The 141,235-nt window shown below is 41.4% G+C and overlaps 9 protein-coding genes and 1 long non-coding RNA gene across 16 annotated transcripts; 5 read left to right on the plus strand and 5 right to left on the minus strand.

Annotated features, from left to right (window-relative positions):
• The first annotated feature begins 11,010 nt into the window (after positions 1-11,010).
• LOC147337813 (uncharacterized) lies at positions 11,011-19,233 on the plus strand. Of its 3 annotated transcripts, XM_086311397.1 has the most exons (8): positions 12,176-13,998; positions 14,315-14,381; positions 15,086-15,236; positions 15,657-15,800; positions 15,984-16,112; positions 16,233-16,463; positions 16,716-16,841; positions 17,217-19,233. In XM_086311397.1, the coding sequence occupies exons 2-8, from the start codon at positions 14,344-14,346 to the stop codon at positions 17,442-17,444; spliced, it is 1,047 nt and encodes a 348-aa protein (XP_086167523.1). In that variant the 5' UTR covers positions 12,176-13,998; positions 14,315-14,343; the 3' UTR covers positions 17,445-19,233. The 3 variants fall into 3 exon arrangements, with proteins under 3 accessions (XP_086167508.1, XP_086167523.1, XP_086167514.1); XM_086311382.1 differs by lacking the exons at positions 12,176-13,998; positions 14,315-14,381 and adding an exon at positions 11,011-11,455; XM_086311388.1 differs by lacking the exon at positions 12,176-13,998 and having other exon boundaries at positions 14,066-14,381.
• A 1,031-nt stretch (positions 19,234-20,264) lies between these two features.
• LOC147337814 (uncharacterized) lies at positions 20,265-22,269 on the plus strand. Its single transcript, XM_086263315.1, has 7 exons — positions 20,265-20,304; positions 20,663-20,853; positions 21,063-21,315; positions 21,395-21,486; positions 21,595-21,734; positions 21,829-21,933; positions 22,033-22,269. The coding sequence occupies exons 2-7, from the start codon at positions 20,724-20,726 to the stop codon at positions 22,117-22,119; spliced, it is 807 nt and encodes a 268-aa protein (XP_086119441.1). The 5' UTR covers positions 20,265-20,304; positions 20,663-20,723; the 3' UTR covers positions 22,120-22,269.
• A 4,672-nt stretch (positions 22,270-26,941) lies between these two features.
• Positions 26,942-28,699, minus strand: LOC147337815 (putative glutamine amidotransferase-like class 1 domain-containing protein 3B, mitochondrial). Its single transcript, XM_086263324.1, has 5 exons — positions 28,573-28,699; positions 27,984-28,096; positions 27,679-27,850; positions 27,391-27,592; positions 26,942-27,299 (listed from the first exon to the last, which is right to left on the minus strand). Exons 2-5 carry the CDS (start codon positions 28,089-28,091, stop codon positions 27,107-27,109), a joined length of 675 nt encoding a protein of 224 aa, XP_086119450.1. The 5' UTR covers positions 28,092-28,096; positions 28,573-28,699; the 3' UTR covers positions 26,942-27,106.
• Positions 28,700-29,169: 470 nt separating this feature from the next.
• On the plus strand, positions 29,170-33,921 carry LOC147337816 (uncharacterized). Its single transcript, XM_086311412.1, has 9 exons — positions 29,170-29,319; positions 30,072-30,185; positions 30,269-31,945; positions 32,050-32,149; positions 32,242-32,390; positions 32,480-32,592; positions 32,677-32,766; positions 32,872-32,994; positions 33,084-33,921. The coding sequence occupies exons 1-9, from the start codon at positions 29,238-29,240 to the stop codon at positions 33,285-33,287; spliced, it is 2,652 nt and encodes an 883-aa protein (XP_086167538.1). The 5' UTR covers positions 29,170-29,237; the 3' UTR covers positions 33,288-33,921.
• A 19,651-nt stretch (positions 33,922-53,572) lies between these two features.
• On the minus strand, positions 53,573-58,469 carry LOC147337817 (uncharacterized). Its single transcript, XM_086311425.1, has 11 exons — positions 58,306-58,469; positions 57,430-57,604; positions 55,849-57,345; positions 55,675-55,767; positions 55,476-55,580; positions 55,240-55,349; positions 54,965-55,156; positions 54,709-54,871; positions 54,456-54,621; positions 54,185-54,279; positions 53,573-54,103 (listed from the first exon to the last, which is right to left on the minus strand). Exons 2-11 carry the CDS (start codon positions 57,584-57,586, stop codon positions 54,018-54,020), a joined length of 2,664 nt encoding a protein of 887 aa, XP_086167551.1. The 5' UTR covers positions 57,587-57,604; positions 58,306-58,469; the 3' UTR covers positions 53,573-54,017.
• irg1l (immunoresponsive gene 1, like) lies at positions 58,125-63,756 on the plus strand. Its single transcript, XM_086311437.1, has 6 exons — positions 58,125-58,753; positions 59,243-59,297; positions 59,441-59,628; positions 59,926-60,018; positions 60,568-60,773; positions 61,302-63,756. Exons 1-6 carry the CDS (start codon positions 58,736-58,738, stop codon positions 62,227-62,229), a joined length of 1,488 nt encoding a protein of 495 aa, XP_086167563.1. The 5' UTR covers positions 58,125-58,735; the 3' UTR covers positions 62,230-63,756.
• A 5,695-nt stretch (positions 63,757-69,451) lies between these two features.
• Positions 69,452-71,154, minus strand: glod5 (glyoxalase domain containing 5). The gene is made up of 4 exons (XM_086311470.1): positions 71,045-71,154; positions 70,498-70,653; positions 70,122-70,277; positions 69,452-69,993 (listed from the first exon to the last, which is right to left on the minus strand). Exons 1-4 carry the CDS (start codon positions 71,099-71,101, stop codon positions 69,850-69,852), a joined length of 513 nt encoding a protein of 170 aa, XP_086167596.1. The 5' UTR covers positions 71,102-71,154; the 3' UTR covers positions 69,452-69,849.
• Positions 71,155-72,712: 1,558 nt separating this feature from the next.
• Positions 72,713-81,820, minus strand: rlim (ring finger protein, LIM domain interacting). 2 transcript variants are annotated; one of them, XM_086311449.1, is made up of 4 exons: positions 81,583-81,820; positions 80,315-80,539; positions 76,458-76,562; positions 72,713-76,353 (listed from the first exon to the last, which is right to left on the minus strand). In XM_086311449.1, exons 2-4 carry the CDS (start codon positions 80,481-80,483, stop codon positions 74,549-74,551), a joined length of 2,079 nt encoding a protein of 692 aa, XP_086167575.1. In that variant the 5' UTR covers positions 80,484-80,539; positions 81,583-81,820; the 3' UTR covers positions 72,713-74,548. The 2 variants fall into 2 exon arrangements, with proteins under 2 accessions (XP_086167575.1, XP_086167583.1); XM_086311457.1 differs by lacking the exon at positions 81,583-81,820 and adding an exon at positions 81,132-81,471.
• Positions 81,821-85,361: 3,541 nt separating this feature from the next.
• On the minus strand, positions 85,362-137,824 carry nexmifb (neurite extension and migration factor b). 4 transcript variants are annotated; one of them, XR_015131523.1, is made up of 5 exons: positions 137,708-137,824; positions 97,652-97,794; positions 87,911-92,105; positions 86,550-87,367; positions 85,362-85,574 (listed from the first exon to the last, which is right to left on the minus strand). XR_015131523.1 is itself a non-coding variant. In XM_086311496.1 (4 exons), the coding sequence occupies exons 2-4, from the start codon at positions 97,743-97,745 to the stop codon at positions 87,127-87,129; spliced, it is 4,518 nt and encodes a 1,505-aa protein (XP_086167622.1). In that variant the 5' UTR covers positions 97,746-97,794; positions 137,708-137,824; the 3' UTR covers positions 85,362-87,126. The 4 variants fall into 4 exon arrangements, 3 of the variants coding, with proteins under 3 accessions (XP_086167622.1, XP_086167610.1, XP_086167630.1); XM_086311496.1 differs by having other exon boundaries at positions 85,362-87,367; positions 97,664-97,794; XM_086311484.1 differs by having other exon boundaries at positions 85,362-87,367.
• On the plus strand, positions 134,768-139,903 carry LOC147337822 (uncharacterized). The gene is made up of 4 exons (XR_015131525.1): positions 134,768-134,821; positions 135,286-135,482; positions 137,409-137,470; positions 139,314-139,903. It is a non-coding gene; the product is annotated as an uncharacterized LOC147337822 (long non-coding RNA).
• The last annotated feature ends 1,332 nt before the right edge of the window (positions 139,904-141,235 follow it).

The following is a 141,235-nucleotide window of genomic DNA, read 5'->3' on the forward strand; positions in this document are numbered from 1 at the left end:
TTTATAGTTCATTCTCACAAACTTTGACTCAAACAGGTGAAAATAGAGCTTTTTTTCTGTTACCGTTGGTGTTTTAAAATTTTAAATTCAACCTTCATTGTTCTGCAAAGTAGAGAGCACAAAACACACAAGAGCCAATTTCTCTCTGTCAGCTGTTAGACTGACAGAGAGCGATGTCCTGCCCACCCGATTCAAACCTGAAGCTTTATCTTTAACAACAACACTTGATTTCTTTCGTCTCTGACCCTGCAGCCGTTTGTTATTTTTTCACGTCTGTAACTCTTCAAAGGCCTGTGCGGACTGTTTAACGCAAGGTGCATCAATCTGTGTGATCGATATCAGTTCAGAATGACGGCGCCGGTTTGTGTTTGCTGATGCAACCCTCTGCAGGAGATTGTTACCCTGGCATTAGAGAAGAGTTTTTGAAAATCATAACAGAGGAAAATTTGGCTGGAGCTTTTAAACGTCGACTTCTTTCCCATTTGTGAGGTTTTCTTTTCACGTCTGCGTAATAAACGGGGAAAAGCTAGCATGCGATGCATCTGATGCCTAATTAAAAAGCCATTTGTATTATGACCCTAAACTGTTTCAAATCGGCATGCTAACATGTCTTTTTCTTTGATGAATCCAAATGATTTATGCCATATCCCTGTCTGTCGTTGCTTCTTTCGGTTTTAATGGGAAGCACATTAATCAGTGGTAATGCTTTCTGTGTTGCAAATGAAATTGATGTGACATTGTGTCGCCCATATGAAGTAACTTTGTTAGATAAAACTGTTTTTTGTGGCTCTGTAAAGAATTCACTCTCAATATTTAAGAGCTACCTTATGGTTGCATCACAAAGCCAGTAGACCAAACTCATTAATCATTGTTTTGGTTCATTTAATGAGTGTGCATCAGTGTGAGTGAATGCAGTATTCCAGGTTGAACTGGAACTGGCTCATAGTTCAGTCAAATAATGAATACCACACTGATAATCTTAAATTGAATTCAAATTGAATTAATTAAAATAATATTACTGTGAAAAAATATAAGGAGGGGGGAAAAGTAGTGTTGTGAGTGCTTTGATAAGGTAAGTTAAGGAAAAATTTATACAGGATAATAAAGATAAAATAATACAACCCAAAGTGGAACCACATACTAAGCAGTGCTCATGCTTGGCAAGATGAGATAAGATATACTTTTTGTTTTCCAATGTTTGGACATTTCTTTAACAGCAAACAAGATATTAAACACAACCTTGACAGTTTGCTCAGTAATTAAAATGCTATATAACAAAACAAATATTTAAATAAGGTAAGAAAAATGCAGACAAGAGGGGAGCTCAATAAATTGGAAAAAATAGATAAAGAACAACACAAAGGAGCTTAGTAATTAAAAAATATGTAAATAAAATAATTTAGAAAATAGTGAGGAGGGAACTAAAGACGGAACCCTGCCATAGCAATCACAGAAGTGATGTCAGGTCTCTCTTCTCCCTGGACTCTCCGATACCGCTCCTCCCACCTCCAACACAAAACCAAGAAAAATAAATAAATAACAGGCAGCCTGGGGGACGTCGTCCCAACGTGTCATTCCCCCTTCTATTGAACTGTGACAACACCAAATTGCCACATTTAAGCAGAAGTTCTCCTGGACTTTTAGCCTTTCCACTCCCCAGAGTCATGCTGCTGAGACATACACATCAGAGCTCATTTATAGCTGGAGACTAAATGAGTGATTAAACAGGTGAAGCAATTGTTATGGTTATAAAGTGGATATTTTAGAGAGACATATTGCTAAAGAGCCCAATTCGTTCCAGTCCATTTTTAGAGCCAGACTTTTTTCTACAGGTTATAAAGAATTCAGCCCACACATACATGCATATAGAGGCCGCCGCATAGCAGGAGAACTATCCACTCCTCGGTCGTCCTCACTCTATGGGACACTCTCTGTTCCTCTCTACGATCTCTTGTTAGACTAAAAATCAATCCCATCGTGGAGTAGCAGCCCATTTGTCCTTGGCTTTGATAGTGGCGTGGGTCAATAAATGGCACCGCACCGCTTCTCCCTCGTTTGGCCTCCCAGCGAAACCTCTGCTTGGCACAGCAATACTCTGACTGGAGTTCATGATAGATGGCACAGACATGTGAATGGAATCACTGGAGCAAATCAGAGCTACTGGGCACCACTGACATATTTTCTTGCTCTCCCCCTTTTATATCAGGGTAACACATCAAATGCTAAAAGGGCTGCTTATACTGTAAACCACCCAAAAGCTGTTTGCAGGGGCTTTTGTTACCCTCTAGGAATACACGGGTTGCTACACAAGAGAATAACCAGCTCCCAGTTTGGATTCTGGAGACTGACACTCTGTACTCTCAGGATTAGGCTTAAAACTTTCCTTTTTAATAAGAAGTTCCTGTTAAAGGGGAGTTTTTCCTTTCTGCTGTCTCCAAGGGCTTGCTTAGCAAGTAGTATGATTTTTGCCGTTTCCTTCAATAATTATAGGGTCTTTACCTCCAAATGTGTGTATATATGTATTGTTACACCCCGGCCTAGGCAACCGGGGTGCAACGCAGAAAAAATAAAAAAAAAGGAAAATAAAAATAATCCCAAAACGAGATTTAAAGCAAAACACCACATTTATTTACATCACCAAACACCAGACGTCAAACTATTTACAACGGGGGGGAAGATCGCGACCATGACATACAGAAACACAAGGCTTAAATACATAGAAGGAGCAATCAGGGAATGGACCACAGGAGGGAAACACAGCTGGGGCAAATTAGAACTGACGAGACAGGGAAAAATGTAAACTAAACACACTAAGATGACACAGACTTTCAAAGTAAAACAAGAAACACATGACAGTCACGCAAAAACAAAACACTGACAACACCGAAACGTAACATTTCCCCCCACCCAAAAATCAAACATGTAACCCCAAGTGAAATGTTTGATCAAACAAACGAAGGCTGAAACGAAGGCAGACGAAGCTGATGGAGGCTGGAGCGGTCCCACTGACCCTCCAGCAGACGACGAAGGCTGGAGCGGTCCCTCGGACCCTCCAGCGAAGGCGGATGAAGGCTGGAGCGGTCCCACGGACCCTCCAGCGACGACAAAGGCTGGGGCGGTCCCACGGACCCTCCCCCCAGCGAAGGCGGATGAAGGCTGGAGCGGTCCCCGGGCCCTCCAGCGAAGACAGACGGAGGCTGAAGCGGCCCCCGGGCCCTCCAGCGAAGACAGACGGAGGCTGAAGCGGTCCCCGGGCCCTCCAGCGAAAACAGAAGGCCGAGGCTGTCCCTCCAGCGATCCCGGACGAGCCCCCATATGTTACACCCCGGCCTAGGCAACCGGGGTGCAACGCAGAAAAAATTAAAAAAAAGGAAAATAAAAATAATCCCAAAACGAGATTTAAAGCAAAACACCACATTTATTTACATCACCAAACACCAGACGTCAAACTATTTACAACGGGGGGGAAGATCGCGACCATGACATACAGAAACACAAGGCTTAAATACATAGAAGGAGCAATCAGGGAATGGACCACAGGAGGGAAACACAGCTGGGGCAAATTAGAACTGACGAGACAGGGAAAAATGTAAACTAAACACACTAAGATGACACAGACTTTCAAAGTAAAACAAGAAACACATGACAGTCACGCAAAAACAAAACACTGACAACACCGAAACGTAACAGTATACATATGTGTTAGGGGTGCAACGATACTCGTATCGAAATTGAACCGTTCGATACAGTGCTTTCGGTTCGGTACGCATATGTATCGAACAATACAAAATGTGTAATTTATTTGATCAACTTTCCTTCTGACGATGCTGTCTGTGTTGAGCGCTCAGTGAATCTGCGTTCGACTACTCCGCCTAGGCTGCACTGTCGAGCGCAGATCCACTGAGTGCTCAACACAGACAGCATCGTCAGAAGGAAGAGCGCAGGGCAAGCTAGCGAGACAGAAGTTAAGCTCTCCTGGCAACATGGCAAATTGAACCTCCCCCACCCTCATTCAGATCTGGCGTTTGGAACTATTTTGGTTTTCATGTGAGGTATGACCCTGAAGGTAAGCGCGTCATGGACTAAAGTAAAACAGTATGTTGGATGTGCCACACAATGCTCAATTACATGGGTGGGAACTAGTGTGTTAGCGCAGTTAGCTCGTTGACGTGTTGGCCGTCTAGCCCCACGCAGGGGTAGCTCGTTAACGGAGATTTGCCGTGTTGTGGCGTTAACGTCATTTCAACGAGATTAACCTGAAAGCACTAGTGGGAACACAACGAATATGACTGCACATTTACGCCGACATCATCCTAGTGCAAAGACAAGTGGAAGCAGACAAAAACAACAAGCATGCTTGCTACAAACTTTACCCGAGTCATTTAGACAGCCGTTAGCACATGATTCTCCTTATGGGGACCTGATATGTTTAATATTGTGGCGAGCTCAGACAAGGAGGAGACGGAGGTGTCGTTTGGTCTCGCTTCCCGTGAGCTAGCCAGGGAGCACAGCCGTTTATTGACATCTGCAGAAGAACACTGCCGCTAGCTAACTGCTCAGCGCGGCAACCGCACAGCAACAACAACACCACCACACAGGGCACCCTCTGACCCCGGAAGGACACACCGTCGCAGCGAGAAGGCGTCACCCGTCACTATGGCAACATAAACAAAACATAACTGTACAAACAGAACCCCGAACAGCCCTGACCCGCTACAATATGCTGCTGAGAATATAGCCCAGAAGAAGCGTATAGTATAGCTTTTATTTTGGAAAGAGCCATTTCTCTGTAATAAACTCTCCTTTCCAAAGATGAGTGATTCCTCAATCAGATACAGGTGTTACCGCGCCAGATCCGCGGCCCCGAACCGTAGTAAGGAAACCTCTGGCAGTTACTTGAAGGTTCCGTAACTGACTCGTAGGCCAAAAAGTGATTGTCTGCCAAAAACTGATTTCCAATGTTTCCGTGTATTTTTTTATGTGTAATATCTTTACGTATGTTCGTAAATAGACTTCGGTGAACAGGGTTTACAAAGGGGTTATATATAGAAAGACATTTTTAATGTTAATGAGATTGTTTTTAACTGCAAAAATAAAGGTTATATAAAAGTCACTGCCAAAAACTGATTGTGGCTTCTACCTTGTTACACGGATGTTGTTTGTGGCTCAAGATGACTATATGTAATCCATGAGGGGTGCATTTGACATCTGTTTCATATATTATAGCCCAACAAGTTACTTATAGCAGTTTAAATACAAGCAATCAATTTTTGGCAAATACCGGAAATCACTTTTTGGCAGACAATCACTTTTTGGCACAACACCGGCAACAGCTTACTATACAGGTCAACTCCGCTAGCAAAAAGATCGAAGGAGGCGTAGGAAACTGCTTCACCGAACTTTATTTCTTCTCTAAGGCACGAACACCGCGTACAGTGGGCTGAAACAGTTTACTCACAGCGAGCATCGCCGACACAACTCTGGCTGTCGAGGGAGTTATTATATTCCTTTTATTTATTTTCTTGTCGTCTCTTCTGTAGCTAACCGTTACTTTTTCCCCATCTCCGCTCTCTCTCTTCACACACACACCAGGCAGTCCCGCTACACACATCCCGAATACATTTCCCATCAGGCTTCATCCTTAAAGGGCCATGCCTGTAACACAGGGCTTGCAAATTTTTCCAGTCGGGCTACCAAAATCTATCTCTGCCCTGCCCGTCGGGCTATTGTAGGAAGGAAAAATATATGTCAATGCTTTTGCATTCTTTCGGAAATGTAGCTGGGTAATTATGTCATTGGCATCGGTGAGCCACTGTCAATATGTGACATATTGAAATCGCGTTTGAATTTGCGCTTGTTTCTTGCTTTCACTTTGCAAATGTCCAGGTGCCTTCTTTTGGCGCACCGGCCGGTCGCGACCAGCGGGGGAAAAGTCACTCGGGTCAGAACATGGGGTGCCACCATCATCCCACTTCTGACACCAATGTGGCGAGCTCAGACAACGAGGAGACGGAGGTGTCGTTTGGTCTTGCTTCCCGTGAGCTAGCCAGGGAGCACAGCCGTTTATTGACATCTGCAGAAGAACACTGCCGCTAGCTAACTGCTCAGCGCGGCAACCGCACAGCAACAACAACAACACACAGGGCGCCCTCTGACCCCGGAAGGACACACCGTCGCAGCGAGAAGGCGTCACCCGTCACTATGGCAACATAAACAAAACATAACTGTACAAACAGAACCCCGAACAGCCCTGACCCGCTACAATATGCTGCTGAGAATATAGCCCAGAAGAAGCGTATAGTATAACTTTTATTTTGGAAAGAGCCATTTCTCTGTAATAAACTCTCTTTTCCAAAGATGAGTGATTCCTCAATCAGATACAGGGCTTGCAAAATCGCTAGCCCGACGTCCTGGGGCTAGCGATTTTTTCAGTCGGGCTACCAAAATCTATCTCTGCCCTGCCCGTCGGGCTATTGTAGGAAGGAAAAATATATGTCAATGCTTTTGCATTCTTTCGGAAATGTAGCTGGGTAATTATGTCATTGGCATCGGTGAGCCACTGTCAATATGTGACATATTGAAATCGCGTTTGAATTTGCGCTTGTTTTTTGCTTTCACTTTGCAATCGCGCGAACTGTGTATAGAGAGCGACAGTACTGATTGGTGAGTGATGATAATTTGTGCACCAATTCCTCTGACATCGTCTTATTAATCGTTAGCTTACTATGCAAACATGACAAGTGAAATCTCCCGCAGCAAGCTTAAACAAATGAGAGGTTGATCGCGCAGAGAATCGCTGACCGTTATGTGTGTGTGTGTAAAGCAGGATATATATTTTAATTCTGCTGAGCCAAATAAGACAGGTCAGGGTGAAGAAGTGACAGCCAAAGAAAAGCTTACCACAAACCGGAAAAGTTATGACAAATCAGACTATAAGGCAAAAAGAAAGTGCAGCTTTATGGTTTCATGGACAAAAGAATTTCTGTGGCTGCAATATGATGAGCAATATGACGAGCTATATAACCGCGGCTGCACATAAGTGGTCCGCAGGTGCGCATTCGCTGTCAAAAAAAACGCACAAAAAACTGCGCACAAGATATGAAGTTGCAACGCGTGTTTGCATACATAAGATTTTCTGGAGGAGGACAGACATTTGTTTAAGACTCTTAAAGATGTCGAAGAAGCTCCTTTAAGCAATTTCTTTGGTGTTCCTCTACCTCCAAAGAAATGTCAGAAGGAGTCCGAACCACAAAAGAAGCGCGTATTCTCGGAAAAGTGGTTGCAGGAGGTGAGCTGGCTTCAAACAAATGATGAACGCACAGAGATGTGGTGCGGAATGTGCCGTGAAAATCCCACTCTAGAGGACAAAAACAGTGCTTTTTAATATGGACGCAAACGCGCGTTGCAACTTCTTATCTGGTGCGCGTCTTTTATTTTGACAGCGAATGCGCACATGCGGACCACTTATGTGCACCCGTGTAAATAACATAATGTTCTGCCGGGTGTGTTGTTGGAGTCGACAAGGGCCTTTGTTACTGGGACCAGTCATTTTAAGAAATGCCCCCATTAGAACCCATGAGAAATGCAAGAAATGCATTATTGCTCAGTCTGCAATATCTTTCCCAGAACAAACACCAATTGCAAATAACATACTAAAAATAAACCTGAAAAATCTGTTTAGAACAGCGTACTATGTTGCAAAGAGTGAACTACCACTGGCAAAATTTAGCAGTCTTTGCAAACTTCAAAAAGCAAATGGCCTAGATCTTGGTTCCACTTGCCTCTTACCCGTGACTTCAGTGGAAATTTCAAATTCAGGATCTGACACAGACTGATTCATGTCCTACACAGTTCTTACAAGTTCATAGAAATTTCTGTTCAATTAGAACCAAGTATTTGAGTTGATGATTGTAATTTTTATACAATGTTGTAATTTGTTTTTCAACAATTTTTTGATTAATGTTTTGTTTCCTTTACAATATTATACTTTAATGTATAATATTGTAAAGGAAACAAAACAGGAAACAAAACATCAATCAAAAAATTGCTCTCTTTTTTATTCGGGCTACTTACATTTATTTTGGGCTACCAAAAACTGAAGAGTCCCTGCCCGAAGGGCTACCAGGGATTTTGAAATTTTGAGAGCCCTGAGATATATTTATTTTTTTAATTACTTTTGTTTCAGCAACATTAAATTTAAAAACTGTAATTTTGAGTTAAAATATATATTTATAATTTTAATAAATGACAAATTAAAAAGGCATGAACATTTTTTTTGTATCGAAAAAATATCGAACCGTGACACCAAAGTATCGAACCGAACCGAACCGTGAATTTTGTGTATCGTTGCACCCCTAATATGTGTGATTAAATATGACAGATAATCATTTTGGTCATAGCAGGATAGCTGTAGTACCATTTATGTTGGTAGACTTTTATTTTATTTATTTTACTTTGTGCAATCTACACATGTAAAGAAATTTATGGGCCCAACTAGTGGCCACATAACCCTGCACAATGATGCTTTGAGCAACATGAGGGGATCACTCCACGTAATCCCATCATCTTTAAACGAGCTGGACCAGAGTCCATCCTGTCAAAGTTTGTATTTAAATGACAGCTTTAGACGAGTCGTTTGGCTTAAAATCTTTTCCCATCTGTGCTGCTGTCCATCTCCAGGTTTATCTGAACAGTGCTGTGCAGGTTTTCATGCTTCTGTAGCTACAATTAAGTAGGGCTGTTCGATAACGACATAAAAACGTCTATTGTTTCATTTTACGCTATTGTTTGTTTCGTGGTGTTGCAAAATAAACTGTTTACTGCAATATTTTTTCATCGTTTTGATGGTCACGGTAGTGGCTATATTAATTTCTTAAAGTTCTCTCTTTCTCTTATATTTAATATAACCACACTACCAACGGACAAGCGACTGTTTTTATGCGTTGTTGTTAGCAACAACTACGGTAAAACCATCGCGTGTCCGCTTGTTTATCTTCCACATAAACCTTTCACAATAAAGCTCAAGATCCTGTTGAGACTTTTCAAAATAAACGTAATCATGTAAAAGAGTATGCAGAGTACTTACGGATGAGAAGCAAAAAAGAGCTGCCAGGTGCTAAAAAATAAACCTTAGATTCAAACGTTAGAACAGGCTTTTCCCCGCAGCACGCCGTGTAATAAATACTCACAAAGAAAACGGCGGCCGTTACAACTTATGTCTAAAAATGTATAGTTTCATGCTTTGGTTAAAACACTCGACTCCAGATACACGACGCCCAGCTGGAAACACTTTACGCAAGTCGAGCTGCCCGCGATTCTCAGAATGTACAGAAAATGTAAAATTTTTGTGATTTATATCGTTATCAGGACGATAGATGTCTTATATCGGGATATGAGATTTTGGTCATATCACACAATTAAGTATTCCGGTCCATACTTAGGTTGAGTTACACGTGTAATGACTAAAACCAAAGTAACACTAAGACAAGTAGTTTAAAAGGTTTAGGAATGAAACAATAGTTTAGGTTCATGTCAGCATAGTCACTAAACGTAAAGTCAGCTAAACAGAATTACTTACTGCGACATATACAAAGACAGATGTTTGTAACAGTAAAATGTTGAACAATAACTTGTGATGTATGAAGTGTTATTTCCTGTTTCCTGGTTTTGGTATTTTTTTTAAGTGCAACAATAAAAAATGCCACAGAAGTTATGGGGTATTCACCATGGAAACGGCTATCAGCGGTCTACAGCCACAACATTCGAGTGACAATGGCCAAAATAACTACTGGTGACGCAAAGTGGTTGGGTCCCGTGTTAAACTTTTTTCTGTTTTTTGAAATGAGTTGAAATGAGTACTAATGAGACCGGAAATTGACATTTGAAAAGGTATTAAAAACATTAAAGAGTTATCAGGCGCCCAGACCTTAACCATCAGCTATAAAGTCATGCTTTACAAGGAAATAACTTACCGTGTGGACAGGAAGGCAATCTGTGTACAAACGGGTCAGACACTATAGTCAGAATCCTCGAGCAAGCTGGCACAGATCTGGCATGTGTTGTATGTGTATATATATATCTCTATATCTAGCTCTAAACAAACACTGAGTGAGAATCCCACGAGCTGTGCAGTTATTCAAGCACAGACTCATCTAAATGTATCCAAATTATCTTAAAGAGTAGTTTACAGTTTTCATACTGAACCACGGTGTGTGTGTATGAAATGTTTGGGGGACCCATTCTAGCCAAAAAGTTGCTGCTGAGATTTATTGCCTTTGACCAAAATGTCACACAAACAGTCTGAAACTGCCTCTCTTTGAGCCACTACTGTTCTTGTGGTTACAAAATATTTATTGGTCACAAGGAAAAAGGAAGTTGGGAAGTAGTCATCAGTTAATGAGTTAACGGTAAAAGATCAGGAGATTTATTTCCATTGACCTTTGAATGCTTAAAATGCTAAAATACTATATTTGCAGTTTGGTATGTACGTAAAATGTTTCTCAGGAATTCATTTTTTTACCACGACTGGCCTCGAATCTCTCGGACACGATGGGAAACAGTGTGTAGCAAACTAGGTTGTCAAATTAATTTCCTTAGTGTTAATAAAAGACAGCTTAGCCTGACTAAGAGGAACATAATTAACAAAAATCCTTTAATTTACTTGATTGTCCCTTGGATGAACTTGTGATTTACTAATTAACCTGTTGCAGCCAATTTCCCTCAGTCCCAGTAATGAGCAGACTGGTGAATGCAATCAGCCTGACTCTGTCATTATGCGTTATGAATAAATGTATGCATTACCATTATTATCAATTACATGTCCTACAATACATAATCATGCATAAATTATGCATATCTATTCAGCTCCTCACCTATTAGCTCTTTTCTGAATTGCTTATTCAGAAACAGCTCAGCTAACGGGCACGCAGTCCCCAACACTGACCCACATGCACAGACTCACACAATCGACACTAACTGGAGTTTCCCAAATTCTCCAAATGATCTAAACCAAAAAGGCCAACTGAGAAAACATTTGAATAATGTGTGGTCACATGTGGGGGGTTACAATACTTTCAACAGCTAAAGTACGGTGGGACAGACCCTCCTCAGCAAAGAGCTGGAACAGCTTGTCACTTCCTATTCGTTGCATCATGTGGCTCATGGTCTCGGCTACTTCCTCTTTTCACTACGTATCAATACTAGACGACAGTATTTACTTTCCACCACACGCGCCGGGGAGGCTGTATGAAGAACAACTAGTTTGAGGACTTCATGACGATTTACATATTCGATTTATAATGGATGGAGATCTGCTGTCTTTGTCATCTTCCTCCTCGTTATCATCTTCAGCAGCAGAAGGAGAACCAACAGGAGGACAGAAAGATGCTTCACCTAAAAGTGACAGCAGCCTTCCTCAGAGCCAACAGGAACCCAAATCAGCTGAAGAAGAGTTATGGTGAGTGTGTAAGTGTGTGTGAGTGCGTGTGTGTGTATTTCTACTTATGAAATAGAAACAAAAACAGGAAAATATGCGGTAAATCATAATCAACAAATTTCCCACATGTGGGACTAATAAAGGTTATCTTATCTTATCTTATCAATCACAGCCTCAAATCCACTCATGGTAAGATTTATGTAGGCAGGATTGCATAGATGGCTACCTATAGTGTCCAAGGGGTGCTGAGTTTCTGTCCACCTAAAAAAAGTACATAGTTTCAGACCCCGAGGTATACAATAAATTTTAGAAATGCTTTAAAAAGACTCAAAGTCCCATTGTAGATAAAAACCTTTTAAGTGACATGTTTTTAAAGATATTTGTGTAGTTTTACGAGGAAGTTCCCCTCAGCGAGAGGAGGAATAAAGAGTAACTGCGGAGTTTCCCATGAGATCACCAAAAAAACGTAGGCTTCAGTTCACTGTTTCGCAAGACTTGGTTTAAATAGAAATACCACCAAAATGTCATTTCTTGCTTAATGTCAAGAAATCAAACTTTTAAAAAGTATCATTTAAGTGTCTTTTATGTTTCTTACACTTATTTCATGGTACATATAAAACATATGCGTGTGACTAATATTCTTTCTTCTCAATGGGGGGTGGGTACACTTTATCACAGTATTTACCCATATGATGAGTCTTAAAATCAGCCTCGTCCGCCTCCTCCTGTGGGGCTTTAACTGTGGCCACCCCACGCACAAGTAGAGTGATATTTGTCAGGGTTACCAGCAAGAAGGAAAGATTTTTTTCTGTCTACCTCTTTATTATATGCCATGACAGTAAATTACCATATTGCCGCAGAAGGCAGTAGCATTTTGGTGTCCTTCCGAGATGGCATATGATTGAAAACTTAGTGAAACTGGGTCACGGAGTGTGTATCGACTGTCAAAGCTGGAAGAGAAAAAGCTCTGTATCAGGGAGACATGGAGCATAGTTGCTTCAGTGGGATGGCTGAATACACAGTGTTAGCTTGCCAAGACAGGGTTTTTGGCATGGGTGCATTTGTATTTAATGCCGCAGTGGCCACTAAAGTTAGGCTCTGTTTCATTTCATTGTGTTTCTTTACAGCTTCTGCCCTCATACTGCACCTCCCAAACTGCAGAGCAGAGGGTTCATTGTAGCTGATTTCCCTATTAGTGACCATAAACAGTCTGTGCTAAAGCCCTTTGTGCTCTCGTTGAGCCCAGAAATATGACAGATGGCACAGTGTAAAATTAGACAAGCAGTTTTAACCATGGATACACTTGCTTTTTGTATAATAACCGTTTCAAATCTCAGAACAGGCTTTGAGCATTTTAAACGTACCAAAGGAACTTTTGCAGAATTTCCTCAATGTTTTTTGAAAATATCACCTTTTCAGAGAACAAGGGAAAAGTCACTGTTCTGAGTGTTGTTAACAACATTTATTTTGTTATCCAGAGCTTTCAGCAGTTCTTAGAAAAGCATAGTTTTTAAATGAACTTTGGTTACTAAGAGAGGTTACACAGGGCACTGGTGTATTTGGAGGAACTTTTGAGGTTTGTTTTGTCGTTGCTAAGCTAAACTAAAATGTTGCTGGTGCCCAAAATTAGTAACACTGGACATAGAATGAAAATAATAAAAAAAAAAAAAACTTCCCTTAATACTGTTCCTATAATCACGAGAGGACACAGAATGTATAGTCCCATTAGAGAAGCTGATTTACCTGACAGCAAAGTTATCTATTTAAATAAAGGTTAGTAGTAGGTCCAAGTAGGGTTTGAATCTGGTAGCTGGGGCCTTTTTACATGTACTTTGACTTCCTGGTAGCCAGGTTTGGGGGGATTCCCACTGTCCTATCTCTATCAGCCCTGACTACGCCCCCTCAACCTCTGACAGCTGAGATAGGCTTCAGCTAGAGGTGGGCAGATCGAACCAGATAATCATTTTTTGGAAATTAAAAGAAATATACCACAAACATAACACATGTTATTTATGGCCTATAGCAGATTTACAGCTTTAAACAAGAGAAGCCAACCCAAAGTGCTTTAGAGAAAGGTACATTTGCATTCCAGATCACCAAAATCTCCAGAAATCCCAGTTTCTGTCACCCAAATGCAGAACTAGGAAGACAAAAGTAAAGTAAAAATCACAGCTTTACTCAACACTTAAAAAACAACGACTAACTAAACTACTGTAGGGATGTACGCATGGATGTAAACTCATACATCATGAGGGAGAACACGGCAAAGAACAAAGGGAGACAGTACACAGGCAGGAGGCTACCAAAGTAAAACAGGAAACAGCACACTCGATCAAGACCGAGACACATGAATTTCACATAGTACTGGACCACAGATGAATAAACATGAAAGCAGAGGGAAATCAGACAAACACGGGGACATGACCAGGGAGATAAAGGATAACAAAACTCGGAGACAGACGAAAACAAGAGGCACTGATGACAAGGCAGAGACGAAACCAAGGAACAGACTAGACACGAGAAGAGAACTACACTGCTCTCTCCTGCATACGCCGTCTTCACAGGTATCAGTACTGTATCAGCAACACTGGCCCTGTATTTACTTGGTATCAGATTGATACCATGTGTGCAGTATTGCACAGCACTAGCTTCAGCAACCCTGAAATGGATAATGGAAGAAAATGGATGTATGGTTTATTTATTTTAACAGATTACATCACATTTATATATAAAAAGAGTCTTTGTAGCAATAGTAATAATAGTAATAGCTTCAAAAGTTAACCCATTGTGCCATTTTGCTCATGTTTAGACTTCCATGTTCCTATTTGTGGCTATTGCCTTGCTGCTTTCTGAAATTGTGTAACACAGATTTTCACATAGCAGGACACTGAACATAAGTGGATGAAAGCATGTGTTTGCGGAGGAGTTTAGCCTTGAGGGGAATGAGGTATGATCGCAAATTGTTATTCTTTGTAGTACTTAGCTCTGTGAGGTTGCGGCAGTATTTTTGTGTTAAGAAGCCATGCGGCCTGCGTTCACTGTTTTGTGTGTTCCTCTGTGAGCAGATACCCCACCACCCCACCCTCGGGCTTCTTCTCCCCCTTTTGACTGCTTAGCTGTTTCTTTTTAAGTAGAGCTCCTATCAGAGCTGGTAGAAAGGAAGCTAGTTTGACTAATTAGACCTTGCAAATATTTTTCGTTCCTGCGTGCAGTTCAATAGAAAAGTGCATTTTCCAGGGATCATCACCCACGTTGTTTCCATGGGCTATCAATGCGCAGATACATCGGATAGTAAACAAACTTTGATATGCCAGGAGAGACACTGAGAAGAACATCGCTCTGTGTGTGTGTGTGTGCCTGAGTATTTTGAGTACATAATGTGACTATGCATTTGTGTGTGTGTGTGTGTGTGTGTGTGTGTGTGTGTGTGTGCGTGGGTGTGCATAATGGCTCCTATTCGATTCCCTGTAAGTGCACTCTACGGGAGTGGGCGTTCAAAAGTACCTTGACTTTTTTTTAAGTGTACATGTGCTGGCTTATTAATGGAAATCCTTTTCTGATGTTCTTGATCGTGATTTTATTTAAGGCAAACTCCATATCCTCCTCTGGTATGTATGCATGTGTAAACAGCATCTGTGTGTCGGTGTGCAGGGTGCAGGAGGAGAGTCCCGTGGCTGACAGGCTGCTGTCCACAGAGGAGCAGGTGACTCTGATCACAGAGAGTCTGACAGTCACCTCGACTGACCAGGAAAAGCTGCTGCTGCTCAACAAGAACACTGAGCTCCGCAGAGTCAACAAGGAGGTACAGCATCGCATTAAAACCGGCACATATTCTCCACTGGCCCGCATTTTATTGCTGATGTTGGCAATTACATTTAGTTCTCTCTGAAAACCAGAGGAGAACTGTGGGTGTTGTGTGAAAATTGCTGCAAAGCTGTGAAGAACCATCATTTGAGTTCAATTTTTCACTATTATACAACCAGGGCTTCCTGATTTTAATTAGTTGCTTCTTAATAAAAAAAAGGAAACCGAGGGGGGGGGACTAATGCATTTAGAGTAAGAATGAAGTGCCCGGCTTCAGTTTGTGATGCCAGCATTGTTGTGACGACAGACAGAGTGACGGCAGTAAAGATTAAATGAACGAAGCTATTGATTACTGCAGTGGAGGCCTTGGCAGTAATGACTGTTGTGTGATGATGATGGTCATGATGATGTGTCACAGCTGATGAAGCTGAACGAGGACTGGGACCAGGTGTACCGCAGTGCCACGCTGCGTCTACAGCACAGGCTGGAGGCTTTGGAGCTGGAGAACAGCGCAATCAAACAGCTAAACAACAGACTGCTCCTCAAAGTTGAACATCAGCAGGTAAATGCAAGCGCTAACACACCACCACCGCACAACTTATTCCGGGCATTTGCTTATATACTGAGAAGTGGGTGTCGTAGACGAGGGGATTCCTAAACAGTTATCTTGCAGCTGTTTTAAATAGCCATCGATAATAGATGTGGTTTGCATGTGTGATATTTATTGCTATATTTGGGATTGCAGAGTGCAAAGGAGTACTATGAGCAAGCATTGATGCAGGAGCTAAAGAAGAACCAAGAGCTGCAAGAATATATCAGGCTGCTGGAGAGCAGGTTGCACCACCCAGGGAGAGACTTCACACCTGCCAAACCGGTATTGCTCCTGTCAGAGGGTCTCACCTGTACCTGATCGCATTGTGCATTTTCTTTTCTTTTTTTCAGTTGTATGATCACAGTGTTGCTCATCTCTTTGTCTTTTTTTTTTCCATCAAAGGGAAGCTTTACTACTGTGATGCGAGGTCCAGCTCTGGGCCCCGGAAGTCATCCTGACCTGTCTTGCGGCTCTGCGCAAAACCCTTCACCCTCCTTTTTCCCAGCTTCTACCAGCCCAGAGGCTGAGTATCAGCGAAAAGTCCAGGCCAGCAGTTCCCCACTGGGAGTGCTGGAAAACTCCAAGCAAGAAGTGCATGATTTAAAAGAGCAGCTGGAGGCACTGAGATGTCAGGTGGGCTGCTCTCTTCTGCACAGCTTCCAGAAATGTGTCTGTTTCTAATGAGAGGAGAGCAGAATTGATGTCGACTCACTGTTGCCAGGGAAAGATTTGCTTAATGCTGAAAGAGACTTCAATGAAGCGGTGAACGGCACCACCAAGTGGTGGCTCTGTGCCGCGCAGACATTCATAATAATAAGCGTCCGCAGATTGCAAAATACGGCTTTAACGATGGCTCGCTGCCGTGTTTTTGTCTTGTGTCAGCAGACTGAGATATATGAGGCAGAATATCAGACAGAGCACAACGACCACAAGCACACGCTGCAGGAGAACCGAAGGCTGAGGAAGAAGAGAGAGGAGATGCGCCAACAGGTGGCACTACTGCAAGAACAGGTAGTGTTTTTGTCTATGCACAAGAGTACACACTCACACAGGCGAACACACCCACATTCATACTTAAATCCCTTAAGCAAAGATTATGAAACCTGCCTGCTGTCTGATCTTGATGCAAACCTTGCAAAATAAATGTGAACAAACAGAAAATTCATGCAGTGACTGGTTATTTCTTTTGGCTTATAGTGTCAAACTAGAGACTTTAATGCCATATTTTTATTTATGTAATATGTTTAAACATATTGTAGTAGGCATATATGATTAATCCACAGCTGCTCCAAATAAAACAATATACGGATTAAACCCCTTTCAGCTTCGACCTGAATGTCTTAAAGATGTGTTTGTCACTGGAATCTCGTGTGTTTTTCTCATCAGCTTAAGATATATGAGGATGACTTCAGACGGGAGCGGTCGGACAAACAGATGCTGCAGAGGCTGCTGTTACAGAAGACGTCTGAAAACAAAAACCCTGTGCTCATCCACCGCTGTAATAATGAGCAGCAGCTGCTAGGGGGCGACAAGAGACCACAAAATGGAGAGAAAAGGAAACAGCACCACCCACTCTGCCCAAAGCACCCAAACAGGGACAAAGAGTCAGTGTGACACTTAGAGGGAAAGTGAGCCATGTTTACAGAAAATGAGTGCCTGGTAACATCAGACTCACTAAATGTGTCAGCAGCTCGCAAAGGATCTTGAGTACTAAGTCTCGTCTGGAAAAGCATCATTAGACAAAGTAAAACTCTTCATGTAATTTTTTAAGCACTTCAGCACAAACATTTGCCAGTGTGTACATAACTCTCACTGCTGCAAGTTTGAAGTTTCCTTATAGTGTAAAAAGAACAACCTTATGAAATATTCCCTTCACAGCCGAAGAGAAACTGAAACAAAAAGAACAGAAAGAGAAGTAGGAGACCAGAACTGAGCGAGAAGATGAGTGAACCAAAAGCTGTAGTTTGAGCTAAACAAACACCTCACAGATCCTCAGCTGACAGCTTCACTGTTTGTGCACGAATGTGCTGGTTTGTGAAAGGAAGTAGCTACACACTGCTGTACATATGACATCATCACTTAGAACAAACATAACCAGACAAGTTTCAGAAGAAGGTTCTTTCTTTTATTTTTAAGGAATATTTTGAAACTATAATGACGTTGTTACTTAACATGACAGTTTTCAGCTGTGCTAACTCGATCACTTACCCACATAACTTAACTTATAACTTAATAATTTAGCAATGCGGGACTGATATTGATTGAAGATGTGCCTGTATAGATAGTTTAGTCAAAATCAGGCATGATTTATGAGTGTAGTTCATCACACTTGCATCGTTTCATGTTTCCGATAAAGTGTAAATATGCTTTTATTAGGATTAACATATTTAAGTTGCCTTTTGAATCTTTCACTTCATTGCAACACTTTTGTGTAACCCTTTTTTGTAAAAGGTCATTTAATATCTATAATGTTTAATTAAAGATACAGATAATTAATATCACTAACAATTATATTTTTATTAGTTTGTGTAATTAAAGATTGTTTAAATGGCATATATTGCATATACCATGGTGTTGGTGGTTTTGTAGTACATTCATGCTTTTACTGATCAATGATCATTCCTGACATCTCACAAACACAGACAAGGTGTTATGTTATGTTATTAACATAAGGTTTAGCGTCATACTAGTCATCATAATAATGCTTATATATGCATTACAAATTATTTATTCTCATATGGATTCATAAATGACAGTTGTAGCTTTATTAAGCTATCTGTGTAATGTTCATAGATACTAATTGGCTAATATACAAAGCAGTTATTAGCCAATTAGTAAACATTATAAAATAAAGCATGATTTGATGATCAATTTTAATACATGTATTCGCATTGATTCAGAATACCAACACAGCTGTGCCGTTTATGTGGTTCTTCAGTGGACGCATTGCACTGAACCATCAAACCTATTTGCAATTTCAGAAAGTTGTACAAGGAAGGTTGAGTGGGGTTTTTTCCTCAGAGATTAATATCTTTGCAGTCTGAAGGAAGCAGTTAGGGCTGCTGCACGTTTTTACTGCTAAGTGGTCTGGAGGGGTTTTCCTAAACAAGATTTTCCACTGCATACTTCTAGGTTTTTGTAACAGACTGTGAAAGGTTGCCTGTCTTTGTATTAAAGGGTCGTTACGTTTATTTGGTCACTGATTAATTGATTTTCACAGATATATTTAAAAGGACAATTGCTTGTCAGCACCAAAGTGATAGAAGGAAGTCACTGTGGAAGCTGCTCTTTGTCACACTGAAACCGATCTGCATCCTCAAACTGATGGGTTGCTTCTACGCTGCTCATTTATCCCTGTTTTCCAGTTTATGAATAAAATATATTGTTATTAATTTTCCCACAAGACCTTGACTCTAGTTTGGTCTTTTTATCAGCTTTTATCATTGAAATATAATGACACAAGTTATGGTTATGGTTACAAGGTTATGCTTTTATTGCATTGGCACTGTGTTTGGGATTTTTTGCCATGGTGAATAATTAAGCCGTTCGCAACCAGGTGCTTTCCAGATGGTGTTTTACGGTGGATCAAAAGAGGTACTGACATCAGTGACATCAATCTGGACAAGAGCCCAAACACCAGTGGCTGAAATGCAGCCCCAAACCATGACGGAGCCTTCACCGTGTGTTACAGATTGCTGTAGAAACTCACTGTTTTACGTCTATCTTGACCTGCTGCCCACAGATGTGCTCAGAAGTTTACATATGGGCATAGCTGTCAGTCCAGTTCTTATATAATTCGGGATATCTTACCCTTTTCTCCCTCTTTCCCTTCATTATGAATAGCTTCTTGACAGCCACCCTTCACAGAGACCATTTCTGATGAGGCTTCAGTGAAGAGCAGATGGTTTAACTGAAGCACCAGATGTATTCTTGAAATCTTGTCTCAAGTCTTTCATGGATTTTTACCTATTGTTTAAGGACGGAAGAGGCTTGGTTCAAAACTTTTACACAGCACCACTGATATAATAGGAAAGGACAGAGAAAAATAAAACATCTTCACACCATCATTATGCACAATATGAAGTATGTCTTTTTCTCATCGGTTCCTCATTCTGTAAATTCCTGACAAGGAAAAGAACGTGTTGAACAAAAGGTTGTGATGAGCGAGGGCATTTAGTCAATGAATTCATGTTGCTTGAAAGGTTTTTGTTTCACAACATGTCACACCTTTAAGATACAATTTATTTTTCCTGATGGTAAAATCGTTCACTGCTCTGGTATTCATTGACCTCAAAAGGATGGAATGTGACAATCATTGTGTGGCACAATTTCAAATCAAAGACGTTTTACGATGACACAGAGAGGTCCTTGGAAGGTGGGTTGTACACTATATAAATCTGTGCAGCAGAAGCATTGGAGAGCATCCAGGATCCAGACTTGGAGAGACACCAACTGAAGACTGAACAGTGCACAGGTATGATGCTATTAACACATTTACTCCAGCAGTTATGGTTAATAATAACAGCTGTATTCCCTGTGGTATATTCTCCACATTTCACCAAGTTATACATTTCTTATTTTACTTGTTTTTTACTGTGGTTTTGCCACTCCAGAAAAATAAGTCAGTTTTGCATCTCTGTAGGGTGTTTTCTTAATTTGCTTTAGTCCACAGAACAAACATTGTTTATATGGTTTATTTTCACCCATCATGGCAAGTGGGCAGGACTTTTTTATTTTTATGTCGCTGAAAACACGAAGGAAAACAGGAACTGTTTTGCCTTACCAACTTTTCTATATCTTCTCTACCCCTTAAATACCACCTCAACAAACAGCTTCTACATTATAAATTCTGAAAAAGCCTTAGCCATCGTCTGTGAGACAAGTCCTGCAGAGATGACTGCATCCACAGAGAAACTGCGAGAGAGCTACAACCAGCAGGGCTTCCTCTCGGCACTGCCTGTGCTGAATGAGACAGAGCTGAGGGAAGCAAGAGATGCCTTTTCTAAGTTGGAGATGGAATTTGGTAAGTAGCACACAGCGATGAAGAGAGATGGGTAACAAGACAATGCTAGTGCAGAAAAGACAGTTGAGGAAAAAGTAGCAACAGATCATTAATGAGTTGAATTTATCTTCTAAAAGTACGAATATGCATAAAAGTAATTAAAACTAGTAGACTAAATTTTGCCCTGTTTTTTCTAAGGAAAGCTGTGTTATGTTTATACATATATCCAGGTACTGAGTACACGCAGTACAGCCTTCACAATGCTCACCTCCAGTATCCATGGGTGATGAACCTGACCAAGCACCCTCACATCCTGCAAGTGATCACAGCCGTCTTGGGCCCAGATGTGATCCTGCTGGATTCCCGCTTCATCTGCAAATACCCAGCATCGGTCAAACCAGCCAAGGAGGAAACAATTGCCCAAAGCAATGGGCACGCTGAAAAAGATGAACTTCCATACGTGGCCTGGCATCAGGACATGAGGTAAATTTTACTCAACAGACAAAGAAGCAAACACGTGTTTGTTTTGCTTTCCTATGCCTAACTCTAATTGTTTGTTCAGGTACTGGGGTATCACTGGCGGCCCTGTTCTTTCTGTGTGGCTTGCTTTGGATGACTCACTAAAAGAAAACGGTGCCCTGCGGGTTATCCCAGGTATTTCATCTGCTTTAGTGTTTTGTTTTTCTTTTATACAACTTGCTATAAAATGTGCTTTCTAAAATCAGCAGTCTTACTCACAGTGTTGAGCTTTGCCTCCTGTAGGCAGCCACTGCTCAGGCATGTTGCCCCATCGCCAAGCCCTCCGCCCTGGGAACATGCTGTCAGTGAACCAGGAGATCCCAGAGGAGCTGGTGCAGGTGGAGGAAGCTGTGTTATGCCCTCTGTTAGCTGGACAGATGTCTGTGAGTTCGGTTTTATTCTTAACTTAAAAGGCTGTAAATGAGGATAAAGACATTGTATGTTGAATGAATGACCTTTTGTTTCTTTAACATATAGATTCATGATGGACTCCTTGTGCATGCAAGTGATGCCAACACATCACAAAAGAGACGCTGTGGGTTTGTGATCCGTTACGTTCCCACCTGTGCTTACCCCACAGAGGTAAGGCCAACGTTTTTCCCTGTTTTGAAAGAATCAGAGTTTCCTCTTGTATTTTTCTGTTTTACTGTTTTACTTACTTATTTTACTTCTGTTTCTTAGGATCCTGATCGTCCAAGGAAGTTTCATGCAACAAAGTTGGTCAGCGGGACAGACGCATTCAATCATTTCTCCAACAAAAGCACATGAATATAAGTATTCATGTGACTACAGTCCAATTTGCAAGACCAGGAGTTAATATATGTTACAGAAATATAATGTGTTGTTAAAGCAAATGTTTAAGTTTTATAATCAAATCAAATTTCAGATTATTGATATATTTATCACATTTCTGTCATTTTTTGACATAACTTGCTGTGTTTAAATTCCTTTAACTCTATATCATGAATTAATTAAATAATTGAATGTGTAGAAACTGTTTTGTGCCATAAACTGGTTTGTAAAATTTGAAATAAATGACAAATTGCATACAAACAAAAGAGACTCACGGCGATTTTGCTTTCCAACTAAAATCTTTATATCATATTAATGACGAAAAATCTACAATATGCCAAAAGCCAATTCAGGATGTTTGCTTGGTGTAACAGATTTGTTATAAATTTAGACCGAGTTCAACAGTAAAAACTTTTCTTTCTTTTTTTTTTACACAAAGCGCTGTTACATTCTTATTTAATGCACAAAGCAGAGTGAAGTCTACTTTGTGAAATTAAACTTATTGACTCTTAAATTTTTGCATTTTCCTGTTCAATTCTCATCATAAACAGAGATGCTCATACAGCTGTTATTATAAACAGTACTGTGCAAAATGCTTGAGCCAACCCTCGGTTCTGTATATTTTCCTAGCAAAATGGCTAATAGGTAATACAAATGGAATTATATTTTATATTCTAACAAGCTTGAAACTAAATATTTGGTGTGATCACCTTTATTCTTCAAAACAGCCTGAACTCTTGTAGGCAGATTTCTTGTAAATTCTTTAAGTAGTTTTCAGGAATAGCTATCTAGATTTCTTGAAGGACACTCAAAGCTCTTCTCTGAATGTCGGCTGCCTTTTTGTTCCATTCTCTGTCATTATAATCCCACACTGCTTGTTGAGGTCTGGACTCTGGGGAGGCCAATCCATGGCTGATGATAGTGTTGCATAGGGCTTTTCCGGGTACCCTTTTACAGCTGTGTATTTGGGATCATTTTCATACTGAAAAATGAATCAGTGTTTTGCAAGATCTCCAGCACTACTGGCTGAAATGCAACCCAAACCATGACAGAGCCTCCACCGTGTTTTACAGATGGCTGTAGACTCTCACTGTTGTACCTCTTTCATAACCTCCTCTGTACACATTACTGACAGCTTTATCCAAAACTTCAAATTTGGACTCATCATTGCACCTGTAGTGGTTGATGCTCAGTCCAGTTCTTGTGTAATCTGCAGAAGTGCAGTGTTGTTTGTGAGCAGGTACGGTATGTTTGAGTTTTAATTTGTTTCAAACATTATTTCACTACAGTAGTTCACATTATTAACTACAACTGTGCATAAAGTGGTCTATCTGACCATCTTCGTACAATACACCTCACTCCTCCCTGCATGAATCTTTCTTTTTTATTCGTTCCTGTGGGGTGGAACTCAGCTCTCTCTAAGTCTGACACTGTCTCTCTCTTCTTGGTGAATTCTGTTTTGTAGCGCTTTTCACAGAGTTAATGTCAGAGTTAGAGAAATATCTGACGCAGGTCCAGCGCAGGATTCATCCAGAATAGTTTTGTTACAAACCACCGTGAAATCTGTGTAACAGTGTAACCGTTGACCTGACCAGTATTTACCGTCAGCTCCTGACCCTTCCTCGTATCGAAGTTAGACTGTAATTGTGTTGACTTCCCTGTTGAAGCTGTTTTACGAAGCTTGGGGCAGAGCTGGAAGTACCCGCGCAAGGATACCGATGGTTACACTACACCCTCTTGCAGTAAAGGGAGGGTATGTTGTGACACAATACAACACAATGACACAATAAACCAGCAGATCGAGTTATTTCTCTGACTCATCTGCACAACGTGATCACTACATTTTTCAATTTTTCAATTTTCAATTTCAATTTTTTCCCTAATGTGGTCCAAATTTATATATATATATATATATATATATATATATATATAAAACACTACCTCTTAAGTTACAAAGTTTATTTGTATTGTGTTCAGAAAATGGGGACGGCAGAAGGAAGTTTTATTTTAAGCACCGGTTTGCTCGAACCACACAAAGGCAAATGTGTCCAACAGTCATAGGCATAAGAAACTGGAATTCTCTCACTGATCATCTTAAGTGTTGTATAAATGTTTCTCAATTTAAAATCTGCTATAAGAATAAAATGATAAACCAATATGAAGAAGTTGAAAAGAATAGAATTTAATTGTAGAAAAATGATCCTTTTAGTTTGATATTTAGTGGTATTGCTCATTGTTGAGTATATTGTTCTGTTTGCTTTGTTTTGTTTTGTAATGTGCAGAAAATTGTCATAGTGTAATTTTGGTTGCCTACTTGTATTATCACAGATAGGGGGCAGGTATCAATAAGAATTTATTCTTCTTCCTGCTCCTTTTCATGCATGGAAACAGTGTTACTTTAATTGAAAGGAAGGTTATGTATGGGAATGCATTACTGCTGTACCATGTGTGAAACAAACAAAAATATATATATATGTATATATATGAGGACATGTTTCCAATAAAAAGTGGGTAACGTGATGGGTGGATGGCTCGAAGCTGTGAGCGCAGTGCTAAAACCTTGACTCTGTCCTGTAACTCTTCACAGAGTGTTTAGAGTTGAGTCCCTTTCTCAGTATTGATACTGTTTTACTACTGCCGAGCACAACTGAACAAAACTAAACATTTGCAGTTTTTCGAGTTGCATGTCCGCTCGGAAATCGGTGCACAATTACAACGTGTTTGTGCGTCTTTTCTCGATTTTCGTGGTTTCATTTCTACCAGAGCCACACACTAACACCATACTAACATTTCTAAAGCACTTAAATGAATGTGACTTTGTTAGTGTGTCCGAGTTTAATAAGTACCTGCAACCTCACCGAAAAAACGAACAATGCGCGCATTTACGCAGGTGGCACAGTAATCTTTATTAACACAGGGAGGGGTTGAGATCTAACAGCAAATAATAATTTGCTGCTCTTACAAAATGCAAGTCACTGTTAAACACAGATTTCAGGTATACAAGGTGAAATAATTTGTAATGAAGGATAAATTTGGATAAATTCTGCACTAGCCCTCAGTCTCACAGTCCCAAGAAGTTTCTAACAGACGACACGTTGACTCTTCTCCATCCTCCTCTCGTTCATCTGCCTCATAGAATCACGGGCTTACACTGTATTATTTTAGTTTACATCAATCTCATCCTTTCCCTCCCTCGCTCAGTGCTCGTTTCTGAGCCGCTAATTTGTGCCGTTCTTGGTAGGTAACTCGAAATGAACCGACTGCATCCTCGTTTATTCATTGGGGCACTGTTAGAGCACCCAAAGAACTTTTAATTCCCATGAGCCCATTTTTGCCAACGCATCATCTCGCTAATTTGCCACACAGCTTTCAGTGACAGACAAGACCCCGTGTCTCTCTGGTAAACTCAGAAAGCAGCTCATGCTGGGCGCAGACCGTTGGCTACTAAATGAGATCACCCTGAGAGATCACGATGACAGTGTAGACCGCTAACTTTGCCTTTATCAACATTCTTGCATGAAATATCCTCTTCTTAAAATGACAAGAACTGATGCTAATATTGTAAATATTGTAAGGAAGTGTTTAATTGTTTTCCTAAATGTTCCACACAAGTCGTTCTGAGATATTTTTGGAGATCTGTCAGAATATTTGACACTGCAGTGACAACAACACACAGTTACCAGTTACAGGTAAAACCTCATTGCAGATGAAGAGAGTGTGTTGAGAAGATCAGAGGAGTGCTCTGAGCAGCTCACGAATGAAGTAAATGATAAAGAGAGGAGGACAAGTGGAAGACAGTGAATCAGGAAGTGCAGAGGACTGATAATGAGGAATTCTAGCAGCTATAAAGAGGATAAAGAGTGGAAAGGTGGCTGGTCCAGATGATACCTGTGGAGGTAATTGCGTTTTAACCAGACTGTTTTATGCAATCTTAGAGAATGAGAAGTCTTTATAGATCTAGAGAAAACATACGATAGGATATCAAGAGAGGAACTGTGGTTCTGCATGAGGAAGTCAGGGCAGTTTAAATAACCATGTTGACACATGAAGTTTCCCCGGCAACCTGTCCAGGGTGCAAACTGTCTTTTGTCACATATCTGCTCACATGAGCTCCAGCTCTTGGAGATGCAAAGTATAATGAGAGATTAGGAAAATGGATTGAATGAACAATAAATGATAAAAGTCCAGTTAGTTTGCCAGACCCAGAAGCAAATAGACAAGTGTGTAAAGCAGTCTAACTCACTCTAGGAAAGATGGCAGGTGGCAGTCTACACACCCGCCAGCATTCAACCCATTACACCCCATTTCAGTTCCCCAGTGTTTCCCAGCGACAACAGTTGAACCGGATATTTGACAGGCAGTGAGACAATACTGTTAAAATGTTACTGGTGACAGAGGGCTCCTTTCCATTAACTAAATCATCATTAAACAATGCAAGGATTTTGGTAGGTATACATATTTCTTACTCCATGTGTAGTCGTATGAAAAAGGTTGTATGGGGAACCTCGAGCAAACAAGCCAATTGAAACAACACAGAAAAAGTGCGTGAATAATTCCAGCAAAATAACAAAAAAGGTTTAGCTGGCCACGAAAATAGTTACTTATCTGTTATTTTGCTTAAAGGTACGGACAGACTTTTGCCTACAAATGCAAATCTCCAATGTTTTCATCCAGTAAACCCCTTGGTGTAATAAACCAGACAGTTTCTAACACAATAGGTTTGAACATTATGGATTATTGTATTATGTGTATGTCAGGACATTATTGAATGACGTATAAATAAGGAAAAACAACTGAATTGTGTTGTCTTTGTTAGATAATCTTTTATTGAAATTTTATTGCATTCAAAGTTTCACATCAGGTCAAAACAAAAGTAGGAAATAGGTAAGAGAGCTTGATAAGCTTGATAGAAAAAAGGAAAGAAGAAAGCACCTCATGGATCAATAATGTGATTAAACTCTTGTTAAGCCAGTTTCAGCGTTTCTTTAACCATGACACCTATTCCATCATAGACTTTGTGAATGGGAGCGTTGCACATGAAGGCAGAGGTGGTCACCAGCTTGTTTTTGGCATCAACATGAACTTCTTCCACATCTTTGTTCACGTGTTTGCAGCCCAAATCCTTCAGGGCGCCTGCTGTCTGAGCATATGGCCACCTGATGACAGGAAGAAAAGGGACTGTCAGAGCGGCTGACTGATGTAGTTTTGCACCCACATTAACATCTGATAATAAAATACTTCACCCACTTGTCACACTCTTTGTCCTGCCCCACGGTGAGCTCGCAGCCCGGCAGGATTTTTGCAGCCAGGATGGGCGCGATGCAGCACATACCCAGCGGCTTTCCAGCTTTGTGGAAGGCCTTGATGACCTTCTCTACATTTGGCTGGATGGCACAGTCCTTATTCTTCACTGCCCAGTCACTCAGGTTCTTAGCCACACCGAAGCCCCCTAAATGGGTACAAGAGAACATCACAAAAGTGCAACTAGCACAACAGAAAGAAACAGCTTGTGTGTTTTATTCTGTGGTGTCTCACCTGGGATGATGGCAGCATCAAGTGCTGAGACATCTAGCTCTGCCAGATCAGTCACCTCACCCCTGGCGATACGGGCGCTTTCCTGCAGGATGTTTCTCTTCTCTTCTGTGGGTTTCCCCTCGCAGTGGTTTACAACATGCATCTGATCTGCATTTGGAGCAAACATCTGCACCTGCATACACATGAAATAAGAGGTTAGCCTCTGCAAGACTGAGGGATGTTGTAGGAGTTCAAATACTTCCAAATGTGACAGGGTTCAGATAAGCACACAGATGAATGTGTAACAAGCCTTTTCTCGTCCTTACTTTTGCTCCTGCACGACTCAGGTGGACAAGGACGGCAGAGGCCTCGTGGACCTCTGTGCCGTCATACACTCCACAGCCTGACAGAATGACTGCAACACGCTTGGCCATGATTCCTATAAAAACACACACAAAACAATCTTCCTTTAACTGAACACCAGTCAGCATGGACTATGGACTATTTCTTTCCCAGTCTGATATAATAACCAGTTAGTTGGCTAATTACTGCTTCTGTGCCACCTGTTCTGCCTTAACATAAAATATTTACATGAGCAGGTGAGACATAAGTCCCAGGTGTGCTGCTGCTGCTGCCAGTAAACACTTGTGACACCAGTAAACTGGAGTTACAGAATCGGGTGTTTAATCTGATGAATAATGAAGTTGTATCAAAGGCTAGTTTCGTCTGTACACAGTTTTTCTTTTTTTGCATGTCATGAATGAATGAATGAATTAATTAATGCCTTTGTTGTCTGCAAAGAAAACTGAAAGCAAATGGCTGACAAAACGAAATCTATCACTTGGAATTATCCTTCATTCATCAATGTTTGTCTCTAAAACGTAACTTAGGCAGTACAAGCAAAGATTTTCTCACCTTGAACGGCTCTCGGTCGGCTAGTTCTTCAGCTGTGCGGAGTCGAGTTTTCCAATAGAGGTGTGATGACTGAACTCAGAAGCAGACTCTTTATAATCCCTCCCGCTGTCTCCTCCCCCAATAACTCTGTAACCCGACAGACTGACATCATCCGCGTTACCGACAACGAGGAAAACGCTGAGTCATTCCGCGTTGTTATAAAGTTGTAATAAAATGTTGAGCTATGAAAAGAAAACGTTAAGATAAGCCACGAAACTACCGCATTGACATTAAAGTTAACTTCTTTGGCCTAACTTTTGAAAAAAGTGGCATATTAAAGCCACCGGGAATGGAAGAAGTGTGTGAGTTGTGATAGGAATATCTGCCTTATCCTGATTTGGATTTTTTGCAGCGGGGGAATGGTTAATAATTATTAATTTATTAATAATACTCTTTTCGATGATTCAGGTTAACTTATGTATTTATCTGTGTATTTTACATGCGCAAACTTCCAAATAATGACATGTTTACATTTTTATGCAATGTAACCTAAGTGATTCATTTTAGACACACAACAGATGCCTGTTGGATATTCCATGGACGCTGCCCGTGTTATTTCCCGGTGAGACACGGTTCGTCCTCTCAAGTGTCTGCTGATGTTACGCCCACGTGTATAAAACAGCCTCATGTCGACAGAGGGAGACACTACAGCCATGGCTCTAAGCGGCTCTCTGCACATATCCGTCGGCATCCTGAGCATCGGCGGTGGTAAGCTTGTGATTTGCTTTCCGAAGTGTTACCAGCTTTGTGTTTGTTTTGTTTTTTTCATGTAGACTATCATGGCGAAATGCGCGCTCATATTAATCATAACTCATATTGTCACATTAACATGAGGTGAAAAGACATTTTAATAAAGTGATTTATTTAAACTGCTGTAAGTGACCTCGAACAGCCGCCTGTCGTGAACGATATCAAGACATTTTAAGCCAGAAAGAACGGCTGAAAAAGGAGTAGTGTTAGTATAGTGCAGAAGACAGAGTAGGTGGGTACAATAATTCAGTCACAAGGATACTTGCAAAGATGTTATGTCTTTATATTCTATGTAACCTCTTTGAGAATCTTGTTGGATACAGCCTATTTACCAAAGTAAGTAAAAATATTAGATGAAATAACAACTACACACACTTAGAAAAGCTGAAAATCACTTTTAGCATTATTTTTTAAACTATCCAGTCTGCTGTAAATAAATAAGAGTTCATAATGATAAAAAACGAATTCATTATTAATTATGATTTAATAATTAAAGAATAATATAAATAATAATAAAATAATATTTCATGACGATCCTTTTAAGGTTGTTAAGTTAACTTTAAAAAACAAACTAAAAATAGATGTGAAAAAAAAAAACACATTTTTGTTAACCAAAAATAAACAGATTTTTTTTTAAGCAAAAAAATAATAATAATAATAAAGCGGTAAAGATGAGAAATAAAGATAAAGCCAGTGATTTTATCCTACAGGTTCACTCCTGCTTTTGGTGAATGGTTATGGCAGCACTCCCGAAAAAGACTTGGTCCCCCACACTGCACTGGGAATTCTGCTTCTCATCACTGCAGCGCTTCTGGCTTACTCAGGTTTGTTTAGGTTTGAGTTTTATTATTGCATGTTGTCATGTAGCTGTAAGTGTTTCTCCTGACCCTGCCCTGTTTTTTCTTAGGAATCCGTCACAGTCTGTCCCACGGCCGCCTGTTTTCCACCCTGTGTCTCACTGTTTCTGCTCTGTGGTGTGGCTCTGGTCTGGTGTATATCCTGGGAGGGCAGAGGGTCATACAGCCCACACAGCTGAGATTCGCATTTGTCCCAGGCCTTGCGGCATTTATCTTGGCCTTGCTCATCATAGGCATTGCTGCTGTTGTAGCAAAGAAAGCAGTTCTCTTTCTCATAGCTGTTGGTATCTCCTTAGCTTCCGCCCATCAGATCGCAGGTCTGACAGCGGTAGGTTTTGGCCTGTATGCCACAGCTGCTAACTACTTCCTTGTCTGTCTGGTGTGTCTTTACTTTGGTTCTGGACGTCTGCTGTCTGTGATCACTCACGGTAAAGTGGAACTTCCTGGAACAGGTGCGAAGAAGAAAGCTGAGCTGAAAGCAGAGCAGAACCAGGGGTGTAATGATGCCGTGTCAGTGAGTTTGGCGATGAATTTATTATCTGCGTCTGTATTAGCCTGCCCCCTGCTAGGTGTGGTCCCTGAGCTCTCTGTCGGTCATGTCCCCTGGCTGTGGACAGCTGGCGTGTTCCAGCTCGGCATGTGTATCCTCTTTTACAGAGGTATGGACATGCTTGCTGCCACTTTTTATGGCTTCACTTCCCTCTTTGCGTTTGCAGAGGGTTACAGTGCCCTGCTGTCATTTTATTCCATTCGGCCTTACTCACCTGTTCCCTTTCCTGTTGTCTTCTCAGTTCTTTTCTTCATACTGGCTCTGTTCAGTACTCAGAAGGACCTGCTGGAGGGCTTCTACCAGCTATTCTTTGTCGCCTATTCTATTGCTCTTGCAGCCCAGCCTCAAGGCTTTTTCCAAGCAGGCACTCAAGGTGTCCAGGCAGCTATATTTGTGGCTTCTGCTTGCATGCTTTTGATTACCACCTTTAACATGGCCTCTAGTACCAAGATTCCCACAGGGCAGAGCTGTTTCAAGGCTTTAGTTGGCAGGATGCAGAGCGTTACTCTCAGGGCACATGACAAAGAATTGCACACACCTTACCTGGGCTACTCTAAATATGCAGATGCAGAGGTGTTAGGCCACGCATCCAATGTGCTGGCTACTTTCGCAATCACAGCCACAGTAGGTAGCCAAAATCCTCTCTTTGTGCTGATTCTACCCTGGGTGGTCATGGCTGGCGGAGCACTGGAGCTGCTGTGCGGCGCAGTAGCCTTTGCTCGTGGTAAAACCTTTGAGAGCACAGTCTTTATTCTCTATGGGGTGATGTGGACGGTGTGGGGGCTGACACGATATGGCGGCCTGTATGGTGAGACCAGAGGTCTTAACATTGCTGTTGGGATCATTACCTTCCTTGTGTTCAACATTTTAGTAACAGCTGCAGCGTTGTTTATGAACGTCGCATGGTTTGTCTACGCATTTACCTTCCATCTCATACTCATCAGCTTCCTGCTGGACGCCATGGGCTCGCTGCCTTATGGCTATGACATAGGAGTCACAATCATCTTTGGCCTTGTCAGTTTTTATTTTTTCTTGGCACACATTTTCAACAGCACCTTCAAGTCTCCTCAGATCCCCTTAGGAAACCCTATTATCAAGCTGACTGGAGCAGGGGGAGGGGCAGCTGTCTGTCCACATTTACCAGCCCGTAAAGCCACATCTGTCCTACAGATTGCAGGTAAGACATAGAATACACTGATGCTGAGTTCTCAAATAAGCAGATGTTAGTATGCTGGACGTGGGTTTCATTTTACTATCACCCCCTCTTCTTTCTTCATGCAGAAATCATGAAAAATGGCGGCATATGTGGAATGCCTACTGACACCGTCTATGTGCTGGTGGCTGCTTGCAACAGACCTGATGCTGTAATCAAAGCTTACAAGTGAGTTTCCTATTTCATGTATTTCACTTGTCCCTAAGTGTATTTATAGCTGTCTAATTCCTGTTAAATCTCGCTATTTTGTTTGGCTTCAGGGTGAAGAAGCAGGCAGAGGACCGTCCCATGTCCATGTGGATCTCCTCTGTCAAGCAGCTGGAGCCGGTGCGACACCTGCTGAGCCCTCTGCTTCTGGACTTCATGGAGGCTGCGTGGCCATCTTCCATTAGCATGGTTATACCAAGAGGTGAGTGTAAGACTGTGCGTGAGTGTGTCTGTGTGCTGGTGGGATTTTTCTTATTATCATCATTTTTTGTTTCTTGCTTTCTCACACAGGCCCGTGGATGGAAATCTTTGGTTTGGGAGATGCTGCCAAACACATTGGGACTCCACAAAGCATTGCTATCAGAAACCCCGACTGTTCTGTAGCCACACATCTCATTGGTTTGGTAAGGGACATCGATATTGATCATTGCATGTCCAAAAATGAACCAAAATCAGTGAATATAAACTTCTAATACTTATTCCTATAGGTGGGGCCCATTGCAGTAACATCAGCCAACCCCACAGGTGAAGCTGATACAACTCACCACAATCAAGTGTATGCCAAACTGGGAAACAAGGTAATCATGATAATTTAGTTAATGAAGACTAAACAAGCTGCTGATTCCTAATTTTTTTCAGTTTTATTTTGTTTTTACTGAACTGGACGTGGTTTTGTTTCTTAGGTGGATGGAGTGTTATGTGATGGACCCTCCCCAGAGAACATTGCATCTACTGTGGTTGACTGCACCAAGATTGAAACTGGACAAATTGGTTTCTTTAGAGTCGGTCTCATTCCAAAATCAAAGGTAATATAAAGATGACACAGTCATTCTCTCTGTTGTAGTAATTTGGTGGTTGTTTACTTTGAAACCTGCTATTTCTGTCTGCTTTCAAGGTTCTTCAAATCTTTGAGGAGGTTCAGAGGCGGCACAGACAAGGGCAGACCAATCCTGCCTTTCAGTATGATATGGAGCTACCACTTACAGAAAGAGACATTTCAGAAGTGGGAAGCACCGAAGATTCGGGAAGAGAGTCTGAAAACTCAACACCCTCCCCGCCTTCACTTGAAGAAAATCCAGTCCTCGGGAATGGATCGTAGTTTCTATGCATTTGCTTAAAATATGCTGCCATTTCTAATAAACCTGATGTGTAAAGCTGTTATTAAATGAGGGAAATCACATTGTGGAACTAACTGGGTGATTTGTAATGTACTTAATAAAGTGTTATTTATTATGTTTCCCTTTTGTCTGAAAATTACAAAATTACAATAATGCACCTTTTAACTTTTCATGTTGAAATATAAAACTGCATTTGATTGATTCTAAATGCATATGTCCCTATTCATAAAATACTATATTGAAAAAAGTTGTGTTTTCTTTTATTCTTTGAAAAGTCATAATGTTCAAAATGACATGTAGGTTTTTGCTCATAATGAAAGTAGCTGATTGTGTCATGAGATTTCATCAATATTCTATTTTTAATGTGCATCATTAAAAATAACAAAAAGCATAACAATAAGTAATGAAATGAGTAACAAATATCTAATCTTACTATAATGGTGTATATGCCATGTATGCATGTCTGTATGTCCTTAACAGGGCTAATCTGAATACTGTGGATTTTTATATAAATTCCATGCATTTCACAATTCCCCTGCAAATGCAATGTTACGTTTGTTTGCATTTATTACATCTGCAACGTACATAACTTATAACTACATAACGTTTAACAGTCACCAAATGTTTTTTCCAAGGGAGAATTTAAGATAAGATAAAGATAAGATAAGATAAAACTTTATTAATCCCTCGGGTGTGTTCCTCTGGGAAATTCGGTAAGTTGAAGCCATCAGAATTATTAGAGTTTTGAACTTCTAATCAGCTTGAATTTTTATTTCGTTTTAGCTTTTTGTTTTCAAGTTGGTTTACTATCAGTTTCCAGAGCAGTTTGCTTGTTTCAGTTTAGTTTTTATTGTTTGAAAATGTATAGTTATACTTTTGTTTTTATTCGTTTCAGTGCTAATTTTAGTCTTTAGCAGGGGACAGTTTTAAATAATTATAATAACCTTGAGAGTCACCAAACACAGAATCACATATATGGAACGCCACACAAGCCAAATTTTTTGTTTGTGATAATAAAATAAGCTTGATACATGTAAAGTTCATTTACATTGCAGTTTTGAAGACTAAAAGTCACAAAGTAAATTACAAAATAAAATAAAATACAACAAATAAAAATGGCATGAATGGATGAAACTAAACAGAAGCAAGCCTGCACAGGTAGCTCTTCTGTTTAAGCTTATCTTTAAAGGTATAAAGAGAGTCCTCAGATCTTAATTTGGTACAACTTGTAGTTAACCTGTAGTTAACTTGCACTTAATATGTCTAAAATCTACCAAACAAGCTTTGACTCAAGGCACAGCTTACTTGATTTGTATTTTAAATACAAATTGTGACTTTGCGATTGTGCCTAAAGTTATTCTGCAGCTTCTTTGTTTTAGCATCCAAATGTATACAGATAAATATATATAATCAGCAAACATCTGGCAAGTTAGAGTAGGTGGACGGATTTCAGACATTCAAAAAAAAAGAGGATCCAACCATTTGTGAAATTGTTTTCTGTCTGTAAAAGCTGATTTTATCCAGTCAATTAAATGAAGTGAAAACATCAACGTGTTAACTGTTCCAAGTATACCACTGTTTTTACTCCTTAATTAAAAGCTGGACACAATATTAGAAATATTTAAATATTTTAAAAAGGTATTAAGGGTGCATAGTCACCAGGTTATCAGTCAGGAGACAGCAGACTGTGTTCTGCATGAGAAATGTTTGTCTGTTCGCAAACTTGATCAAGTCAAGGCATCAAAATCTACCTGGTTACATTTAGGCACTAAAAACTACAAAGATTTTGTAGTTTTGGTTCAAATATTTCCCTTCCCAATACTAATGTTTCACATTAACTTCATGATTTATATATTCAATGCCAAGCAGTCTTTCATAAGCATAACGTGGTGACAGTAGCTGAAAAACATCACTGACACAAAAGAATGCATTGCATGAAAGAAACAAAACAATACTCATTGTCAACCTGGGAATGGAAAAAATGTCATGATGCATCTAATATAGTCTTATGAGAAGAAGCGTGAAGAAACGAAACCGTTTTTTGTTTAGAGGTAAACACAGCTCACTCCTGTTTCTAAGCAAATTCTAAATAAAATCTCTTTTTAAAATACTTTTAGAATAGTGCAATGCAATTCAAGTGATACTTGTGTATTAATAAGCAACTCTTTATACATACTTTGTCACCATGTAAACAGCCTATTACCTGATACTGGAACCAGGAAATATACAGGTCACTTTTTCTGAGCATCAACAGGCACTCTGGATTTATTTGATGATGGACGGCTTTTTAAACACAGTGAGTGGATGGCCCTAAAGTCTCAAAAAAAAAAACCTCAGTGCTATGATGCAGCAGTAATATTGTGACACTAAAAGACACTCATCATATAAAACTGCATTAAGAGTGCATAGATTATCAATCACGAGACAGCAGGTTGTGCCCTGCTGGTGAAATTTGTGGAAGGAGGAAGTATTGTGTTTTTGGTTAAATATGTCAGAAACATCCCCACAGCATGGTGCTGCCACCATCACTGTCGAGGTGGTATTGGCCAGGTGATGAGTGGTGCCAGGTTTCATCCAGACATGACGCTTGCCTTTTGGGCCAAAGAGTTCAGTCTTTGTTTCTCATGGTGCCCTTTGACAAAGTCTACGTGGGTTGTCATGTGCTTTTTACTGAGGAGTGGCTTCATCTGGCCACTTTACCATACAGGCCTGAGTGTTCCAGAAATGGTTGTCCTTCTGGAAGGTTCCCCTTTGTCCACAGAGCAGTGCAGGAGCTGTCAGAGTGACCACTGGGTTCTTGCTTACCTCCCTGACTTAGACCCTTCTACCCTGATTCCTCAGATTGGTATTTCTGTACCTTTCTCTAGGTCGGTGCCTCAATACAATCCTTACAATCCTGTCTCGGAGGTCTACAGACAATTCCTCGGATGTCATGGCTTTGTTTGTGCTTTGACATACACTGTTAGCTATGAGAACTTACATAGACAGGTGTGTGCCTTTTCAAATCATGTCGTATCCACTGAATTTAGCACAAATGGACTCCAGTCCCCCGTAGAAATCTAATAGACGATCAGTGGAAACAGGGTGAACCTGAGCTCAGTTTTGAAGCTATATAAACATAAAATATTGTTTTATAATAATAAAACAATATTTTATGACGATCCTTTTAAGGTTAAGTTAACTTTAAAAAACAAACTAAAAAAATAGATGTGAAAAAAAAACATTTTACTTAACCAAAAATAAACAGATTTTTTTTTAAGTAAAAAAATAAATAAATAAAGCGGTAAAGATGAGAAATAAAGATAAAGCCAGTGATTTTATCCTACAGGTTCACTCCTGCTTTTGGTGAATGGTTATGGCAGCACTCCCGAAAAAGACTTGGTCCCCCACACTGCACTGGGAATTCTGCTTCTCATCACTGCAGCGCTTCTGGCTTACTCAGGTTTGTTTAGATTTGAGTTTTATTATTGCATGTTGTCATGTAGCTGTAAGTGTTTCTCCTGACCCTGCCCTGTTTTTTCTTAGGAATCCGTCACAGTCTGTCCCACGGCCGCCTGTTGTCCACCCTGTGTCTCACTGTTTCTGCTCTGTGGTGTGGCTCTGGTCTGGTGTATATCCTGGGAGGGCAAAGGGTCATACAGCCCACACAGCTGAGATTCGCTTTTGTTCCAGGCCTTGCAGCATTTATATTGGCCTTGCTCATCATAGGCATTGCTGCTGTTGTAGCAAAGAAAGCAGTTCTCTTTCTCATAGCTGTTGGTATCTCCTTAGCTTCCGCCCATCAGATCGCAGGTCTGACAGCGGTAGGTTTTGGCCTGTATGCCACAGCTGCTAACTACTTCCTCGTCTGTCTGGTGTGTCTTTACTTTGGTTCTGGACGTCTGCTGTCTGTGATCACTCACGGTAAAGTGGAACTTCCTGGAACAGGTGCGAAGAAGAAAGCTGAGCTGAAAGCAGAGCAGAACCAGGGGTGTAATGATGCCGTGTCAGTGAGTTTGGCGATGAATTTATTATCTGTGTCTGTATTAGCCTGTCCCCTGCTAGGTGTGGTCCCTGAGCTCTCTGTCGGTCATGTCCCCTGGCTGTGGACAGCTGGCGTGTTCCAGCTCGGCATGTGTATCCTCTTTTACAGAGGTATGGACATGCTACTTTCAGAATAGTGCAATGCAATTCAAGTGTACTTGTGTATTACTAAGCAACTCTTTATACATACTTTATACATACAGGCCTGAGTGTTCCAGAAATGGTTGTCCTTCTGGAAGGTTCTCCTTTGTCCCTCCCTGACTTAGACCCTTCTACCCTGATTGCTTAGATTGGTATTTCTGTACCTTTCTCTAGATCGGTGCCTCAATACAATCCTGTCTTGGACGTCTACAGACAATTCCTTGGACGTCATGGCTTGGTTTGTGCTTTGACATACACTGTCAGCTATGAGAACTTACATAGACAGGTGTGTGCCTTTTCAAATCATGTCGTATCCACTGAATTTAGCACAAATGGACTCCAGTCCCCGTAGAAACATCTGATAGACGATCAGTGGAAACAGGGTGAACCTGAGCTCAGTTTTGAAGCTCAGGTGCTTCAAAACACGGCTGTTTCCTGAATGTTTCTAAGCAATTTAGATAGTCAGAATTGTTTTAAATACTTCCTTAATTGTGAATAATTAACTAGCACACTAACTCAAGTGATTCTCAGTGATCTAATATTTATGTGAACTTTGTGACTGAATAATCAACGAGTTACCAAAAAAGAACCAGGAAACGTACAGGTGTCAGCGGGCTTTTCCCTCACTACACTTTCCTCCTAGTTTGAGCAGCAACACTCCCCCTGGACTCATTTTATGATGGGAAATTTTGTAGCTCAGAGTGAGCACAAGCTCCCACCCAAAGTCTTAGAAAACTCGAGCTCCAACAGGTGGATGGGGAGCATAGCTTTTCACCCATTTTCAGATCTTACCAGAGATGTACGATCAGTTCAAGTCTGGCCTCCGGCTTGGACACTCAAAGTCTTTTACTTTGTTAAAAAAAAAAAAGATGAAGTGATGGCCTTATTTAGTCACTGAAAACTGCTTTGTTAGGTTTAGGAAGTTTTGTGTTTTGTGTTAAATATGTCGTTTTGCAACATAAATCTAATGATTTAAATTTAATGCAGTGACTTTATAGTGTTTCTGTATCTGGTGACTAACATCACTGACACAAAAGAAACCAAAGAAACATATTGCATGTACGAGAGGAAATAGTAGCCTTTGAGGAGTCTTCTGAGAATGGGTAAAATGTTAAGCTGATTGTCAGGGCTGATGTGGAAAGACAGGACTCGTATGCAGGGCTCCTTTGAAGAAGACAGTGGATTTATTTACAGTGAAGCAAAGGTAACAACAACAACAACAGTTCAATATATACAGACGTGGACTAAATTGTTGGTACCCTTCAGTCAGTGAAAGAAAAACTCACAATGGTCACAGAAATAACTTTAATTTGACAAAAGTAATAATAAACAAAAAATTCCAATCTTAACCAATGAAAGTTTGACATTGCTTTCCAACCATGCTTCAACTGAATTATTTAAAAAGTAAATGCATGAAACAGGCCTGGACAAAAATGATGGTACCCCTAGAAAAGAATGAAAAGAATGTGACCAAAGGGACATGTTAATCCAAGGTGTGTCCACTAATCAGCATCACAGGTGTCTGCAATCTTGTAATCAGTCAGTGGGCCTATAGGACTCCAGGTAGTCACTGTGTTGTTTGGTGACATGGTGTGTACCACACTCAACATGGACCAGAGGAAGCAAATGAAAGAGTTGTCTCAGGAGATTAGAAAGAAAATCATAGACAAGCATGTTGAAAGTAAAGGCTATAAGACCATCTCCAAGCAGCTAGATGTTCCTGTGACTACAGTTGCACATGTCATTCAGAAATTTAAGATCCATGGGACTGTAGCCAACCTCCCTGGATGTGGCTGCAGGAGGAAAATTGACAACAGATCAAAGAGACGGATATTCCGAATGGTAACAAAAGAGCCCAGAAAGAAATCCAAGCTGAACTTCATGCTCATGGAACATCAGTGTCAGATCGCACCATCCGTCGTTGTTTCAGCCACAGTGGCCTACATGGGAGACGACCAAGGACACTATTGTTGAAAACAAATCATAAAAAAGCCAGACTGGAATATGCCAAACTACATGTTGACAAGCCACAAAGCTTCTGGGAAAATGTCCTGTGGACAGATGAGACAAAAATTGAACTTTTTGCCAAGGCACATCAGCTCTATGTTCACCGACGGAAAAATGAAGCATATCAAGAAAAGAACACTGTCTTAACTGTGAAAATGGGGGAAGCTCGGTTATGTTCTAGGGCTGCTTTGCTGCATCTGGAACAGGGTGTCTTGAATCTGTGCAGGGTACAATGAAATCTCAAGACTATCAAGGGATTCTAGAGAGAAATGTGCTGGCCAGTGTCAGAAAGCTTGGTCTAAGTCGCAGGTCATGGGTCTTACAAAAGGACAATGACGCAAAACACACAGCGAAAAAAAACACCGAAGGATGGCTAAGAGGGAAACATTGGACTATTTTAAAGTGGCCTTCTATGAGCCCTGACCTCAATCCTATTGAGCATTTTTGGAAGGAGCTGAAACATGCAGTCTGGAAAAGGCGCCCCTCAAACCGGAAACAACTGGGCCAGTTTGCTTATGAGGAGTGGGCCAAAATACTTGCTGAGCGGAGCAGAAGTCTCACTGGCAGTTACAGGAATCGGGGGTTTTTTTTGTTTTTTTTTTGTTTTTTTTTTAATGCATTTGAAAGAATGTCAAGCAATCTCTTGTAGAGTTTTGATGTAAAAAAATAATAATAATAATAATAATACTAAGTCTAATCAGTTTTTCAATAAGGCTGTAACATGATAAAATGTAGAATAAGGGAAGTGTTGCCAATGATTTCTGGATGCTCTGCAATAACCTTTGATGCCCTTGGAATGAGGAAAATGTTAAGCTAAGGTTTGGCGGGAAATTCGGCAGTTTCGCTATTATGATTAGCAATGCATTTGTTATGTCATGTAGATAAAAATATAAATTATGTAACTAAGAAAGTGCACGAAGTCTTTTGTTCTAGTTTGTTTTGTTTAGAGGCAATCTGATGTTTTAATACTTCCTGACTTGTGCAATAAGTCAAGTGATACTCTTCCATGAATAAGCAACCGTGCATACTTTGTCACACTCAGTATGGCAAGCTGAGAGCAGTAGCTGTTGTAAAGCATTATTTCCATATCCTCATGAGTAACACCACTGATGTAAAATGGTGTTACAGCCTTCATCCATAATGCATTACATTCATTTTTTTACACACAATACCCCATAATGACAAAATGAAAAAAAAAACAGTTTGCTTGAAATTCCTCCAAGTTTATTATTTATTATTATAAAAAAAAACATTTATACAAAAACATGTAGTGAAAACATTTACTCAATATTTTGAGGGGAACCTTTGGCAGCAATTGCATTTTATTTTCTGAGTATGATGCTACAAGCCTGGCACACATATTTTTGGGCAGTTTCTCCTATTCTTCTTTGAAGAACCTCTCGAGCTTCAACAGGTGGATGGCGAACGTCCATTTCCTCCCCATTTTCAGATCTCTCCAGAGATGTTCAATCAGGTTCAAGACGGGGTTCTGGCTGGGACACTCAAAGATATTCACAGTGGTCCTGAAGCCACTCCTTTGTTATCTTGGCTGATTGTTTAGGGGCATCGTCCTTTAGGAAGATAAACCTTCTCACCAGTCTGAGGTCCAGCGCTTTCTGGTGCAGGTTATCAACAAGGATGTCTCTGTATGTTGCAGTATTTGTCTTTCCCTCGACCCTGACAGGTCTACCAGGTCCTTCTGCTAAACAACATCTCCACAGCATGATGGTGCCACCACCATGCTTCACTGTAGGGATGTATTGGCCAGGTGATGAGTGGTGCCTGGTTTCAGCCATGACACTTGCCTTTCGGGCCAAAGAGTTCATATTCCTTGGACTTTCTTGGGCTTTATTCTTTGACATGTACTGTCAACTATGAGACCTAACATAGACATGTGTGCCTTTTCAAATCATGTCGTATCCAATGAATTTACCACAGCTGGACTCCAATCCCCTGTAGAAACATCTGATAGATGTTCAGTAGAAACAGGCTGCACCTGAGCTTGGTTCTGAGTGTCATAAGTGTCCTTTTTTTTAATGCATTTTAAAAAATGTCAAGCAATCTTTCGTAGAATTTTGATGTAAAAAATGAATAATATTATGACTAATCGTGTTTTCGAATAAGGCTGTAACATGATAAAATGTAGAATAAGGGAAGTGTTGCCAATGATTTCTGGATGCTCTGCAATAACCTTTGATGCCCTTGGAATGAGGAAAATGTTAAGCTAAGGTTTGGCGGGAAATTCGGCAGTTTCGCTATTATGATTAGCAATGCATTTGTTATGTCATGTAAGGCAAGGCAAGGCAAGGCAAGGCAAGGCAAGGCAAGGCAAGTTTATTTGTATAGCACAATTCAACAACAAGGTGATTCAAAGTGCTTTACAGAGACATTAGAAACAAGAACAAATAAAAAGCATGATTTAAAATTGATTAAAACAAGCAAATAACCTAACTAACTAATTAACAAACAAACAAACAAACAAACAAAACAGTATATAAAATCAAAACAGATAAAATCAGAACAGTAGATAAAATCAGTAGTTAAATGTAAGTTTTGAAATTTAAGCTTAAAGTGTGGATTTGGTGCTTTATTCAAATGCAGCTGAGAACAGGTGAGTCTTCAACCTGGATTTAAATAAACTGAGTGTTTCAGCTGATCTGAGGCTTTCTGGGAGTTTGTTCCAGATATAAGGAGCATAAAAGCTGAATGCAGCTTCTCCGTGTCTGGTTCTGACTCTGGGAACTGATAAAAGACCGGATCCAGATGACCTGAGGGATCTGGATGGTTCATACTGGGTCAGGAGGTCATTGATGTATTTTGGTCCTAAACCATTCAGAGCTTTATAGGCCAGCATCATAACTTTAAAGTCTATCCTCTGACGGACAGGCAGCCAGTGTAAGGACCTCAGAGCTGGACTGATGTGGTCCACTTTTTTGGTCTTAGTGAGGACACGAGCAGCAGAGTTCTGAATGAGCTGTAGTTGTCTGACTGATTTTTTAGGTAGACCTGTAAAGATGCTGTTACAGTAATCAAGCCTACTAAAGATGAATGCATGGACTAGTTTTTCCAGGTCCTGTTGAGACATCAGATCTTTTATCCTTGATATATTCTTGAGGTGATAGTAAGCTGACTTTGTTATTGTCTTAATGTGTTTTTCTAAGTTTAGGTCTGCATCCATCACTACACCCAAATTTCTCGCCTGGTTTGTGGTTTTTAGATGTATAGATTGAAGTTCTCTGGTGACCTGTAATCGTTTTTCTTTGGCGCCAAAGACTATTACCTCAGTTTTGTTTTTGTTTAGCTGGAGAAAATTGTGGCACAACCAGTCATTGATTTCCTCAATGCATTTACCAAGAGCCTGTACAGGGCCTCGGTCTCCTGGTGACATTGTGATATATATTTGTGTGTCATTTGCATAGCTGTGATAGTTTATTTTGTTGTTGTTTATAATCTGTGCCAGTGGGAGCATGCAGATGTTAAACAGAAGGGGTCCCAAGATGGAACCTTGGGGAACTCCACATGTGATACTTGTCTGCTCAGATGTGAAGTTACCTATTGATACAAAGTATTTCCTGTTTTCTACGTATGTTTTGAACCAGTTTAGTACAGTTCCTGAAAGACCTGTCCAGTTCTCCAGTCGTTTGAGTAATATGTTGTGGTCAACTGTATCAAATGCTGCACTGAGATCCAGTAAAACTAGGACTGACATTTTTCCACTGTCTGTATTCAGACATATGTCATTAAACACTTTGGTCAGAGCGGTTTCAGTGCTGTGGTTCTGTCTAAAACCTGACTGGAAGGCATCGTAGCAATTATTCTGTTTTAAGAAGTAACTGAGCTGTTGAGAAACTGCTTTTTCAATGATCTTACTTAAAAACGGGAGATTTGAGATCGGCCTGTAGTTGTTCATTTGTGTCTTGTCAAGATTGTCCTTTTTCAGTATAGGTTTGATTACAGCAGTTTTTAGTGATTCTGGAAACACACCTGATAATAAAGAAAAGTTGACGATCTGTAACAGGTCTGACTCTAAAGTCTTTGAGACCTTTTTGAAAAAACTTGTTGGCAGGACATCTAAACAGCAGGAGGAGGAGTTCAGTTGACCTAAGATGTCCTCCAGGTCTTTGCTGTTAATAGGTTGAAACTGTTTCATGGTGTTTAAACAGTTTTTTGGTGGACACAGTACATATCCTGGATCTGCTGTTGATGTACCAATTGCTTGTCTAATTTTTTGGATTTTTTCAGTGAAGAATTTGGCAAAGTCATTGCAGGCCATGGTCGAATGAAGTTCAGCTGCCACTGACACAGGGGGGTTTGTTAGCCTGTCAACTGTAGAAAATAAGACCCGAGCATTATGGCTGTTTTTAGTGATGATGTCAGAGAAGTAGGACCTCCTTGCACTCCTCAGTTGTAAATTATAATTGTGAAGTTTCTCTTTATAAATGTCATAATGAACCTGGAGGTTTGTTTTTCTCCATCTGCGCTCAGCTTTCCTACACTCTTTTTTTTTCATTTTTCACCAGTGTGGAGTTTCTCCATGGAGACTTTTTCCTTCCAGAGATAACCTTCACCTTAATGGGAGCAATAGTGTCCATTACATTTAACATGTTAGCATTGAAGCTATTGACGAGCTCATTGACTGACCCTCTGGGCAGGTCAGGTGTTAATGGGAAGACCTGGTTAAAAATTGCACTACTGTGTTCAGTTATACACCGTTTTGTGATCACTGTTGTTGATATATTTGTGTGAGCTGAGATTTTACTTTCAAAGAAAACACAGTAATGATCAGACAGGCCCACATCAGACACAGTAACCTTTGAAATGCTCAGGCCTTTGGAGATCAGTAGGTCAAGAGTGTGTCCTCTATTATGTGTGGCCTCTGTTACATGCTGAGTCAGCCCAAAGTTGCCCAGAGTGTTACTCAGGTCTTTAGTCCCTTTGTCCTGAGGGTTGTCCACATGAATGTTAAAATCCCCAGCAATAATTACACAGTCAAAATCAACACAGATCACAGACAGCAGTTCACTGAGGTCATTAAAAAAGTCTGTGCAGTATTTGGGAGGCCTGTAAACATTAAGAAACACAACTTTGGATGGGGCCTTCAGCTGTAAAGCCACATATTCAAAAGACTGAAAACTTCCAGGAGATAGCTGCTTACATTGAAATGATTCATTAAATAAGACAGCAACCCCTCCTCCTCTCCTGTTCGCCCTGACCTCACTGATAAAACTGTAGTTAGGAGGGGTCATCTCGATGAGAACAGCTCCACTGTTACTTTGGTCCAACCAAGTTTCAGTTAAAAACATAAAATCAAGGCTGTGCTCAGTGATTAAATCATTAATTAAAAATGTTTTCCCAGCTAGAGATCTAATGTTTAATAAAGACAACTTAAGTGTTTTAGAGGTATTACTTGTCCCCTCGTGTTTGGGAGCAGTCTGTGGCACACAAGGTATGTTTACTATGTTTAAAGATCTTTTAGAGTGCAGCTCTCTGTGTTTTGACCAGGCCACATGTCTCCTGTCACCTAAAAGTACAGAAATTTTAAAACCTTCTAGTAAACAGGGTCCCAGCTTCTCCTGGGAAAAGTCATCACTGCCATAATCCTCACAGCCCGGACCCTCCACACATCACGCATCAGACTGCGGAGACAGGGCATGAAGAGGAACTAAGGGGGGCGAGGCTGGGCAATGTGACTTCGATTGCTCTGTTGAGGGTGGGGCTCGATGGCGAACCTTTGGCCGCTCTGGTGGGGGGTTTATGGGGGACAAAAAGGGATTGGGACGGGGGGTAGATCTGAGCCCAGCATTGACCCGCTCCATCATCTCCTCAGTGAATTTCAGGTGTGGGGAGGAGGGAGAAAGGGAGGGGGAGGAGGGTGATGGCCTGTCAGGGGTTTGGGGGACTGGGGAAGGTCGTGGTCCCTTGTCCTGGTCGTTGGTGTTGTTGAGAGAGTTGGAGGCAAATAGGGACCCCTCTTCTTGCCTTAGATGTCTCTCCTTTCTGAGGCTCTTCCTCAGATGCCATGGATGTCTCTCCTTTCTGAGGCTCTTCCCGGGTGGGGGCAAATGGAGCTCCTCCTCAAGGTTTCTGCTGGGCTTTGTCTGTTCTTGGAGTACTGTTTGTTCCTCTTTATGAGATAACTCCTCGTTTATCTCAGCCTTGGCACCAAGCACGGATGGATGACGTATGGAATAAAACAAGTTGGAGGTGAACAGTTTCACCCCTGACTTGTTAAAATTAAATCCATTTGCTTTGAACAGATGCCTGCGTTCCCAAAAAATATTAAAGTTGTCGATAAAATGCACTGAGTGGTCAGCACATGCTGATATAAGCCATTTATTCAGTGTAAACAACCTGCTGAATCTCTCGTCTCCTCCTCTGACCGGCGGTACAGGTCCACTGATGAATACAGCTGCATTCAGAGAGTTTACAGTATTTAATAATCCAGTAAAGTCCCGTTTCAGAACCTCCGACTGTTGTTTGGACACATCGTTTGACCCTGTATGCAGAACAATGTTTGTCACAGTTGGATATTCATCTGCAATTTGAAGAATTCTCTCCTTCAGGTTGTTGACCATATCGTTAGGAAAGCAGAGGACTTTAGTGTTCTTACCGCACATCCTTTGTACATCCTTTACGGCAGAGTCACCCACAATCAGAGTTTCAGGCCTAGCCTTTAGCTTTCCCTGTGGCCTTTCACTTTTCAACAGATTTTCAGACCTTATTTCGCTGCTTTTAGATGGATGGTTGTCCGATATAGATCCAGGGTCCTTTGATAGTGGAGCAAATCTGTTCTGCAGTTTCACATTCAGTTGTTTTGGAGGTTTGTTGTTAACCTTCCTATTCACGGTTGTCCAGTCCTGTTTCCTCCCGTATATAGGGGTAGAAGAGCTTCTCTGTCTCGTAGGAAGTGAAGGCCAGTCGGTTTCAGAGATTTCAGCTCGCTGTGCCCTGCCTGTGATACGTCCTCCCCCTTCCAGGAGACATGATTTATGTCTTGGTTTTGCACCAAGACAGTCTAAGGGGGGATTATCACTTGAGGATTTATAATAATGCACAGAGTCTACTTTCTTGGTCATGTTATCTGTGCTCCTTAGCTGTGTACTAGCTTGCTCATCGCCATTGTTTTGAATCAAAGGCAAGGTTGTTTCATTTCCACACAGTCCATTTACCTCCACGTTTACTTCTAAGCGATGAATTTTTGTCTCCAGTACTGCAATCTTCTGCAGGAGGCTGTGGTAGTCATCTGTGGAGAGGGAAGGCATCTTGTTGCTAGTTAGCCTAGCGGTTAGCACCTTTCCAGGCTATTGAGGCTGCTCGGTGCCCAGACGCTGTAATCAGGCTTCAGCTGTGTCTAGGCCACAGACACACGGAGCGCTGAGGACAAGGTAACCATAAAATGTTGCTGTTTCTGTTAAGAACACTCTAGTCCTAATGATCTACAAGTGTCCAGAAGTTATCGCAGGTAAGCTCACACGGAAAAAAGGGAAAAAATCAGCATAAAAATCAATAAAAATCAATATAAGAAGCAAAGCATTCAAGAGCAAAGAGATGATAAAAATATAAATTATGTAACTAAGAAAGTGCTCGAAGAAGCACAAAGAAAAAACATGACGAAATGAAACCAGCTGTTGTAGTTGTTTAGAGGAAAACACGGCTGTTTCCTGAATGCTTCTCAGCAATTTAGATCAAATCAGAATTGTTTTAAATACTTCCTTACTTGTAAATAATTACCTAGCACAATAACTCAAGCGATACTCGGTGATCTACTCTCTATAGGAACTTTGTGACTGTACAATCAACCAGTTACCTAATTTGGGGTAAGGAACCAGGAAACGTACAGTACTTTCCTCCTTGTTTGAGCAGCAACACTCCCTCTTGACTCGTTTTATGATGGGAAATTTGTAGTGCAGAGTGAGAGCAAGCTCCCACCCAAAGTCTCAGATACCTCTAGGTGTGGACACAGCAGTAATCGTGTCAAACTATTTATATGTGCATGTGCAAACATTCGTAATATTCTGCTCAATATGTATCTTTGTTTCACTGCCTTACCAGCTTTTCTGTTTTTTAAGCTGTATTCTAATAGGGGAGGGGGGGGGGGGGGGGGGGTCTGAAACGAAGACCATCCAAAACAGCATTTAAAAATATATATTTTGTTGTAATTTCCTGTAATGTTATCTAATGAAACTGTGGAAAAGAGAAACTGTGCATCCAAAATGTGTACTGTAACATGTTCCACAGTTTGTCATGTTTCAGCCTTATTCCAAATTGGATTAAAATCATTTTTCACCTAAAACTACAAACAATCCTGTGCAACGCAATGCAATATAATAATGTATAGGTTATTGGAAAGAATTTGACGCAAAAAGACTCATTCTCGTTCACGATTATGTAGTATTGTTTGTAGAATGAATTTGATGTCACATTTTTAACAAAAAGACAGAAAGCAGAAACAGAAAGCTTTTTAATGTAACTGCTCCTTCCTGGTAAGAAATTGACTCATTTATTACAACAGTTTCTTTTGTTCATTGTATGTCTGCATTCCTTTTCTGTATTTGAGATAATGATGGAGGAGATGACTCCTTATGAACACTCCTTACAGCAAGCTTGACAAGTGTTTCCTCGAAGATACAGAGATGAGATGAGGTTAATTCTTTGACGTGAATAAAAACAAGACTTTACATTTCTTTCTAAGGAAGGGACACTTGAGAATATTTTCTTATCATATTTTGTGGTTAGCTTTGGCTTGCTGTCAAACTCGTATCGGGACAATATTTCTTCTTGGTGTGGTGCAATGTTTTCGATTAACAGTAACTGGTTATGCTGATAATTGTTGTATATGACACGTTCTCTTAACTAACCACTATACTGACCATTACATGATTATTTGTAATTGCACTGTAAAAAAGCCAGTGATGTGTCTTTTTTCACAAGTCATCTGATTGTTACTTTGTCTTCATAAAAGTTGAAACTCATCAGATAAGGCAACATTTTCCAATCTTCTGTCATCCTTTTTTAAGTCTGTGTGAACTGTAACCTCAGTTTCCTGTGCAACGCTGCCAGAAGTGGTGACCAGATAAGCCTCTGTACAACATTTTCCACAGGCTTTGCAGATCGCAGTGTATTTTGGGAAATACCTTTTTGATTCTTTCAATAAAAGTTCTCCCTAAATGAGGAAAAATATAGTGTGAGGCGACACGGATATATGTATCATAACATGGCTAAAAAAATAGTCACATATGGCTCAAAAATAATGATCTATGAATCTCTCCCTACAATAAAAAATTATGAGACAAAACAGCAGCTGAAGTAACAGCACCATAAAAGAGAATACTGGAATGTATAAAGACTATGAGGCCATAAAGACAAACCTCAGCTTCCTGTTATGCTTCTAACATTTAGTCAGTAAGAAAATTGGAAAAGTTGCTTCCAAATCTAATTTATTTCACCTTAACCTGCTAAATGTAAATATGGTAGTCTGCACAGTTTATATATATATATATATGTATATATATATATATATATATATATATATATATATATATATATATATATATATATATATATATATATATATATATATACATATATTAAATTTTCTGTTGCCTTCCTATCAGCTCAAAGCAGTTTGGCCATTCTCCTTTAATCTCCGCTATCAACGAGGCTTTTTCATGCAGAGAACTTTCGCCTCTGGATATTTTTCCTTTTCAGACTGCTCCCTGTTAGCGTTAAAGGTGACTGTGTAGGAAAATCCCACTAAATCAGCACTTTCTGAAATACTCAGACCAGCCTATCAGGCGATCGTGGCTCAAGAGTTGGCAATTCGTCTTGTGATGGCCTACTGGTGATGGCCAGAGGGGCTGATGGCACGATATGGCAGCCTCACTTCTGTCAGTCTGCCCCAGGGCAGCTGTGGCTACAACTGTAGCTTGCCTCCACCAGTACGTGAGAGTGAATGAATTGTAAAGCACTTTGAGGGTCTCGAAATGCGCTATATAAATGCAATCCATTATTATTATTATAACTGTAGTGGTGTACCTAATGAACTGGCTGGTGAGTATATGCTGACAACAGGAAATCCAGTGATGTTCTTTACTGTCACTGATATCCCTGTGGCCCAAGGACTTTGAGAAGATGTATAACAAACACAATTGACAACAAGTGAAGTGCCGTGAATACTGTTCGGATGCACTGCAGGCCATGCCGATGTGACAGCTGCGAAAGAATTTCACTGTTCCTGGTAAGTTCCTGGTAACAAATTTACTCATTTAGTACAACAGTGTCTTTGTTCTTTGTGAGTCTGCATTCTTTTTCTAAACAAAAAGATGCTTTGCTCAATATATGTTTGAGATAATGATAGAGGAGATGACATGAGTATGTACACTCCTTCCTTGACAAGTGTTTCCTCGTAGATACAAAGATGAGACACAGTATCCGAAAGATTATTTGACGTGAATAAAAACAACACTTCAACAAAAACAAGGTTCTAAATTTCCTTTAGAGGAAGACTGTGGGACTGCACAATGCACCTTTGTGTTCTTTTAAAGAGCACAAAGCCAAATATTACATAAATAACTTTTTGATTAAATTAAGAAATTACATGACGTTTACTGATAATACGTAAAAGCTATTTTCAGTCACCTACATTTAAATTGTTATTCAGCCTTCATTAAGCAACAGGTGAGGAAAATTTAAGTAACTGAGGCTGTTCAACTACCCGCAAGGAAGTTCGCACAATACAGTGAACAAAAGAAGAATTGTGTTTTAAAACGAGGTGTGGTATGCAATCTTCAGCACGCGCATACCTTCAAGGGAATTTCTGAAAGATGAGCTTCCACAAAAGACAAGAAAAGTGTACAATGACTGCATGCATGAAGGCATTGTTTACATAAGGTGCATCCGAAAATGACTCGATGCCTTTGTCCTCAGCTTAAACTCTAGTGAACCTAGAGTAAAAGTATAACACACTTCATTAATAAAATAGTGAAGGAAAAAATTTGAAGAAAAAAATAGATTTAAAATGCTTTTCTTTGGATTGCTTGGATTTATGGTGTTAATCACATTTTCTTTGGCGTATTTCGACTTTTAAAACAATCTTTCTTTTATTTTCTTTGCATCTTTAACAAAGATATTGACCCTTTATTTGGACAGTGTCGCATTTCCAACCTGTTATTAAGGTTGGTTTAATGTATTTGTCTTTTCTGGCCTTACATTGTATACAATTATATTATTATAATATATAATATATAATTTTATACTTAATTATATTATAATATGTTTGTGTGGATAGTATACCTTTTTTTTTTTACAGACAAAAAATGCATATATCAATCACCTGGATCACCTGTTGAAAAAGAAAAAAGAGAAAACAAGCAGGAAAAAAAGAACAATATAATAAACAACATCATCGCGATGATCTATGTGAATATAACAGTAAATACTAAATATTAAACATTATTGTGCAGCACAGGATCAACAGCGCACAGTGTGCTTTGAGGTAGGAGCCAAAAAGAGTGTAGTTTGTGTCTGTGAGCACTCGTGTGTACACCTGTGAGCATGAACGCGCTTGTATTTAAAAGGTTCCTTCATGTAATGATCTGCTAGAGGGTGTGGGGGGGCCATAGCCCCATCCTCCAGGGCATGAAGCAGGTATGGAGGAGATCCAGGCTCCAGACATCCAGAGACCCTCAGAGCACAAGAGACCAAGGAAGACCAACGGAGGGGCAGCCGTGCCACTGTCCCGGAAAGAGCTGAGGAGAGTCCCAGAATGAGGGGTCACTCAGCAGCCGCGGAGCAGAAGCCAGGAGGGCCTGAGATGTCCCTAGAGAGGTGGCGTCTGATACCTGACATGACATATGGACACAGAAAAACAGGCACATACAGATACAAACATCCATTCCCACCCTCATGCTCTCATATGCAATTACTCAACACTCACCCAACGTGGAGACAGAGATAAACAGACACTGTACACAGAATCACACTCCCCAAGCGTACTCTATACCCCAGGTCTAGGTACCCTTGCCCCTGGAGGGGGAAACTGCACCCAGACCCAGGTAGTGTTACCCTCTTCCCTGGGGTGGAAAAAAGCAGACCGCCCCGACGCCACAGCAGCAGGGAGGCCCCACATTCCAGACCCCAGTCGGACGGTTTCAATTTTAAACATGTTTATGTTTGTACTACTGTGTCATGAACTAGCCTTCATTTATTTTTATTTTTTCTGAAAAATAAGCAGCAGGTGCAGCAATTTATTGAAAAATAAATGGAAATGTAGTATGTAAGCCAAAAATAGAATTTGTAAAATTCTAACAAGCTTGAAAGTCAATATTTGCTTTGAACATCTTTATTGTTCAGCAAAGCCTGAACTCACTCAGGCAGGCTCTCTTGTTTCTTGCTATCTTCATGTTGTCTTCAGGAATAGTTCTCTGGGCTTCTTGAAGGACATTCAAAGCTCTTCTCTGGATGTTGGCAGTCTTTTTGTCCCTTCTCTGTCAAGATGATCCCACACTTCTTCAATAATGTTGAGGTCTGGGCACTGGGGAGGCCAGTCTATGACTAATAGTTATGTGGTCTGTGTTCTGTTCAGGTATGTTTTTACTGCAGTGTGTTGTGGATCACTGACAAAGATCTCCAACTGACAACCATCATGATACGGCCTCCATTGTGTTTAACAGGTGACTGTAGACATTCAATGTTGTAGCTCTCTCCTCTTTCCATATTCTCCTCCTTCCCTTTTTAAAAAATGATTTCCTGAAAGACAATCTTCCAATAAGACTGCATGATGACGTATGATTCACAGGTCAGTGTTAAGTGGCTTAACGAATAAAAGAAAATATTCCTCTGTATATGGTCAAGTACAAAAGCCTCCTAACCTCTAACCTCGGAAAAACCAGACAATGTACAAAGACAAACTTTGAAAGACCTTCAAAAGAAAAATATTGCTCAAGAGCAATTTAAAAAATGACAATAAATTTTCTCTCTTTGGAAGCAAAATATAAAGAGATAAGAAAATGAGGCTTTTGCACACACTACCATAGCTGCACAATTCATGTTTTTGATCAAGAGAAAGCAAAAAGTGACAGCTTGCTTGAAGCAATGAACATAATAATGTATATTCTATAGACAAGTGCCCAAATGTTTTACACAAGCTGTCTTGACATGTTTTTGGAAAACTGTCAGCTTGTTGAACGCTTGAACGGTTTCTTTTCAGCCTCCTTTCAAATGACACCATTGTACCATTACTGATGAGGCTTCAGTCAACGTTAGATAGATCCACTGCAGGGCCAGATCTATATCTCAGGTCCTGTGTCAGGTCATTGCTGGATTTTCTTTCTTATTTTTTAAGGATGTAACTTTCAGATGTTGCTCATCTGTTGTAGTTTTCTACTAATAGCTCTTTAGAAATCACTTTATTGACACATAAGATACAATTTCCTGCCTTCTAGGCTATGTTATCATTAGTATTTTTCATAGCATTTAACTGAAAAAAAAAAGAGGGCAAATGATATGTTTTTCCAACTAATTTCCAACTGCTACTCTAGCAACAAACTGCCCAAAGTAGAATGGATTCTTTGGAAAGTTGTCTGTTATGTGTAGAGGCAACACTGGTTCATCCAGTTAGATGACTTTTTAAATGCTGGAGTGATTCATTCACAGACAAAAAGTAATTCCTTTGAACATAGTCAGGTACAAGAGCTGAACTGAAAATGAGTGAAAAGGCAGCTAATGTCCAAAGAAAAACATTGGAAGACCTTCAGACAGCCTGGAGAACTAAAAACTGGTCACTTAGGACCGCTTTAAAGACAGTGGCCGAAAAGCCTTGCTCATTGGAAGCAAAATATAAGGAAATGAGGGTGGCTCAAGACTTTTGCAAAGTGTTCATTTATATTCATGACTATTTCTGTATCGAGAAGTAAAACTTGGTGCATATCGGTTCAGTCTCTGCTTCAGTAAAGGATCTTTCTAAAAATCTGTTTGTTTTCTCTTAATGCTGAATAATAAAAACAGGTCAAAATGCTTTAAATATATATATAATAATATATGACTATGGAATATTAACAACAGCATGAAGACAACATCAGTTTATGTATTTATTTATTTCAGCATAATTAATTAAACATAAAGAACTTAAATACATATACATACCCAAGAAAAGAATATAGTTTAAATACATATATACAGGTTTAAAATTATTAGGCAAACAACAATTTTACATATATGTGTGTTACTATAACTGTAGTTAGCATATAAATAATTTTTATAGAGGCACATCCGAGACATGTTATCTTCATGAAGCTGTAGTATCACAGCAGATTCTTCATCCGCATACAATTTCAAGATAAAGTTCCTACTACAGCTAATAGATGGTACAGATGGAGTTTTTATTGTAACATATACCCATACATCCACAATTACAATAAAAAAAAGCTTGAATAAGAGCATTGAGAGTATTGAAAAGAAAGAGACAGAATGACAGATAAAGCTGCTGATCCTGAAGGCAACCATTCAAGCATGTGCTCCCTTAAAGAAAAGAATCGTAACAATCACAACATTGTGCTTTTTATTCGCTCAAAGATCTGGAAAACTTTAACTGCAGGGACACAGCCTTCTCTCACAATGGTGATGGTGCCTGCAGAAAGAGTGAGATAAGTTAGATGGTGCTTCATAAAACACCCAAATTTGAATTTTATGTGACTTCTTTTGTGTTCACCTTCATCAATCTTCAAGCAGTTAACCACAGTGGAAGCAACAACTTCATTAGAGTCTCCATCACAGAGAACTCCTTGGATCTTGTGTCCGAGTCGACTGTGCCAGAAAAGGGAGGGTAAATGAGCGGTCAGCAATCATCTATTACTAATACTCCACATCGTAAAATAAATAATTTGTCACTTTTCTACAGAAACATTTGCTGTAAGGGGGTTACACATACTGTCACAGGTTAGATCAGTCTACTACTTTGTAAGCTGTTTGCAAGCTCTTACTCAATGACCATGCTGTGGTGGGTGCTGTCTGCCTCTCCACTTGGATTGGCTGAGGTGATAGCAAGCGGTCCAGTAATATTACACAAGTGGCCGGTAACTGTGTGGTCAGGGACACGAATCATGATGCTGTCCCGAGTCCCAACACGGTCATAAGCTGGTCCCACTCCTACACAGACAGATTGAGCTGAGGTGAGTGCTGATAAATGACACAGATTCCAGTAACACCATATTTACGCTGCACTACAAAGTTTACCGAGTTGGAACAGCCAGTCTCCTTTCTTGACAATGCAGCTGATGCCTCCGGGATACACATTCCTCATAAACTCCCAGAGCAGAGGACTGAAAGGAGGCTTGGCTGCCACCAGCTGTTCCACGCTAGAAATGCAAACACATATGGGCTTCTCGGCTGGTCTGTCCTGGAACAGGTTATAGATTGCAGATTAATAAGCTTTATACATCACAGACACGTGAATATTGAATTAATTTGCCAATCTTTTAATGACTCTTACTTTAATATTGTATATTTTTTCAATGGCCTGAGGATTTTTGCAGGATGCAGCTAAGGCGTACACGGTGTCTGTCGGAATGCCGCATACTCCTCCTTCCTCCAGAATTCCAGCGATCTTCAAGAGACCGCTGGTTAGTCGTGAGCTGGCTATCGGACATGGCAGCTCTGGCGATGTTTCCTGCTTCTTTACCTCCTAAGACAGGACACAGTGGAAAGGGCATGTTTAAAAAAACTGACTTTGAGAAGGAGCACAAAGTCAGTTTCATCTCTGCTTACCTTTAGTAAGGGAGGACCCATAGGTATGAGTCTCTCTGAGAAGATGCCGCTCACCAGTGTTGCCAGAATGCCATATACACAAATTATTGCCACCAGTGCAAGCATAGCAACTGTAAAAAAGAAAAAAGAAAAGCCAGTTTTAGAAATAATCAGCTTGAGAGTCTCTATAACATTTTATATCATTTTTAATCAAAAGTGAATCCTATGTTTAAAAATGAGGCTTTATCAATACTTACTTTCCAGCCTATATGGCAGTCGCTGGAGGGTGGAGAGCAGGAAACAGACAAGAGCAACTTCCATCACAGTCGTCAGAAGCAGCAAAACCAGGTTCTTATAGGCAGCTAACACACACAGACACGTAAAAAAATCCTTCTTGAAACAAATAATCCAATCAACAAATCTTCTATTGAGACTAACAGGGAATTTTAATCTTACCAATCAACATGAGGAAACCATTAATGACCAGGAGGGCAATGGCTCCTGCTGTGAAAGCATAAGCTGCCCCTGTGGAGAGCTGAAGCAGGGTACCTAGAAAAAAAAAAACTTGGGTTAAGAATCTTTTCTAAATCAGAAAGAGAAATGTCCACACTAGTGTTTGTACTGGCATACCTGCGAATCGAAACCAGGTCCATGTCGCCCATACTCCCACATAGATGGACGAGATGACTGACCCAAACCGACCACCACCTGTGACTTGCAACCTGCTGACGTAAGCCTGGATGATCGCTCCAGAGATCAGGACCCAAGGGATGGTCAGATGAAGGAACGTGGGATTCATACTGGACAACTTAGAATGAATAGCTGACAGAGCTGCGACCCCATTTAAAAAGTAAAACAGAACATCGGAGGTCTGGTCAGTGTGGGGCACCATCTCGCTGCCTACTTGTTGGGACTTGCCCCACTTCAAAGCCTTCTTCATATTTGCAGTGGAGACAGGCTGCTTCCCTACAGGGATTAGTAACTTTTCTGCTATACTGTTGACGAGACGTGCAAAGGTGCCATAGATGGAGACTGCGGTAAACAGAGCACAAGCTACACCAAAGAAGATGTAGTAACCCTCAAGTGGAATCTGGGGTACTGTTGAAACTGTGACTAGGACAAAAAGCATGTTGTGGATCAGTTCTAGGATGTCCATATTCAGACTTCCCACACACAGAATCAAGCCTGCCACCACAAAGAACCAGTTTCCCACCATTGCTTCTCTAGCAGAGCCTACTTCGCTCTTATTTCCGATCAGAGTAGACGCCACAAACTCACTCCAAGCCTTAATCAGCCAATATGTGGCATGAAATCCAAACTTTGTAGTGTGGTAGCAGTCTTGGCGCAGATGGGCATAGTAGCTAGAGAACAATTGGGCGAATGAGATGATTGAGACCCAGGCAGCTCCTAAACCAAATGACTTCATGTACCCGAAGCTGTAGAAAGCAAAGATGAAAGGAGCTACAGAGTCACAGAAGAAACCCAACGCCATGGGTTCAGCATATTTGGTGTTTTTCTTCTTCTCTTGGCCAATGCTCTGTGCACTTGCTGAGTTTCCGATTCCTAAGAGAAGAACATTAAAGAGGGGGGTCCCAAAGCCTTTGAGGGCTAGACGTTGGGTCAAACCTTTGAGGAGCAGTACAGCTGAACCGTAGATGGCAAAGATCAAAATGAGCAACTCCAGGACCCCGGATACTATGAGAGCCCAGGAGCTTGCTACTATACCCACTGCTTCAAAGATTAAAGTGGCAGTGATGGCCCCAAAAACAAAAGGCATGATGTAGTTGACTGTGGCAGAGCAAAATGCCAGGAGAAAGGACAGTAAAATGTAGGGGATCAGACCCGCAATGGCTGACTCTTTTATGGACAGGAAGAAATAGCCACCTGGTATCTCTGCGGAGCCATTCAGAGATATGTTGGTCATGAGGTCAGTGGACAGAGATAAATTGCTTGTCTGATTTGTTGTTTGATTGTCAGAGACACCAGAGTAGATTCGGGTCGCCCCATAACTAGCCCAAAGAGCAGCATAGCCAATAAAGGCAGTGCCACTCAGGTGATCGTATTTTCTAAAGGAAAGTAGCCCGGCAATAAGTTGGCATATACCTCCAATCAGGATGAGATGAACACCTGTTAAATAAAATAAAAATGACTTAGCTAACTCTTCCTTTTTTCTTTTTTACATTATTATAGCTGATTGTCAAAAATATGTACCTGCAAGTATGTTCTCCACCCCATATGCTTCTTTGCCAGTGTGGGCTGTATTGAAATTCTGCAGAAGTACAAGGAATGCACTGATCCCATTGGCTAGCATGCCCAGTACTCCTGGTTCCCCATAGAAACTGGCAGGAAACCCTTCTAGTGTTGCCATGATATTTTTGCTGTCAATCTACAGATGTGCAACGAAGCAAATGAGGCAAACAATGCAAATCATTCTAAATACATTTCAGAATCTGTCTTAATCTTCTTTTTATCTGGCTAATGTAATGTAGTGTTAAAACAACTTAAACATTGTGGAAAAACACATAAATGAATAAAAATTCTAAATAATTATTAATAGTGAGTCATTTTCACATTTATAATTTATAAAAATAGAAAGAAAAGTAAATTATAATGATTAGAAATATTCCAAAAATACACTACAAAGCATACTGAATCACACAACTTCACTTACATCTTGTTAATTAACTATAGTTAGGCTAAAACAATATGTAACTCACTAAACATTTAAGGCTGAGGGACTGTCATTACAAGCTCTCCTAAAGGCAGCAGAGACACACAGAGAACTCGTATTTAACTTTCCTGCTCCAGTAACTGGAAAATTGTCACTGAGCACTAACGGGGAATTTTATTCATATCTAATGAAAAACATTTACTGAATATTTAACAGAAAACATGGATCTGTTAGATCAATTAGATAGTGTGATTTTGCTCATATTTAACTTTAAATGGTTACATATTCTTAACCAAGTAAAGCTATTTAGCTCATGTAAAAACATCATCTTAATCAGTACAGCTTTTTAAGTTGTAGCTGGGTTACATGCTCCTCTAAATAATAAAGTAATAAAGAAAGTGAAAATAAAGTCATACCTGGCAGAGAATCTTGGAAAGATGAACAGGCAAACTCTTCTGAAGCAGGAATGACAGTTTGACATAAATAAGGCTTTGCTACATGTAGGAGGAGTTGCTGTAATTTCCCCTGTCCCAAAGCCCTTAGATGTGACATCATCTTTGCACTGTGACAGTAAAGTAAACCTTTCCTCCTCCTCCTGCTGTGACGATGGTGACGTTGAAGACGTTGCCCACAGTGGAAATTCCTTTTTTTAATGATAAGTCTTTGTTATGGATATGCCCTTCCCTGTTCCTTTGAGTCAGGTGTAAGATTAGACTATATAAGGCAGGTATCGTCTCACACTTAGAAGCATCAGCATCCCTGACAAAGTGCTGCTGGTAAAACTGCTGCATTGAGAAGAAAGAGAAAGAAGGACAGTCAACTTGACAGAAACACCAGACTGGAACCATGATTTCAACTGTAAAGGTAAAAGTTAAAAGTTATTTTTGTATTACTATTTTTAGTAGAAAACATTATAGTCATAAGTCCAATCAACTTAATTTAATTAAGTTAAGTCTTAATTTAAAATTGTCTGGCAGACTTAATTCAGTCTAGTAAATAAGAAAAACATAAATCCTAATGTCATATTTTTGCAGTGAGTAGTTGTTTCTCTGAGTAGACAGCAGAGTGATACTTAAATGAGCTCTTGGTAAATTTTCAGCAGGTTAGTCATGCTGTCTTACACCTGTTACAGCAGCATCGTGTCAGCACAACAGCTCAAAAAAAAAGTCACACGGGCTGAGTTCTACTCATTGCAGTAATGCCGATGTCCACTGAGACTTTAACAAAGCCAGAGTAGAAAATAACTGTCTCTAGAGCGTGTAATAGATCTGAGATGTTTTAAAAAGAAAGTACAATGCGTGTTAATTTCAGGATGGGTTTTGCTAATAATATTCTGCGCTCTTTGTCCTGTAGAAAGCCATTAGACCTGTGTGGGCTGCCAGAGCAATTCATAAATCTGCAGTGGAAGGTAAAACCTTTGTTGTGTTTCATTCTGTCAGTTCACCAGGAAACATATTTCTCTGTTTCACATTTTCCTTTTGCTTAGTCCAGACCGTGTTTTTTTTTTTCCCCCATTGCATTCTTCTTTCATTCATTCATTCCTCTCTGCAGTCTTGAAGCAGCCAGCGCCCGAGGACACAGTCACAGCCAGTTTTGGGAAGTTTATCAGTGAAATTAAGCCCCAGCATCTATCCCCTGTAGTGCTGCACCGCAGTAAAAGAATGGTGCTGGACAGCATTGGAGTTGGGCTGATCGGAAGCACAACAGATGTGTTTGAACTGGCCCTCCAGCACTGCCAGGTGAGTTGGGGAAAGGGATTAAAAATAAAGGTTTCTTATTAATGTTTCCTCCCATATAAAGCAGTGAGACAGGTGAAAGCAGAAGCCTCACCTTTTATTTTATTATTTTTTATTTTCTTTCTGATGATTTTTTTAGTTTAGGTGTTTGTCATATAACTTACAAAGAAACCTGTTGAGGTCCCATCGTTATTTAAAGCTTTTAAACGTTTAGTTTGTGTGTGTTTGTGTATGTGACTGTGTACACTGAGAGTGTCAAATGTTGCATTGTGCTTACCTGTCTCCGTCGCTTCCCCTCAGAACATGTACACTCCTGGTGACAGCAGCTCTGTGTATGGACACAGGGGCATCAGACTCTCCCCGATACTGGCAGCTTTTGTCAACGGAGTGGCGGTGAGTATGAATAAGTGGAACAGATGTGTCAGCATGCACCAGACAATTTCACGTGCACAGAAACCCGTACCACTCCTAAAAAGTTGCCTGTGTGTGAGCTCAGTTTTTGGTCCAATCCTGGACGGTAAACAAAAGCAGGACTTGGTGGAAAATCCCAAAAATTTCCATCATTACATCAGGACATCTGCAAACATTGCTTTTTAAAGATGCCATCAGGGTGCCAAGCTCATTTCTATAGCCTGTGTTAGTCTCAGACAGTAAAAGATTGTAAAGTGAGAGGATTTTCTAATGAAAAACCGCCTGTGACTGAGTTTAGCCAGGAAGAGTATGCGCACTAAAAATAATAATTTGGGTGTAGAGAGCTAAATTACATCATTTAAGCACAAACACGATGCTTGGTACTGGGTCATATCTCTAACAGCAAGCACCTGTTTTTGCCATCAGCTCAGGAAATGTATCAGTAGCCATCTAATGAATTTTAACATTAAACTAATGCTGTGCTGGGCTTTGATGTCCTATCATTTGATCATTAAAATCTTTTTGGTTCAGACTCACTCCATGGACTTTGATGATACGTGGCACCCTGCCACTCACCCCTCCGGAGCTGTCCTTCCTGCTGTGTTAGCTCTCAGTGACATGATGCCAGCTAACAATAAGCCCAGTGGCCTGGACTTCTTACTGGCTTTCAATGTTGGCATTGAGATTCAAGGCCGACTACTGAGGTTCTCTAATGAGGCCCACAATATCCCCAAGAGGTGAGTGCTTTAGAGCTCTATAGCTACATTACAGTATGCTACCCTTAACTGATTGCATCATTGATATTAGGTTAGTTTCTCATTGACGATTCTGCATAAATGACTCTGGCTCTGCTGATCTCTACCCTGCAATTTCCAAGCAGGCTGCGGAGGTGTAATGCACGCTCTATGAATTGTGTCAACAAGCTCTAAAAGGCGTCTTTTCATGCTCATGCGGGGACAGCTGAGACTCTGTGTGTAGTTTTAGCACTGCTTAGCCATGTGGAGCAGAATATGACAGAGGACTCTTTTTGCCATGTGCTTACACCCTCAAATGTGTCACCACATTATGTGCTTGTTGATGACTAAAATCACTAAAAACCTCTTACCACTCATGAAATGAGCTGAGTTACACAAGTGAGAGGCTGTTTGGAAAAACAAGCTTTCACACAGGAGCTCTATTATGACCATTACGATATGTAGCACCCATTTAAAATTTAAAAACATCTAACCAACGTTTCTGTTTCTTTCTGATGAATTTCCCAACAGGTTCCACCCTCCTAGTGTGGTAGGCACCATGGGAAGTGCTGCTGCGTGTGCACGCCTCTTATCTCTGGACCCCATCCAGAGCAGTCATGCATTGGCTATAGCTGCTTCTCTAGCAGGAGCCCCAATGGCTAATGCTGCCACTCAGTCCAAACCCCTCCACATTGGCAATGCCTCCCGTTTGGGCCTAGAAGCAGCTCTGCTGGCCTCCAGAGGCTTAGAGGCAAGTCCTTTGGTCCTAGATGCTGTTGCAGGGGTAGCTGGCTTCAGTGCTTTTTATGAAGATTATGTACCACAGCCTTTACAATCGCCCGGTAATGACAGCCATATGTTCCTGCTGGAGGAACAGGACATAGGCTTCAAACGCTTCCCTGCTCATCTGGGGATGCACTGGGTGGCAGATGCTGCAGCCTCAGTCCATAAGATTCTCGTTGGAGTTGGCCCTGGCACTGTCTCCCCAGCTCAGGTGGAGGACATCCTGCTCAGAGTCCCCAAATCGAAGTACATAAACAGACCTTTTCCAGAGTCTGAGCACGAGGCACGCCACTCCTTCCAGTTCAATGCTTGCACTGCTCTCCTGGATGGAGAAGTGACTGTGCAGTCCTTCACCCCCGCTGCCATGAACCGCCCTGACCTGCACGCTCTGCTGAGCCGTGTTCACCTGGAGCATCCCAATGACAACCCCGCTAATTTCAACCGCATGTACGGTGAAGTCCAGCTAACCCTGGTTGGGGGCGACACTGTGAAGGGACGCTGCAACACCTTCTACGGTCACTGGCGCAATCCACTGTCCAACGACAGCCTGAGGAAGAAGTTCAGGAGCAACGCAGAGGTGGTGCTTCCCTCAGAGAAGGTCGAGCGGCTGATTGAAGTGGTGGAGGACCTGGACCAGCTCAGGGACTGCAGGAACCTTCTCTCACAACTGCAATAGACTTTGGTTTTGTTGGAGTTACACAGTAGCCTAACAGCAACACAAATATTCTTGCACATAAAAATATTCAAATCAAAATATGAAAAAATCTACATGTTGAGCCATCTGACAATTTTAATATTGTAATATAGACATATATTGTTATTATCTCGGTTCATGAAAAAAATCAGTATTTTGAAATAAGAAGTTGCATTACAAAGGGAACATTAGGTGGATTCTATATATTGAATGCTTTCCAGTATTGCTGCTGTATATACAATGCATTAAGAGTTGTGCTTTTCCAAACAATGGATTCCTAAACGGGGTAAAAGATTGTTGCTTTTAATCTATATGTCTGCTTCTATTGTCATTCAAAGAAGACAATTTCAGTATTTCTATTTGTGTGTTTTCATCTAAATAAATAAAATTACAAAAAACGCAAAAAGGCATTGTCTGACATGTTCTGTGTTACATATTCCAGAGGTGCTTAAAGAGTCAGCTAGCTAATGATGCAATAAAGTAGAGCCTTGCTGGTTTGTCAATAAATGAATCACACCCATTAGATAGTTCAAATACATGTCGTAGTATCTGATTTGATTATAAGAAGAAATATGCACATATACTTCAAATGAAACCATGGTATTTTAGTACCATGGTTTCATTTACTGGATATTGTTTTATAGTGACATTATACAGGAAAACTCTGTCATTCAATAAGGCCCCTTTGTTTTAGTTATTTTTCTCTTTGACCCAAGAATTGATGTGTGAGAATCACAGGCTGGTACAAGGTTGAAATACCACAGAGATCACTCCCTCAGCTACATTAGTTTCTTAATCTTTTAGACGCCTGTTGAAGGCCAAATGGTTTGTTTCAGTTTTCACTAATGAAAGAACTCTTCGTTTTGTGCCTTGAAAATATGTCGCTGAGATAATCACAATTGTAGCTGAACTGATACACTACACAAAGGATGCTTCTTCACCCAAGGGCAGGAAGACGCTGCCTTACCTTGGTCTGTACTGGTTTAAACTGATAATCTGCTGTCTCATGAATTTTACCCTCTATATAAACTGTTGTACTTGTGAATAAAGTTGAGTCACTTTGGGAAGACAATCTAAAGCAGTCTCTGTTTTCTTGTTCTCCCAAGCTGCTCCCGAGCTGCTCGTACTAACACGCTGAATGGCATGCTTGAATATTACTTGAGAATATATTTGACTGTGTTACAGACTAAGGGACATTCTCTGCTGATAGGTGAAGGTACATTCTCTGCTGATAGACGTCCACGCCTCGGAGGAAGCCGATCCACGGAGTAGGCCCTGGAAACAGTTTCCTTCAGGCTGGTTTCCTCGTTCCTGCTCCTTGAGCTTATGTGTGTGATGTGTCCACTTCAGTCTTACACAGTGAACTGGAATAGACAAATGTGTCTGTGTTTGGCTTGTTAATGAATAACATTTGGTGCAATTTCAGTGGTTTCCCCGATCTCATAAACCTTTGTCTCTTATTCAACCTCTTATTCATTTATTCATCCATTCTCTTTCACTTATCCAGTTCAGGGTTGTGTTGGGGGGGAGGGGGGGGGGGGGGTCCCACCTATCTATCATAGGGCAAGAAGGGATACCTGTACAGGTTGTCAGTTCATTAAGTGTCTTATTTCACATGGAAACATTTAACTATATAACTGTGTAAAACTGGAAAACTATGGTGTATTATCTGATCATAAAAGGTATGTCTTTAATAAGTATTTGATAAAGACACAGTTTTTGTCATTTTCCCTCTGTACCCCAGTGCAATGGATTTGAAAGGAACCAATCCAGGTATGACATAAATGTAACTTTTAACCTTAATACACAATCTTTAAGAAACATATTTGATGAACCATTTAAAAATTACAATAATTCCAAAAAAATGTCCCTCTATCATCAAGGGCTCAAAAGCAATAATTTAAGGAACTGAAGTAATAAATAGTGTTATGGGCAGATGTGGTCTGCTGTATAGCAGAAAGAAGAGCATTTTGATTTCAGTTATAATAATAACATTAAAACACAATGTCTGTTCTGTTTTTCGGTTCAATAGGGTCTTATATCGCTGATAAACAGTTTCATAACAGACAACTGTGTTTTATTTATGTAAATTTTTCTTTAACTGTGGGTACGCAACAGAATTTTTAACATTTTTGCTTTATAAGATGAAGGCTGGATAATGCTCTTCTATTTTTTTTCCTTTAGTAGCTATTTTTTCCCTTTAGTAGCTATTAATGTGAGGATTAAACATGTGTCCAAAAATGTGCTGATGCAAGCAAATAATTGCCAACAAAAAGAACTATTAGTGAGGTGGGAAAGACTTTGAGATTGGCAGATAAAGACTTACATTCCTAACTGCTGTGTTGGCCTTTCACAACTGAAAAAAAAAAAAAAGTTGAGAGTTTGCTAACACTCGTTGGAGCTGATATTGTGAACTGCTGGATATGTTTGTTTTATAGTAACACAGAAGCATAGCAACAACACAAATATTCTTGCACATAAATATATTTAAATCAAAATATGAAAGAAAAATCTACATTTTGCATATTGCAGAGCTCAAATATAGCAAAATACATTTTGACCCATGTCACTATTTTTAATATTTGTAATATAGATGTATGTTAATATTATCTTGATTCATGAAGAAATCAATATTTTGAGATAATAAGTTTCATTACAAAGGGAACATAAGTGGGTTCTATCTAACGAATGCTTTCCTGTATTGCTGCTGTATATACAATGTATTAAGAGTTAACAATGCTTTGTGGTTTTCCAAACAATGGATTCCTAAACAGCCTAAAAGGTTGTTGCTTTTAATCTTTAAATCTTTAAATCTGTTTCTATTGTCCTTCAAATTCAGTATTTCTGTTTGTGTGTTTTCATCTAAATAAAATTACAAAAAACACAAAAAGGCATTGTCTGACATGTTCTGTGTTACATATCCCAGAGGTGCTTAAAGAGTCAGCTAGCTAATGATGCAATAAAGTAGAGCCTTGCTGGTTTGTCAATAAATGAATCACACCCATTAGATAGTTCAAATACATGTTGTAGTATCTGATTATTTGATTATAAGAAGAAATATGCACATATACTTCAACTGAAACCATCAGAACATCTACAGAGTGAAAGAAAAAGTTGATAGCTGGTTTTGTCTTTCAAGTGTGTTTATTTGGAGTGCAAACATAAAGATGTGATAAAATGCAAAATGGTGCTGGGAAATGCTGTGCTGGTTTCCTCGTTCCTGCTCCTTGAGCTTATATGTGTTTAATGACGCGTCCACTTCAGTCTCACACAATGAACTGGAATAAACTTGAGTTTGGGTCGTAAATGAATAATTCACAAATTAAAACAAATCAAATTGAGATTAATGAAGAAGAAAAGAAAAGGCACTTTTAAGTTAATCTTTAAACTTAGCTAACAGTACCAACTTATTACCTTTGGTGCAATTTCAGTGGTTTCCCCTATTTCATAAACCTTTGTCTGGTATTCAACCTCTTATGCATTAATATTCATATTCATCCATGTTCTTTCACCTATTCAGTTTGGGATTGCAGGGTTACAGGGGTGAGGGGATTGCATCCTTGCATAGAGCAAGAAGGGGTACTTACACCTGAACAGGTTGTCGGTTCAATAGGGTCTTATATCACATGGAAACATTTAATTATATAACTGTGTAAAACTGAAAAACAATGGTGTATTATCTGATCATAAAAGGCAAGGACACCGTTTTCCCTCTGTACCCCAGTGCAATGGATTTGAAAGGAACCAATCCAGGTATGACATAAATGTAAACTTTGAACCTTAATACACAATATTTAAGAAACATATTTGATGAACCATTTAAAAATTATAATAATTCCAAAAAATGTCCCTCTATCATCAAGGGCTCAAAAGTAATAATTTAAGGAACTGAAGTAATAAATAGTGTTATGGGCAGATGTGGTCTGCTGTATAGCAGAAAGAAGAGCATTTTGATTTCAGTTATAATAATAACATTAAAACACAATGTCTGTTCTGTTTTTCGGTTCAATAGGGTCTTATATCGCTGATAAACAGTTTCATGACAGACAACTGTGTTTTATTTATGTAAATTTTTCTTTAACTGTGAGCACGCAACAGAATTTTTAACATTTTTGCTTTATAAGATGAAGGCTGGATAATGCTCTTCTATTTTTTTTCCTTTAGTAGCTATTAATGTGAGGATTAAACATGTGTCCAAAAATGTGCTGGTGCAAGCAAATAATTGCCAACAAAAAGAACTATTAGTGAGGTGGGAAAGACTTTGAGATTGGCAGATAAAGACTTACATTCCTAACTGCTGTGTTGGCCTTTCACAACTGAAAAAAAAAAAAAGTTGAGAGTTTGCTAACACTCGTTGGAGCTGATATTGTGAACTGCTGAATATGTTTGTTTTATAGTAACACAGAAGCATAGCAACAACACAAATATTCTTGCACATAAATATATTTAAATCAAAATGTGAAAGAAAAATCTACATTTTGCATATTGCAGAGCTCAAATATAGCAAAATACATTTTGAGCCATGTCACTATTTTTAATATTTGTAATATAGATGTATGTTAATATTATCTTGATTCATGAAGAAATCAATATTTTGAGATAATAAGTTTCATTACAAAGGGAACATAAGTGGGTTCTATCTAACGAATGCTTTCCTGTATTGCTGCTGTATATAGAATGTATTAAGAGTTAACAATGCTTTGTGCATTTCCGATCAATGGATTGCTAAACAGTGTAAAAGTTTGTTGGTTTTAATCTATATATCTGTTTCTATTGTTATTCAAAGAAGACAATTTCAGTATTTCTGTTTGTGTGTTTTCGTCTAAATAAAATTACAAAAAACGCAAAAAAGCATTGTCTGACATGTTCTGTGTTACATATCCCAGAGGTGCTTAAAGAGTCCGCCAGCTAGTAATGCAATAAAGTAGAGCCTAACTGGTTTGTCAATAAATTAATCGCACCCATTAGATAATTTAAAAGCCAAATGCATGTTTTAGTATCTGATTTGATTATAAAAACAAATATGCTTGTGTACTTTAACTAACACTATCGGTTGAAGTACAGGTCATAAAATGTGCTGATGCAAACAAATAATTGCCAAAAAAAAAAAAAGAACTATTAGTGAGATAGGAAAGACTTTTGGATTAACAGATATAGACTTTGTTACATTCTTAACTGCTGTGCTGGCCTTTCGCAACTGAAAAAAAAAAGTTTGTTGATGCATCATTCTTATATAACTACAATCCAGTCTAGCTGGTGAAGTGGATAAAAGACAGACAAAGTTAAAAAACTACACACAAATATTAATAGAGAATTTGTGTGTTTGAGGGGGTTATCATATGGAATAAATATCATAAAAAGATGTTATAAAACACGAAATAGTGCTGGGAAATATAGTTTTTTTTCCTCATACCTGGTCCTTGCGCTTATAAAGACAATATTACTGACATGAGCAATAACAATAATAAGGAAATGATAGAAGGAAGGAGCCCTGCGACAGACTGGCAACCTGTCCAGGGTGTACCCCACCTCTCGCACTATGACAGCTGGGATAGGCTCCATTGTATCACACATCATTCATTATAATTCCATATACACTACACTGTTTCATCGTGAAAAGGATTACAGCTAAAAATATCATCTACGATGAGGAAAACCCTTAATATGATGCAACATGAATTCTTTTGTATTGGGACACACTGATCAACAAGTCCGAGAACTCAAACACAATAAGCACGAATACCACAGGTTTAGCTATCATACTTTTTACACCCACATCAAAACAGACAATATAACGGTGATGCAACATCAACCCTCCCCACGCTCATCGATACTGCTTCTGTTGTCAGGTAGCAGAGGGGGTGTTTACAAGTGGGTTATCTGTGTCATCAGTGGGCCTTTTCCTTGACAACAAAACAAAAAAACTAGAACAATGAGCATTCATGCTAAAGGTTTAAAAATCAGTGGAAGACAATAAAAGCAAACGTCACTAGTCAAGAAGATTTTCAGGAACAAGGTGAATTACTATAACTAAAGGCAAACTTCCCTGTAAAACTGAAATGTAACACAGCCCTTGTATATTTACTACTCCATGAACTCTAAGCGTGAATTACTGGTGTGCAGTTTTGGGTTGCAGCAACTGTAGTGTCATCTGTAGTGTCTTGTTACAAACATGAAAAGAAATCACACGTTTAAATGCTTTGAATGGGGGAAAAAATGAGAATATAAAAGATGATAATAGCTGTGGCACCACTACCAGAACTGAATTTGTATTTATTTGTTAATAAAGTTTTTTTTTTTTTAACTTATAACGTCCTTGTGATTGTTCTTCACTAAATCATAGAAACGTGTAAAAAAAAAATAATAATAATAATCTAAACAAAAGCTAAAGAGGCAAAGTGCATGATGTACTTTGTGCCACTGCCAAAACTCTTGGCCATAACTGTAGCTCATATGCCATGTTTAAATGGGACATTGTGTATGTCTGAAGCAACAATAAAGAATATAACATATTCTTTATTGTTATATAACATATGTGAGCCAAAAAATGGTCTCACTGTGGGGTTGAAAAGCTAGAGAAAGGGCTTACCTGTTCATGAAAGGGCTTCAATATTATGTTATATACAGTTCACATATACAGCAGTAATTTTAGCAATTCAATATAAGCTGCCAGAAGAGCTCCAAAACATCAGCACAAACACGGCACTCCGGGAGCTTCATGGCGTGGATTTCCGTGGCCAAGCAGCTGCAGATGCAACGTGAAAGTGCCACAGTACTTTAGTTCATACAGCGCTTTTTTAGGTAGGGTTTTTCAAATGTTTTGGCCATTTCAGTGTTTTGGCTCTTCGATAAATCAACACTGACTACATAATGTCGACATCAGACCTTTTTGTAATTTTTCTCCAACAAAATAATCTGATTAGATGCCTTATGTTAGTGTGCCGTAACTATCGATTTACTGCGATCTCACAGCCTCTACCACAGCACACTTATAAAATGGTTTTAGTACTACTCTTGCATGTAAATAACTTAAATCCCAGGATTTTATTTTTCACTCTTAAACTAATGTGCAGCTAAACACTGCATTGCTGAGTAATGCAACTGTAGTGCTGCATTAATAAATGGCTTAAGAACTCATAGTGACAAAAACAACACAAGAAATGGTAACAGAAGGAGCAGATATTTTTCTTGTTTCCAAACATTTTATTTAAAAAAAAAAAAAAAGCAGAACTCCAACAGAGCCTTTGGTGCACTTTATAACCTTTTATTTTCCTCTGCAAAGCAATGTCACAGACAGAGTTATATAAAAACCGTCACAAGCGCCCATTTAAAACTTGTGGATAAACATCCTCTGGTAGTATTCTTCACTTTTTCTACTAAACTGTGCCTGCACTGCCTTGTCCAAACACAACTAAAACAGAAACTTAAGCAGAGCTGAACACCCACACCCTGTCCTAATGACTCATAACAGACTCTAAAATAACAGCTTAAACTAAATACAATTATAGTAAAAGCAATAATTTTGCGTTGTATACCAGACTAGAATGAGTTTGGTGGGCTGGTGAGTTGTTTGACATGTCAGTAACCAAGGCCAAAGAAGTATCAAGAAGAGTCCTTTGCTGTTGACTGGTTATAGTTTGACACTTCAATAAGATTTTGGTCAGGATCTCTAAAGTACAGTGAGATGATGGTCCCCACAGCCCCCGTCCTCTCCACGGGACCCTCTTCAATCTTGACTCCACAAGCCTGCAAGAGGAGAAAAGGACACAGACCATTTTAACAAGCCCTGATTTTTTTCCTAACTTCCTTTCCTCAAAATGGTTACATAATGTGACCTGTAAAATCAAAACCACTTAAGGAATTGTGTGAACTACCTTAAGATGAGCAGCTACTTCAGCTAGAGGGGTTTTGGTTATGAGGCACAAGTCTGCAGAGCCGGAGGTTGGATGCTTAGCTTTTGGTTCAAACTCCTGCCCCCGCTGGTGAAGGTTAAACTTCTGCTGCCCAAAGCTCAGAGCCTTGCGGTTTCCCTTGAAAATGCAGATAAGATGTGAGTGGGTGTACAGAAGACTCCAGGCTCAAGACTCACAATCAAAGCATGCCACCTAGTGGACATTTTTTTTAAAAACCATGGCAGTTCACTTTTTCTACTGCAATGCAATTATTTGTCATTATAATAAACAAGCGTATTTAATAGAAACATGCCCAACAGCATTAATAATAAAAGCAATGGGTTTTTACTGTGCATACCTTAAAAGTGACCACCTCCATGCCAAGAACTGAGCTGTAAAAACTGATGGTATCTGGCACACTTTTCACTGTAAGCACCAAATGATCCAGATGGCTCACTTCAACGGGACAGCTTCTTTTGTATTTGACAGTTCCTAGTGTTTGAAAGCTGGTAACCTACAAGAGAAAAGAGAACAAACTTTGATTTAGGAGTTGACTTTGTCGCCATGAATAGAAGTGGCTGTAGTTGAGCTGAGTGCGAACAGCGACGCTCCGTGGTGAGTATGTGCTTCAGCCCGTAGACGTGTGAGAGGTGAAAGGAAGCACTGGTTTTAAAAATATCGATTTAGCTCTCGTAGCTTGTTAGCCCATATCCTTAGCTCGTCAATATAAACTCGAGCCACTTACACCATTAACCAACTTCACAATTCGGTTCCGTCGCTTCCCTAAAAACGGAAGTCTAAACTGTTTTTACGTCTAAACATCTGCAGCCTGCCAAAGTTTACGGGACAATAGTGGTGATAGGTGTGCACTGTTAGCCCTTTAGCCAGATAATAACGCATTTTACCTTCAGACAGCTCTTCTGAAACTGCCATAAACGACCTCCAGCTGCCCGGAGCGCCATCCTGCCGTAATGTGACAGCGGTAGGCTACTTCCTCGTTTTTTCCACTCGTGTCCTGTGAAACATTTACCACAGCACAATGGCTTGTCGAAACATGCAGTTTATACAGAGTGCATGGGCATAAACAAGGACCATTGTTTTTTGTCTGTCGGCTGGGATTCTGAGGGGTAATAACAACACTAATCGTTTGACAGGTACACCTGTGCAGGTACGGCTGCCCTGCCGTAAAGTGTAATCATGCGTTTAATGTAAATAATAGTCTGAGTTTTGTTATTGAGGTCATATTGATGTACTGCTTTCCTCTATTTAAATAAGGACAGTGCTCAGGGTAAACTACTAAGTACACTAAGCCCATCATTTAATGCACACATTACAATGCTCACACTATTCCACCTTTGTAACATATGCAGTATTGAATTTCAAACAAAGGGGTCAGTTTTTTGGTTTGTGATATAGAGCCTGCTGACAGGCAGGCTCATGATCCATCTACTTGTTCTGATCACAGGGTAGTTTAAGGATCTGCTCAGAGGCCCATTAATAAATGACTGGCAAAGTACAAATAAAGTGCACTTTCTGGCCATTTCATTATGTACACCTGTTCAAGTGCTTGTTAATGCAAATATCTAATCAGGCAATCACATGGCAGCTTTGCAGTGCAGTTAGGCGTATGGATATGGTCAAGATCACATGCTGAAGTTCAAGCCAAGCATCATAATCAGGAAGAAAGGTGTATAAGTGACTTGGAAAGTTGCATTGCTCTTTGTACCAGATGGGCTGATCTGAGTGTTTCTGATAATGGTCTGAAAAAGAGAAAATGTCCAGTGAGTCACAGTTTTCTGGGTGAAAAATACATAGTTAATGTCAGAGGTCAGAGGAGAATGGCTAGGCTGCTTTAGACTGATAAAGCCAATAGGAAGAGGATGAGGAAACTGAGGCTATAAGTCACACAACCTCACCAAAATTGGACAATAGATTTCAAAAATGTTGCCTGGTCTGATAAGTCTCGATTTCTCCTACGATAGTCAAATAGTAGGATGAGAATATGGCATAAATGCCATCAAAGCATGAATCAACAGTTTAACTGCCTCACATCAACAGTTCAGGCTGCTGCTGGTGCTGTAATAGTGTGGGAAATATTTTCTTAACACACTTAGAACCCCTAAGTGCCAACTGAACGTTGTTTCACTTGACCGTGTCCGTCCCTTTATGACCATGATGTACCAATCTTCAGAGGACTGCTTCCAACAGGGTAAGTACCGTGTCACAAAGCTCAGATCATCATAAACTGTTCGCTTTACTCAGATGGCATCCGCAGTCACTAGATCATAATCCAACCGAGCATTTTTTTGGATGAGGTGGAATGGGAGATTTGCATCATGGATGTGCAGCAGCTGAGTCTCACTGTCATGTCAATGACGATGCCAAAATCTCTTGAGAGATGTTTCTAGCACCTTATTGAATCTGTGCCATGAAGATGTAAGGCAGTTCTGGAGTCAAATTGGGGTGGGGGTCCATCAAGGTGTAACTAGTGAAGTGGCCAGTGACTACAGCTGTGGACGTGTTCATTTGATCAGACAGCCCAGTAAGTGTAGAGAATGCATACTGGCAAAGCATTTCATAGCATAACAACTTGTTTAATTCAGCGGTTAGTTTTCATTTAACACCCAGTTAACATACTGCACTGGATGGATCACAGAACAAGGCCAAAACTAAAGCATGGCCTATGAGGGAACATACATTGTTTACATGTTAATGGTATTCAACATCATCTTGCATTCAAACCTTTATGCTCCACACAGGGAAGTAATAGTTGTGGCTAAGACATCAAACAATAAAATAAGAAATGTGACAGGATGGCTTTAAGTGTTGCTTTTTTTTTCTCCTTTAGCCAGTGTCCCTGTTCATCAACAGTGCTATTAAAACCTACAGAACTTCTAAATAAAATAAATTCAACACATAATGGGTAATAAGTCTTCATTTCCTTACTTTTACAATTGCATGTATTGCACACAGATATGGAGCATTTGCTCGTGAGGCAGGAGGGCACAGTGGTCAAGAAACTTGACTTTCCTATGAAGCAAAACCCAATGAACAATAATGGAGACTTTCCCACCCCAGACTTGGTATATATCAAGCCTTTGGGGTAATAACTTAAGCTGCAACTTAAACATGAAGGTGGACTGACAGGTAAAGAGATCTGTTGTGGCTTGAGCTGAGGAAGCAAGTCTGGATTGCCATTTTATTCAATCTGTGATTATTTCACTCTGCCAAGACCACAATTTATTTCATATTTAATTAATCCAATTGTTAGTAGAAAAAAAAAGAATCGAGAAGAACAATAACACACAAAAGGATCACAACTGTGACATCATTTAGTATTAAAAGTAAATGTCCTTTTGCATCTGTGTTATGCCCGCTAATATTTTAGAGGTGGGGAACTCACAACTTGATACTGACAAAGCCTCCATTACCCATAATGAAAAAGCTTTCATTTTCTCATACGATTACATCTGGCATTACAATAATCAAGAAAGTAACAATACAATATTAATCCAAAACAGACTTTAACTTTTGGAGAAAAAAAAAAACAAACAAACAAACAAAAAAACAAACAAACAAAAAAACAAAAACCTAAAAAGTTCAACATTCTGGGTTTTTTTTCCCTCTGCGAGTTTATGGTATATCCCGCTCAAAACCAAACAAAGAAGAAAAAAAAAAGTGTTTTATTTAGGGTGAACAAGAATGGAGAGCACAAGTCACACTGTAAATTGCAAAACACTTTGTCCTCCATCCTTTGGACATCACAATCTGTAAATAATTCTGCTGTATACATTGTTAGCACCTAAACATTTAAAATCAAATTCAGAGAGTAATTGCAGACCATCATGACCCAGATCTTCAAATGAGTTCATTTACAATCCGAAACCAATTCAGTGATACAATGTATGATTCAAAATTATTTTACAAGCTTATTTACAGCTAATACTTTGAACTGGTGTAACTAGCAACTGTACCTATACCCAGCTAATGTTATACAAGGGGCCATTCGGGAGTTGAGAGAACAGATTTGAAGTGCCTGAACTACCTGCAAGTGTGCAGCATTTATAATCAGAGGATTTATTTTTATGAGATATCAGTCTACTTGTGCGCATGGCTTGATGCAACGCAACACTGCACAGCCACTACGGGTTGATAGACAGCATGCATCGCTTGTGCCCCACTTTGGACTGCAATAATAATAAATGTCTAACTAAAAACTAAATATTCTCCATCGTCACTGTAAGGAGCACCCCAAATAAAACCTGTTGTCTGCAATACGATCAAACTCACAAATAGTATGAAGGAAATACATTTCAACAGCAGAAACACGTTTTCTCACAGCCTCTTACAGACTTGGGAGATATTGGATTACTTCGGCTGAGACAAAAGGCCTTCAGTCTGTCAAAGCGTTACACCACACTCTCTCTGTTGGCTGACACTAGGACAGCCCTGCGGCAAATGGGGCATGTGGAGTTTTCGGAGAGCCAGCGGTCTATGCAGTGCACATGGTACTCGTGAGAGCAGGGAAGCTTACGTAGCTTGTTCCCTTCTGCATACTCTGTTATGCACACACTGCAAGTCTTCAAGGCATCACTCTCTCCAAAGTTGCGCATGGAGAGGTTGTCAATCTGTTCTTTGGTCAGCCCCTGGGGCTGGTCTTCATCATCATCATTTAGTAGGAAGAAGTGAGCAAGTCGCAGGAAGGGCAGGGAGCTGGGCTCCTCCAGGCCGATAGGTGGTCTTGGTCGAGCCCTGCCACCAGTGGGAGGCGGACCAGTGGCAAGGCCTTCATCCATATCAGTTTCAACCGTCCTTCCTCTGCCTCCAGCAGCAACCGGTTGCTCGTCAACATCAGCAGCAGGAGCATCGGCAGGTGTAGCATCTGGATTATGGAGGGCTTCTATTTCTGCAGGAGCACTGGCTCCACGGTTTGAATCTGAAGAGTCAGAGTCAGAGTCCATGAGGTAGCCAAGCTCACCAAACCCAGTCATGATCTGCCGTATCATAGACTGGAGAGCCATTGAAGTTGCCTCTCCCAAACCTGCATCGGAGATTCTTCGGATGGGGATGCGAATAGTGCTGACGTAGGTCCTCACACCAGCACGCTCAGAGCGCGAGAAAGTCCTACGAAATCCACCACGTTCACTCTCATACATAAATGTGTTGTTTGAGTTCTGGGAGCGCGAGCGAGTACGACTGGCAATGCTGTCTCTTTGCCGATATTCACCTGGACGCACACGGCGCACCTGAAGGTCAAGCATAATAGTAGGGGGGCGACGCCCTGCTGCGCCCCCTTCGCCCCCAGAGGCTTCTACCTCCTGAGAGGCAACATTGTGGGCCTCTGGAATGGATTCTGCAACTGCCCTAGACTGCTGAGCATCTCCATCAGTGTGGCTTGGTCTTGAAAGAACATGCTGTCGAGTCCGTGAGCTACCCTCCACTTGAGGTACAGGGGGAGCACTGCTGGAAGAACTGGCACTTTGAGAGATGTAAGAATGCCGTGGATTAGGAAGTCCATCAAGTTGATCCAAGTTGAGAGGGGAGCGGCTCCTGGCTAAACGGGCCCGAGTCCTGCGTGGTTCTGGACTTCGGCTGCGGGGTCTCCTTTGCCCTCTGCGTGGAGAAGGACAGAGTGGTGGCTGCACTGGCAGGGGAGAAGGTGAGGTGGGAGATTCACTTACAAGCTCTTGTGAAACAACCTCTTCTAGTTCAGGCTCTGGTTCCACTATGACCGCCAACTCATCTACAACTGGTTCTTCTACCACTTCTGTCTCCATGGGAACTGGTGGTTCAGCATTTGCCACTATTTCTTGACCCTCTGGAGCTTGTTCTGGAGACTGTTCTGGCAATTCTTCTGGAGGTTGCTCTGACCTATCTTCTGGCGATTGCTCTGACGATTCTTCTGGCGATTGCGATTCTTCTGGAGGTTGCTCTGATGATTCTTCTGGAGGTTGCTCTGATGATTCTTCTGGAGGTTGCTCTGATGATTCCTGCTCTCCCTCAATAGCTGCCTGTTGCTCAGCCAGATTGCGGTTCACACTGATTTCTAGACTGAAGCGAAAATCGCCACTGTTCGGGTTGGTCTGGCTCACAGCCCGCCATGACTGATTCCCACGATGACCGGTTCTAGTTGTGTTGCCTGTGCGCCTCACAGTGTTCAGCCAGTCAAGCAGACTATCACCACTGGCAGGATCCTCTGAGCTTTCCGGTTGTTCTGAAAATGAGCAGAATTAGCAAGTGAGAAATCATATTCTGACATAAAAGCAGTCAAAGAATGAGGAAAAAACAAAACAATATATAGAGAAATATCAAACGTACCAACTGGATCTTCTACACTTTCAGTACCAGCGGTGTTATTCTGTTGCTCAGGACCATCTTTGATTTGCTGTAGTCTATTGAATAACTCATCTTGTGTTACCTCGCCTGGAAGAAACATCACAAAATAACATTCTGTTATTAACAAAGAAAAAATAAATAAATCATCAGCAGTCCATCTACTCTTTAAGGGTTAAGTTCGCTTCCTCTTCTCAAGCAGCTGGTAGAAAGTGCCAACTTAACTCCCTACAATAAAAACAAATATTGGATTTAATGCAAGGAAAGAGGGGAAGCTGACAGCAACCTAAAATAAATACATTAAAAATATATTATTAATAATAATCAGTACATATATTTTGATTGTTCATTTTTCCTTTGATCACAGCAACAGGACAATTGACTATGTGCACGTTAGCATATGCTACTTCCGGTGCGGAAACTCCTGTGGGGAGCTTTGTTTCCGGTGTCCTATTCGCACCTTGTTTACCGGCCAAAACAAGTTAAGCAAATGAACAAATCAAGCGGCCAGCAGCAACCATCCTTCCGGTTGTTGCTGGAGGCAGAGGAAGGACGGTTGAAACTGATATGGATGAAGGCCTTGCCACTGGTCCGCCTCCCACTGGTGGCAGGGCTCGACCAAGACCACCTATCGGCCTGGAGGAGCCCAGCTCCCTGCCCTTCCTGCGACTTGCTCACTTCTTCCTACTAAATGATGATGATGAAGACCAGCCCCAGGGGCTGACCAAAGAAGAGACTCACATTTCTATAGATGTCTTGGGCATTTACCCAATATATCTGTAAATGATGTTCATCGACTTGTCGATATTTTTTCCCTGCGCCTCAGAGCAAAAGAGAAAAGGGATTCAAATGTTATATTTCTCAGCTGTCCCTCGTTTATCGCGGGTGTTATGTTCTAAAAATAACCAGCGATGGGTGAAATCAAGCAGCAAGTTTTATTTTTTGACGGTGCAAAACGTTTCGTGGACATCCAGTACTGCACTTCAGAGTCACACTGCTAGCGATCGATGCAGCGATTCTGTACTGTACAGGAGAGACGTCACGGAGGAGATCGTCTGCAGCGATCAGGACGCAGGACGCAATGCGACGTAAAAAAATAAGCATGCAAACTTCCATCCATCCATTCGCTTCCGCTTATCCTTTTCAGGGTCGCGGGGGGCTGGAGCCTATCCCACCTGTCATAGGGTGAGAGGCGGGGTACACCCTGGACAGGTCGCCAGTCTGTCGCAGGGCCAACACACAGGGACAGACAACCATTCGCACTCTCATTCACTCGCACATTCACACCTAGTGGCAATTTGGATTATCCAATTAACCTATCCCCACAAGCTGCATGTCTTTGGACGGTGGGAGGAAGCCGGAGTACCAGAGGGAACCCACGCCATGACTGCAAACTTGCACTAAAAAAATCCACGAAACAGCAAGGTGAAAGGTGAACCGCGTTACATCGAGGGAGCACTGTAATTTTGAAGGTAAGTTACAACATACCCTTCGTAAATACTAATGTATAGAAACCCTTACCAGCAATCATTCATTTTTTGTGTGGCTTTTTTTCAGTTTGTTAACATGCTGTCTAGGTGTGTACTTGACTAGCTGATATCAACATAACGGGGAAACATCTGGTTTGACTATTCTTCACCTGTAGTTTGAATGCTGAATATTTGCCTGTTTAAATCATAAGACCAGTCACTATACAGAGATGTGCTTCTGAATGTGGACGATGTGTCTTCTGATTTTGTAATGCAGTTCTGCTTGTGTTGAGTGGTGTAAACAACTGATCATCGAAACTCCTTACACGTCAAAGTTGATCATTAGATTTTTTATGACACAACAGTGGTGAGTGTTCCCACCTTCTGCTCTTTGTAATTTAACGCGATCTTTCCGTTTTTGAGTTTTGGACATGATTTTGGAGAATATTTTCGCAGTAGCGATTGACCGCAAAGTAAAGCAACCGGAAATGTACAACCCCACATCCGGTCTCAAACCAGGAAGTTAGCATTTTCTCGTGCACAGGGTCAACCTCTAGACTTACCAGGGCACGACACTCTCCAGTCATAGCCCTCTCCTTGTAGGGTGCTCCACTACACGCTCCAAACTTACTTTCCCACTCCCACTCTCCTGGGACAGAAATGGATTGGATGTCTTCAATAGTCCATAGGAGGTGAAATTTCAAGGATAGCGGCAAATCCAAAACTAGCCATAGGTACTTAAGCTTAACATTTACTTCTACTGACAAGCAGGAGCTATGTAAAGATGGGAGGACAGAGATTAGACCAACAGGTCATAAATTTTTATATCAATAAAACTGGCAGAAGACAGCTAAAATAAGATGAACCAAAAGAGGGGCTTTCGAAAAGGACCATCTTTTTCTCTCATGACAAAGTAGGAGAAAATTACTCAGTGACAGGACAACTGAAAATAGAAACTACATATGATATGTATGATGCGGAAAACCATATTGACATCAGCATATAGTTTAGTGCAGGAAATTCCATTACATCAGATTTTATTTTCAAATCATAATTTGGGGCATCAGACTATTTCACATAGTTTGGTAAAGGCAATAAAATATAACTAGAAAGTTGTACACTTTAGACGGTGTGGTTGATGAATAGCGTTTTATAAGAAATGCCTGTTGACAGTTCGTGTTTTAGTTAACTAATGCTGGGCTTACACTGTGCGATTTTTGGCCGATTTTTGAGTCGTGCAACCGTTTTGGCGATCGGCCCGATTTTGGCCTTCATCGTGCGTCGTGCATCGTGTAGTATACGTGGGGTAACGAGAAGCAATTAACCCCTCACGACCAGCTCCTGATCATTAATCGCTTGGTCGTGAGGATTTCAAACAGGTTTGAAATCCTCGCGACCGTCGTGAGGGTGTCAAAGCAGCTTCTCACACTGCACACGCGCAAACACAAATGTCAGCGAAAAAGACTGCGCAGCACGGCAGTGCAGCGTGTGATCTGGACACAAGCGATGGAGACAACTTGTAGAACTATGGCAAGCTCATCCGAGCCTTTTCGATGTGGCCTCACAAAATTATCACAACCACAACCGTGAAAATAGTTGGATCTACATTGCTGCTCAATCACAGCTGCCTGATCAGTGTTTTTCATTAGCAATTTAGCAAAGTTGATGGTGGTGGTGTGCGTGTCTGTGTGAGTGAAAGAGAGAGGGAGAGCGAGCGACAGAATTTCTGTTATAACCTTCGTTTTTATGAACGCACAGTTTGAGCACTCAGGTCGCATCAGAGCATCGGGCCGTATAGTGTGAGCCCCTGCATCGTGACCTACGAACTTCTAACCCCTGCGAGTCAATCGTGCAGTTTGAGCAGAAGCTGAATAACGCGATTAAAAAAAAAAAAAAAAAAAAAATAGCATTAGAGGTAAAGCTACTATTAAAAAAACAAACAAAAAAAAAAACCCCAAAACAAAACACATTCCAACTACAATTACTACAAAAGATTGTTCAAAGATAAACTAACTCTACTTTCCACAAACGGCCAAGAGATTTATCCACCAAGAAATCTGGGTTTGAAAACAAAAAACAAAAAGAAAGCCTGTATGTGAAAAATACTGCACTGTGAGTGTGATCTTCAATGCTTACTGCTCAATCAAGGTGCCTTGTGTGTGAAATTATTTAACTTTCTTCATATCAATAGCATATTCCTACCTTCCTCCCAGTTAAACAGCTGAAAACTTTTAAAGAGAGGTGCGAGTTCAGCAGAGAACATAGAAAGGGAGCGCAGAAAAGAAAAAGTACTCTTTACTTGTGTAAATCATTAATACTTTAATTGGGAGGTTTTAACAAGACTAAAGAATAGACAGGTTAAAGATTTACTACCTGGAGTGCCCAAAAGGTTGTTGTCTCTCATGAGACGGTAGTCTTCATCACTGAGATTGTTGACGAACTGGTAAAAGGCCTCCTCCCTGTCCAGGCGGTCCAGCTGCCTCCTGCGCTGTGACTCTGGCAGTTCACTGCCATTCTGTTCCACGCTGTCAGACCCCTCCATTGGTTCAGAAGGGAGGGCGGACTAGAGATGATCCAATATTCAGCAAGATCCAGTTGCTTCAGAAAAAAGTAAACAAAGGATTAGCTGATCTAAAAGACATGAGCATGCCCTCCTGCAACTGGGATTCATTACCAACCACTCATGAAATGTATTATTTGATACATCAAGTATTTTCACAAAGTATAGCAGTTATTGTAGTGATGACAGTTAAGAAGAGAGGCAACTGGGCATCAAAATTAGGCATAACCAGGCACCACGCAGCATCAAATAAGAATAACGACACATTAGCAAATGTTAGCACCGGTAACGTCTTCAAAGCATAACATTGAGCCACACTTGTAAGTTGAGCCCATATCGAAACGCAAAATACGATTTCCTCGAAAATGTCACATGTATTTTAAAGTCGTATAAATAACTCAAATAATATAATGATCTATGTGGCTGTAAGTCGTACGATGAAGCCATATGTTGCTCAAAGTCAAAGTCGAGATAAAAACAAAATGGCATCATCTAGCTTAGCTTACGCTGGCTAGCGACCAATTAGCATGCTACATAGGTGCTAACGCCGGCTACTTCCATCATTTTCAGCCATAAAAGAGGTCCCATCGTGTGTCTAATGACCTGTAAATCAAACAACAAGAAACTCACTGTGTAGTGACTGCAACATCATCCAAACAAGATCATTCAATGACAAAGCAATCCCGGTTATGCTGCGCTAACACTAGTTAGCTTCCATGTCAACTAGCCGAGTTAGAAGCGTTACAAACGTCTTACTCAACATTAGCTTTTAACTTTGTGCTAGTGCTCGCTTTTACATCAGCCCCATGTGAATATATGAGGCAAAACAAAGCTGAAGCTGGAATCGTCTTTTGAACTTGATATTATTCTTGTTTACCGTTACTGGACATTGACTATAAACATCACGGTTTCATTAAAAATGCATTGAACTACCATTAGTATCACCGCAAGCTAACAACGTCAACCAGTGACGTTAATAGCCATAACCTAACCAAAGCGATCCAGCTAAAATTAGCTAGCTAAAGAGAGTAAAGTTAATTAGAACGGATACACCATCTGTCACCAAACCACTAATAATTACCTGCTTGGCGATGTTAACGGCAGCGTTATCGTACAACCCAGCTGCCCTTTTAATATTCGCCCAGAAACGATACACTGTTTAGCTAAGTGCGACTGCCAGATTCCATTTTCTTTCTTGTAGGAAGCCTAAAATGATTTTCCGGAAACGGACGAAACATTTGGGTTTTACCCCGAGTAATTCCTTACAGGCACTGGCAAATGTCTCGCGTTTAGGCGTAGCGATGGAGGTCGGGTGAGACAGGCGCAGCGTTCCTGAGAGACTAAAATCAGGGCGATAAATATTTTTGGATAAAAAAAAAGACGAACAAGGATGTTTGTTGACAAGGGGGCTCCGCTGGCGAGCTGTAGCGTCGCTGTGCGGTGGCTAATGCAAAATACTAGGTAGAGTTTTGAATTTTTAAATGGCCAGCATAATACAACTGTTTTTTAGGAAAGTTAGAAATTAATACATTAAAACAATGAAGAAAAAAATCTCAGTGTTTTTGCATAAATTCTCAAATGAGATTTAGCTGTTTGGCGGACAAAAGAAATATCTTATTTGAGAATTTACGAAACATTAGTTTCATACAGTATAGTTCGTATTGTTTACATCTTTTACAATTATACGCCCTGTGAATGTTGTACATAAAAACAAGATAGAATGCATTTAATATAATAATAATGTGGGGACTGAATGATGCAAGTTTATAGTTCAAAATTTCAACTGCTGTAACCAAAGACATAAATGCATAAAGTCTTTTGGGATAAATAAAGTATTTTTCATCTCATAGTCTCATCAGCTGAAAGATTTGCTCTACCTACCTTTTGCCAGGAAACTGTCATTTTATCAAACCAGTTAGTTATTATCTTGTAGGGTGACTTCATTATGCCATTACGTTGATGTGGCCTACCATTTAAGACACCACAAAACTACAGTGTCTATAGTTTGATTCTTTGCTTTAAGTAATAGCCATGTCTTCATTTGTTGTGTCTTTGAAGATGTGTTTTGTAATAAATGAAATAAAGCTTTTGTAGAACCACTTCAAATGGCTTCCAACTACAAACAAAAAATGGGTCTAAAAGACAGTCAAAGCATTTAAAGTCCTGAAACAACCCAAGTGAGGAAGTGAGGAAGAAACACCAGAGACTTATATCAGTCCCTGTATATATTTTTAAGGCCAGGAGGGAGCATTATTGCTACAGCATACCAGAAGAAACCCAGTGATGATTGTTTGGTAGTAGTGCTTACAGGTAATTTGTAAACCAGCGTGGGGAAAAATTGCTCACAAACTAACAAGACACAAATTTGTGAAAATTACCTGGAAATACCATCAAGAAAACCCACTGGGCAGCTATTGAAAGCCTCTGAAATGGCTTCAGCTTCATTGTTCTAACACAGAGAATGGATTACCCAGCAGAAGTACTGTGTCATTTTTAATGAACTCCGCACATCAGATTAGCCTGTAAAGCTTTCTACTAAAAGAACTCCCTTTGTTTTACAGCAAATCTGCCAAAATGTATAACAATGTGTTGCGTAATTATTTTGTTTTTTTTGGTTCCCATGATTACACTCAATAAACCTGAACTATGAAAACATGTCAATCCCTTTAAAATGTTGCTTTATAGCTCTATAATTTTCTTTTTTTAAAGATAAAAACAGTTGTCCTAATGACAAAGCTGGCAAAACAACAAGCATCTCATTTAATAACCACAGGTGTACCTGATCCATTGCATTAGACATTCCATCTTATAATTTGCTCGCTCCCTTATCTGCTACGGGTGACTAAAGAACAAAAACAATGCTAATACCAGCTGACAATTTTGGAGGCATACATCACAGGATCTGTTTATGGTCTCAGACTGTATCTCAAGCTCCAATTAAGCATGCCAGAATGAGTTGCAGTGTGGACCACAGCAGCCCAGCTCAGAGTTATGGATGAGCAGTCACTCTAGCAATGCCTGACCCTGAGTGCTAATTAGATATGACATTAAAATAACATGAGCCAAAGCCAGACTTGTGCAGAAATTAAAACGACTTTTGTCTAAGAATCGTCCAATATAACAACCAGGGAAAGACTAATTGGAATTATTAAGGTTGTTTTTACATTTACACGTTTTGTGGCACGGACAAACTGAATGGAATTGATCAGATTTATCCACATCACTGTTATTTTAGTAGTATCACAGGGAAAGGTGGAATATTTACTTTGAAGAAATGCTACGTGGCCTTTACTCTTGACATCTTCATGTAGTGTCTGCAATATTAGTTTTATTTTCCACAATACTCCACATCATAACCTTTACTAATTGTGTTTTGAATGGAGTGAAGCTCTTTGCAGATATGCTGGTAGAGTGAATATTTGTAAATGTACTCCAGCATGATAGTAGTTCCTGGTTAAAGCAATGGATGGGTACTATATTCAAATCAGCTTTAAATAAGCTACTAGAGTGAAGCTAAGCTAGAAAAGCCAGGAGAGAAGCTATTAGAGATTTGTAAATTTACTCCAATGTGATGTAGTTCCTTTTGAAAGCAATGGGTGAGTAGTAAAAAAACAAACAAAACAAAAGACAGCCCAACTCTCAAAAAAATACCGTTTTAAGTTATACATTTAAATTTTATTTAAATTAAATTAAAAGCTAGTAGAGTGAAGATAATCTAAAGATGCTGTTAGAAGCTAACAGCAGAATCGAGATTTGTACAACTACTACTTTATTACTCTAATGTGATGTAGTTCCTGGTTAAAGCGATGGGTGGGTGGTAAAAAAACACACACACAACCCAACTGTCTTTAGAAAGCAGCATTCAAAATCTTAATTTCAATTAAAATAAGATTTAAATAACCTACTGGAGTGAAGAGTAGCTAGCGAAGCTAGTAAAACCTAGCAGATAAGCTAGAGAAGCTAACAGAGAATTGCAAATTTACTCCAATATAATGTAGCTCATTTTTAAAAGCAATAAGTGGGTGGTAAAAAACACAACCCAACTCTCTTCAGAAAGCAGCATTCAAAATCTTATTTTAATTTGTATATTTACTCCATAAACATTATTACAAAACTCAGCAAGTTACCAATATTACATTATCACCATACAGGCTTGATCACAAATATTTAAAACCTTTGCAACAGTTACAACAAAACAAAAAAAACAAAATAATACTCAAATAATTTACATGAAAATCTATAAAACAGCAAATTGTTCACAAATTATATTTTTTTCCAAGTTTTCTTTTTTTTTCTTTGCTTATTTGTGTTTTGCACAGTAACACAACACTCTCACAACAAGATCATGGTCTTATTACAAAACTCCCAACAAAATGTAAATATTTCTAGTTTTCTGTTGATACTTTCATATTTTGGTTTTTAAAACCAGAAACTTGTCATTGTATATCCTTTCCACTGCCCATAGAGGCGCATAAAAGGTTACTCACACACACGAATACTTCACAGCACTTTCTAAGAAAAATATACACTTACAAAATATGTTACAAATTGGCACACAAAAAATATACAAGATTTTGTAGTGTCAAGAGTTCATTAAGATTCCTTCTGGTAACAACTCTAGACAGTATATATAAAGCTCGGTAATCTTTTAATGAAAAGAGCAAAAGTAATTCCAATCAGTGTCAAAGAATCATGAAGTGAATACATCAAACATAACATTATAATATACATTCATAAAGAGGGTTAGGAACCTAATCTATTTTGCATTTCTTTTTTTTTTTCATTAACACTGGTGAAATGAAACATACCGAAAAATGAAAATAAAGAAATCGAAACTGAACGGTAAAGAAAAGAAAACAATTGTCAGCTTTCTTAGCACCATTAACATGAGGCAGCTCAACAGTGGCACATTTTAAAAACAAACCGAAAAAAAAGAAAGAAAGAAAATTTATGAACTCAGAGAAGTACATTCAATTTGACAATAGGCAGAAATGAGAGAAGGCAGACTAAATGGGCTTGCAGCCCATGTGGAGCTTCCCATCAGCAGCTTGTCTTGGTCCTAACCCTGATACACTATAGAAAAGAAACAAAGGATCATGGCAGAGAGGAGAGAGAGAAAAAAAAGAGACACAGAAAGATTGATTACGATTCTTGCCGTATGCAAGCAATCAATTAATATAACCTGTGTGTCAGAACAGCCATATCCACTGTGACAAGGCCTGTTTTAAAATCAATCAATCAGTCAATCAGTTTGTCCGTACATCTCCATGCAGTCTCATGTAATTACTGCTAAAAATGATAACATTGTTTAAAAGACAGTGAAACTAATTTCACATATTTCTACACAATATACTAAGTGTTTGATTGGATCTGCATTTCTCCTGAAATTCGTTTAGTGTATAAAATCAAAGCGATTTTATTACTGATTAAGCGTGATTGTATGGTTCATTTTTAAGTGGCTTTCTAGATGTTTATTTCAGAGCTGTGAGGTAGTGAATGAGCCCAAAGTAATTAAAAGCAATGGCCTGTGAATACGCTGGATCAGATAGACGCAATGTATATAATATATATTTCTTTTCAATTTGTGCCTGTATTTAGCCTTAAATTTCTGGTCACAATATTTTCTGCCAGAATTCTGACCCATGAATCAGGACAGTCAATGATGTAAAATGAAGTAGAATGAAAAGAAAGAAACATTATGGACATTATGGGAAATATGAGCTAAATAATCAGACTGAAATACGGCAGCGCCATGAAATAAATTACATGAGAATGTTAAGAAAAGTTACTGTTTAAATTACCTTTTTTTTTTTTCAGGTAAGATAGAAGTAAAAATTCCACATGGAGTGAATGCAAAGACATGCTTTCCTTCATTTACAAGATTACTGTTTCTATTTGTACTGAAAACTGCTTTCACGTTCACATTGACTGCAATAATGTCCATTCGCGACTGATGTGCGCATCAGAATCTCTACTGCCTTAAATTTCCAGTACAAACAGCTTTTCAGTGAGGCACAGCCCCAAATGACAAATCATCTTCTTGCTTACCCTCAGACATCTGCGCTACACTCTTCTTGGTCCAGAGAAAGCTCATTTGAACAGCTCTCTCTCTCTTTTTTTTCATCTCCTTCCTCTACAGTAGCCTTCAGAGCAGATCTCCCCTTTGCCTCTCTTTTGTTGCTTCTCAGTGCCAGGCGATGTTGAGGTAAATTGAATTTGGCAAACAAAGTGGGGGGAAACGAGGAGAATTCAGAGTCTTTCTGATTTGGTTTAGTGAGTGGTGGTGTACCACTGCCAGCTGTTGGTGCCTTTCATCAGAGAAGAGAGAGAAAAGTCTCAAATAAAGAATTCCTGTAGTTGCAAGTCTCTGTAAGGAGTCTCCAACCCGAGCAGCCAATATCCCAATGGATAGAAAAGAGGAACAGCCAATATTCACACATATATAAGAGGTCATTTACACAGCATTGTTACTTTTGGCACAATGATTTTAAGATTATAATTATCTTTTTTTCTTTTTTTTTCTTTTTTCTTTTTTGCAAATATTGCATGTCCCTGTACAACAACATTGACAAAAATACTCTGAGGGTGGAGCTTTTATGAATTTGCAAGGCGTAAAAATGTTAATTTAGATAACCAGTTCCTCTAAACTCCAGAAGAAGAAAACAAAAACTTGACAAAAGGAAAGGGGTAGCCATTCCAACTTTGAGGGGGGGGAAAAGACAATGTCTGATATGTCATCAATACAAAATGGTCCCATCTCGTGTTTAAGATGTCTCGGGCTTAAATTGGGCTCATTTATTGAAGGTTTCCCTCTTGAAATGAGCCAGGCAGTGTATGACGGACAGCAACAACAGGACATCCATATTCTGCATACAAAAACAGATGAGGAGGAGGGGTGCGTAGATGTCACTCAATGCATTTATGTATATAGCTACATCTTTAGGGAAAAGGGAAATAAATATGTAATTCAGGGAAGCTAGTTCTGCTGAGAAAATACAAAAACAAAGTTCCTCAAAAAGGCGACAGAACTTTTTTCAAGGCTTATTTCTCTTTTTCAGACAAAAATCAAACAAAAAGGAAAGAAAAAAAACAACTATAAGAAGAACAAACAAAGCAGAAACAACAAAAGCAAGAAAAATGCAGCCATGGTCGTTTCAAATCTCAATCAAGCTTGACACAATCACTCAATAGGTAGTTTGCAAAGTACAAGAAGTTTCTCATGCAGATATTAATTTCCTCTTCAGGGGGTTAAAAGGAAGTGGGAGTAGTCAGGGGGGAAACGTAGAACTCATGCAGCTCTGGCATAGCGTCAGTGTAGGTATGTTTGGGAGGGAGGGCTGAGCAGGTAGTGGGGGAAAGTGAGAGGGGGAGGGGAGGGGGTACAACAGCAGCTGATAACAAAATATTACCTCAGTTTCTCAAAAGAGGTCATCAGTGCTATGTCCTTATTTGGGTCTCTCTCAGCTCGCTTCCCCTTCAGTGTCTCAATCCGAGGGAACTTTGCACTCGTCTTGTGGCGGTACAGCTTTTTGTGAGCAGGCCCGGGGTTAATAAAGTTGGGTTTATCAAACATGTTACAGCCTAGAGCAAGTTGAGGGAATAAAGAATGAGAGGGGTTGAATTTGGCCTGGTTTTTGCCTCCTTTCCCCCCTGCCTTTCTGCCTCTCCCAGCCCCTGTGAGCACAGCTCCTTTTTTCTTCAGGTCAGCCTCAGTACCTGCCAAGATTTTGAGGGTCTTTAGGTTGAGACTGTTGGCCTCAGAGGGCATGCAGGCCTCCGACATGGGGTTCCACAGTGGCTCAATGGAGGCCATCATGAACCTTTGGACCTCAGCCATGCCAGAGACAATGTTGGACAGAATATTGGAGGGCTCCTCAAATTCTCTCTGGTCATCCCCCACCAGGCTGTTACTCTCCGACCATCCGGTGCCAGGCCAGTCCCCAGTGCTGCTACTGTCAGTCAGGCCTGTGCCACCTGCCTGGTTCTTTGCTGCTTTACCCTCTAACATGGCCTTTATCTTTTTGGTGGAGCGAGAGTTCTGTTTGGGAGTCTTGACCTTCTCTGACTTGGGGGCTCTCGGAGCCCGGACCTTTTTCGGGCACTGTCCTCCTGCTGTTTGTTTGCAGCTGCCTTTCCTTTTTGACTTTATGCTTTTCGCTCCATTCTGTTCATCAAATTCTGTAGCTGCCATCTCTTTTTTATCTAAACCTAAGACATCTTGATTGTTGAAGTTGTGTAGCGGAAACTGGTTGTCCTCCACCGGGTATGCGCTTGCCGTGCGCTCCTGTTGCTGTATGACATCACAGTTCCACTTTACCTCCCTATTGCAGTCCATGCTTATATCATTCACATCCTGGTATTCTCCAACATTTCCTGCCATCTTCATCTCACGCCCAACAACCTGAGGGGACAGATTTGGGGTCTCAGGAGGGGAAAGCTCTGAGAGTGATGAGTGCCTAAACTTGTCAGGGGTGAAGTTAGAGATATCCAGCAGGTCTGAGGACTCCCTGAGTGGAGTAAGGGCATCCACACTCTGCTGAATCACCACTTTAGGACTGCAATGAGCTAAGAAGCTGTCTCGGCCCTCCTCCTCACCCTCTCGCTCACAAGACTTGAGGCTGAGTGAGCTGTAATTGCTGGAGGAGGCTGACAGAGAGCCCACTGAGTCATAGCTGATGAGCCTGCCATTGTCTGTGCACAGGGACCCTCGCTGGTATTGCACCTGGCCCTCCACGCAGGCAGACTGACACACTTGCAGATCTGCCCCGGGCTGCAGCCCAGACTCACTCAGGTAGCTCTTCTCATAAAGCAGCCTGTCAGCCTCAGGGCTCAGCTGGCTGTAGTTAGACACTGGCAGACTGTCATTCAGGGGAACAGCAGCTGGGAAGTTGTTGGGTAAGATGGGAGTCTCGGGCGTCTCAGACCCAAAGCTCTGGCTGTGACTTGCACAGAGCTGTGGGTGCCACATCTGGGGGAAGCTGGGGCAGTTCTGAGGAGACTGCTGGAGCTCGGACTCAGAGGGAGGCGAGAGGACGCAGCTCTGAGCGAGCTGCAGAGAAGAAAACTGTTTCTCCTCCAGGGACAGCCCAAGAGAATACTGCTGCCTAGAGGACTGCTGGGGGAAATAAGAGATAGCTGCTCCACCTGAGGAGTCTGTGGCATCTAACAGGGTCTGCAGGTAGCCCCCCGGGATGACAGGGACACCCGTCTCCACCTCCTCTGAGGAGGAGGCAGCTTTGTCAGGAGAGCAGGTGGATGAAACAAAGGGGAATTTCTCCTCAGCGGCTTGAGCGGTGGCGGTATTGTCAGAGAAATGTGGTTTGACTGTAGTTGAGCTAATGCCTGCCTCATCTAACCCAGCAGTGGGGTCCTCAATCTGTGCCGCAGTGACACAGGCATCCGTTTCATTCGTCACACTCCTCCCCTCCTCTCCTTCTGCCTCTTTTATTTTCTTGCTCCTCAGCCTGGCTTCGCTTTTGAATTTCCTTATCCTGACTGTTTTATTTCCTCCCAATCTCCTCCCCTCCCTCTCCTCCCTCTCCTGGGAGCGGCTCTTGGCTGTGACTGTGTGTGTGATGGAGTTTGTGTCTAATGTGACTGGGAGGCCTGTGGCTGCTATTATTCCTCCTACCGTGGGGGTGGCCTCTTCTTTAGTGACACCTCCCTGGCCCCGATCAGAGAGAGGGAAGGACTGTGCTGTTGCTGATTGCTCCACAGTGTGAATCCTCTGAACTTTAAGCCGGTTTGCAATCTTGTATTTCCTTTTGGGATGACTAGAATTAAAAGGGCGATGGTGGCGTCCGTTTAGATGAAAACCGCGTTGTTGTTTATCTCTGGCAGCCAGCTTAAGCTGTTCCTGTCTCTCTCTTTGCTTCTCCTGCCAGAAATGCTTCAGAGGAGCCAGTGTCTCATATTTGCTTACTGTGTCGGCATTTAAGCTCACAGTCGCATCCACAGGGTCCAGCTTGCCCAGTTTCACTGACATGAGTCTCTCTCCTTTAAACCTGTTGATGATGATGTACTTGATGACCACAGGTGGCTCTTTGCGGCAGGATTTCCGGCGTTTTTTGGGGCACCAGTCTACATCCTCCTCTTCTTTCTGACCAGCAGGGGCTTTCTCCTTTTTCTCCGCATTTTTCTCACTCTCAAGCGAGTCGACATCATATAAGTAATCATCGCTGTATCGAACCTTTCTTTTGGAACGCAAGCCATAGTTGAGAGGGTTCGAGGGACTGAGGAATCTCTTTGAGTGGCTCTTTTTAAACTTTCCCTCCTGCAGGGTGTCTGAGGACGAGCCAGTGCAGGAGCTGTCATCACTGAACTCCCCTGACTCCTCTGTGGAATTGAAGTCCATTAGGTAGCTGACTTTGGGAGTGGACATAGGCGAGCCGTGGGAACCATCAAGTGGACTCCTAGCACTGCAGTCCCCGGCTTTTCCTTCCTGTGCTCCCTCCAGGATCAGTTCATCAGTTTTGGGCTGAAGATCCTCCGCGGTTCTCCTCAAGACTGCTGCTCCTTCCTCTTTCTTGGCACAGTTGGCCAGGACACTGGGGAAGAAGTTGAACTGCGTCTCTTCCTGCAGAACATTTGTTTTTTCCCTCATGTTGTCCTGGAAAGACTCATAACGAATCTTGAGCGAACAGACATCACTGCTTAATGTTGAATCGTCGTCTTCATCGTCAAACAGATTGTCGACATCTTCCTCTGAGAAGAGGTTGACCGACAGTTCATTCTTAGAACAAAGGTCCAGCAGTTCCATCTTACTCTCACTGATAAAAGACTCAAAGTAGCCCCAGTCCTGGCTGGCGTTAGCCAGGAGAACTTCTTCTCCACTAACCTTGTCTAGTAACAGTCCTTCATACAAATTCTTAGCTGTTGCATCATCTTCGGGGTCATCGCAGTCCCCTGTTGTTTTGTTTGCATCCCCTCTCTTGCCCTCACCTGGGGCTTTTGGCAGAGGAAAGCTAAGTAGCTGGTCAGAGAGGAGCTGTTCTCCATAGTGACTCACTGCCTCCCCCGCGTGGCTCAGGCACTGAATGCTGATGTTGTTGATGTCAGAGAAGTCCTCTCGGCTCACATCCCCTATCCTTACACTTAGACCAGTCTCCGTGTCAGGGTTGGCGGTGGGGTCGTGGGGTGTGTTCTGGATGGCGTTAGGGTCAGTGGCATCACGTGTTTCAATGAAGCAGCCGAGGCAAGTTCGGTTAGGCTGAAGAAGACACTCCTCCGTCAGGCCAGACACAGTGCCAGGCTCCATCATTGTCGCTGATAGAGGGAGGGCAACGGGTAATGGAAGGGACGTTTTCTGGTTGTCTCCTGTTGGCGCCCAGGAGCTTACAGCTGGGCTAGAGAGTGATGAGGGAGCGGGCGTGTGGTGAAGATGGGGAACCACAGTTGGAGGGTCATTGGAGGAAGGGGCTACTGTTAGGCCCAGAGTGGGCTCAGTCCCAAGGGGCAAGGGGAGGGCTGGCGATGTAGGAGTGGTCCTCTGATGCGCTGGGCAGGCCTGTTGTGAAGTCTCTGCGGCAGGTGGAGGCGAGGACGGAGGGAGAGCAGCATCGACGAGCCCGCACAGACTCAGATTGCTACTCTGCTCACATAGCCCTGCAGGGGGGAAAAAAGAAAAAAGATTTCAGCTCTTTGAAATGTAAGTGTGAAGTTAAATTACATTGTTTTTGTTCTTTTAGTTACTCCGACGTTCTTCTAAGCTGCTCAGACGCAATTAGTGTCAATTAACCCCCTAGAGCTCAAAATGTCATTTCATGATGCCAGCCTTAAACATTAATAATTCAGTTTTAGTTCCAGATTCAATAAAAGGTATTAGCAATGTCAAGTTGGACAATTCCTTACTCATTACTTGCTTGATGTTCACATGTGAAAGCTGAGACTCGGCGAGTAGCAACACAGCCATAAAGAAATCCCACCAAACTCTGAGAGCACTTAAAACAAAAAGAAGATCAAAGATGAAATGGAGTCACCTTTATGTAATGTTAGCATGCTGGCAAAAGTGAAAGATATACAGAGCTGCAAGAATTTTAATTGGCTTATTTGACAGAACAAAACGAGCAATTGTATCACATGCTTGCAGGTGATAATGCAAAGAGCCTGTTGTCGTTCCTGCCCGAGCAGTATATACGAGATCAAATTAATGCAGCCACCTTGCTTTATGTCCCCCACCCTGCAGTGTTTCTGTGCAGACGCAGATCTACTAGCTTTTAAGTAACAAGATACCATTAAATTACACAGACCGACCGAAACAATGACTCAAATAAAAGTAGATTTTGGTGATTTTCCACAGGTCACTTGTGACAATGTCTTAATCAGTTGAAGACATCCATCTGATGAGTAACAATCAAAACTCGCAGGAGTGGCTCGCAGCAGCAGGCAGATCGCTGTGTTTGCTCTGCATAATTAGATGACAGCAGCGGAGGCAGGTATGTACACATGGGACACGACAGGCCCATATGTTGGAGACTGTATAACCAATACCATCCACACCTGCCTCCCTCTATAATCCCAAGCTGCTGCCTTCCAGATATTCTTTAAAACGATGCCAGGGAGAGAAAAAAATAAATAAAATTGAAAACCCTAGCACAGCAATTAATGTGTTCACAGAGGTTAACTAGCAACAACCCCCATTTTAGAATGGATGCGCCTAATCATTATTGAGGTAGTGATAAATGCTTGAGGGGAAGACTGCTTAGCAAACCGTATTCAGCGTTGCTGTATTGGCGGTGAGTAAATCTTTGAATATGGATATGATTTGAGAGTGATTTAATGAGGTAATGAAATTTCTGAGAGCTGGTCTCTATGGGTCTGCGGCCTGCAGACACACCGGAGCAGCCACAGTGCTTACTAAAAGCATGCGACTACGGTACTGTCACTCTTAATGAAGAAAGCCTCTAGAGAAATATCCATCCTCTCTTTCCCTCTCATCGTCAGAGAACTGTTATAGCAGCAACTCGTCAGAGGCTGCAGAAGCATCACAGCGAGGCGTTCGCCATCAGGTCCTCTCAGTCTGTGAGCCAAAATGACCTCAGAGCTAAAGCATGGGACTGACACATGTTCTCTGCGGAGAGTCATGACAGATACCCTTTTTCTATATTTAAGATAGAATACTAGCAAATTTACACGGTCGCTTACTATAAAGAGGAGGACTACAAAAGGAAACGCTTTCCATTCGTGAGCACACTTCATCGTGAATTACATGTAAACAGAGCAGATTTCCAGCACGCAGAGACAAGACAAATATAAAGCAGAGATTAGTTATCGCTCGCCCTACAAAGGTGCAAAGCCACCGAAATGAGGAAGTTACAGGAAAAGGGAAAGAGGTTATTAACTTCCTTCATCCCTCTGTGCTCACGTGTAACTTAAGCTGCCACCAAATATCGCCGAAAGATTGGTCAAAATTGCCGTGAAACATTAAACTCATATTGAGAAATGTGTTTCCTCGGGGTTTATAATGGATTAACAATCTATCCTGTCCAATGTGTGTGTGTGTGTGTTGTATGTGCTGAGTGGGGCAGAAAGTGTGTGTGTGTGTGTGTGTGTGTATGAGAGGGAGAGTGATAGAGTGTGAGTATTGGCTTGGGGGTATAGTGTTATCGAGAGGCCATCTGTCTCCAGCTGGACCATTAGCTCTTCAGCTGTTCAGAATGTGCCACAGATCAGTCAGTCAGACAGGTATACAAACACACACACACACACACACACACACACACACACACACACACACACACACACACACACACACACTGGGTCTTACAGCGATGACTGTAGCTGACAAATCGAGTTTGACATTTGGGGTCAAAGGCGGGATCGGCAGCTTCCTATTCACTGATATGGTACAACATAATGTTACTACAATATCTGAGCTGGCAAATGTAAACAAGATACACATCCAAAATAGTGGCTGCTGCCAGAATCCAATATTTAGCTTACAGAAAGAGTAGCAAAAAAGAAAAAACAAGCTTTATACACTCTGAGATCCTGCAAGCACGGCTGTACTTTTCTAATGGTGTTATCGGGAGAGAAGCTCTTCGAATAGAAACCGAGGCTGGATGTGACATGGCTCATGCAATCTGGCGTGGACATTCACCACTGAGCATATGGAAGGACCCCGGCTGCTGGCAGGTGGTGGTGATCTTCTGATTCCCAACACTGCCAAGCCCAGCCATGCTAGACAGCCCGATCACTGCCAAACTAGACCAGACCAGACCAGACCAGTTAGCACTCGGAGCTCTCCGAGACACATCTCTTTTTCTAGCCATAACATTCGGGGCTTCGTCCACCTGAGGTAGGCCCAGGCTGCTTTGTGCCAGGCAGCTCTGCACGGTAACAAGCCCATGCCGAGGGACACGGTCATGGACATGAGGGGAGAGACTAGTTGGCGCCTGTGTGCCTATCTATTAGTGTGTCAGATGCCACACGTGCGCATACACGTGTATGCCTTTTTTCTCTTTAATTACATTCCAATTAGAGCTACATTATAAAGCAAAGAAAGCAGAAAAGCCTAAGAATAACAGAAACACCTGTCACTGACATTAAATTAAATTCATGCATTTTCTCCAAAGGAATGGCCAAAGGAACACATTTTTCAGATATCACAATATGACACACAATGCAAATGAAAACAGCTGACATGGCCTTTTCCCCTTTTGCCATGGCTTTTAGAAAGCATTCCTTTTTCCATCCCCCTTTTCATCCCTTCTTCCACCCTTTTTTCCTTCCAACTTCCTGCTTCTTATCCCCATTACATGGAGGCTTTTACAATCGTAAAATGCAGAGCTAGCCATTCTGCAGCTCAGCCACCCGGGGCGTTCAGTCATCCAGCTGGTAGGCCAGCCACAGAAGCCGCTTGCTCCATCTTCACTATATGACATTTTGTGAATGGTAGTGGGGGTTGTGGTGGGGTGTGTGTGTGTGTGTGTGGGGGGGGGGGGGGGGGGGGGATCAATCCGGCCAGTACAGGATGTTCGTAATAAGTGGTGAGTAACTGCGGCATGATTCATGGCCATCCTCCTCAAAGAACTACCCTATTCCTGCTCAATGGAGCTGCTTTTACTCTCTCCTGTATTTTTTTTAATGCTCTCATTCCACCTCTCCTCGTCTCTCTTGCTCTCTTTTCCTCTTGCTGCCTCTCAAGGAGCAGGCAAGTGCTGGGGATAATCTGTCTCAGTTCCAACTGAGGCTGACCAGAGCTGAAACACCGAGATAAACCTCATCGAAGGATCAGTGGTGCTTGGTAGAAACTATGGGGAGAAGTAGGTGGTGGGTGAATGACTGAATATGCACAGCAGCAGTAGGGCTTATTGTCCAGTAAAAAGGAAGAGATTGCACTGCTATCTGATTTCTTTTGAGTTAGATTTGGTTTTAAAAACCATTTATTCAGCTAAAAGAAAAGTGACCCCATATTGTAATGGCTTACACATTTGCCTAGCACTGAAAGCTCTCCAGTTTGATCCAGGAAAGAGACGCAGATCCCTTTGGGTTCCATCAGAAAAGGCATCTGGTGCAAAACAAAAATAAAAATTCTGCCAAATCAAACATGTGGAGCTAGCAACTGTGGAGACCCCTTGTGAATAAGGCAGCAGCAAAAGTAGCTCATATACCTTTCAGAAGAAAACATTTGTAAACCCTTTGGAGATACCAGGATTTCTAAATTGATATGTGGTTGCAAAAAGTAAAAAAAACAAAATCGAACTGGACTAATTCATAAATAATTGTGTGCGTTTTTCATAGTGGACAGGGAACAAGTGAATTTAGCAAATTGTATAACTTTCCGAAGGTGTTTTGCTGTCTCTCTTCTGGTGCCCTTGGTATGATATTTGCAAGGAAAGCTACAAAAGTCCTAAAATTCCTTGACTTGGACACAGTTATGCCCATCTTCATAACATTCCTCCTAAAGTCCTCTTAAAGTCCTGTGAAAGTTGGTTCTTTCTTCATGAGGGCAGAATTTGGCACTAACCAGATGTTTGTCTTTATTTGGAGACAGGCTCGATTCCATCTCGCACTCCAACGTCAAATTGCAGACGGTCTTTGGAGTCAGGTGTTCCTTAATCACAACATCTGACTCTCATCTGACTATCCCCCATAAGGGCGAGTTTGTATTATTGAAATTCCCTTACTTCCAAAAATGCATGTTTTTGTGTGTTACTGATTAATCCTTTCCCCATTAGACAACGTCTAATGATGACTTTTGACACTTCAGTTTATATCAATAAAGATGTGGTTTGAAGACCGTTTTTTCAAGGGTAGCTGCATAGGCAGGGACCACCTTCACTAACTTCTTAGGAACCAACAAGTCATTGCGTTATATAGGCAGGCCTGAAATATGACAGAAACCACTCAGGTCAGACAGGAACTTCAAGGGTTACTCCTCGTAGGCTTTCAAGGGGTAAAGAGTTAAGTGAAACTATGTAGAGTAAATGAAGTTCAGACGACAATGCGCAGTGTAGAAATCGTAGCAGTTTCAAAGCATTTGCAACCTTTTTTCCTGCAAATATATAATTACTAATCAAGGTTTCGGTTTCTGAGATTTTGCAGAGAAAAAAAAACAGAAGCCCAAAACTGAAATATAACAAGAAAATAAAATAACAATACAGTTATTATTAAAACAATGATGCAGACCTTTTGTTTTCACGATGCTAATAAATGTGTGTGAGAGAATTAATGGCTCCACCCACTTTTATATTTGCAGCTTTTTATGAGAAAAGATAGATTTATATTTCTGCGTTGTGGAAGCATAAGCAGAGAGGATTAACAACAGCTTAAAAAGCTTCAATTAATAATTCTTTTCCACTTTTCATTAAAAAAAAAAAACACACAGGATGTGTTTCACGTTCCCCATATCTTGTAAAAGAGCTTAAAACTGAGGGTGAAAAGCTAATTCAAGGAACGCTAATTCTGTGCTATGTGCTAATACTAATTGTCTTTTCAAAGTTTTAAATGTGTTGTGAGAGAAACTGTTGTTAATAAGCTTTCGTTTATTTTAATGAGTGCTTAAATATTCTTGGGCAAATTTAAAAAAAAAACTCTCTTCTGCAACCAAGTTTCTCTAAATGTTTAAAGCTGAGAAATAAAGAGCAAAATTAGCATTCATGTGAGTTACTTAAAAAAAACACAAAAAACATTGTGTTAACGAGCTATACCTGAATAGTTACCTGTGCTCTCCACTGCATTTGGATTCTCGGGTTCTGAAGTCTTCACAATCAATGTGAGACTGCTGTCTGTTAACACATCCATCAATACGGCTCAACGCTGCACCACCCACGCATCATTTTGACTGTCCCACCTGTTGAAAGACAAAGAGAAATAGAAAGAGACGTGAGTAAGAAGGCAATCGGTAAAAAAGGGCGACCGCCATGCGTCTGAGGCAGAAAGGCATCAACGGCAGTGCAATAATCTTTTCTGGCATCGTTGTATTTTTACTCAGTTGTATATAGCATTCGTATTCTATTTTTATCTTATTGTATATTTTTATTCTATTTTATTCTACTGTATATAGTATATTATTTTATTCTATTCTGTACAGCTGTGTACTGTATTTATTCTTATTGTATTCTAATTTTTGCGTCATAACTTTTGCACTGTCCACTTCCTGCTGTGACAAAACAAATTTCCCACGTGTGGGACTAATAAAGGTTATCTTATCTTATCTTATCTTATTAGATTTCATTACAACAAAAGACCGACGCTAAGCACAGACAAACAAAGTTGTGGCGGTTCAAGAAAAAGCTCCAAACGCGATAGAGGCATCAAACAGGCCCTTGGGGCATCAAACAATCACTCATTTCTTCTCCGTATCACAGATTCGTGTCTAAGATTAATTTAAACTTTGCCAACCACGAAAGTACACAAAGAATCGCAGCTTGGATCGCTATGGCAACTGTATGGCATACGATCCTATTTTAAGCTTCATTTAACATTTATAGCAGAGTTGTTAACCTATGCCAACCTTACATAGGCGGCTCTGAGCATATTTGTTTATTGTAATTAGCTGACTCTCTCCCTCTCCTGCGCCTCAGCAGCACGAAATCTGAAGGAGCTCAAAGAGGAGAGATTAAAGAGATGTGACTGAGGCGGTGACAGCAAACTGTGAACACTGACAATACTTTTTATTGTAGCAAGTGATGGTGAAAAGTGGGGGTGGGGGATGATTGAGAGTACACGCGTGCGAGGGCCGGGTACGGCGTAATACAAAATAACATGTTAAAGGGTAGAGGAGAGAAGAGAGGTTGAAGTTTGTCGGCCTTTTAAAAATAGACACAGTAAGAGGGGCAACAAAAAGAAAGCATATTAATCTGCTGTGATTGTGAAAGAATAATGGCGATAAGAGAGACTCTGGGCTGGTAAATGACGAACATTTGATGTTGTGGCCTCCTGCCTGCTTATATTGTTTTCTTTTTTCCTCTCCTGCAGTCCTCCTCTAGAGGAGTGGTGCTGCAGGATGACAAATGAGCCCAGGGAGGGGATCTAATAACACGATCTCCTTGTGGTGTGAAAAGGGTGGCTGCGAGATTAAGACAGACGGCAGACAATAAGACAAAGGTAGTGTGTGGCTGACTACAACCAACTGCCACCTCTTTCATCCTATTTCTTCTAAATGTCATTAGCTGTTCACTGACCTGAGCGAGAGCGCTACCTGAAGGGAACCCCTGCTTCAGCTTACAGACCAGCTCAGTGGGTAATTACCTCATGAGCCATCACATCTACTCATGTGTGCAGCAGGTACAGGGACCCTGTAGGTAGACTCAGTTAGATCCTGTTCTTCTCTTCAAAGAGAAGCACTGTTATACCCAAAGCCTGGGCTTAAGTGTACATTTACAGAGCTACGAAATGGTTTTGAGGCCATCTCCTATCAATTCGCCTCACCGAGGAGCTGAAATTTGACATCCGGCAATAAACGTGTTGCCTGCAACAATGCGCGAGTTGGAAGCGGATATCGCCACCAAACGGGATGACGCGGTTGAGCTGGGCTCAGCTTTATCGGCCATCACCAATGCAACGATCCCGAGGTGAATAGCGAAGCCACAACAGCAACCTATTAAATATAGGCTGTGGCCACCGAGCAATGTGTCTCCAGCATGGCTGTGACACAACACACAGCTGGGATGCTGGTCAAGCCACAGAGGTGCTGCTAGAGTTCAGCACTGAGAGCTGCTTGTGTGTGTGTGTCTGTGTTTATGCTCGGTTGCATGTGTGTTAGATAAAGCCCCAAGGCTGAGGATCAGCATCAACATCCACTGGCAGAGGCTGCACATACAATCACATGGAGAGAGGGAGAGAGGAGCAGAGAGAAAATGAAAGCCAGGCATTTAACAACACTCCCAACACCCCTTCTGCCAGCCAGCGCCAGTGCTTCAAATGTGTTTATTTTCCACATTATTCTTCTGTATGTGCCCCCACCACCACACGCGCACTCCACCCTTTACCATCTCCACCACTCTGTCAAGACCTGACGAGAGGCCATTTCAATAATGAAGATGGACTAACTGCAATAGAGAGTGCACATAAATTGGAGCTACAGCCAACAAGCATGTCCAATTTGCCAAGCGGTTAAGCCTGATGTCTGGGTGCAGCTTTAAGAGAGCGCCACGGCTGCCGTCAACAGGTTTGTGCCGACCTGATTCATCCATCCACATCATTAATACTTCACAGAGGGCACCACCATTTAACTCTGCTGCGGGAAACCACTCTTTAAACACCACACATTAGGGCACATAATCACTGTGCACTCATTTCTGTAGCATTCAGCAGGTGTAGGAAAATAGCTAGCACTTCTGACCCCCCTCCATTGTTCTTGCATGTGGGCTGGGGTCCTTTGCACGATGAGAAACTGAAATAGAGACAAAGAGCAGCGAGCGGAAAAAGCCAAACAGAATGATTAGAATTTGATTTATCCTTTTAAACCCTCCTCCACACGCGCCATGTGTTAATGTGTAAGCTGGATAACAAGATAAGAACATGTTTACTTGCTCTATATGGAACTTATCAGCGCCACAATCTAATTCCTGCAAGCCTCTTCCCGGGTCTCCGTTTCACCGCATTTCTCCTCGATCCAATTGCATTTCTCGTCAATGAAGCGGCAACGAGGGGGATAGATGGAGTGGGATTGTATATAATTGCCAAAAATTACGAGGCAAGGTCCCACAGCAGTAGTATATGTAGGTACAAAGGGGCCATTGTGCCAACAGAGGGATGGAGTCAGGGGCTAAGGAATAGATCCCCAACAGAGGAGCTCTCAAAGAGGGCATAGTGCCACAGGGAACACTGATCCAAACAGACAGCGCTGAAATGGCGACTCCTGTTTTCAGCGCAGGTATACGGTTTCAGAGCAGGTTCACTGGTTGCAGACAGGCTGAGTAACCTGCCTCACACGCAACTCATGGTAATACTCCCGAGCTCGTGAGCTTGCAGCACTACGTGGTAGGACTACAGAGAAGCACAAATCCAATACACACACACAATTGTACACACATCATGAATTTTAAAAATATCACATACTGTATTCACAGACCCACACAGTAAAAGCAGTTTGGACTCGTCTTTCAGGTTTTCTAAATTTGGGAAGAAAACCTTAGTGCTTAGAGCCACACCGTGAATGACACTGAGAATTTAAGTAGCTTTTTAACACACGTGGACCTGCCCTGCTATTGTGAACAGGAAGACGAAGAAGTAGGTACTCCCTTCCAACCCTTCCTTCCATTTCTGTCTCACAAACGCGAACTTTGTTCTGTCAAATGGTCAGCGGGCCTCCTCGCAGCTCATATGTCAGAGCTCTCCTCTTTCGAGGGCCAAGCAAACCTCAGAAAACTCTTTTTCATCGAACCATTTGCATCAACTCGTGTTGCCACGTCTTCTGATAAATGCTCCAAATGAACACATTGCAAAGACTGCTGCAGATGACCGCCTGCTGAATGCCAACATGTTAAACGAGTGAGCCATCGGTGTTTGCAATTATAGCTGGTCGATATGGCGGCACAGTATTAATCTTTCTTTTAATGCCGTGCTGTAACAAAGGCCATTATGCAAACCCTCATACAATTAGACCAGGAAATACAAGACTGACATCGAATACGGTGAACACATTAGCAGTGTTGCTAATTTGCACCTGCAGTAACAGTGTTCAGCAGCATTTATGTTTTTGACAGCAACAACTGCTGCATCGCTAGCACCATATGCTTCCCGTGTTGTCCCGCTGTTTGTGTTTCAGCTGCCTCTTCAACACAAAGCTCACACCGGCTAACTCGTGTCATGAGCGTGCTCTGCAGGTTAGGCCGGTGCTGCTGTTGCTGCTGCTGAGGAGAAATCTCAATGATTTTGTCTCTGACACATGGAGAGGGAGGGAAAAAAAGATTCCTTATCTGCAAATCTTAATTCAATGGTGTTTCCTACACGCGCCTCTGCTACTGTGCACCTTCCTTGTCAGCTGTTTGCTGCTGTATTTGATCCAACATCCTCACCTAAAACCCCCCTGACACGGCCACGGTGATGGCAGAGATACAGCCTGCGTTTGAGATAATCACTGTCAATCACGGGCTGCTGGAGAGCCCAGGAAGCATCTGATAGGTAAAGATTCACTATGAATCAGGATTATAGAGTTGGATCTTTATCAGTGCAGCACAACCTGCAGAGACAGATCTGGACAATTGTAGCTACTGTTACCCCCTCAGGCCTCTGCATACTCCAAAATGAAGGTGCAGGCCCAGGAGTGTATGGCAGGAAAACGCTCAAGCCATTAATGCTATCTTCCTATTAAAATGACTGCAAGCCTGCTGAAATATAGTATGAGTGACACTGATGATGGGATTTAATCCAAGCCTCCATGGCCTTAGCGTGCACCGTCACCGTTTTAAATATCTTTGATTACGGTTAATGTTTACTTATTTAGTTATTAAGGTAATAAGGGCTCAGACTTCCAAACCTGTGCTTTTAATCTTTCTTTAGCTAACCCTGGATAAAATGCTTTCCGTGTCTTCAGGAATAGCTAAGTAAGATCTCTGGTCTCTTGTTGGAAAAGCCGCCGAAATATAATTCAATGCAGCATAATACCGCTTTAATTTCTGTTAAAGTCGCAGCTCGATAAATTGTTTAAGTAAGCGTTCATTCACTTCTAGCCGCTGTGGACACAATACAGAAGCATTAAGGCCTTATTGTTTTACTGTTGTTACTATTGCATTTCATTTCAAGTTGTTTGCTGCTCTGTTTTCGCAAATGCCGTAATAATCACACGCAGTAACTACTCCATTAAATGACTTGAGCGAATTGTGCCTGTTATTGCAACATTAATCCCCTATGTCAGGTTTCAGGGTGTTTTTTAAAAAAATATTAAACAGATAGAAACATAATTTCTTTTATATCATCGCGTGTTCTCGAGGATTTATTTAAAATAATTGCAGGTTATTTTAATACAAGCTTCTGACAATGGGATCATTTATATGTGCGGAAATGATCGATATACAGGAAATTGCTGCAGATTAAAGGAGGTGTTCTACCCTGGACGCAGCAAAGTGATTTTTCCTATTTAAAATGATTATGGAAACGTATGCACTTTGTAACAGGCGGAGATTGCAGATAAGTGGACTATTAAATGACTTAGATACGCAGCATTTAACAATAAAAAAAACACATTTAGTTTGTTTTCCTATAAAGTGCAGAAACAGGAATGGACTGAGGCTACTTTTCAAATGCAAAATATGACAGATTGCATAGAACTGCTACGCTGTAAAAAAATACAACTTGAAGACTTGACAGAGTTATACAACTTGTTAACAAACTGCAAATGTTTAAACGGAGCAGCAAAGCTGAAAAAGTTCTCTGCGAGCTGTCGATGATTTCCAGGTTTGAGCATTTTGATGCTGAAAGCATTTCACCTCTATTAGCACGCTTTACTCTGCAGTACCCACAGAGCAGGGATGTCAAGCTCAGTTTACATCATGCCCCACATGGAGCCCACTTTCAGCTTAAGTGGAGCAGACCAGTGAAACCCATCCTTTCTGTCAGTGTAAAGGAGTTTAACTGTTTACACGTTCAACATTTAATCCCTAAAATATCTCAATATGAGAAAAAGAAGCCCATTTTCAACATTACATCTCAGTTTTCCTACATAATATAGAAATTCTGCAACATTAAAGAAAGAAATCTGGCAGCATGAGTCTTTGACTGTAAAAGTCTGTAAAATTATATTACGGTAGATTTTCAGGTAGCACATTGACTAGATTGTCCTGTAATTATAAGGCAGGAATTTTTTTGTTCATTCACAGAACATACTCTTTTTTTAAAAACATTTTTGCTGCCTCCCTCCTCCTGCTCCACCACAACCACCCACACATGCAGGGCCTTGGAGTAGGGGTATGTCACCAGGATGCAGAGGAGGCTACCCCCCCCTCTGTCCCCTTCTGGCTGCCTCTGCCTCAATTTTATCCCACAACTTAGACATTCACATTACTCACACCCTCATTACACATACATATAGGATCTTGGGGGTGGGCACGATACACGGAGTCCAAGTTACCATCAGGGTGTACGCCTCACCCCTGGCGTCGTTGCCCACCTCTCAATTTTAAATACATGTAGACATTGAGGGCTAGCAGGAGGGACTATGCGCTTACCTGCTGCTCTCTGGCAGGTAGCTCTATGCCCTCCTGGGTTTTAATTGCACCTTAGAACACACATGCATCAACACTACAATGAGCGGGTGGAGGGAGGTTTGGAGTCTTCCCTCACCCCCATTCTCTGCGGCCTACTGGAGCGGGGGGGCTAGGAGGAGTGGGCCGTCCGACTGCGGTCTGGGGCCTCCCTGCTGCTGCGGAGTCGGGGCGGTCTGCCTCTCCCCACCGCAGGGAAAAGGGTAACACCACCTGGGTCTGGGTGCAGTTCCCCCCTCCAGGGGCAAGGGTACCTAGACCCGGTTCGTAGAGTACGCTTGGGGAGTGTGATCGTGTGTACAGCGTCCCTTTATGTCTGTCTCCACGTCGGTTGAGTGTGAAGTACATATGAGAGCATGAGGGTGGGAATGGATGTTTGTGTCTGTGTGTGCCTGTATGTCTGTGTCTATATGTCAGGTCTGGGGACATCTCGGGCCCTCCAAGGTTTGGAGGCCTATCTCCACCCACCACCACTTCCCCTGCCGGTGGCGGACTCCCTCAGGTATCGGTGCGTTGGTGGTTCTTTGTATCTGGGGGTGGGCGTCCGGGTACACACCGGCTCACTCCTTGGCGGCCGCTTATTGGGGCTCGCTCGGGCCACTTTGGAGGTGGGGTGCCCCCGGCCTCTCGGCCTGGGGCTCGGTCACTCAGGCACAGCTGGCTGCCGGCGGAGCTCACGGGCGCGTCACTGCAACTCCCCCTGGCTTCTGCTCCGCGGCTGCTGAATGAGCTCTCATCTGGGACTCTCCTCAGCTCTTACTGGGACAGTGGCGCGGCTGCCCCTCTGTGGGTCTTCCTTGGTCTCTTGTGTTCTGGGGGCCTCTGGATGTCTGGAGTTTTGATCTCCTCCATACCTGCTTGATACCATAGAGGACAGGGCTGTGGCTCCCCACACTCCCTAGCAGATCATTACATGGAGAAACCTTTGGAATGCTAGCATGCTGATCCACACAGGTATGCACACAGGTGTACACATGGGTATTCACAGATGCGGACTACAGCTTTCTTGGCTGCTGCCTCAAAGCACATTGTGCGCTGTCTATCTTGCGTGCTGCACAATATCGTTTATTATTTAGTAACTATTGATATCTATGACTAGCTAGTTTATTGTGATGGTGCTTTTTTTTTAAATTATTATTATGTTGCTCTTTGTTGTTTGCTGTCTCCCCTGTTTTTTTTGTTTTTCTTTCTCTCCATACAGGTGACCCAGGAGTTTTTTTTTTTTTTGTTTTTTTTTCTCTCTTCCCCCCCTTCTCACCGTCTCTTCTCCCCTTTGGGTTTCTTTCTTCCTCTCCCCCTCTTTCTTTCATTCTTTCCCCCTGTCCTATTAAAAAAAAAAAAAAAAAAGGATGACAAAGGATGAACTGAAGCTCCGCCATCACGTGATGTCACATGCTGCTGTTTCTGATGTCACTTCCAATAAAAAAAAAACAAAAAAACAAAAAACAAAAAAACATTTTTGCACCCATTGTAAAAAAAAATAAAACAAGACTTCTACTGTCATTTCATTGTTTATCTATTACTTAATATGAAATACCATGGGTGAGGGTTTTATCAGGAGGAAAGCTGCAAAACTTACAGTTTAAAGTCCATCCTTTATAACCTTGTCTGCATTTTCCAAAGCCTTCCAGTGGGCCTCACACAGACTCCAATCTGTGTGAGGCCCATTCTGGTCCCCGGGGCTTATGTTTGACACCCCTGGCATTTTCCTTATTCCTGAAAGAAAATACTGTTGACTTTTCAGCACTGAAAGGTGTTCTCGTCTGATGACATGACCACCTGCCGTGTGGTCGACTGGTTACAGGCATGGCAGGCTGCTTGCTTTCAAAAACAAAACTCAAACTCTAAGAGCATGCTGCCAGATAAATGGAGCGTGTCTAGACGTAAAGCCATCTCCTTATAAGCTATCCTGCCCTTGATGGCGCCGACCCGCTTTGTTCAAAAGCATTAACAAAAAATGCACTGAAAAAAATATTTATATATGCATGTGTAATCATCATTTTCACTCATAGCTGTAATTTCTTTTTTCTGAGTAACTGTAACAGATTGTAATTACCTCTCCTTTGTAGTTTAATTACGCGACACAGTTAACTACCTACCACATGGTACATTAATTTTGCATGGTTTGATATTTCTCTTTTATTTTCTATACATCCCAAGCTCTCCAACACTGGGGTGAAGAAGACAGTAAGAGATAAGGAAAGGAGAAAAATAAGTAGAGGGAAGGTCAAGAGTGAGGAGGGAGATAGCCTATTACAATAAATCCCTACGTGCCTCCAGAGACTGCAGCAGCATGTGTTTACAATGCTGTTTCATTCATACATGGACCGCTGATCAGTCAAAACAAGGTTACTGCTTATCAAAAAAGAAGAAATATGGGATGGGGCAGCGCCCGGTGAATGGTAGAGAGAAGAATGGCAATAAGGCAGGCAGTAGGCGAGGTGTTAAAAGTTGATTAGGTTGTTAAAGGTCATATAGTCAGGCCTCATCAGCTGTCCCAATGGAGCACAAGAAGCAGCTCAGGGCCTCAGCACTGCTGCTAATGAGACAGAGCGATGGCATCCTCACTAACATATGGATATATCCTGCTTCCATGTACAGCAGTCTCCTTATGGTATATAAGCGCATAGCAGTGCTGAGTTAATGTGATGACATTAACAAAAAAAAAATGTCGACCAGCCTGAGGCTGTTATAACAAGCCCAGTACAGAGCGCAGAGGAAGGCTGTGTGAGGCGTGTAATGTTAAATTATTTGATCACTGAAACTAGAAATGTATGGTATGTTTGAACATGCTTATACACACAAAGCGTGCACAAACACACACACACACACGGTAAACTTCCACATTACAGATTCATTTGCTCATTTGAGCAAATCTGCGTTTGGTCCACCCACCGCTCTTGAAGGGTCAGTCTTATGAAACAATTGCGTATTTAATGAGGCTCTGCATACAAGCAACCCTGTGCACGAGCTCAAACACACACATACACATTCCCATACACACTCATTATGTACGCAGTGCTCCCACTCAGTACAGTTAAAAAGATGCTGATGTATGAGTAACTGCTGATAAATACAGAAGATGCTTCCACCCCCCAGAAACACGGAGCCAAAACTAACAATCATGACCATCACTTCGATCTCCTGACTGACACACACAAACCCGAGCGCTCTCACGCTTGCACAGAGAGCATGCATCAAATAATCTTTGCTGCAACAGCAACGGAGATGCAATTATCTTATTTCCAACAGCTGCATTTATTAGAGCTACGCTTCATTTGCTTTGCTGAATCTAAATCAGGTTCTGCAGACTCTGGGCTGTTACTTCAGCGCTGACGCAATGACATAATGTCCTGCAGGTTTACATTCCTGCAAAGGCCCTCTGTCAATGCCTGTTTCTGCCACAACGCTTCCTGTCAGGCACGCTGTGGGCTGAGTGATCGATATTTTTTATTACCACCACTTTATTCAACCTTTCACACATGCGCGCTGGAATAATGGACATTTATGCAGTTTTCATGGTCACTACCTACTCTTTCTTTGCATTCGAGCAAATGTGTGCCGTGCTAACAGATCTGTGTGTGTGTGTGTCTGTGTGCTCCTTGCTATGAACAAACACGCACTAGTCTTTGTCTATGGCTATGTATTGCCTACAGGTGTGTATATGTCTGTGTGTGTGTACTAACATTTATACTGTGCACATAAGTGTGCACGTCTCCTCATGTAAGAACTTAGAGTCCCTCATAATGAGAAGCCCTTAAAGGTGAGGCTGGATCACAAGGAAAGGGCATCAGAGGAAGTGATGATGGTCGCTATGGTGCTGGCCTCCGTGTCAGGCAATCACAGCTTGGGGGGGGGGGGCAAAAGCACCTGTAGCAACACAGAAATATACTGTACCATTTTAATTCAGGCTCTGCAAGAACAGACCTGCCTACAGCAGAGATGGTGGAAAAAAGCAAAAATCACACTCAATATCAGTGTTGGCTACAACTGCCAAGAATGGCTAATCAATAGAGCAGTGCACCATGTTCCATTAAGTCTGTGGGTCAATGTGTTTGCCAGCAGATAGCACTGGTTTATTTTCCCTGATGCTTGTCCCCATCCCCATACCCCACATGCTTGATTAGCTGCCCTGCTTGGCTCCATTGATATGTATCAGTGATCACCTCCGGAGTCCTATCAGTCAGTGACTCTCGAGAAGGCAGAGGGTGAACACATGTGACCTGTGACCTCTGCCCTCTGCCCCCCTGACCCCGAATGACCCTCATTTAATTAGTTGCATGTCTACCCAACACCTGCTCCACTTCCAAAACCACTCTTTTATCTAAAATACAAAATCACAGACACAAATACTGTTGATGATTTATGATGCAGGGGAGGATTGAATATTGAGCAAGCTAGCTAAGAGACAAAAGACTGCAGCCAAATTTCAGCTATCCAACACACATTATTGGGCGTTTTGAAGAAAATGTGGGTTTATTTTTGCATAACTGACCATCGCTCTTTTTCTTTTTTATCTTCATCGTTAAAAGCAAGGTGTTTTGTCAACGCGTGCTGAGAACAGAATATGCACCCATCACAGGAGCTAATAATTAATGAAATGACCTCTGAAGGCTGCACCCAAAGCAAGCCCCTCTCATCCCTGCCACACACACACACAAATACACATGCACGCTACTAGAATGGAAAGGCTGCTGGAACCTGCCAATTATTCTCTACTTTACTGGACCCTTGCTACATCAGAGGTGTGATTGGAATAACAACCATCCACCGAACCACGCAATTCTCCATTCCCTGTAGGGCAGCACTGAACCAGCAGGGGAAGAAGGAAGGGAGTGTGAAGGGATTGTCGCAATGATGAGGAAGAGGGTGCATACAAGACAGAGGAAGAGGAGTTGTTGGGGGGGGGGGGGGGGGGGTAAAAGAAAACGCTAAGGATTACATGAGGAAAGGGGGAGAGGGGAAGAAGTCAAAGCTGGGGCTCCCTGGCAACATGCAGAGGCAGAGGCTGTGTGAGAATGAGTGCTGTCTTGAGTGACACTCACACTCATATCCCCCCCTCTGGGGAAATAACCCCCTTAATCCAACATGCTCTTTCAGATAGACAAGATCCCCCTTCTTCTCCCAGCAAGGATATGAAACGCTCCCCCTTGTGATTCAAATACCAGGGATGAGGGCTGGAAATCGAATCGACAACAGTGTGACGTGGCACAGCTAGAGAGAGACATCAATGTCCCTGTCTCCTCCTCTCCAGCAGCTGACTCACTGCCACAGAGTCATTGGTTACTATCTGAGGAAGTGGCCTGCCATTGGCTAGCTGTTGGGAGGTGGCATAACATTGGTAGTAAGAGGCACTATATTAGATAATAGGCTGATTTTTACTACAAATACTTGCTGAAAGAATGCCAGATGCAAACATTTAAGCTTTTATTGTGCTACCATGTGCATTTTTTTTGTCTAAAATAACTGGCCTTAATAAGCAGCTTGTCTCTGATGATTATGAAAAAATCACCTGTTGTTAATGCCCGGACCCTCTTTGTAAAATCCTTTCTCATAAGCACACACAATGTTACAAACATTCAGAAACACAGTTAATTAACAGTACGCAGCGCTAGATGGACCAAGGAATCAATAAAGTCAAGGCGGACCCAGTCGCAGCAGGACCCGCCAACCACACAGCCTTTTCAGTGTGAACCGAGGGAGGTCTTTTTCTCTCCATACTGGTAAATCACTCCACAGCCAGGCTGCTTGGTACACAGAGCGAACTGCAGAACTAGGCCGACACAGTGTGATATTATATTAGCATTACAAAGGCTTTCCCACCATCTGTGACACACTGTGGAAGAAGAAAAAAAATCACTTTTCTGTTTCCAAGCCCCGACTGCTGATGTTTCCATAGGTTCTGCAGGGAGGGCTGATGGGACTGTGGCTGGGAATGACAAAGGAAACATGCGTTTATTACAGCCTCTCTGACACGCGTGATTCACTTTCAGCACACACAGCACACGCAACAATTTCAAAGCCTCGCAGTTTTTTTTCCTGAGCCTTTAACTTTTAGATCAGGGTTAACAAATGTGGTTATTCACAGCCGTTACAAACCTACTAATACCACCACACTCCACCGGTATGTCTAGTCTGATTCAAAGAGATGGCTGGGTTTATGATAATTTCCAGCATAGCGTCTGATAAAATAAAATAAAAAAAATCCATAAAGTGCTATGTTCTCCTCAGTGAGAGCAGATAGAGTTCTGCGCTTCACTCAGCGGCCTAGGGGAATGAATAGACTTGGCTCATCCACACAGCTCTCCTTGCTTTCCACTGTAGCCTGTTGTCACTAGCCCCTGGTCGTACGCCAGTCGCCTACTTGGCAGGGAGAGGTGCTGTACAAAGCAACTGGCAGGTCTGGTAAATAATGCTGATGGAGTGTGATAGAGAGAAAAGCATCTCCTTTATTCCACACAGTTACTCTATCTGTTTTAGCAGAGCAAGGGAGAGAGAAAGGGGTGGGGGAGGTGGGGGGACAAATGCTGTCTTTTTTCCCCCTGCAATCTATTCGACTGGAGAATCAGGCAAAAAAAGGAAAAAACAAACTACCTAGCTCATCGTTGTGTTATCTTTCATTATGTTTTCCAGCTTAAGAAAAAACCAATACCCCTCAGCCAATGGCTTCCCAGAATACATAGCACTACAGAGCAGACAATCAGCCAACAGCTGGGATTTACAGTTGAAACTTCACGCATACAATTACACAGATGAAGGAGGGGCAAGTGGACAATAGCGGCGCGACATTGAGGGGAAACACTCATCCAGGCAATCATGCAAAGTTCTCTACTTAGTCAGTGAAACAGGAAAATGGAGAGCGAGAGAGATACATGATTATCACCCACTGCATGACTGACTTAGTTCAAGCTTCAGTATCACATAAGCATGATCCTGTGTGACTGCTCCGTTTCCCTCAACAAAGCCGAATTAGGCAAGCACGACTACAAAATAAAAGTTCAGTCACCGTGTCAAAGTGCAGTGCATCTGCGTGTCTGTACAGATATGTATATATGGCTGCATATACCAGACTTATCCGATCGCTCATTATCCCCACTGACTACATTTGCAACCTTCTGTGCCTCTTTAAAGGCATGAAGAGGATGAGCAGCTTACCAGGGAACTTCACTGAATAAGGGTACTCCTTGCGTAGCTTACCTGCACACATTTCATTGCTTTAGGAAAAAGAAGCATGCACACTTATCAGTGGATTGATAAGAGAGCAAATCCTGCATATGACAGCTCATGATCCCGTCTACAAGCTCCGCATCCACCGTAACCCACATATATGAGTGAATGCGCTCATGTGGATCCCTGTCATCTGATGTGGATATTAACTGGGAGCATTACTGCACATAAAGAGAATATATGGCCCAGTGGCAATAAATAAAGACGCTGTCATCCCCGTGGGAGTGCAAAGGGTCAATGAGGGTTCCAGCCCGGTGTAATATTTCTGTCACTGAGCCTCATTCTGCAAACACCTGTCGATGCATCCAGCATCCTCCTTTTCACTAAGTGTAATTCGCATTAGCATATGGCCCAGAATACACAGTGTGGCGAGGCAGTCAGGAAGACAGCCCGGTGAGAGCGAAGGTAGCAAGGTTAGCTCTCTTGTCAAAACCAATATCCACCTCTTGAAGACTAGACTGGGGAGCAGCAGCCAAAATCATCTGCATAAAGGAGAGGCACTAAAATCACCTCTCATAAAATACGACAGGGGAGCCAGCTCACACTGGTTAAAGCATGATGAAAGGAATGGAATCCAGCACAGCTCCCTGTCTGTGGATAATCAAAAAACCCTGGCACTAAAAGCATGGCATTCAAATTCAATTGTGAAAGCTGCAACTGTCTGAGGAAAGAAAAAGACATGAGGGAAAAATACACTCTTGTTGTTTTGAACTCTGTGGGAGCTTAAAAGATGTGTTTTATAATGCCTCCCATTAGGAAAAAAAAATAGTTAAGGGTAGACTTAGTGTATGCTGGAGTAAAGACGTGCAATTGCGTCAGATGGTGGCTGATTGTTAATGCAATGAAAGCAATAAAGATTTATTAAAGTGCCGCCAGGACCATGATATGATGTCTTCAAGCCCGAGCATGACAGTCACATCTAATCCCCAAGGAAACAGCGGTACATATTAACCGGCAGACGATGACAATATATCACACGGATTGTCAATGCGCAAGATAGCCTTGTTTCAACAAGCTGATCACTTTGTGCAGCATTGCATTGTCACAGAAAAGGACTGAAGTGCTGAGAAAAGAGCCGTTCTCGCGCACCTACAGTGTACGTTTACATGGATTGCGATGCAGCGGTGCACCAAAAACAGCCGAGGCAATGGAGAGAGAGCGTACCGATGCCTTATTACAGTTTGTGAAGTGGAGCCGGGAGCATGGAGGGAGTGAGGAATGTCTCAGTGACAGAGGCAAAGGCTGATGAAAGCCCCGCACAGAGCAATTGAAAGCGCAGACACATGACACAGCTCATAACTGCTCACCATCCAGGACAGGATCGTATTCATGTAGCCCTCTCCTTCATGTATATTTAAACACTCGCAGCTCCAGCTCAATTTCAGCTAAAAAAAACTTTTTTTTCTAGCACGTACTTTACATTTAAATAATATATTTATCAGCATTACATATAAGCTGCTGACGGCCCTTAAAACACACCAAAAGTCTTTATGTCATTTTAAAAATCAGTAGAAAAATCGAGCAGGCTGTAGTGGCCCAGACACATTAAGACTGTGATCTCACACGTGGCGTATCTTCAAGGCCCTTGGTGTTTTTTGTGTGTATGGGTGTCAGTGTGAGAAAGCGTGTGGGTGTGTTTGCTTGACTATATCTTTGTGTAAGAGGAAAAGGGAATGACGCGATGATGTGAGCGACTGAGTAAGAAGGAGACTGAGAGAGAGAGAATATGGACAGAAGGAATGAGTGTGAATGAGAAGGAATAAAGGGAAAAAAATGGCGGTAGAGGTGGTGGTGGGGGTCTGCGCGAGCCCAGGGGGTAGGTAAGATTACAGATGTACACACAATGTTCTAGAGCGCAGGCCAAGGGCTGAATAACAGAGTGTTGCTGTTTCTCCAGAGCTGCTTGCTGCAGCTCGCTCTGTGCCTTGTTCTGCTCAATGCCCAGGGCAGCCATTCAGAGACGCTCCCCGAGTAGCAGCACGGATAGACTTTCATATCCCAAATAACGACAGAACGGCACTGTTGTTGATGAGCCTTTTGAAAAACACCCAAAGCACAGAAATTCAAGAAAGCACACATCCCCCCAGTACCTAGCCCTTCAAAGAGCATCTCTAGCTTCTATTATTTATGCAAATTTTTTTTGCTTTTATAATTTGCAATGATCTCAATGTTAAAATGCAGGGCAGTAGGTAAGCCTCCTTCCATTATCATTACATCCAGATTAAGGTGTTACTACAATTATATCAACTGCCACCTAAACATCCAGGCTCATGTTAGTCAAATTAAGGTGGAAATAATCTGATTACCCTGGCTTACCTGCCAATTACTGTGACATGTATAGAGCTTAGCCTAACTTCTGTCTATGCTCTGATTCTCCACACGATAATGAAAAAAAAGCATCTTTCTACACATAATTCACCAAAAACAATAAACAACAACTCATCCTGATTCCTTCGGCTAGCCTTTGCACTAATAATTCTGATTATTAAAAATAATTAAAGTCACATCAGATATATTTACTGAGCAACACCGGTGTAAACGCAGTCTGTCTTTCATTGTAGGCATTTTGAATATAGCAAGCAGTGAAGAAAAAAACCCCCAAAAAACAAAGGCAGAATCGTTGTTGTCAAATGTTGTGTTTGTCAATTTGAGGAAAATGCACTATGTGGTAATAAAAGGTAAGACGTGAACGCTGTTTTTCTCCATAGCAGCGACATCAAAATATGTCCTGTGAATTTTGCACTTGTACAAACAAATGTTATACTTGTCTTTGGTAATTTGCCTCTTTTGTACCTTCTATTCTCGCTTCACTTTGTATGACAAAACCGTCACGTCACAAATTCACATCTACTCTAGTGAGGCGCAGGCTCAAAGCCAAACAGCACATAAGAGGAACTAATTACCCTGTTGCAATTATTTACTTATAAAAAAAAATCAACACTTCAGAAAACTGTTACCTGCCATTTATACTGAGTAGGACATGTGTTATTGTTTCAGGACTTTTGCTAGATCGACTTATATATATGTATGTATATATGAACTGGAGAACTGTGCATTAATCTGCATGTGTTTCTGCCCGCTCTGTCTTACTAAAGTTAGCACAAGGCTATCAAAGCTATTTGGCATTCACTGGTATAACTTGTGCACATGCTAACCTATCCTACTCGCATATACACTTACGTGTTAAGCTTTTACTCTTTAACCTCTTGCATGCTTAATTTTAATTAGACGAAGGCAGACTCTGGGGAGGTTTGCGGTTACTGCAGTATTCAGGTGGGAGCAGAATTAACAAAAACATAAATCTATGCATTTTATTTCTGCAGACCAGAGCAATAAGCCATTCCTCAGATTCACCCAGCAAAAAAATCTCAGGGCATTTTTTTTCTTCTTCAAACCAATGATGCGTCTCTCTTTTTTTTTTGGATACCAAAATAATATTTTTCTAACAGGAGAATGAGATTGTTATAGGGGTAGCAGAAATGCAATCATGTAAATTGCTATAGTAAAACAGGCGATTGCTTTCACACAGGATGTGGATGTTGAGAGCTGTGTTGTCATTATGTAATTGTGCCCAAGTGCTGCTGCTTTGTATTGTTACAATGTATATTTTTACATGCAGCCCAGGAAGAATAGTTGTTGTGATCCAAAACCTAATGGGAGTCTAAACACACAGTATTTTGATTGGACAAAACTGAACACTGACTGCCAAACACTCTTTTCAACTACACACAGAAACTTGCGCAGGAATCCCTCTCTTTGAAAAACTGCTCGCAAACAAAGAGGAATGATTGTTGAGTGTATATTTAGACTCAACAACCCCAACACGGACGGTCGTGACAGGAGCTGATCTGACGTTGCACCCCACCCTCTTAAGATGGAGCGCAGCTGACCTAATGGTCACTCTATCGTTTATTTCCACTGCTCCCATGGCTACCTGAGGCTTGCACTTGTTTCTAAGCAATTTCATGAAAACACGTTGTTGGGTGGAAAAGCTGGTGTAGTATTTGAAAGCCACATTTCTGCACATGTCATAATCATTGGGATGTATGAATAATAAGGAAGGAATATTTTCCGCATCCTCTTTCTAAGTCCAAGTGATCTGACAAAGGAACCTCGCAACCTACAGCGACCTGTGGGTCCGCCCCCGGTCATGAATATTTAAGACAACCCTAATAATATCACACAGACCGTTAACTTTTTCTCAGTTCAGTTTTTAAGAGTCAGAAATTTTGACTCTAACTATCTTGGGTCAAACAATTAATGCTAATGTAGGATCTGAATTCATCTCCAACCACATAAAGCAGCAGTAAAGGCATTTAATACTATGCTTCTTATTATGCTGGTAAGTTGCTATCTGTTGTTTTCTATTCTACTCTATCATTGAAGTAACTTCTAAAAAATCAGCTTTACATACTTTGAGCAACATTCACTCATTTCTTTTAGTGTTTTCTTCCCCTGGTCAAGAGGATCCACTGATTTGGGATAAAACCTCTTTGCCAAAAGTCCAAATGGCTCCACATCCACAACATTGTTCCCAAATCAGGATTAACAGTGTTGTGAAAGGATGAACACGGGCTTCAAGCACATAATTATACTAATACAAGCTTATCATATGATTAAAGAACTGTGTAATTCTAGATGTAAAGCCCCCTCAACCGAACGTTTGCTCTTCTTTTTTCACAAGATTTTAGATCACAGGTAGCAAACAAGCAAAAATGCAGGAGCACTGTCACTGCTGCATACAGTACTGTGCAAAACTCTTGAGCCATCTATTATTTCTGTATTTTTTGCTAGGATCAGATTTATTTAACCGCGCAAACATATGTAGTATATAAGGGAAAATCATTCGTATAATTTTAACAAGCTCGAAAGTCAGTATTTGGTATCACCACCTTATTCTTGATTACAGATCTGGGGAGGCCAATCCACAACTGATGGTCGTCCATTCTATGTTTTTCTGTCCAGGTGTGCTTTTAAAAAAATTTTCATGGTGAAAAATGAAGCTGTTGCCAAACAGATGCTTTTTAGGTGTTATTACAAAATCTGACCTTACATTTCTGCGTTCATAATTTCATCAATTTAACAAGATCGCCAGCACCACTGATATGTTGCGTCAAACCATGACAGATCATCCACCAAGTTCTCAACACTCTCCCCTGACCTCCTCTCTACATATCTATAGAACCAAACATTTCAAATCTGGATTCATCACGCCATAAAACCCGTTGACGCCGATGTTCAGTCCAGTTCATTTACCTTTGATAGTTCTGACATTCATCTGTTTTAGAAGGTTTTAGGCCTGACACTGTAGTTTCCTCAATTTCTTTAGGGACACACTGCACACCATGCTGAGATGTGCAGTTTGTTTTGCAAATAGCTGTTTGGGGATCATATTGTTGGTGCAAAAATACTGTTATCTTTGACATTTTTCATAAATTTGAGAAAAAATGGGAAATATTATGTGTTTTAACAACAAGTTGTTAGTAACAAAGTGCCTAAAGACACAGATTAAAAATGGTTCCTCGCTACGTTTTCTGTAATGTGTAAATAAAACACTCCTTTTTACCAGTTAGATGCATTTTTTTTAAAATGCTGAAATTATTTATTCAAACAAACAAAAATAATTTGTCTGAAAATGGTCTGGTATAAGGAGTGAACTGAAAAAAGACAGTGAAAAAGTAGCCACTGCCCAAACTACTGCTCAAAAAACTACCAAAAAAGTCTTGATTTGGTTGACATGTAAAGGAAACAGGGATGGCTCAAGACTTTTGCACGGTAGTGTATGTAGCTTACTACAATAACTTTTAATGAACTATTCCGTTTTAATGACACGCAGTTTGATAATTACTGAATGGACACTGTGATTATCAAGTGTATTTTTTGCATTGAATATATATGCAAATTATGACCAATGTGGACAGCAGTAGTTAAATGCCGATGTATATCTGAGGGGATACTGTCATACATTCACTTTACCCAAAACACTAGAAGTCATAGCTTACATTAACAGCACTGGCAGTTTACTTCATCAAGCCCAAGGTCAGTGAAGCTGACTGCCTCCATGTACATTTCAAATTTTCATTTTCTTAAAAAAATATTGAATAAAAAAAATTAACACCTTTTGTGTGATTTTTTTTCTCTCTCTCTTTCTTTTTTTACAGGAGCTAACAAATGAGGGTCACATTGTGAAAAACCAATTACAAAATCTACTGCAGTCAAAGTCAAAATGAGTTTCTCTTGCAGCTGCACCACCCTGAACACACCCGATTTCAGAAGCTACGCAGGTTTGGTCCCGGTTAATTCTTGGATGGGAGACTGCCTGAGAATGCAGCTACTGTAAGCTTTGTTAAACAGTCCATATCTTACATTATAAAGCGCCTCGAGGTGAGTGTTGTTGTGATTTGGTGCTATATAAATAGAATAGAAACTGAGCTGCTGCTTACCATTCTCCTATTGTACGTATTCACGTTTTTTTATGGTCAACCAAAAGTCCCAAACATATTCAGATTACTGTTATTAACAAACATACTCAAATGTTAGCAACTGACATAAAAGAACATGTGGTGTTATTTTTTTCAAGTAAAATCTTTGCATTAACTTAAAGTACATATAAATGCAAATATCAAAATAATCATGGCAAGTGTCCAGTTTTATTCTTTAACAAATACCCTACCTTGTTTTAATTGCTGGATATGCAAAACTGTGCAACATGTTACCTTACAGGTGACACATCCAAAATGTTATAAAGCAAATTAAGTAGCTGATTAGAGACGTGAAGATCAGCATTTCCTTAAAAAGTGCATTTTGTGGTTCATAATCAAGGCCACAGTACTGTTATGTCACTGAAACAATGCACCAACTTCACCACAGTGCCTCTCTGACCTTGTTAGATGCTGTTTTTTCCCTTTACAATAACAGCCTAGCATTGGGCTTTTGTCCTATTCCACGCCGTGGTGGCCTTGCCTCTATCCAGCTTCTCCTGTGTGAATGACAGCTGATAAAAGCCCTGAGCTTTTGCTGGCGTCACCGCCACTATGTAATTCCACTGCAGGGGAGTGAGCTTTTAGCTATGAAGCCCACTGTCACAAGAGCACTAAAGACACAGGCACAAACCCTTGCCAAATTGCCCTCAAGCTCCAGAGATATTTCATCTGACATTTTATTGACAGAGACAATTGTCACTAACCATGTGATATTTATTGTATTGCATCAGTAGACCTGCATCTACCACCGCCACCACCAGCACACAGATAAGGCTGGCAGCTGCATCAAATACAGCCACCCTAATTACGAGGGTCCGCATTAAAATTTCATAACAAAAAACAAGATGACAATAAAGCCTCTCAAGTCAATAATGCGCCAAGGCAGCACAATACAAAATTATTCTCAACAACCACCGAACCTCAAGTAAAATACTGAATAGAGCTTAGTTATGCTTGCAAATGTGCGTGTGTCTGTGCGCGTGTTTGTGCACATGAATGCCAGTGGATGTGTGCGTGTGTTAGCGAGAGAGAGCGAGAGAGAGAGAGAGACCTTGAGTGCAATGGGAGGAGTAGATGCTGCAGCATTCAGGGAGGGAAAGCAAAGCTAACTGTGAGTCAGACTCTCTCTTTCTCTCTCTTCGGCCCTTACCTCCCTCCTTCCACTTCCACTCTCCCCTTCTCCTCCCTTTCTCAGCACTTAAGCAGCTGCCTCCACTTATGCAGGGCACATTTCAGATGACAGGAGGGAGGGGAGAACAAGGGGTGGCAGGGAATGATGGTTGGGGGGGGGGGGGGGGGGGTAGCAGGAGCAGCACTGGGGGGAGGGAAACAAAAGGTTGCACGATGATTGCACAACGATTCAAAAGCTGCTGAAGGGGGACATTCCAAGCTTAGGTGAGGATGCTTCCCCTCCTCCTCCTCCTCCTCTCCTGCTCTAAAACACCCATGCTGCTATACATCAAAGAGGAGAAGGTTAACCGCTAGACATAGTAACCTCTGTAATAGAACTGTTTTCTAATGACCATCAAAGACTGTTTACTACCTCTGCGCCTGTGATTAATGGCTGTATGCACGGACAACGTCCCATTTCACACGCTCGCTCCCTGCGCTTGAACATGGTAAAGGTAATGTGGAGAAAATGACAAACAGAATAATGATGGAGGATCCTTCTTAATGCTCCTCGAGGATCCTTTAGGATGTGGCCCGATCGCCCAAACTTCTAAAAACATCAAACCACAAGACGAAAAGCTTCAACGACCCTGTTGTGATAACACCATTACTGTGTTTTTACAGCTTAATGAATGATGATGATGCAGCAGTGAGAGCCAAACACCTACGGGCTGTTTTACATTGTTTTCTATTGATGATTCATTTGTACGGTAGTATTTTTTGTGTGTTAGATTTCAAAGTTAACATTCTGTTGGGTTTTCATGATTACCATTTAACCCCTTAAAGCCTATAGTGCATCATATTTGATACATAGAGCTCTTTGTGAGTTTTTGAGATTTCTGCATCATCAGGGTGATTTTACTCTAAATAAATCACACAATACATTTTTAAGCAATTTTTTTTAAATGCCAGATGTAGCAAAAAAGCTAAAAATTAAAAGTCACATATTAACTTAAAATGTCATTAATTTTTTAAAACAAATTTGTCACATGGTTCAGTAAATTGGTTCAGTAAAATAGACATTTCTGGCAATTATTTCATGGTTCAGGCTTTAAAGGGTTAACCAAATATCTACCTGAAGCTACTACCTGATGGGACAACGACACTAGGCGTGCCACTGTCACCTTTCCTGACTTAAGAGGATAAACACTTTTTTCTTCTGGCTTTTAAATTATGGCTCTCGCATCTTATTTTAAAGATCATATAATACCGTATCAATCGCAGACTGTGAGGTCACCTGTGGTGCCTAGAGTATTTAAAAGTAGAATGGGAGGCAGAGCCTTCAGCTTTTAGACCCCTCTGCTGTGGTACCAGCTCCCAGTTTGGATTCAGGAGACAGACACTCTCTCTACTTAAATCCTCTGTTAGTTCCACTGCAGTAGGTGTAGTCTACTGGGAGACTTCCCATGATGCACTGAGTGTTTCTTGTTCATTCACCTTTTTTACTCTTTATGTGCTTACACAGTCAACCATTAGTTATTATTAATCTCAGGCTCTTTTCCACAGTGTGTTTTTCGCCCTGTATTCCTCACCTCAACCCCCCCAACCATTCGTGGTGGCAGATGGCCCCCCTCCCTTAACCTGGTTCAGCTGGAGGTTTCTTCCTGTTAAAAGAGAGTTTTTCCTTCCCAATGTCGCCAAGTGCTTGCTCAAAGGGGGACACTTAATAGCTGGGCTTTTCCCTGTATTATTGTAGTCTTGTCCTTACAATATAAAGCACCTTGGTGCAACTGCTGTTGTGACTTGTGATTTCTATATAAATAAAACTGAACTGAATAAAATTGAACATTTTGAATTGCACAATACGAAGCAAATGACAAAGTTTGTTGTTCTTTCATGCCCGCAAAGCAAATACATCTAACACCTGTCAGTCGGACAAGAGCACATCAGTCTGAATCTTGAAAACCACTGAAAAGGAAGTTCTAAAGCCAGTTTCTGATTACTGTTTGGATTAAGAACAGAAGAAAAGAATTAGTAAGCTTTAGCCAAGTACTATGACTACTTTTTGTACTAAAGTGAAAAGTTTTTTGCTGATCCATCTTTTAAAACCAAGTCCTTTGTACGCTCACTGCAGCCACTGGAGGGTGTCGGCACTTTCACTGAACAACAAGCAGCAACCTAAAAAAATGAAGCCAAGGCCGACCTGCCACTTCAGGCTGTCTCTGAAAGTGAGTTACTCCATCTTAAAATACCAGTCATTACACCTTGGTACAAAAACTTTAAGACAGTTTAGCCCCTTCAGGACCCTTCACGAGGATTTTTACTCCCTCATTTAACGTGCCAAAGTTATACATTATTTAGACTGTGGCTGCTTTGGTTGACAAGTGGGTGCCGACTAGGCCGCTAAACAAATCATGCAGCTTGACCTCTTGACCGTGTTTGTGCTAATGGCATCTTTTAGAACATTTTTAATGCCGTTACTTAATTAATTACATGGCTTGCTGTGTGGTTAATTGTAACAGCCAGTCAAATGATTTCTCTGCTACTTAGCATTAATACCAGTTACCTGTAAAGTCGGTGGATGGGGCTTGCTATCCAAACTTAGCAGTACTAGAGAATAATGTAGCTCTCCACACACTTTCACAAATATCTTCAATTCTGGCCTCAAAAACTCAAGCTGGCAGTTATGCTAAAATCAAGGCTTCAAAACCGGTCTTCACAAACAGAGGCTATATCGATTTTTTAAAGCTGCTGTTTGCACATATGTTACATAAACAACTGCAATTTAGCCTTTTTATTTCAGCTTCTACATCTGACCATAAAATCTCTTTCACCTACTGCAAAATAATTAAGTCTCCACATGAACAGCTGATATGTATATGGAGTGAGCTGTGTGTGAAAAGAAAACAAAGACGTTTAAAATAATAAGAAGAATCAGTGCCAAATGTCTTTACTGCTGTAGTGTAGTGAGCCGGTATCTGCATTGAGAGCAACATATTAATCTACTGACTTTTTTGGTTTATAAGCACTCATATTTTTGTCTACAGTGGAGATTTAAACCCCATCAAGTGTGCCCTGCAGCTTTCTTGATAACAGTTTTAATATGTTTTAACTGTTTGTAAGTGTCATTTTAATAATCTAGTCTTTAACAGCGCTAAACACAATGAATATGACTGCATTTCAAACCTGGACTATGTTTTTATTGTTACCAGTGCGCTAACAGCACATCACTAGACAGTTATGTCTAATTATTGGTGACAAAGGGATGGTAAAGTTGTGTCACTGTAAGGTCTGTTCCCCTGCAGACTGTGCTGATGGCTAAGAATTAAAGATGACTAATGCTGTGACTCTAACAGCTACCAGAAAGGAAGCTAAGTCACTCCCCTCAGTGTTGAGGGGGCAGGAGGCTGAAGGACTCTGTGCCGCTGCTACAAAAACAACACATCTCCCTCTTCTCTGTGGCCTGACGTAAGCTGCACCAATCATGCCAATTCTTTTTTTTTTCTGATTAGTATTCATACTAGGATTTACTGTTTCACAACATTAAAAAACACACCTTATCTGTCGGTTATATTGGTTTGGCTAAAACCATTAATCATTTCAGCGCTTTCACTCACTGTCTAGACTGCAAATTCAGTTTTTGAATATTTCATTGTCATATTTTGCTCATTTAGTATTTTAACCTCATTTAGAGATGAAAAAAGTATTATTTTTTAGGTATTTCTGCAATATCAGGAAAACTGTAAACTGCACTGCTAGCATCTTACTAATCATATATATTTAATTGCGTTATTATCTTAACATGTTTTTTGCTGAAAAAGTAATTTCTGAAACATCACAGAAAGACTTTAAACAAGCAGTTTATTTATGTTAGGGTGTTTTAAATAGAGCTGAACAAACAAGTATTAGTTAGTTATCAGCTTGGCTTAGCTTAGCATAAAAGCTAAAGAAAACAGCTAACCTGGCTCTGTTGAAAGTATCACTGACATGTCTTCAAAGAGACATGATAGCAATTCATATCACTCACTAAGTTATAATTGTAGGTTGGCAGTCAGTTTCTTCAAACCTGCATTATTAATTACTATAAATCTAAACTGTGTAACATAAGGGGTCCCTGACAACGCTTTAATCACAAGAATTATCACCACACCTTCTAAGCCTTTGTGCTTTAGCACTCCCCCCTTATGCTTTTGCCACAGCTGCTGTCATTAAACCTTGTAGGCATAGTTTTTGAAGATAAAAAGCTCCATTAAAACCACATATGTCTCAGTACCTGCCCAGCACCAAACAGCAGACAAAGTTAGCACCTATCAAAAGAACAAAGTCAAGCATCTAGCATGTTAAGGACCCAGATGGTGGAGACGAAACCAGACAAATCTGAAATAAGAGTGAATATTCAACCACCACCATATCTTGCCAGAAACCCAACTCCAAAAGAACAATCACACTGCTCCTTGTTTGCAGGATGTGAGAGAAGGTTATTTTTTTTTTAACAATAGCAACTTCTTAAGCTCATAGCTTTCGGTTATGTGACTGGCGCGGAGAGCTGGAGGGCAGCTTGCCAGCCAAACACTGGATAGAACTGTAGCACATGCCTGTCAACTTTTCTTCTTCTTCCTTTTTTTTAAAAAGCCATAAATATTTAGATCTCCTTTTAAGTGAACAAAAAATAAAAATTTGTGAAGAAACTGTCAGTTTTGAGCACTTGGGATTCCAATACTGCATCCAAGCACAGTATTCCAATCACTATGCCCTGCCAGACCCCATCTTTCCCAAACTTTGATGTTGCTTGTGGAGAATCCCTTTCTTTATGATGCTACCAGGATGAAAATGTACAAAACTGCAGAGAAATTAGAAGTGCAGGGCGAAAAAAGTCTTCATCTTTAAAGTAACGGTAGCGCTAATTAGCCGACACTGGCTAGCTTAAAAAAGTTTATTTTATCAATTCAAATGGCCCAAAACTGACAACCTAAGTAGGTGTGGAGATGGAAACATTCATAGGATGTTGTCTCTCTTCTTTTACGGCAGGATTACAAGGACGTTTACATGCTGTAGTAATTTACTTATAAATGTGAACGAACTGAGTGGCTGTCTCCTAATGGTACCCTCAGTTTCCTTTTCTCAGCTGACTGGCTGGTGTGGTCTTCTGCTGCTGTAGCTCATCTACTTCAAGATATGTGTTGTGCATTCAGAGATGCTCTTCTGCATACCTTGGCTGTAACAAGTGCTCATTGAAGTTACTGTTACCTTCCTATCAGGTTAATGCATTCAACACCTTCTCCTCTGACCTCTGGCAGCAAAAAGGCATTGTTGCCCAGAGAACTGCTGCTCACTGGATAATTCCTCCCTATTCGATTTGAACTTGCGATATCTACATTATCAAGCAATTGAACAATATGGCAAGTTGAGGTAAGTGTAAGTGTATGTATACTAAGATATATATTAAGTTTCAGTAAGAAAAAAAGGTTTAGCCACGGTCCAGCCTGCAAACAATGCAAACATTACACTACTATAAAATCCAGGGTACTATAATAGCACGCTATCTGATAGTCCTAACTGATAGAGTTATTTGAGTGTGTCATACACAGAGATCCAAGGGAAAGAGCAGACCGACAATTATAATGACAAAATCTGTGGTCTTCTACCAGCATTAATCTGCTTTGAATGCCCAGATACACATCTTTATGCCTTCAACGAAAAGTCCAGGAGATTTTTAGCACCTACCAGAGAGCCAGAAAGCAATAAGGTCAGGAGGGTCATTAAATCGTAGGGCTCTACTTAAACCTACTACTTTACTTAATTTGAAATTATTTCAAATCTTATTTATGTATATATTTTTTTCTTTAATGATTAAGTGGTGGATTTTCAAGTTACTGCGAGAATCTTGAATACAAAAGGGTCACTAATTCCCTCACTTCGCTAATGCCAGCATATTTTTTAAAAGCTACAAAATTTCTATTCCGTCCTCTACATGCTGGTGTTCGGTTAGCTTATTGTTTTTTTACTTCCAGGAAAGAGTACTGCAGAAAAAAACAACACATCTACGATACTAGAAAGATACAAGTTTGCTTGTGAAAGCAGAAAATCAGTTACTGGATTAAAAAGCCTGAATAATGAAGAGGAAATACACATTGAGGAGCCTGAAGTAAGCCTTCAGCAGACATCCACTGCATCTCTGGCCTCGTAACTCCTTATTTTCAACACAATAAATGTCCTGCTTATATGTCCAGTCTCCTGAGCCAAGACAAAAGCAGCTCATTGATAACAGCTCAATAAGTGGGTATGGGGCTCTCCTAAGGGCTTTGAGGAATTTGCAGTCAATATGTGATGATAATGGATTGCACATGGCCTTTTTTAAAACTGTGGTGATATTGCAGTAGCTTGAATTTAGATGCAAACTTTTACAACTCTGCTGAAACCACCAAAAATGCAACTGTAGCACAAATATATATATATATTTATGTGTTTGTGTTTTTTTTTAAATATACCAACCATAATCCTGATATAAAAGAAAAATCTGTTTTGTCTGTATAACAGAGTTATTATTGTTCTCAGTAAATTAATCTTTTACGAGTATTTTGTTGTTTAAAATGAGAGGCTAAAATGAAGACGGTTCCATCCACATCACAAAAATCCGTTCCATTACTCTCACAGTAAAGACTTCCCTTTGTTCTCGGAGCCACAAATTATTTCCCCGTTGCTTCAGAAAGCGACTCCTTTGGCTTCAAAACCAAAGGACAGGGGCAGGAGGGGTGGGAGGAGGGGGGTAGCAGAGGACAGAAGGAGAAGAAAGGAGATACACAGAGAAAAAGAGAGCGAATGAGGCAATGGGAAAGGGAGGGCAGCGGGAAAGGAGCCAGGGAGACAAGGCAGGAAAATGCAGAGAAGGGTGTCAGTCATGTGTTTGTATGTGTTTGGGGCTAATAATGAGAAGGGCACGGGACAGAACAACAACACCGCTCCGTCTACTAACTCAAATCTCGATATTCACCATCTCTGGCTGCTAATACGCCTCCTTTCTTTGATATTTGTTTTCCCTTTTAAAGTCATTGATGTTATTAGTTTTCGAAACCCGGCTTAGAGGCTTATTGATAGGCCGCGCAGATGGAAATATTAATGGCCTCGGAATCGCTGATGAGAAAGAACAATAATTCTTGTCTGCTGCCCGTAAAGCTGCGGCACGTCTACAGCGCAAACCACGCCAAGAGGGAGTTTCTGTGTTTTTCCCGTATCGAGACGCTCTCTGCGCTGCAGTTTTGGCCACTGTGTGTTTTCAGTGTTCGTCCCCAATAATAAATAAAAACCCAGCTTTCTTGCGAAACACTTAATTGGGCAGTATGGAATCAGCGAGAGCAGTAAAAGGAGCATACTGTCACGGCTTTAATGTGTCTCTCTCTTTGTTCGGTGAGGGGGGTGGGGGTGGGGGGGGGGTAGCCTCTCTGATGTGCCACAGCTGAAATTGGCAGGCTATCAGTCACAACCCTGTAACACAATGTACAGCATTTCTAAACAATATAAAGAGAAATGACAGCCAAGAAGGCAGAGAGACAGACTGAGAGAGGAGGAGAGGGATGGAGACAGTGCAAAACAGAGAGTGAGAGTGAGAGAAAAGCCATTTTTAGAAACCTGATGTGTAAGTCTAAATGTTTTCTTTACAACTGGGTCAGAACAGCACATTATTCTAGACTCACTGAACAAGCATTTGTCGTTTGATGCGCTCAGATCCAGCTCTAGGTGCCGCAGGTTAAATCTCACGTCAGAATAGCAGAAACTCCACGGCTGTGGGCTTCAAATGTTACCAGACTGCGCCTGAATTAAAGCAAAAGTTGGCAAAATGTTTGGTGGGAAGGGAGGTGGGGGGGCAAATGAGAAGTGGTGTTAATCAGGCCTATTGATTAGAGCCTGTGTGAGTCTGGGAGGAGCTGGGAGAGGGTGGCTGTGTGCATATGCACAGGGGTATTACCAGCACTTATTCTTTAAGCCTGTGGGACAAAGCAGCCTCTGAGCGAGGTGATTAAAAGGCCCAAGCTATTGAGCTCCTCCAATCAATACCCTCCTATGCTATTGGACAGAGTGGGAGGCCGCTTCCTAAGTAACATAGAAACACACGCACACACATGCTAACACGCTTTCACCTTCACAACCCCGTATTTTTCTTCTGTTTGCCCCAAATCTTAAACCAGCTTCATTAAGTGTTGGGGCGAAGGAGGACAAATCCCCATTGGCCTCCTGTAAGGCTTTCTTGACCATACCACATTGGAAAGGGACTTGCCATTTTCATCATGTGCAATGGCCAATTAAACAAATCTAATACAGAGTAGAAAACGGGGTGTGGGATAAAAGTGGGAGCTTTTCATTTAAATGGATAAGGTTAATGAGTTATTTGTATGGTTGACGTATCCTGATGGTTTAAAAGGTTAGGCGCATCTACACAGCTGCCCTTTGGAGTGATCTCCTCCGTTTCACGCTCCCTCAAGCAGTGGTAATGAGAGGTCACTGTGCACCATGAGGGCCCTGGGAGCTAGCAGCCCAGCCAGACAACACATAGCCACCGACATATTACTATTTCCTCCAAAATAAACAGGCCTCGAAGAGAGGAACAGGTCATTTCAGCCCTTTCTCTTAACCTGCCTCTCCCTCTCTCTCGCTCTCTCTTTCTCTTTCAATATCCTGACAAGTGGTCTGCTCTCAGCTCGCCGTGACCAGAGAACACTCCTCTCTCTTGTTTTTTCGGAACATCCACTTTCATATTTTCAATAACTGCAGAATCCTATTTTTTGTTTCCTAATGGAGCCCCTCTCCTTTTTCCCCCCATCTCTAAATTCCATTTCACAGAACTGGCCTGCCTTCTTTACGTTCGCTGCCATAACAAGATCAGCAAGGCTTTTGGTTTTATTTTGGTTTTTTGGGGGCTTTTTTCGAGTCTCATCAACACCTCGGGTAATCCGGTCAAAAATATCTGCACTGCTGACACATAATCAGTTATGCTAAACATAACTCAATCACAGCGTGATTATTAAAGAGCACACAGCAAACACTTACAGCATCACTCCCACCAGCCTTAATGGCCTCGCTGCAGCCCTGGCCGCGGCGGCTGCTGAGAATCACGAGAAAAGGCCTGGCTTTGCTTAATTCAGAGCTATTGATTTGGTAATTATTTCATAAGCCGCTATGTCCAAATACTCACAGGCACCGAAAAGCCCATATCACAGGCGACCAGGCAGCCTGGGGTGTGTTGCTGTCAGGTTTGCCAGTGTGAGCGGACAGAGGCGGTGGGTTCTGCTTAAGACAGAGTATTGGACAAACACAAACAAACGAGGCAGTGGCCACTGTGACTCAGTGCTCTAATGAACCAGCGTATTGACTTGCTGGCTTTCTCTTTCTCTCTGCCTGCATGTCTTTCTCTTCCTCGCACACACTCTGCCTCGCTCGCGCTCTCTCCCTCTGTCTGCTATGTTTGTATGGATCCCAGCTGCCACTCGGAATACCAATTACTGTAGGTCCAAGATGGGGGGAAGAGTGAATGAGAGAGAGAAAGAGGGACTGTATGAAAAGGAGAGAAAGAGAGGGAGAGAAAAATGAAGTAAGGAAAGAAAGAGGAGAAGCCATGCAGAGGGAAAATAGCGCGCACGCTGGCAGGTGATGCAGGACGCTCGTCCCCCCCTCCCTCCACTTGGTCACCAGGAGAAACACCCTGGTGTTGTAGCTGATGGCGAGGAGAAAAAAAAGGGAGGGGGGTCCTCATTCCCGATGCAGTGGCACCTCACGAGGAGGGAAAATCAAAAAGCATCTTCATGTGAGACACTTACATCCCTGATGCTCCCTGACACTCCTGCAGCTGACACACAAGGAAGGGAAATCAAAGGGGACCTTTCTGTGGTCTACCACAAATAGGTGCAGCTCCTGCACACGGAGGAAGGGAGGGGTGTCACATTCCCCCCGCGAATTCCTGGGACAAAGCTAGGGTGCTGCATCTCCCATTACCAGATATTTGTGTTAGATAAAGGGATTTAGACCAAGGGGAGCTGTTGGGTCCAGTGACACTCCTTCCCGCGCTCCCTTTTCTCGTCTCTTTTCCAACTGCCGCAACAATTCTCATGACAACCATAATGAGCATGCTCACATTCAGCACGATACCACTAATTTGAGAAATTTCCAGCACAAAGACATAATTAGACAAACTAATTAGACGAAGACTTCGCTGCACAGAGATCCTCCACAGTTCAACTCATCCGCCTACCTGCCGATGACTAAAATAGGAAGCAGCCGTCAAGCCCATCCATGCTCATTCCCCTCAGTTAGTGCAGTGAGATGTTTGTGAGATGGCGCACAAGGGAAAATAACATGATCTCTCCCAAGGGCTGCAGACGCTCCTCAGCAGCAGCAGCAGCAGCAGCACAGCAATACCTTTGTTGTGGTTTTAGTGTCAAATAGGACTAACAGGTCTTACCCAGCCACAGATTGTCTTCCTATTTATATCTGAGGCAGCAACACTGTCTATATGCTGTGAAAGAAGCTGCGCAGTCCTACACCTATATGCCACTGTGCAAGACATATTAATAAATCACAGTGAGCCACTCACATGTGCCACGAACGCTTAAAAATACACAGCGCTCCGCTTGTGGTGTTCATAGTGAGCTATAGGTGAAGTGGTGGGTTTTCTAATGAAGAATATGACAAGAGTACTTAGAGAGAGTTGGAGAGGCGAGGGAGGTAGAAAGGTAATTGATTTTAAAAGTGATGGGAAAACCCACAGGTCTCAGGAGGGAGCAGAAAACCATCTCAACGGATCCAGAAGCCCCAGCTGCCTCCAAGAATAATGGAATTAATTCTTAGTCTCACTTAAATACATTTTATAATGGGAACTTAAATTAACATTTGGTAAGGCCCCCAGAGATGGAGTCAAAGTGTAAATTGTTACCATTTTTTTTTTTTTTTTTGCTTTTCTCTCAACAATGGAGCCCTTGTCCTCTGAATACGCTTTCCTTGTAGGCACTCGGTAAATAACTGTGCTCGCCCGTTATCGTTTTGTGCAGCACGCGATGAAAAAAAGACACAACTAATTTTATTACTACATGACCGATTCATGCATATACAACAGAAAAACAAACAAACTTCCGTGCCCACATAGAAGTCAGGGGCCAAGACTAAGCATGTGCACATGTGCGCATGCGTGCATGTGCACATTCATATTTTGAATGCTTGGCACACTGTCACTGCATTCACCGTGGAGTCTGAATAGTGGTGGGTTGATTTGTAAGAGCACAAGAGAGAAAAACAGACGGTGTGTTATACTGTTTGTTACTCCTAATCTTCAGTCGGGTCATTAAGTCCAGGTAGACTCACGGTACACTGGTATTAAGAGTCAGCACAGAGGGCTTCTGAAAGAACGGGCAGCCCCTAAAAAGCAATATTTATATATCTACACACACACATATACAGCTCTGTGCCTCTATAACTACAGAGGACATTATATTGACTACAGTTCAGTTGCTGGAGACTTACTTTAACCTTACAAACCCCCTATCCTTAAAACAGCTCTTCACCTTAAAGTACTGGACCTGCCTTGTCCCCATAAGGAAGACAAGTCCCCATTATATGACGGTGTAAACAGATCTAGGTCCCCACAACATGAGTAATAACCACCCACTCATACACACACGAACGCTGAGCACGTAGCACATACAGTACAGCATGCACAATGCACACGAAGAACCCGCATCTCCAGAGGCCTCATCACTCGAGCCAAAACACCGCAGCAGCATACATCTTTGATAGCGGCTTTTAAACCTATTAGATCATATGGCTATAAAGTAGGCATACAGACTGTACACCGGCTCTCCCGTGACAAAGAGTTTCTCTCAGTGGACTTACCCGCATAAATAAACCATAAGCAAATCCCAAATATTGCACACAAAAGGCAAAAAGGAAAAAACGTGCACTCATGCAAGTGCATATACACACTCACGCCTCAAAGGGAGATCTCAGAGGAGCAGGTAATACACAAAGTTATTTGAATATAAAAGGGAGATACCTGGTCTTGTGATGTTCCCGAAGTATTTAGCCGAAAGTGACAGAAACAGAACGACGACAGGAGCAACAAAAATGTGTTTTCACTGGAAGTAATAACAGCGATGAGGGCCAAGCATGTCCTTGACATCACTGGTAGCATCTTATTAAATGTAATTTTTCCACTTCACTTCCCCACTAGTGACTACACTTACATCTGTAGCCCCCCCCCCCTCAAAAAACTGTATTCTTGTATCACACAATAATGACTGTTCCTTCCACTGAGTTGTAAAAAACAAAGCAATCCTCATAAATTTTGAGTTTAATTTTGCCTTAAACAAGCCGCAACCGCCGATTTTTTTTGTCGTTATTTACCGACTCCCCCCTTTTGTGCCACTAACGCACCAATTTACCCTTAAATTATTCAAAGAAAAGCAGCAGATCTGCTCAATTAAGACGACTATCTCGAAGCAGGATTTTTCTTTCTTTTCTTTTAATAATTTCTGCTTAAAAATGTCTTAAACAGATCTCAAATTAGTTGCAGATTATTTTCCTAACAATCAAGAAAATGATTGACTCACTAATTACTTGAGCCCAAGTCCAAAGCCACCAAACAGCAACTTTAATTAAATTACACGCTCTACAATGAGCTAAAGAACAATTTTAATCAGTGTATATGATATAAAAAGAAAAGACAGAGTAAACAGCACAGGCATTCGGTGCCCGCCTTCTGGCTGGTTCTGGTGCTTGTTGCGATGGACAAATTTCAGTGATTATTCATACAAAAGCACAACCAATCATAATGAAAGTACCTAATGCAAAGAGATGCATAAACGGAACAAATAAATGCGGCACTTTATTCAAAATCGCAGCTAAATACCTGCATTGGAAAACCTGGATATTATTCATTGAAATGCAGCAATGCTGAATTTGAACCAATATTACAAAGAATCTCTGAGGCTTTGTGTGACTAAATGATGAATTAGCCCTTTTATCAGAAGCGGCTACACTGAGGTGCATATTTGACTCCTCGTGGAGAGCATTTTACTGGCTCAACTGTGATATATGCGGGTCGTATTCTGTCAGTGTTGCTGAGTGATGACTTGGGGAAATGGGTTAGAAGAGCACCGAGAGATAGTGAGTTGAAAAATGTCTATTTGCGCATGACAGAGCTTCGGTACGTCACCCAGTGCTGCTGTCAGGGGTGAGCCCAGAATAAATGTGAAGCTGACATCCTGGCCCTTCAAGTATCTTTACGCTACAATTAGCTGCTTGTTTATGACAGCAGAGACTGGGTCACTGTCATGATGGAAAATATACAGTAAGTGTGAGTGTGCGAGAGACAAAAGGAGTCCCGAAGCAGAAGAAAACCCAGAACCAGGAGACTGAGAAATCTTACTGGGCCTTGCTAGAGCTAAAGCACACACACACTGATAAACAGGCGAGTATACACACAGCTGTTCATCCTAGAAGTCAAAGTACACACTTCATACACTCTCCTGCGATGCATCTGAAATGAGAAGTCCTAATTATTATTTCCATTGTGTCCCACTCCTGTGACAAGGACCACTAGCTGTGAATGATTATAATTATTACCCGTAGTAGAATAGCAGTCATGCTGTTGTATCATCAGCAACATCATCCAACAGATCAGGGTCAGATCCAACTTGAAATTCATGTATGCAACGCAATTCACATCCTCTGTGTTAAGATATTCAAAAACATTTCTCATTTGACTTCTGCTCAGAAGCAGTATGCATGGATTATGTTTTGCCTCTGGCGCGCTATGGTAAATGAAAAGTAAAGCGCCATCCGTCAGCTGACTCCATCAGACAGAAAGACCGTTGCATCTGCTCCACAGACCTTTTTTTTTTTTTTTCTCACTTCTTCCCATCATGCTCGCCTGCATCAACCACAACTTGTGATTAAAAATAGCCATTTGATTCAATTACCTCTAATGTTTGATTAGGGCACAAATGCCGCAGTCTCCACAAACAGCAGCACAATTAAACTGAAGTGAATTGCAGCAGATCTCTGAGCGAACGCTGGCCACGCCATAAATTTTAAATACTCAACTTGGGGAGCGAAAAGAAGAGAAAGAAAAAAAAGAAGAAGATTTACAGCAAAATATGGCCTGTCTCTTATTTGTACATAAATTCACAACATCGTTTAGAGTAGCAAACAAGTCTGTCTTGAATGGCTGGTAATTATGTACAGCAGCAAATAAAGCGTGGTTTTCTTTTCTGAGGCGCTGGTGGCTTGTTAAGTGGTGAACAGACAAAACAGCATTTAGAAAATGAAAGGTGGAGGGAAACATCCAGGGCACAGCGAGCTTCTCTCCCATTAGAAACAACACTGTCTGTCTCGCGACCGTTTGTTTGTTCCAACTGGCTGTACTGGAAAGACGTGCCCCGAACCCCCACCACCAACACTAACTACGTCTTTCTTGTTGTTTCTGTCCCCTCTCCCTCCGTCTGTCCATCCAGCCCTTCCTCTAATCTTCCCACCATGTCCGTCCCCCATCTCCTAGGCAGCTCCTCTGTTTTGTTTTGGGTTGTTTTTTTGTTTGTTTTTTGCATCCTACCTAATGTTTTGGTCCCTTTTTTTCACTTTATCAGTCCTTCTTTTTTCAACCCGCCCACATCCACTCATTTTCAACCACCAAATCAAAAATAAGGCTAACAAATGTGGCCTATTATCCAGTATTCGGGACACTGACAGTACGTGTCCATGAATGTAGAGCTCCAAATGGCTCAAACATGAGGAATCTAGTTAGAAAAAAAAATGTTCGAATTAGACCAGGGGCACTGCAGACAAGAGGAATCTATTACTGTTATTATATAACAAAAAACTGAGCTGTTATTGCCACTGTGTGCACCATTACAAAGGAAACAATGCATAGGAGCACATTGTGTGAAACCAATTAAAATCCAACCCTGTCATATACCTTCCTCTCTTTCCAGTCACGTTGTGAATATGCCATTTTTACACCATTCATAACGGCGCACCTGTGTCCACTGCGTTAGATCTCCGCCTCTTTCAGTATCCTTCTCAAATTTTCCAGCATCGCATCTCACTATCTGTTTCAAGAATCCCACGAGCTGAAAATACAAGGGGGCCCGGGAGAGTGTGTGAGAGCAGAACAGGGGAAATTTCACATTATCTGTCTATCTGCAATATAAGAGTGTGATGTGGAAGCAGGAAATGAGCTATGAACGTCAAGCCTGCATGCTCATGGTCCCAGTGGCCACCAGCCTACATATTGAGATCAAGTAGGCAATGTGGAAAGTGGTTTAATAGACCCCAGTTTAATTGGACTTTTATTTGTTAATGGCTGAAATCCTGATGCATTACTTTAATTATCTTGGCAGAACTAATTCATGAACACGTAGGAAAAGAAAAAAATGTGGCCGGACTTAGCATTTAAATGGCATCCAAACGCTCCCTCCCTCCCTCCCTCGCACTCTCTCTTTCTTTTTAAAGCTCCTATCCTCAAAGTACTCTGCTTTTGCTTTCCATGGGATTCTCTCTGATACGACTTGTAAGGCATGTGATGGTTTAAACCCTCAGTGTGCTTTAACCAGCCAGCTGTCATGAATGAGTCCACAGAAAGAGGAGAGGAGAGCACTGAGGCTATTTTTCTCATCTTTTTTAAAAGCGCTGGGGCCCACCCAGATCCTATACGTGAGCATGGCCGTGTTTGCTCTGCCCTCCGAGTGCAGAGTAGGTTTGGCTGCTGCCATGGAAGGGAAAGAGGAGGGGAGGGGTGGGCTCACTTCTACACTTACTAAGCCCACTCACACATGAACTGCTCCGTCAATGCTGAAGAGCAGCCAATGAAAAGGTGAGTTCCTTAATGTCTTTCTGATTGCGTCGTTTCTAGTTCATTACATGACGGCACTGTAATAGTTTTCGCCTCACACTGACACTTGAGTTCTTTAAAACGGGGCGTTCTTTAAAGCAGTTTAGCACAGTTTGACTTTCAGCTACAGGGGAAAATGTTTCCCTCTCTCAGCCAGTGCATGTGTACAGTATTTGTGCATTTCATGGTGTGTTTGTGTGCGTGCTGCAGATTGCATTGGAGTATGTTTACGTCTGTGCGCACGCAAGTAGTATGCGAAAACAAATGTGCGTGTCTTCCCTGGAACAGCTCCTGTCTGGGTGGGGGGGGGGGGAGCGGAGCTGGCGGTGAAAGAGCTCAGCAGCGCCTCAGTCCCTCAGGACAGACTGCAGCTCTCTCCTCGCGGCCATGAAAAGCAATCAGAGCTCAGCTTTCTCTCCTGGACTTACCTCTGCCTTTAATTACAGAACTCAGCAGCAGCAGCAGCACAGAGAAAGACTGCCTCCGCTGGGCCACAGCCAGCCCGTCACAACCCCAGCACAGGGCTGCGGTCGAGACAGCAGGCCTCAGCATACAGTGGCCTGACATAAGCACAGTGTGCTTAAACATGCAGTCGGCCCCGGTGAGCTCAGCGTGCTTCTGCACAGACCGAGACTCGGCTAAGGTGCTTCTATACTGAAAACCACAGCGCTCCAAGCATAAAACACAGCAGGGCTCCATACGAGCTAGGAATGGCCTTTCTGTATGCCTAATGAGATGTTCTCACCTGTGCTCTAGCAGGATAATGCAACATAAGCGACTGGGGAATTACGGAAAAATGATCAATAACACAAATAAATATTTGCTGCTCGGTACACACATGCACACACTGTCAACCAGAAGCAAGACCCTGAGATATGAAGAATGCGAGCACTTGTAGGGAAAAGGATTACTGATGAGGAGCCATTCATTGTGTGTAATTGAGATTCTTTCCCATTCAAGAGACATGAGAGTAGAGGCCCAACATGTGCCTTTAGGCTGAGCAGAGGAGAAGCCACGGTGCACACATGGACAGGGGAAGATAAGAGACTATGTACACAAGCTGCTGGTTTTATTGCTGCAACATAACGCTCGGATAGCATTTTAAACACATTTTCAGAAAACCTGCCAGTGCCGTCCTCGCTGCCGTGGAACCATGCCACGGTGCTGAAATGTGTCATTGGGCTCAATTTCTCACCCAATTTCAACCGAACGGAAAATGGCACTTTGGTGACAGCAATGAGGCTGACCAGAAGGAGATGTGAGTGGCAAATGCCGTAAAAGACGAATCTCCACGGCGCACTCGGTGGCACGCCGCCGAACTAAGGCACGGCTGTTATGATAGCTATCATCATTTCCGTATCTATGATCCTCAAACAAGGCCCTCTCCCCCTCCACACGTCACATAGCCTCGGGTCCAATGGCGCACTGTGCCGTCACACGTGATAATGACACCCACATCAACGTGTCAACTCAATTTGGCCCTCTTATAGGCTCTCTTTGACTCAATCAATGCATGGCCTTCCATCTGGGTTCCACTCCTGTCCTCACATTAGAGGAGTGGGGATGGACAGACATTTTACTAACAGCTCACTAAACCTGCCCCCACTCCCCACCCTTGGACATCTGCAGTTTAACATCACATATTACATATTTTCCTTAACCTAATAATCCAACAATGTTCTCAGAACGTGCAGCAAAGTCAAAAGCACCCTGTCAAGTAGGCTACAAAGGCTTCAAACACAAATCAAAAACCAAGTCATGTCGGGTCAATAACTGTGAGCTGAACAGATCATTAACTGTGGCGATAAATTTGCCAAGTTTTTCTTCTTCTTCTTCTTTTTTAATTTGAAAATCCCATCTTACAAGGCATTCCAATAAATATCAGGCAGGCACATTTCTAGCTCGTTAAAATTTAATCCAATTAAATCCCTATTTAAAACAAAGTTACACCTCCACAACAACCAAGCACAGAGGCTGTTATCTTGGGCTGCAGCTCATTATTTCTCAGAGCAGCTCGTCTGGCTGACAGTGTGGTAGACTGGGACATCCAGTAAACATCTGTCATGAAGCATCCTTACAGGGGAGCACAGACACAGTAAGCTACTGATCCAGTGACCCCACAGTGCAGGCATTCACACATGCCTTGGTGCACCTGCGTGTGAGCCTCTGCTATCGTCATGTTTAGGCCAATTTTAAGGATTTGTGCTTATAAACCGTTTATGAATCATTTATTCGCCATCACAGTGGAGGGGCCTAGAGAGATGATGTGTTATCCCATTAGGTTTCCATAGCTCATTCATGAATCATTCATCAGTTTGGACTATAGATTATTCCCCCTTTATTCATTTCTTATTCATTTTGGGCCAGTGTACTGCTCGGGATGCATTACGTTGCTTCAAAATGACGTCCACAGGCCAGTGTTTGCCTTCAAAACATGCAAACAGTGCAAGGTAACTGGCATCAACGCGAACAACCACACGTGGCATCTGTATTTGGATTGAATTTGTGAGCCTTAAGCGAATAGATCGGAGCTTGTGCTTTAAGTAAGTGGGGGTATTTTTTTTCGCAGGGAGAAGGTAATCGATGGAGCAGAGACGAATGAATGTAGGCTACGACAGCTGTCCCAAGGAGGTAGGGCTGCTACTACACCGCATGCATGGTGTGAGTTCCCCCTTTGAATAAAATGTCCGATCAGACCAAATCAAGAAGGCAGGGATATAAATCAGTGTGTGTGTGTGTGTGTGTGTGTGTGTGTGTGTGTGTATGTGTATAAATCAGGCTGTCCTGTGCATACCAAATAGAGCTCGCTCTCTATTCAAATACACACGGCACGCTGAATAGCAGCATAATAGCGTTTTCTCTGCCTACCTCCAGAGCGTGTGCGCCCAAACTGCGTTTTTTCCCCCGTCGCAATGGGATCCTTCTCAGCTGCCCTGGACAGTATCAGAGATGCGTCTTTCCCCCGAAAGGCAAACACTTCCCCTGCATGTCCCCCAACCCTCCCTCCCCTGCCGCCACCACCAGCACCACCACCAGCAGCAGCAGCAGCAGCCCGGGCCTCCAGTAATAGCAGGTGGACGCGCTTCTCAATGATGGAGGCAGCGCGACTCTCCTCTCCCCCGCCGCTCCATTTTCAATTACGGAAGAATTCGTATTCCAGGAAACGCGCTATAGGGCAGCCAGCATGTCCTAATATCGCCGCTTTTCTCGGGACCAACAGGGACCGTCGCCTCTCAAACTCCCGATTCGTGGCGCCCCCTCGCCTGTTATCTACCTTTTACGAGATGCTTGATGTTGCCATTGTCACGGTGTATTTTTTTTTTCGCCTTCCTTTTTTTTCTTTTTTTTTTTTTCAGCTGAACCTCTACCCCTCCTTGCGACGCGCAGTCTCGTAGGCGCGCACTTTACTTGCTCCCCCTCCGATTCTTCTTGGTCCGACCTATGAGCGCGCACAGCCAGCCGACGCAGGGCCACGCACTGCTTTGACGGACGCGCTGAGCAAATCAGGTATAGCCCACTCCAAATAGGACTGTATCATAACAGGGCAACTGCAATGACATGAATAATGAATAGGCTACTCATGTTTGCTGTGCTGTGTGATAGGCCCACTCACAATGCGTACCGGACTGGAAGCGATATTTGGGGAGACTTGAGCGTCTCTCTCTCTCTCTCTCTCTCTCTCTCTCTGTCTCGCTCTCTCAGTATGAATTTGATTAGCAAAACTCAATAAACCATTACTTTAAAAAAAAACGTGTTTTGCATATACATGATTATTTTTGTGTTATTAACGTCTATTCAAGAGGGGACAGTGTTTTTTGAGTATTTTTATGGATTTAAGATCATATGTTAGAGTAATTTTGTCATCGGGTGGACAGGTTGATGTAAAACAAAAACAATCCTATATATGTGTGTGTGTGTGTGTGTGTGTGTGTGTGTGTGTGTGTGTGTGTGTGTGTGTGTGTGTGTGTGTGTGTATATAAGGCTAGATGTCACTGTCCAATTTTCAGCTTATGTTCACAAATAAATGTTTTATTTAATTATTTCCCTGAATACTGATCGATTGTCAAACTGAAAACATAAAATGTTATTTTAAAAAGTGGCAACAGCCTGATTTCATTTTTCAGAGGCCAAAGTGCATCCTTCACATGTGACAAGGTAGACAGGCATCATTAACTCACCACATTTGTAAGTGGCACTGATTTGGGAGTGGTGTCTTACACAGTTGCTGTGAGCCAGTAGACCACGGTATTTGATTGCGTTTCTACTGTAGTCTACTTCTGCTCCACACTGTCACTTTTTTTCTTTTGGTAAGGGACCTGTTTAGTGCATGTGTGTTACACCGTCCAGGCTTAGATTATTATTAGAAATCAACACTTCCATAATAGATATTTCTTTTGAGGGTCTGTGAGCTGCACAGTTAAGATCCACCTAAACACTTGTTCACATTTTCTCATTCCTGTGTTTCTTTGTGCAGGCCAGGGCGTACAACATGCTTCAGGCTGAAGGCGGGTGATTGCACAGGGTGGAAGATGTAGGAGGATGACTGCCAAACCCTATGCAAGTTTGTCAGCATGCTAAATAGGTTAGATGACCCACAGTACTGCTGACTCTAGTCTTGGACTTTGGGTTCTGACAGTTTTACAGGTGGGACAAAGGACTCACCCTTCCCCGCTTTAACTTTATATTCAGTTGTATACTGCAGACAGATCTGTTGAATCTTCGATTGTAGTGTTTGCCTAATAAAATAGAATAAAATTTTCCCTGGAGGTGGTCTTTTTGTACATAGCAGTGACTGTTGGTCAGATCTAGAATCTGTGTGTTTCACATCCACCTCTCTAAAATTAGAGTTTGCTATTGCTAATGACAAAGACTTCCATCAGATGTGCACAACAAGGAAAGGCAGCAAAAAGCAAATGTTCAACATTTTTGCACAACGGACTGAAACATGAAGTGTCAGCTGTCAGTTTGTAAAACAGTTAGTCATTAAATTAATTGGTTGGTATAATGACAATTATGGTTTCATACTGTTTAATGAATAACAAATACTAAAAATTTCTTCTTTCAACCCCTGAAATATGATGATTTGACGATAGTCTGAAAAATAAAGGGTCTGATTTCGAGAACTTCTGGTGGATATTTTTATTTGTTTTATAATATTTTACAAACAAAACGTCTCCGATTGATTCATTTTTCACTTGCTTAAAAATGTCTTTCCCATTGTATTTAACATGGTTAAACTTGAATAATCAGGTTATAACTAAAAGGTATTCTGTCAGCCAAATAAAGCGATTACTGTTTATCTAAACTGGGTCACAGTTTTACATACAGTGGATTATTATGGACATTTGTTTTTGGTCTATATCTTTTGACTTATTTCAACTACTCTACTAAGTCCTGATGTACTAAACAGAGGACGTCCTGGCCTTTCCAAAGATATCTCACATGCTTGGGTGTCCTCTTTTAGCTCCAAAGAGGCAGGAAATTACAAAACAGTTAAACTGAAAAATGTTTTTTCTTCAGTTCTCAGGAGGTTGTTGTATTCAGTCTATAGCTATCTGTTGCCTATATATAGTCATCATGGCCATGAATGTCATGGTCATTTTGGAATTTTAATGATTTCTTTGAACTGTTCTTTTTACAGAGTGGAATAATTGTAGAGCGTATATCATTAATAACTTTAACAAACATGAATTGGGCGCACAAGACTTTTAATATATTTGAAATTTTCTCTCATCCATCTAATCCATAGTCCATACGTTCACCCCCCACTAATGTTTGATTAAATGTCCCTTAGCAAGTTTTACCTGAACCACACACTTTTAGAATCCATCAACAAGCTTCCGGCGTAATTCTGACAGGAAATTTGACGACTCTCCTTGGTAGAATTTGTAGAGTTCATTTAAATCGGTTGCTTTCCTGGCTCACACCCAGCTTTTAAGCATAGTCCACAAATTCTAAATAGGGCTGAGGTCAAGGTTTTGGGAGGGTCATTCCAGAAGCTAATTGTTAGCCTGCTTTATCCACTCCAAAACCAGCTTTAATTCATTTTGGATCATTTTCCTGTCTGACATTTAGTGCAGTCTTCTTAGATTTTAAAGCCACGTCAACCTTTCATATACAGGCTATAAACACTGTTTTGTTTTGTTTTTCAAATAAGCATAAGAATACATAGTATTCAACTTACAATCTCCAAAGAAATTTCAGTTCCAGCAGTATGTCTCAGTTTTTCCATGTCAGTCTGCTGTCATTACAAAGAAATGCTACTGTCATAACTCAACAGATCATGCTAGCATAGCACTCAACAAGCTAACTTGGTTGTGGAATGGCAGGCTTTGGATAATCATCTTTACATTTGGAGAAGATGAAATCTGTATCCATATTAAACAAGACGCAACA

Source organism: Aulonocara sp. 'chitande type north' Nkhata Bay, linkage group LG2 (genome assembly GCF_057382095.1).
Source record: "Aulonocara sp. 'chitande type north' Nkhata Bay isolate Kocher_YH1m ecotype deep benthic linkage group LG2, A_spYH_male_GT1.1, whole genome shotgun sequence".
Lineage (NCBI taxonomy): Eukaryota > Metazoa > Chordata > Actinopteri > Cichliformes > Cichlidae > Aulonocara > Aulonocara sp. 'chitande type north' Nkhata Bay.

What these genes read in the sequence shown, in the direction of transcription:
- LOC147337813 (XM_086311382.1), top strand. Translation starts at nt 11,298, where the DNA reads ATGGATGGAGATCTGCTGTCTTTGTCATCTTCCTCCTCGTTATCATCT. An exon ending in TGGAGGCACTGAGATGTCAG is followed by an intron (nt 16,464 to 16,715) that starts GTGGGCTGCTCT and finishes TTGTGTCAGCAG; the next exon opens with ACTGAGATATATGAGGCAGA. An exon ending in TGGCACTACTGCAAGAACAG is followed by an intron (nt 16,842 to 17,216) that starts GTAGTGTTTTTG and finishes TTTTCTCATCAG; the next exon opens with CTTAAGATATATGAGGATGA.
- LOC147337814 (XM_086263315.1), top strand. Translation starts at nt 20,724, where the DNA reads ATGACTGCATCCACAGAGAAACTGCGAGAGAGCTACAACCAGCAGGGC. An exon ending in TGCCCTGCGGGTTATCCCAG is followed by an intron (nt 21,487 to 21,594) that starts GTATTTCATCTG and finishes TGCCTCCTGTAG; the next exon opens with GCAGCCACTGCTCAGGCATG. An exon ending in CCTGTGCTTACCCCACAGAG is followed by an intron (nt 21,934 to 22,032) that starts GTAAGGCCAACG and finishes TCTGTTTCTTAG; the next exon opens with GATCCTGATCGTCCAAGGAA.
- LOC147337815 (XM_086263324.1), bottom strand. Translation starts at nt 28,091, where the DNA reads ATGGCCAAGCGTGTTGCAGTCATTCTGTCAGGCTGTGGAGTGTATGAC. An exon ending in TGATGCTGCCATCATCCCAG is followed by an intron (nt 27,593 to 27,678) that starts GTGAGACACCAC and finishes GTACCCATTTAG; the next exon opens with GGGGCTTCGGTGTGGCTAAG. An exon ending in CAGGACAAAGAGTGTGACAA is followed by an intron (nt 27,300 to 27,390) that starts GTGGGTGAAGTA and finishes TCCTGTCATCAG; the next exon opens with GTGGCCATATGCTCAGACAG.
- LOC147337816 (XM_086311412.1), top strand. Translation starts at nt 29,238, where the DNA reads ATGTCGACAGAGGGAGACACTACAGCCATGGCTCTAAGCGGCTCTCTG. An exon ending in ATCTGTCCTACAGATTGCAG is followed by an intron (nt 31,946 to 32,049) that starts GTAAGACATAGA and finishes TTCTTCATGCAG; the next exon opens with AAATCATGAAAAATGGCGGC. An exon ending in GTCTCATTCCAAAATCAAAG is followed by an intron (nt 32,995 to 33,083) that starts GTAATATAAAGA and finishes TCTGCTTTCAAG; the next exon opens with GTTCTTCAAATCTTTGAGGA.
- LOC147337817 (XM_086311425.1), bottom strand. Translation starts at nt 57,586, where the DNA reads ATGGCAACACTAGAAGGGTTTCCTGCCAGTTTCTATGGGGAACCAGGA. An exon ending in TGGGTCCTCCCTTACTAAAG is followed by an intron (nt 55,157 to 55,239) that starts GTAAGCAGAGAT and finishes GTCCTGTCTTAG; the next exon opens with GAGGTAAAGAAGCAGGAAAC. An exon ending in AAAAAATATACAATATTAAA is followed by an intron (nt 54,872 to 54,964) that starts GTAAGAGTCATT and finishes AACCTGTTCCAG; the next exon opens with GACAGACCAGCCGAGAAGCC.
- irg1l (XM_086311437.1), top strand. An exon ending in TCATAAATCTGCAGTGGAAG is followed by an intron (nt 59,298 to 59,440) that starts GTAAAACCTTTG and finishes TCCTCTCTGCAG; the next exon opens with TCTTGAAGCAGCCAGCGCCC. An exon ending in CTTTTGTCAACGGAGTGGCG is followed by an intron (nt 60,019 to 60,567) that starts GTGAGTATGAAT and finishes TTTTTGGTTCAG; the next exon opens with ACTCACTCCATGGACTTTGA.
- glod5 (XM_086311470.1), bottom strand. Translation starts at nt 71,101, where the DNA reads ATGGCGCTCCGGGCAGCTGGAGGTCGTTTATGGCAGTTTCAGAAGAGC. An exon ending in TGGAGGTGGTCACTTTTAAG is followed by an intron (nt 70,278 to 70,497) that starts GTATGCACAGTA and finishes TGCATTTTCAAG; the next exon opens with GGAAACCGCAAGGCTCTGAG. An exon ending in AAGTAGCTGCTCATCTTAAG is followed by an intron (nt 69,994 to 70,121) that starts GTAGTTCACACA and finishes CTCCTCTTGCAG; the next exon opens with GCTTGTGGAGTCAAGATTGA.
- rlim (XM_086311449.1), bottom strand. Translation starts at nt 80,483, where the DNA reads ATGGAGGGGTCTGACAGCGTGGAACAGAATGGCAGTGAACTGCCAGAG. An exon ending in CAACCTTTTGGGCACTCCAG is followed by an intron (nt 76,563 to 80,314) that starts GTAGTAAATCTT and finishes TGTTTCTTCCAG; the next exon opens with GCGAGGTAACACAAGATGAG. An exon ending in AAGTGTAGAAGATCCAGTTG is followed by an intron (nt 76,354 to 76,457) that starts GTACGTTTGATA and finishes GCTCATTTTCAG; the next exon opens with AACAACCGGAAAGCTCAGAG.
- nexmifb (XM_086311484.1), bottom strand. Translation starts at nt 97,745, where the DNA reads ATGGATGTGTTAACAGACAGCAGTCTCACATTGATTGTGAAGACTTCA. An exon ending in GAGCACAGGTAACTATTCAG is followed by an intron (nt 92,106 to 97,651) that starts GTATAGCTCGTT and finishes TCCCCCCTGCAG; the next exon opens with GGCTATGTGAGCAGAGTAGC. An exon ending in ACCTCTTTTGAGAAACTGAG is followed by an intron (nt 87,368 to 87,910) that starts GTAATATTTTGT and finishes TTTTGTATGCAG; the next exon opens with AATATGGATGTCCTGTTGTT.